At 45.2% G+C, this 144,179-nt stretch overlaps 1 protein-coding gene across 1 annotated transcript; it reads right to left on the bottom strand.

The window, feature by feature from the left end:
* Positions 1 to 42,987: 42,987 nt before the first annotated feature.
* RELL1 (RELT like 1) lies at positions 42,988 to 127,951 on the bottom strand. Its single transcript, XM_040419000.1, has 8 exons — positions 127,828 to 127,951; positions 96,993 to 97,205; positions 79,886 to 79,960; positions 73,488 to 73,563; positions 62,473 to 62,712; positions 51,109 to 51,247; positions 47,883 to 47,916; positions 42,988 to 44,686 (listed from the first exon to the last, which is right to left on the bottom strand). The coding sequence occupies exons 1-7, from the start codon at positions 127,892 to 127,894 to the stop codon at positions 47,893 to 47,895; spliced, it is 834 nt and encodes a 277-aa protein (XP_040274934.1). The 5' UTR covers positions 127,895 to 127,951; the 3' UTR covers positions 42,988 to 44,686; positions 47,883 to 47,892.
* Between the last annotated feature and the right edge of the window lie 16,228 nt (positions 127,952 to 144,179).

Raw genomic sequence — 144,179 nt, 5'->3', positions numbered from 1 at the left:
TTGACCAAAATATGAGTAGATATTTCATAAATCAGTCACCAATCACTCTGGTGCTATATATACTACCAAAGGTACACAAGACCCTTATAGACACCCTAGGACGCCCAATTGTGTCCTCAGTGGACTCTATTTTAAGTCCATTAGCCATGGTACTAGAGAAGGCCTTAATGCCACTTGTAAAAAACACAAAGTCGCTCTTACTGGACACGCCTCATTTTTTAAGGATTATTAATGATTTGGGTCATGTTCCTGGAGACAGCCTCCTAGTGACTATCGACGTAGTTAGTTTATACACGTCGATTGGCCACAGGGAGGGCATCCAGGCAGTCTCCATGGTCTTAGAAACCAGTGAATACCCGCCATCCATACGTGATTTCTTTGTACGGCTGTTAAAGATTGTCCTGATGGAGAATTATTTTTTGTTTGGGGATAATTATTACCTCCAGTAACGCGGGACCGCGATGGGGTCGAACGTGGCCCCGCCCTATGCAAATATATTCATGGCTTCATTTGAAGAAACCTGTGTTTACACTAATGACTTATATAGAAAAAATGTCCTCATTTGGAAAAGGTTCATTGATGATATTTTTTGCATATGGGCGGGGCCACGTGAGACCCTGTCGACGTTCATTGACCACTTAAATACATGTTGTGATGGTTTACAGTTCACCATGTCATGTGACAGGGACATGGTTAGCTTTTTGGATATGATGGTTATGAAAAATCAAGAGGGCCAGCTGTCCACTGACCTTTACAGGAAGGACACAGATAGAAATAGCATTTTACACTATACGAGTGAGCATCCCCCCTCTTTAAAGAAATCAATACCTAAATCCCAATATCAGCGGGTGAAACGGGTTGTCTCGGATCCATCTACACAGAACCAGACTTAAAGAAATGACCATAAGATTCAAGGAACGAGGATATCCCCTACATATCCTAGCCAGTAGTAGTGTTGACCAATCTGAAATGACAACTAACCCTAGTAAAAGGGACACCGCTAGGGTAGCATTTATACATAAATGTCATCCTTTTAACAGACAGATTTATAATACTGTCAGGAAACATTGGCACCTATTGGGTAAAGCCTATCCAGAGGTTATGGAGTTTAAAAGACCACCTTTACTTTGCAATAGAAAGAACCCTAGCTATAGGGATATGCTAGTTAATGCAGAAATAGGAGGCACCCAACGTATATATCATGCCAGAGTGTACTGTCAACTCCACGTAAAGGCACGTTCCCCTGCCTGCATTGTCTCCAATGTTCGCACATCATCAAGGGCCCTATATTTCATCATCCACATACTGGACGTTCATTTGAAGTAAAGGGTTTCTTTACATGTGAATCTTCTAATGTTATTTACCTCATGAAATGCCCTTGTGGTCTGCTATACATTGGAGAGACAATGCAGGCAGTGAGAGACAGAATCAATAAACACAAGTCAACTATCAGAACAAAAAATGTGTTACCTATACCAAATCACTTCGATAAATGTAGACATTCCATAGCCCAGCTGAAGTTCCAGGTTCTGGAACAGGTGACTAGACCACGCAGAGGGGGTGATATTAAGAAAAATCCTCTTACGAAGAGAAGCCTTCTGGATCCACACGCTGCATACACTGCACCCTAGAGGCCTAAATAGGTAATATGAGATTATGTACATTTGTAACATTTTTATTGATCACAACTGATTTACTGTTTATTTTTTTCAGGCGTCAACTATTTAATTATCTACTACGGGATTAGACTACAACATGTAAGGCGGTTCTCTTATCCTAGCGCTTTTTGTTATTCTAGTATGTTTGTTTATGTTCACATTGATGTTTTGTATCCTCTTGCGGCCACTCCCCTTGTGGGATGGGCCTCCCGTCCCTGTGGGCGGTACCTTTTGTATATATATCTTGCTCTCACTACATTTGGATACACCTGTTGATAAAGGCACATGGCCGAAACGCTTCCTGGTTATAGGACCATTCCTACAAATGGAATAAAAAAGGTTTACCTGCATCAAGACACAGCCGCTGGGAGTTTTCTTATTTGATTATCGTGGAGTACGCTCTTCTCCCGGGCAGTGTGCACCTGAGTGACTGCTGGTTTCTTCATACCTACCCCTGGAAGTATTCCTATCTTTGCCCAACCTGAAGCGCTGGCGTCAGTGACTATTTGGACTTCTGGTATCCTGAGCCAGTCCATGACCTGAAGAAGTTTCTCGTCGTTTTTCCACCAGTCCAGGTCTATTTTGACTACCGATGGGATGCTGATTATCCTGTCCAGGAATGAATGTTTCTTGTTCCAATTTTTTTGTATCCAATTTTGCAAGGTTCTGGTGTGGGCCTGAACTGAACCGATGCAAGATGTTAGAGTACCTAGTAGGCTCATCGCCTTCCAGATGGAGTTTTTGTGAGAGTTTTGGAACTTTGTTACTTTGTGTTTGAGGGATCTTATCTTGTAATGTGGTAGATAAGTTTTCTGATATACCGAATCTAACTCTACACCCAGAAACCTTATTCTTGTGGATGGGGTGAGTGTAGATTTCTTTAGGTTTATCAATCAACAAAGCTCTGAAAGGGTGTCCATGAAATCTTATATTACCCTGGAAGTTTCTTCTTTTGAACCTCCAATTATTAGAAAGTCGTCCAGATAGGGGAGGATATTTAATCCCTTTTTCCGTAGAAATGCCACCATTTCCACCACCAGCTTGGTAAAGGTTCCTGGGGCTAATGAAATGCCGAATGGGAGTGCCACATACTGAAAATGGTGGAGGGAACCCTGGGATCTCTTACCCCAAACCTTAATACTTTTGAGAGGCCTGATGGATTGGAATATGATAGCAGGCGTCTTTTAAATCTATCGACTCCAAAAAGGCGCCCTCTGGAATCAGGGGAATGGTAGAGGCAACTGACTCCATCTTGAACTTCCGGTACATGATTAACCTGTTTAAGGGTTTTAGATTTATTATTGTGCGGTAAGAATTGTCAGGTTTTGTGACTAAGAAAAGTCTTGAGAAAAACCCCTGTCCTACTTCAGTATGTGGTCAGGGCCGTCTTTGCCGCAGGGCAAAAGGGGCAGCTGCCCTGGGCCCAGTTGCTCCTGGGGGCCCAAGGGAGCTCCGTTTCCCGATTCACTATGCAGAACAACTTGCACAAGCAAGCACGTCGTCGGCGCCGTCACATGGTTGGTAAAGGGGGTGTGTGGTGAGTGGCGCCGCGGCGGAGCAGCCAGCAGCAGGGACTAAGTCTCCGCCTCTGGAGATAAAGGGATTGGGTGGTGAGTCACGGACTCACGTGACCACCAGTGACTCACTCACCTTACACAGGCAGACCTGCCACTGCCGCGCCAGGAGGAGGAGGTAGGTAGAGGCTAGAGCCTCTAGAGCTGCTGCACGCATTCGCATATTGACTTTATTTATATTAGAAATTTAGACCGGTCAGTCGGTCAGGTCACTGAATTATTAATTAACCCTTACCCCATTCATAAATTAGTGGGGGATTATTATAGAGACGGCCCCAGCCCCAGGAGACATAAGGGGTTGGGTTCTCTCTGTCTGCTGCTGAACTGTGGCCTGGGGGCACCCGGCCACATTTACTAATCTTTGCTCAGGGCAGGGGGGCCCTCATGGTGTGGTGTGGACTTGTCATTTTCACTAAGGAATATAGTTTAACCATTTATGTGCAAAAGAGAAAATCAGAAGTCAGCTCCAATCGGATATCTGCACATAGACCAAGACTCTTGGTCTATGTGCAGATATCTGATTGGAGCTGACTTCTTATTTTCTCTTTTGCACATAAATGGTTAAACTATATTCCTTAGTGAAAATGACCATTCCACACCACACCATGAGGGCCCCCCTGAGAAAAGGGTGACACCAGCCATAGCAACGCCACTGCCTCTATCTGTAAGTCGCTGGAGTGCACGGCAGGCTCGCTTTTCTGAAGGAAGTGGAACTGTGAACTGTCTGAACTCTGAACGGCTGTACAGTCAGTAGTGGCATGTGACACATGTGGCAATAATAATGTGTCTGCTGGCCTGCAGCCTGGTAAAGACCTGTGTCATGTCATGTGTGATGTGCATCCCATTTATGCTATACATACGTGTGCAGATACCTGTACTCCTGTGAGGCTGCAAGGCAGGGGTGTGGTGTGGACCACTCCTGAGACTGCATGTGCTTAGGCCTCATGCACACGGCCGTTGTTTGGGTTTGCATCCGAGCCGCCGTTTTGGCGGCTCGGATGCGGACCCATTCACTGTGTGTTGTGGTGGAGGGCGTGATTGCATGCTAGGGTGTGTGAAGGCGGGATCCAGGGAGCCCAAGTAAATTCTTGCCCAGGGTCCAATCAATATTAAAGACGGCCCTGTATGTGGTACTTTTATTATGACTCCCTTGTTGTGGGTTGTAATTATGAATTTTTCTGGAGGGGTTGAAGAAAATTCTATCTTGTTGGGCGAGCTTCAGACTGACACCCAACACCGCTGGCACCACCACTAAAAGGTTGTATTTACCTTATTTTTCTATCATTGTGCTGCTACACAAAAATATTTTTTTCTTTTCAGGGATTTGATATGATTAGTTCCCATCTTTCTAGAAAATTCTTCAACCTTCCTCCCACTCTGGAGTCATTGTTTGTTTCCCTGCTTCTTATGGGGATTGAGGATAAACCCCTACCTTTGCCTCCCTTAGGCCTCTTTCACACGGGCGTTGCGGGAAAATGTGTGGGTGCGTTGCGGAAACACCCGCGATTTTTCCGCACCAGTGGAAAACATTGTAATGCGTTTTGCACTCGCGTGAGAAAAATCGCACGTGTTTGGTACCCAAACCCGAACTTCTTCACAGAAGTTTGGGCTTGGGATCGGTGTTCTGTAGATTGTATTATTTTCCCTTATAACATGGTTATAAGGGAAAATAATAGCATTCTGAATACAGAATGCATAGTAAACTAGCGCTGGAGGGGTTAAAAAAAAAAATAAAAAAAAATTTAACTCACCTTAATCCACTTGCTGGCGCTGCCGGCATCTCCTTCTGTCTCCTGTGCTGAACAGGACCTGTGGTGAGCATTCATTCCAGGACCTTTGATGAGGTCACTCCGGTCATCACATGATCCATCACCATGGTAAAAGATCATGTGACATACCATGTGATGACCGGAGTGACGTCATCAAAGGTCCTGTAACTGTACTTAATGCTCACCACAGGTCCTATTCAACAAAGGAGACAGAAGCAGATGACGGGCTACGCTACGTGGATTAAGGTGAGTTAAATTATTTTTTTTAACCCCTCCAGCGCTGTTTTACTATGCATTCTGTATTCAGAATGCTATTATTTTCCCTTATAACCATGTTATAAGGGAAAATAATAATGATCGGATCTCCATCCCGATCGTCTGCTAGCAACCGTGCATGAAAATCGCACCGCATCCGCACTTGCTTGCGGATGCTTGCGATTTTCACGGAACCCCATTCACTTCTATGGGGCCTGCGTTGCGTGAAAAACGCACAAAGAGGAGCATGCTGCAATTTTCACGCAACGCACAAGTGATGCGTGAAAATCACCGCTCATGTGAACAGTCCCATAGAAATTAATGGGTCGGTATTCAGTGCGGGTGCAATGCGTTCACCTCCCGCATCGCATCCGCGCGGAATACTCGCTCGTGTGAAAGGGGCCTTACTGTAGCTCCAACGACCTGTCTTATCCTTCCCTGTATAGGGTCTAGACTGGGAAGAAAATGGACGAAAACGTCTCTTTCTAGTTTCTTTTTCTTCCGGAAACCCCTTCTTTCTGTCGCAGATTTTTCCAGTATTTTATCTAACACTGGCCAAAATACAAATTCACCTGAGAAGGCAATTGAACATAATTTGGCCTTAGGGTACTTTCACACTAGCATCAGGACGGATCCGACAGGCTGTTCACCCTGTCAGATCCGCCCTGCCGCTATTTCGCCATGCCGCCGCTCCGTCCCTATTAACTATAATGGGGACGGGCGCGAAACTCCGGCGCAGCACGACAGTGCACGACGAAAGGCCGTCGGACTAAAAGTACTGCATGTCCGACTTTTTAGTCCGGCGGCCTCTTACTGCCGTTCTGTGCCGGAGCTCCACCCCCGTCCCCATTATAGTCAATGGGGATGGAGCGGCAGTCCAGCGAAATAGCGGCAGGACGGATCCGACAGGGTGAACAGCCTGTCGGATCCATCCTGCTGCTAGTGTGAAAGTACCCTTAGAGTCCTTGTCCCCCGACCAGGCTTTCATCCACAAGGGTCTTCTAGCTGTGTTAGACAAAGCTGCGTCTTTGGCGGAAAAATGAACCAACTCAGCCGATGCGTCAGCCAGGAAAGCAGTTGCAGACTTTAATAGTGGAATAGAATTTATAATGTCTTCCCTGGGAGTTTTATTTTTTTTATCTGTTCATCTAATTCTGATAACCAGAAATACATAGTTCTGGCTACCGATGTGGCTGCAATATTAGTCTTGATGCCAAACATTGTAGCTTTCCAAGATTTCCTTAGGAGGGAGTCTGCTTTGCGTTCCATCGTATGTATTAACTGTGAAGAATCTTCAAACGGTAAGGCCGTCTTTTTAACTACCTTCGCTACCTGAATGTCGATTTTGGGGATCTAATCAAATATCTTACATTCGGCTGGATCAAATCTTAATCTATTCCTGAATTCCTTTGATACCCCTAGTCTCTTTTTAGGTTCGATCAACTCATCCAGGATCATATCCTTAAAGGGTTTCTATCACTTCGTTTCACCTATTTAGCTTTCAGACACTAGCGATCTGCTTTATCTAACCATCCTAATATAAGAGCTTATTGTCCTGCCGTTTAGCTAAAAAAATAACTTATATAGATATGCAAATGAGCCTCTAGGTGCTATGGGGGCGTGATTAGCACCTAGAGGCTCCGTCTACCTTAACAAACTGCCGCCGCCCAGCGCGTCCCTCCAGCCCGCCCATCTCCTCCGGAATGCGATGCTCCTCGTATTCGGCGCATGCGCAGTGAATGTCTGATCGCTTCCCTGCTCAGACATCTCCACTGCGCCTGTTCCTCGGAGCACTATGACGTCATCGGTGCAGGCGCAGTGGAGATGTCTGAGCAGGGAAGCGATCAGACATTCACTGCGCATGCGCCGAATACGAGGAGCATCGCATTCCGGAGGAGATGGGCGGGCTGGAGGGACGCGCTGGGCGGCGGCAGTTTGTTAAGGTAGACGGAGCCTCTAGGTGCTAATCATGCCCCCATAGCATCTAGAGGCTCATTTGCATATCTATATAAGTTATTTTTTTAGCTAAACGGCAGGACAATAAGCTCTTATATTAGGATGGTTAGATAAAGCAGACACTAGCGGATCGCTAGTGTCTGAAAGCTAAATAGGTGAAACGAAGTGATAGAAACCCTTTAATGTTTTTATTGATGGGAAATACTTTAGATTTTTTAGCTCATAATCCCCAAAACATTTCGTCCTGTACTGTATGTGGTTTGGGAGTGTCCTCTATACCCATAGTGGACCTTATGGCTTTAAGTAACTCTTCCATCTCATCAGAGGAGAAGTATTTCTTGTCATCTTCAACAATTTCACCCTCAGACATGAGATCTTCCTCAAAACCTCGTCTGGAGGTAGTGGCATCCTCGTCAATGTCCTCTGACTCAGAGGAGGATTAAACGGATAATTTGGGTCTCTTAGGTGGTGGGATGGGACTAGGGGCTCTGAGCGAGGCCATGGAAGATTTGATCTCCTCCTGGATAAAAGCTTTAATCTCAGAAAAGATAGATGGTTGCTCTTCCTTCAGTATGTCCGATATTCAGACTTTACATAATTTCTTTTTGTAGTTATCCAGAAGTCTCTTGGCACAAGTAGCGCACTTTAGAGGTCTGGATTTAGACTTTGTTTCTTTAGCTCCCTAAGGAACAGAGAAGAGCAACCAAATATCACATAGTGAAACATAGATACACAATATAAAATGAACAAGACCATACTCCCCATAGGGGAAGTCACGGGAGGTGCAGCCGGAGAGGGATCAGTGGCCTCCTGACAGGATGCTGGAGCTTCCTGTGTTGACATGGTGGCGGTGATACTGTTTCAGAGCTGCATGAGCGCCACTTTTAACTTTGCCATCTGATGTCATCCTTGTGCGCCGTAGCTCCGCCTCCCCTATTCAGAATTGCTGGTGTCAATGACGCATGCGCCACACAGCACGTGCGCTTCCCACGTGACTACCGGCATCCGCGGTCTGCTTCCTGAATGCTGTGGAAGCCGGGTCGCGATAAGGATGCAGCACAGGCAAAGTGACCCCATTTTGGAAACTACACCCTTCAAAGAATATATTAAGGGTGGTACTGAGCACTTTGACCCCCTAAGCGTTTTACGGAATTTGAAAACACTTGGCTGTGAAAATGAAAAGTTTAATTTCTTCCAATAAAATGTTGCTTTAGCCCCAAATTTTTCCTTTTCACAAGGGGTAACATGAGAAAAAGCACCCCATAATTTGTTACCCATTTTCTCCTGAATACGGCAACACTCCATATGTGGTTGTAAACTGCTGTGGGGGCACATGCCAGAACTCAGAATGGAAGAAGCGCCATATGGCTTTTGCAGTGCAGATTTTGATGGATTGGTTTATGGGCGCCAGTGATTGTCTTATGTGGGGTCAAATTGTTTGTGGGATGAGGTAACCTTTTTATTGGTACAATATTAGGGTACATAAGACTTTTTGATTACTTGGTAATCTTTTTGATTACTTTTTGTGAGGCAAGGTGAAAAAAAAAATCTGTTTTGGAGTTTTTTTTTGTTTTTTTTTTACAGTATTCACCTGAGGGGGCATATCATGTGATATTTTTATAGAGCAGGTTGTTACGGACGCGATGATACCCAATGTGTGTATAAGTTTTATTTTTGTTAAGTTTTACACAGTAAATGCATTTTTGAACAGAATGAAATCTTGTTTTTGTGTTGCCATTTTCTGACTGCCCTATTATTTTTATTTTTTTCTGGCGATTGTCTTAGGTAGGGTCTCATTTTTCGGGGATGAGATGGCGGTTTGATTGGTACCATTTTGGGGCACATAAATTTTGATCACTTGGTGTTACACTTTTTGTGACGCAAGATGAAATTTTTTTTACATAATTCAACTGGGGGGGCATCTTATGTGATATTTTTATATAGCAGGTTGTTACGGATGCAGCGATACTTAATATGTCTATCATTTATATTTTTGTTAAGTTTTACACAGTAAATGCATTTTTGATGAGTATTAAATCTTGTTTTTATGTTGCCATTTTTTGTTTTTTTACTGCATTCATTCACCTGACAGGGTGGATCATGTAATATTATTATAGAGTCGGTCGATACGGACGCGGTAATACCTAATATGTATACTTTTCTTTTTTTTTCAATTTTTTTTTATTACTTAATTATGGGAAAAGAACGCTTTTTTTTACTCTAAACTTTATTTTTTATTATGCAAAACTTTATTTTAACTTTTTTTCCCCCACAACTTTTGGAGGTCTGATCCCCTGTACAATGCATTACAATACTTCTGTATTGTAATGCATTGGCTGTAAGTGTATTAGACACTGTAATATACTTACAGCCTTCCTGCCCGTGAGATCCAGGGGGCTGGATCCCACAGGCTTACATGGAAGGCAGTCCCGATGCCTGTTGAAGGCATCGGGCTGCCTTCCCTGCCATCAGGTCCCCGTCACAGAAGAGCGGGGAGCCAATGGGGAAGGGGAGGGAGCTCCCCCTCTCCACACACCCCGTGGTCAGCGCTGACCGCGGAATAGTGAGGGCTAATGCGTCGTCATCTGGGTTTTCTCTAATGCCGATGCATACAGCAGGGGTCCGGCTAACGGGAACAGCCGGTCCCCTGCAGCTGATCGGGTGGGCGCAGCTCTTGCACCCGACTGATCAACGCGCCGTACCACTACGGCGCTGGTCGGGAAGTCACTTCCCACAGCGCCGTACTATTACGGCGCTGGTCAGGAAGGGGTTAATCACCGGTAAAGAAAAAAAACATATTGCATTCTGCGATCTTCCCTGAATGCAAAGATTAGCCGTGACAAACAGCGTTCATGTGCACAGACCCATTGAAATGAGTGGGTCAGGATTCAGTCCGTTCACAACATGCATCGCACCTGGACAGAAAACTCGCTCATGTGAAAGATGCCTTAGGTGACATGTAAAAAGCACTGCTTCTTCCTAGCATGAATGACTCTAATCACTGGGACCCCCAGTGATCCAGAGAACAGATGGTTCCCCAAGTACCCTAGATTAAAGGGGTTATCCCACGAAAAATATTCTACAGTTTTCAAACCAGCACCTGGATCCAAATACTTTTGTAATTGCATGTAAATAAAAATGTATTATAGCTACTGAGTTATTCAATGAAATCCATCTGTATAGCGCCACCTGCTGTCTGCTCCTTTTGTAATTTCTCTGTCCTGTTTACCGAGAAGGAAACATGCTCAGTTCCATCCTTCAAATGCGACCAACTGCAGCAGAAAGGACACAACCCCTGAGAAAGGAAATACATTTAGCAGAACAATAGGAATAATGAATGGTGAGATCTATGGATCCATGAGGTACAGGGCTGGTTCTAGCTTTGTTAGAAAGGTTGTCATGTATTAAATGATGTCTGATGTTCATCTCTTTATGTAGAGTAGCAGTGCACATATCGGATGGGATCCACCACTCTATTTTCTCCAGACTGTCGTAGAAATAGAAGTGACTGGAGTAGGGGATCAATATGTGCAGTGTAACTTGAGACAGAGGACTCGGAAAGCCTCCATTCTCAGAGACAATTATCACCGATCCCGTCAGTTCTAAAATAAAGCTGAAATCCTGCTTAATATCCAGGATGACAGATTACCCTTATTCTAGCTGTTTACCCCTTAGCTGCTTTTTTGTTGCATTTGGACCAGAAAGTAGAGCGAGATACCGGGAAAGGAGCAGAGAGCAGTCAGTATTGGCAGTATAATGTGTAGAGTGCAGGCAGAGCGGGATGCACAGCTTCAGCCAATAGCTGCAGAGCAGGAAATGTTGTAGATGGATTCATTTTGGCAACTTCTCCTGTACATCCCTGTAACAGGTAGCCAATTTATTTTCTGTAGTGCTTAAGAAATGCAACTTAAGCTACATGCACACAAACGTTGTTTGTTTCCGTGTCCATTCCGTTTTTTTTGCAGATAGGATGCGGATCCATTTATTTCAGTATGTCTGTTCCATAGCCCCGCAAAAGAAAAAAAAATTGGACAAGAATAGGACATGTTCTTTTTAGGCATTGTTACAATGGATCCGCAAAAAAAACACAAAAAAAAACAAAACGGATGGCATACAGAAGTCATCCATTTTTTTTTGCGGATCCGCAATTTGCAGACCGTAAAACACATACTGTTGTGTGCATGTAGCCTTAAATGTATAAAAAAAATGTGATCTCCCCCTTTAAAGAGGACGTCGCCTCGAAAGTGAGAGCAATCTGCAGGCAGCATGTTTTAGAGCAGGAGCCGAGCAGATTGATATATAGTTTTGTGGGAAAAGATTCAGAAGAACTTGTAGTTTATACATTTATATCTCTGCTCTTTCTATAGTTAAAGGGGTGGTCAAACCCCTGGTGGTGGTCATATTTACCTGGTCCCTGCCGCTGGGTTCTTGTTCCATCAGACTACCTGTGGCTCTGCAGCTCCCGGGTGTGCAGGGGGCACATGACTACTGCAGTCACTCACTGATCGCATCGGTCATGTTTCCGTTGTGTGGCACGCCACTGGGTCATGTGACCCCGCCAACAGGATGTTGATGCGAGTGCACCCCGGAGGTGCAGAGCCGGCGATGGAGCAAGAACCCAGCAGCAGGGACTAGTATGAACACCACCGCGGCTCTGAAAGAAAACGCTAGACTGCCCCCATTTACAGCTATCAAAGAATGACTGCTACCTCACACACAAGGAATGCTATGCATCACTGATAACACCTCCCCCATGTACAAAGTCAGAAAAATCTGATATTTAAAAGCTATCCCATGATTAATTAAAAAATATATATAATTCTGAAAAAAAAAATCTGACATCATATAGTACATGAGTCTCTTTCTAACAAAACTACAGGGAGTGCAGAATTATTAGGCAAGTTGTATTTTTGAGGATTAATTTTATTATTGAACAACAACCATGTTCTCAATGAACCCAAAAAACTCATTAATATCAAAGCTGAATATTTTTGGAAGTAGTTTTTAGTTTGTTTTTAGTTTTAGCTATTTTAGGGGGATATCTGTGTGTGCAGGTGACTATTACTGTGCATAATTATTAGGCAACTTAACAAAAAACAAATATATACCCATTTCAATTATTTATTTTTACCAGTGAAACCAATATAACATCTCAACATTCACAAATATACATTTCTGACATTCAAAAACAAAACAAAAACAAATCAGTGACCAATATAGCCACCTTTCTTTGCAAGGACACTCAAAAGCCTGCCATCCATGGATTCTGTCAGTGTTTTGATCTGTTCACCATCAACATTGCGTGCAGCAGCAACCACAGCCTCCCAGACACTGTTCAGAGAGGTGTACTGTTTTCCCTCCTTGTAAATCTCACATTTGATGATGGACCACAGGTTCTCAATGGGGTTCAGATCAGGTGAACAAGGAGGCCATGTCATTAGATTTTCTTCTTTTATACCCTTTATTGTCAGCCACGCTGTGGAGTACTTGGACGCGTGTGATGGAGCATTGTCCTGCATGAAAATCATGTTTTTCTTGAGGGATGCAGACTTCTTCCTGTACCACTGCTTGAAGAAGGTGTCTTCCAGAAACTGGCAGTAGGACTGGGAGTTGAGCTTGACTCCATCCTCAACCCGAAAAGGCCCCACAAGCTCATCTTTGATGATACCAGCCCAAACCAGTACTCCACCTCCACCTTGCTGGCGTCTGAGTCGGACTGGAGCTCTCTGCCCTTTACCAATCCAGCCACGGGCCCATCCATCTGGCCCATCAAGACTCACTCTCATTTCATTAGTCCATAAAACCTTAGAAAAATCAGTCTTGAGATATTTCTTGGCCCAGTCTTGACGTTTCAGCTTGTGTGTCTTGTTCAGTGGTGGTCGTCTTTCAGCCTTTCTTACCTTGGCCATGTCTCTGAGTATTGCACACCTTGTGCTTTTGGGCACTCCAGTGATGTTGCAGCTCTGAAATATGACCAAACTGGTGGCAAGTGGCATCTTGGCAGCTGGGCAGTTATTTTGCGCCTTGGTTTTTCCACACGCTTCTTGCGACCCTGTTGACTATTTTGAATTAAACGCTTGATTGTTCGATGATCACGCTTCAGAAGCTTTGCAATTTTAAGAGTGCTGCCTCCCTCTGCAAGATATCTCACTATTTTTGACTTTTCTGAGCCTGTCAAGTCCTTCTTTTGACCCATTTTGCCAAAGGAAAGAAAGCTGCCTAATAATTATGCACACCTGATATAGGGTGTTGATGTCATTAGACCACACCCCTTCTCATTACAGAGATGCACATCACCTAATATGCTTAATTGGTAGTAGGCTTTCGAGCCTATACAGCTTGGAGTAAGACAACATGCATAAAGAGGATGATGTGGTCAAAATACTCATTTGCCTAATAATTCTGCACGCAGTGTAGAACCAGCCCTGTACCTCACATGGATCCAGAGATCTCCACATTCATTGCTGCAATTGCTCTCCTAGATGTATTGCAAGCTGGCAGCTCGGGGGGGGGGGGGGGGGGGGGGGGGTCTGACACAACCAATGTCAGTTGTAGGATGTAACTGAGCATGTGCGTCCACCTCTGTGCAGTGGACACAGAAATTAGAAAAAGAGCAAACAGCAGGTGGCGCTATACAGATACATTTCATTGAATAACTTGGTGGCTATACTAAATATTTAATTACATGCAATTACAAAAGTATTCAGATCCAGGTGCTGGTTTGAAAAGTGTACAATAATTTTTTGAGAGACAACCCCTTTAAAGAAATAAATTACACATTTTACATAATCATTTCCCATAAAACTATATATGAATCTGTTCATCTTCTCCGGCTCTCAACATGCTGCCTGCACATCACACTGCATTTCGTGGAGACAGGTTCTCTTTAACCACCTCAGCCCCCATAGCTTAAACACCCTGAAAGACCAGGCCACTTTTTACACTTCTGACCTACACTACTTTCACCGTTTATTGCTCGGTCATGCAACTTACCACCCAAATGAATTTTACCTCCTTTTCTTCTCACTAATAGAGCTTTCATTTGGTGGTATTTCATTGCTGCTGACATTTTTACTTTTTTTGTTATTAATCGAAATTTAATGTTTTTTTGCAAAAAAATGACATTTTTCACTTTCAGTTGTAAAATTTTGCAAAAAAAACGAGATCCATATATAAATTTTGCTCTAAATTTATTGTTCTACATGTCTTTGATAAAAAAAAATGTTTGGGTAAAAAAAAAATGGTTTGGGTAAAAGTTATAGCGTTTACAAACTATGGTACAAAAATGTGAATTTCCGCTTTTTGAAGCAGCTCTGACTTTCTGAGCACCTGTCAGGTTTCCTGAGGTTCTACAATGCCCAGACAGTAGAAAACCCCCACAAATGACCCCATTTCGGAAAGTAGACACCCTAAGGTATTCGCTGATGGGCATAGTGAGTTCATAGAACTTTTTATTTTTTGTCACAAGTTAGCGGAAAATGATGATTATTTTTTTTTCTTACAAAGTCTCATATTCCACTAACTTGTGACAAAAAATAAAAACTTCCATGAACTCACTATGCCCATCAGCGAACACCTTGGGGTGTCTTCTTTCCAAAATGGGGTCACTTGTGGGGTAGTTATACTGCCCTGGCATTCTAGGGGCCCAAATGTGTGGTAAGGAGTTTGAAATCAAATTCTGTAATAAATGGCCGGTGAAATCCGAAAGGTGCTCTTTGGAATTTGGGCCCCTTTGCCCACCTAGGCTGCAAAAAAGTGTCACACAGGGCCCATATTCCAACGAGCACCTTTCGGATTTCACTGGTCATTTTTTACAGAATTTGATTTCAAACTTCTTACCACACATTTGGGCCCCTAGAATGCCAGGGCAGTATAACTACCCCACAAGTGACCCCATTTTGGAAAGAAGACACCCCAAGGTATTCGCTGATGGCCATAGTGAGTTCATGGAAGTTTTTATTTTTTGTCACAAGTTAGTGGAATATGAGACTTTGTAAGGGAAAAAAATAAAAATAAAAAAATCATCATTTTCCGCTAACTTGTGACAAAAAATATAAAATTCTAGGAACTCGCCATGCCCCTCACGGAATACCTTGGGGTGTCTTCTTTCCAAAATGGGGTCACTTGTGGGGTAGTTATACTGCCCCTGGCATTTTCCAGGGGCCCAAATGTGTGGTAAGGAGTTTGAAATCAAATTCTGTAAAAAATGGCCAGTGAAATCCGAAAGGTGCTCTTTGGAATGTGGGCCCCTTTGCCCACCTAGGCTGCAAAAAAGTGTCACACATGTGGTATCTTCGTATTCAGGAGAAGTGGGGGAATGTGTTTTGGGGTGTCATTTTACATATACCCATGCTGGGTGAGATAAATATCTTGGTCAAATGCCAACTTTGTATAAAAAAATGGGAAAAGTTGTCTTTTGCCAAGATATTTCTCTCACCCAGCATGGGTATATGTAAAATGACACCCCAAAACACATTCCCCAACTTCTCCTGAATACGGAGATACCACATGTGTGACACTTTTTTGCAGCCTAGGTGGGCAAAGGGGCCCATATTCCAAAGAGCACCTTTCGGATTTCACTGGTCATTTTTTACAGAATTTGATTTCAAACTCCTTACCACACATTTGGGCCCCTAGAATGCCAGGGCAGTATAACTACCCCACAAGTGACCCCATTTTGGAAAGAAGACACCCCAAGGTATTCGCTGATGGGCATAGTGAGTTCATGGAAGTTTTTATTTTTTGTCACAAGTTAGTGGAATATGAGACTTTGTAAGGGAAAAAAATAAAAATAAAAAAATCATCATTTTCCGCTAACTTGTGACAAAAAATATAAAATTCTAGGAACTCGCCATGCCCCTCACGGAATACCTTGGGGTGTCTTCTTTCCAAAATGGGGTCACTTGTGGGGTAGTTATACTGCCCTGGCATTTTCCAGGGGCCCTAATGTGTGGTAAGTAGGTAAATGACCTGTGAAATCCTAAAGGTGCTCTTTGGAATGTGGGCCCCTTTGCCCACCTAGGGTGCAATAAAGTGTCACACATGTGGTATCGCCGTATTCAAGAGAAGTTGGGCAATGTGTTTTGGGGTGTCTTTTTACATATACTCATGCTGGGTGAGAGAAATATCTCGGCAAAAGACAACTTTTCCCATTTTTTTATACAAAGTTGGCATTTGACCAAGATATTTATCTCACCCAGCATGGGTATATGTAAAATGACACCCCAAAACACATTGCCCAACTTCTCCCGAGTACGGCGATACCACATGTGTGACACTTTTTTGCAGCCTAGATGCGCAAAGGGGCCCACATTCATTTTATGAGGGCATTTTTAGATATTTGGATCCCAGACTTCTTCTCACGCTTTAGGACCCCTAGAATGCAAGGGCAGTATAAATACCCCACATGTGAACCCATTTTGGAAAGAAGACACCCCAAGGTATTCAATGAGGGGCATGGCGAGTTCATAGAAATTAATTTTTTTTGGCACAAGTTAGCAGAAATTGATATATTTTTTTTTTTCTCACAAAGTCTCCCTTTCCGCTAACTTGGGACAAAAATTTCAATCTTTCATGGACTCAATATGCCCCTCACGGAATACCTTGGGGTGTCTTCTTTCTGAAATGGGGTCACATGTGGGGTATTTATACTGCCCTGGCATTCTAGGGGCCCTAAAGCGTGAGAAGAAGTCTGGAATATAAATGTCTAAAAAATGTTACGCATTTGGATTCCGTGAGGGGTATGGTGAGTTCATGTGAGATTTTATTTTTTGACACAAGTTAGTGGAATATGAGACTTTGTAAGAAAAAAAATTATAATTTCCGCTAACTTGGGCCAAAAAAATGTCTGAATGGAGCCTTACAGGGGGGTGATCAATGACAGGGGGGTGATCAGAGAGTCTATATGGGGTGATCAGGGAGTCTATATGGGGTGATCACCCCCCTGTCATTGATCACCCCCCTGGAAGGCTCCAGGGAGACGCCTGTATGTGTTTTGCGGATCCGATCCATCTATCAGTGGATCCGTAAAAATCATGCGGACGTCTGAATGGAGCTTTACAGGGGGGTGATCAATGACAGGGGGGTAATCAATGACAGGGGGGTGATCAGGGAGTCTATATGGGGTGATCACCACAGTCATTGATCACGCCCCTGTAAGGCTCCATTCAGATGTCCGTATGCGTTTTGCGGATCCAATCCATCTATCAGTGGATCCGTAAAAATCATGTGGACATCTGAATGGAGCTTTACAGGGGGGTGATCAATGACAGGGGGGTGATCAGGGAGTCTATATGGGGTGATCACCACAGTCATTGATCACGCCCCTGTAAGGCTCCATTCAGACGTCCGTATGCGTTTTGCGGATCCGATCCATCTATCAGTGGATCCGTAAAAATCATGCGGACATCTGAATGGAGCTTTACAGGGGGGTGATCAATGACAGGGGGGTGATCAATGACAGGGGGGTGATCAATGACAGGGGGTAATCAATGACAGGGGGTTGATCAATGACAGGGGGGTGATCAATGACAGGGGGGAATCAATGACAGGGGGGAATCAATGACAGGGGGGAATCAATGACAGGGGGGAATCAATGACAGGGGGGAATCAATGACAGGGGGGAATCAATGACAGGGGGGAATCAATGACAGGGGGGAATCAATGACAGGGGGGAATCAATGACAGGGGGGAATCAATGACAGGGGGGAATCAATGACAGGGGGGAATCAATGACAGGGGGGAATCAATGACAGGGGGGAATCAATGACAGGGGGGAATCAATGACAGGGGGGAATCAATGACAGGGGGGAGATCAGGGAGTCTATATGGGGTGATCAAGGGTGAATAAGGGGTTAATAAGTGACAGGGGGGGGGTGTAGTGGTGCTTGGTGCAACATATTACTGAGCTATCTGTGTCCTCTGTTGGTCGATCCAAACAAAGGGGACCACCAGAGGACCAGGTAGCAGGTATATTAGATGCTGTTATCAAAACAGCGTCTAATATACCTGTTAGGGGTTAAAAAAATCACATCTCCAGCCTGCCAGCGAACGATCGCCGCTGGCAGGCTGGAGATCCACTCGCTTACCTTCCGATCCTGTGAACGCGCGCGCCTGTGTGCGCGCGGTCACAGGAAATCTCGCGTCTCGCGAGAGGACGCACCGGCGCGTCCACCCAGAAGAGCAGGGCCGCCGCAAAGACGCAATCCTGCGTACGGCGGTCCTGAGGAGGTTAAAGTTAGAAAACATTGGCACACATTTACAATGCCAAGTGTGTCACTTTTGTGGTGTTTGCACCAGTTTTGATGCACCTCTTATCAATCAGATGTGCAAAAAAGAAATATTTATTTTACGTCATCCTCGGCAGTTCTAGTTTAAAACTATAATTTAGCCGTGGCGATTTTTGGCTATCTTTGAGATACATTTATAAAGCGGAAATCCAAAATTTTACAAACTTTAGACTTTTCACATAAGTGGACAGATTTTTGGTGTAAAACAATCCAACAAATAGGTCGTATAAATATAGGTCGTATAAACTAATCTCGAAGTCTGAAGAAGATCCAGATTTATCATCCAGCATCAGCCACGGTGATGTTTGGCACATTTTAAGACTGTTTACCTTGTCTGCACATTTAACATAGTCGTAAAACTGCCCCGAGATTTTCAGTTGGAATCACCTCTGTCGATCACTGTATTAGGCCTCATGCACAGGACCATGTCAGTCCACATCTGATGGTACTTTTGCGGAATGGATTTGGACTCATTAATTTCCATGGGGCAAAAAAAGATGCAGGCAGCACATTTGTAATATATTGCAGGGGGTGCAAAAGGGGAAAATCCGGGATGCACACTGCCGGTGTCCGCGATTTGCAGACTCAAAGATGGATATGGTCGTGTGCACGAGGCCTTACAGTCTTGTGAAAAGTAAGGATGCAAATAGGGTTTTTTAAATAAATTATAGTCAATGTTAGTGTTTTTTGTTTAGTTATATCACATTTATTTTTATATACTGTTTCAGTACAGATCAAATACTAATGTGCAAAAATTAAATCCCTTGCATGTGGTGTCCTTCCATTTCATGTTCATGGATGATGTGACTGAAGAAGGATAGGAGGAAGGCTTAAAGAGACGGCCTCTCATTATTTGACACCAAAGTGCTCCTTAGGAGGAGCTGCAGGTGTTCTAATGTTGAAAGGGGGGGGGGGTTGTGTCACATCAGCAAATGGCATTTATCATGTAGAGAAAGTTAATACAAAGCAGTTACTAATGTATTATGATTGTCCATATTGCTTCCTTTGCTGGCTGGATTCATTTTTCCATCACATTATACACTGCTCACTTCCATGGTTACGACCACCCTGCAATCCAGCAGCAAGCACGGCCACCGCTACTGAATTGTAAGGTGGTCGTAACAATGGAAACACGCAGTGTACAATGTGAAAAATGAATCGAGACAGCAAAGGAGGTAATGAGGTAATATGGACAATCAAAATACATTAGTAACTGTCTTGTATTAACTTTCTCTACATGATGAATGCCATATGCTTAAAGTGAGACAACCCCTTTAAAGGGGATTTCTGGGTTAGTGATATCGATAACATATAGTACTGATAAGTCATCAATATCAAATCAGTTGGGTGCGACATCTGGCACCCCCATGGATCAGCTGTTCTTTGCAGCCTCTGGTACCAAAACTAAACACTTTGAACAGTTCCATTCAAAGTTTCGCTGCTCTGGGTTACTGCAGCACAGCTCCCATTAAGTTGATAAAATTGTAATCCTGCCTGTGATGATAATGAGATGACTGCTAAAAAGTGATCCTTATAGGACAAGAAGTATCGACATATTATTAGGCCTAGGGGCCTGTGTGAAAACTGAATTCTTTTTTTAAAATATAGTGAATTAGAAAACAGAAAAAAATCTAATTCTAAAAAATGTCGAAAACATTAAACAGTTTATTTTCTGATGGCACATTCTCATTAAACGCAATGTAATAAGCAATGTCACAAAATGCAGCAGCTGAACAGCTTTATGCACGTTTTATAGCAATAAGTACCAGCAGTTTATAAAACTATAAGGCCACTTTCACACGAGCGTGACGGATTAGGTCCGGATGCGTTCAGTGAAACTCCCACTATTTTGCAAGCAAGTTCAGTCAGTTTTGTCTGCGATTGCGTTCAGTTTTTTTCCGCGCGGGTGCAATGCGTTTTTCACGCGCGTGATAAAAAAAAACTGAAGGTTTACAAACAACATCTCTTAGCAACCATCAGTGAAAAACGCATCGCACCCGCACTTGCTTGCGGATGCAATGCGTTTTTCACGCAGCCCCATTCACTTCTATGGGGCCAGGGCTGCGTGAAAAACGCAGAATATAGAACATTCTGCGATTTTCACGCAACGCAGAACTGATGCGTGAAAAACAACGCTCAGGTCCACAGACCCATTGAAATGAATGGGTCTGGATTCAGTGCGGGTGCTATGCGTTCACGTCACGCATTGCACCCGCGCGGAAAACTCACTCGTGTGAAAGAGGCCTAAAGCTTTTTTTTCTCCCGCTGATGTTCCATCTTGTTGCAGTCTTCATGTTAACCCTTTGATGAGATGATATAAAATTGCATAGTAAAATCACCAGGGACAACTAGCTCTCCAGTGTTAGTGCTGTCAAGCTTTACGCATAGGCAGTTGGGGAGGGCAACGATGAGGCACATTTCTAAATGTGAGGACTATATCCACACTTAAAAGGGCATCTGTCAGCAGATTTGTAGCCAGCTGAAGTACTTGACGTTTGGAGGGGTCTCACATACTGCTATACAATTTGACATGTAGAAGTACTTATGTCATTTATTTGAATAAATATCGGGAAGACGATACGCCCTCTCTTTGAAAGGTTTAGGGAACATCTTAACTCCTTGAGGACCAGGAAAGACTGTACTAGGCTCATCGAGCACGTCCGTGATTCACATGGAGGCGATCCGCATTGCCTAACCTTCTCAGGTATAGAACTGGAGCCTAGCGTGCCCTGTGGGGGTGATAGACACCGGGCACTCCTGAGGAGAGAGACCAGGTGGATCATAAAAACAGCCGCACTCGGTCCCCTTGGACTTAATGACAAAAACGACTTGAGTGTATTAATTTGACTCGGCTATACTGCCATTGTTCAGCTTTATTGTATACTCTGTATGTCTGAAAGTAGCAATTTTAGTAACAAGTGTTTAACTTGTAAGAGTCAGTGTCTTGACAACTAGACGGAGTGTTAAAAGGGACTGAGACATACCAGCGCAGTGAGGTCAGACGAAGAGCAAACTTAGGCTACTTTCACACCTGCGTTAGGTGCGGATCAGTTTGCATTACCATGAACAAAAAAAATAAAAATTATTGAAAGTCAATGGGGGACGGATCCGTTTGAAAATTGAGCCATATTGTGTCAACTTCAAACAGATCCGTCCCCATTGACTTACATTTTAAGACTGGACGGATCCGTTTGCCTCCGCACGGCCAGGCGGACACCCGAACGCTGCAAGCTGCGTTCAGGTGTCCGCCTGCTGAGCGGAGGACAAACGCTGCCAGACTGATGCATTCTGAGCGGATCCGCATCCACTCAGAATGCATTAGGGCTGGACGGATCCGTTCGGGGCCGCTTGTGAGAGTCTTCAAACGGAACTCACAAGCGGAGGCCCGAACGCAAGTGTGAAAGTAGCCTTAAGCAAAACGACCATCGCCGCTTTCATGTCCGTGCACCATGCAGATATGCTCCTGTCTATCGCTTTTATATGAAGAAAAAAGGATTTCACTTCAGCAGTGGTGAGTGCTGCCCTTCTTTTAGCTTTTTCTTCTCTATTTTGCTCATATTATGGCACTTATTACTATAGGGCAGAGCACCACGTTCACTGGCTGTATGTATTGACAGGGTCGCCTTGGATCCCGTGCACTCCCACGATATACACAGCAGTGCCGCCCCGCTCTCTTCTATTTTCACGTTGCCCACCCCAAAACAATCCAACATTTGACCGTCTGTTCAAGGTTAGATTTTGAAAAAACTAAAATAGGGGTGGGGGGAAGGTACAGGAAAGGCGCCAAGCCGAGCAGAAAATGTACTAAAAATTTTTTTTTTTTGTATCAAGGTGCTAATGTGGTGGCATATTATACATAAAGGTCAAAAACTTTTATACATAAAAAAACAGAGGGTAGAAGGTGGAGGTTAAAAACCAAGGTTAAAAACAAAGAATAAAATGGATGAACAAACATCCAATGAGGCACTTACTTCACTGGGGGGTCGTCAGCAGGATAAGCATAAAACACCTGTGACGATTCCCCCCTGGCCAGGATCGTGTGTGGAATCTCAGTGAATGATGGCAGCAAGGCAGTGTGCTTCTGATCAAATCACCTTTATTGTAAAATATGTGGCTCAACGCGTTTCGGGGATCAATGTTTCCCCTTCATCAGGAGCAAGTGGCTATAGTTACATGTAGCACGTTAGATCTATATATACACAGTTCAATTAGTGGTTTAATTGGTAAAATGGCGCCAAAGATGCCGAAACCAGAAGTGGTATGGTGTCATTTCCGGTCTGTGGAACGCAAAATGCGTTCCAAAGGGTGGAAGTGGCCGGTCGGATTGTGAAAGAAAAAAAAGAGAATAATAAAGGAAATGAAGATGATGATAATATACAAGAGGGCTATGGGGAGGTGGTGCTGGAGCCTAATGTATTGTGTATTGGGCGGTCGGGGGCTGGTTTGGGAGTGGAGCGCTATGGGGCGGTCAGGGCCGGCGTTCCCAGCGGTGGAACGCATGGGTAAGAGGGTGGAGTGGATGAGGGGGGGGGGAGGGGTTGTTGGCACGTCACAGGGTGACGTGTTAGCTCAGTGGAGGCGGCTAAGGCTGGGCGGACGTGGCTGAGGGAGGAGCAACTACAGGGCAGGGACGCATTGGCGTCATGAGGACCGCATGGTGGAGCGCACGTCCGGGGGGCGGGTTTAAAATCGCTGTGTGCTGGGAGTGGCTGGACCGGCAGTGCGGAGGAGGGCGGGTATAACAGTTCGTGAACATCACTATGTCATAAGAGTAACTGTTACTCTTATGACATAGTGATGTTCACGAACTGTTATACCCGCCCTCCTCCGCACTGCCGGTCCAGCCACTCCTAGCACACAGCGATTTAAACCCGCCCCCCGGACGTGCGCTCCACATCATGCCAATGCGTCCCTGCCCTGTAGTTACTCCTCCCTCAGCCACCTCCGCCCAGCCTTAGCCGCCTCCAATGAGCTAACACGTCACCCTGTGACGTGCCAACAACCCCTCCCCCCTCTTACCCATCCGTTCCACCAAGCGTTCCACCGCTGGGAACGCCGGCCCTGACCGCCCCATAGCGCTCCACTCCCAAACCAGGCCCCGACCGCCCAAAGTTCCAAATGACTGTCTTACTGCGTCCCACCTCAGCAGCGATGGCGCGCTGTGAGAGACCCTGCTTATGCAGTTCAACAACCCGACCACGTTCAAAAAGGGAGTTTTTTTGCCTTTGCCATCACGTGTGACTACCTGACAGAAAATGACAATGAATCCACATCTTTGCACAAATTTGGATCAGCTGAAAAACAACCTGTTTCAGTTTATTCGTTATTTTCAATTAATTGAATGCTCAAAAAATGTTTTGTCTCACTCCCATTTCTGGGATTGAGGAAGCTCTACTTGGAACCTTGTTAAGATCCAAAATTGTAAAATATGTTTTTTTGCCATTTTTCAAGTGGTCTTAAACTTTTGATCAGGACTGTATTTCCACTTTAAATCTCTGATTTAGTCCACCTCGCTTGCATATCCACTTTCCAACAACCACTATATATTTCATTTCTGTGGAACACCTGTTAGGTCAAAAGTGCCCATTCCACCCCTTAAAATGTTCGTACGGGGTGCCCTTTCCAAAATGGGGTCACTTCTTGGGGTTTTTAATTTCTAGGGACCTCAGGAATTTTTAAATGCGACATGGCACCTAAAATCAATGTCCGTCAATTCAGGTCAGCAAAATCCATATTCTGCTGTTTGACTCTAGAGCCCAGCTGTGCGCCCATACATAATTTTCTGAGCACATATGGGGTGTTGCCATATTCAGGGGGGGGGGGGGGGGGGAACAAAATGCGGGGTGCATTTTGTCCTGTTAGCCTTTGGGAAAGTGAAAAATGTGGGTGAAAAGCAACTTTTTCATGAGAAAAAAAAATCTATTTTTCATTGCCAAGTGTGTAGGAAACACCTTTGAGGTCAAAGTGCTCACTACCAGGGCTGTGGAGTCGGTAGATAAATGCTCTGACTCAGACTCCTCAGTTTTTGGTACTTCCGACTCCTCTGTATTTAATATTCAAATGTATTTTATACATTCCTTGAAGGAAAGAAAGGCAACATACATGTTAGGGCTGCACGATATGGGAATTTTGTGCGATTGCGATTAGGGCCCTAAAAATTGCGATAACGATATGCGATGCAATATTTTAAGGGAATTGTGCTAGAGGTCTATTTGCTTGGATTTTCCCATATGAGCCGCTGTCGCGGCTGGGTATGACATAGTTATGGGGGGATCTGTGGATGATGCACTGTTATGGGGTAATCTGTGGATGATGCACTGTTATGGGGGGGATCTGTGGATGATGCACTGTTATGGGGGGATCTGTGGATGATGCACTGTTATGGGGGGATCTGTGGATGATGCACTGTTATGGGGGGATCTGTGGATGATGCACTGTTATGGGGGGGATCTGTGGATGATGCACTGTTATGGGGGGATCTGTGGATGATGCACTGTTATGGGGGGGATCTGTGGATGATGCACTGTTATGGGGGGGATCTGTGGATGATGCACTGTTATGGGGGGGATCTGTGGATGATTCACTGCTACGGGGGATCTGTGGATGATGCACTGCTACGGGGGATCTGTGGATGATGCACTGCTACGGGGGATCTGTGGATGATGCACTGCTACGGGGGATCTGTGGATGATGCACTGCTACGGGGGATCTGTGGATGATGCACTGCTACGGGGGATCTGTGGATGATGCACTGCTACGGGGGATCTGTGGATGATGCACTGCTACGGGGGATCTGTGGATGATGCACTGCTACGGGGGATCTGTGGATGATGCACTGCTACGGGGGATCTGTGGATGATGCACTGCTACGGGGGATCTGTGGATGATGCACTGCTACGGGGGATCTGTGGATGATGCACTGCTACGGGGGATCTGTGGATGATGCACTGCTACGGGGGATCTGTGGATGATGCACTGCTACGGGGGATCTGTGGATGATGCACTGCTACGGGGGATCTGTGGATGATGCACTGTTACGGGGGATCTGTGGATGATGCACTGTTACGGGGGATCTGTGGATGATGCACTGTTACGGGGGATCTGTGGATGATGCACTGTTACGGGGGATCTGTGGATGATGCACTGTTACGGGGGATCTGTGGATGATGCACTGTTACGGGGGATCTGTGGATGATGCACTGTTACGGGGGATCTGTGGATGATGCACTGTTACGGGGGATCTGTGGATGATGCACTGTTACGGGGGATCTGTGGATGATGCACTGTTACGGGGGATCTGTGGATGATGCACTGTTACGGGGGATCTGTGGATGATGCACTGTTATGGGGGATCTGTGGATGATGCACTGTTATGGGGGGATCTGTGGATGATGCACTGTTATGGGGGGATCTGTGGATGATGCACTGTTATGGGGGGATCTGTGGATGATGCACTGTTATGGGGGGGATCTGTGGATGATGCACTGTTATGGGGGGGATCTGTGGATGATGCACTGTTATGGGGGGGATCTGTGGATGATGCACTGTTATGGGGGGGATCTGTGGATGATGCACTGTTATGGGGGGGATCTGTGGATGATGCACTGTTATGGGGGGGATCTGTGGATGATGCACTGTTATGGGGGGGATCTGTGGATGATTCACTGCTACGGGGGATCTGTGGATGATGCACTGCTACGGGGGATCTGTGGATGATGCACTGCTACGGGGGATCTGTGGATGATGCACTGCTACGGGGGATCTGTGGATGATGCACTGCTACGGGGGATCTGTGGATGATGCACTGCTACGGGGGATCTGTGGATGATGCACTGCTACGGGGGATCTGTGGATGATGCACTGCTACGGGGGATCTGTGGATGATGCACTGCTACGGGGGATCTGTGGATGATGCACTGTTATGGGGGATCTGTGGATGATGCACTGTTATGGGGGGATCTGTGGATAACACTGTGTTGCGGGGGATCTGTGGAGGACGCTGATATGGGGTGGATCTGTGGAGGACGCTGTTATGGGGTGGATCTGTGGAGGACGCTGTTATGGGGTGGATCTGTGCTATGACACATAGGGCCATGAGGGGGGGGGCAGCATAAGACATAGCATCTTATGCTGGTCCCCCTCATGGCCCTATGTGTCCCCTCATGTGTCCTAAACTGTGCGCATAACTGGCTTTGTGTGTAAAGTATTTTACTAGTGTGTAAAACAATCTCTCTCCTATTGATAACATGGCCAGCCTCTGTTCTCACTGTCACTATGAATGCACTACAGCGAGCGGGAGTGAGCTGGCCGGCCGGTGATTGACGTCAGTTATTAACGCTCCTCCCACTTCAGGAAGCAGGAGCGTTACTGAATGGCCGCTCGCTGCCGTTCATTCATCGTGAAAGTGAGTACAGAGGCTGGCCATGTTATCAATAGGAGAGAGATTGTTTCACACACTAGTAAAATACTTTACACACAAAGCCAGTTATGTGAGCGGGGCCCCTTCATATATAATTGCGGCATTTTCGGGTCGGCCAAATCGCATTTGCAGATTATCGCGATTCGATTATTTTTTCGATTTATCGTGCAGCCCTAATACATGTCATTACCACAGAACTACTGGCTAGGAAGCCAACAGTCTACTGTATTGAACAGTTTAAGCAAAAGACAAATGCAATGAAAACTGTTTTATTTTATTTTTTTATCAAGTGGCTGGATAGTAGCAGCAGGCATAAACATCAGGAACAGGAACTTTACCAGTTCAAAAATGCAAACCACATTATTTGGTTGTTTTAGAACAAAAACAAAGCTTATATATATGAACCAAAAACAATCTGTAAAACCTAGAAATGGTTTATATTAATCTTGGAATGTAGTTATAGCAAATGCAATTTAAAATCAATTCAATGTAGAGTTCTAAGGAAGAGAATTGCCTCTGCCAGATCCTCTTTCATAGAGGCTCTTAAATCAGACTATTATTTTTAGAGCTGAAAATAATCTTTCAACACTGACTTGGGTGGGTGGCATTGGAGTAACAATTCTGGCCACATCACTAATGATCTCTGGATAAACAAGGATGGCTTCTTCTACAGTAAGTTTTGATGAGCGATCATACTTTTCAACTTCTTTTAGTACTTTAAAAAACATATTTACTTAATCAGTTATCAGTGAGAGGCTAGGTTAACCATGGTCGTTGCGTTCCCTGTAACAGCGGAACACAACACAACGGAAAGTATAAGTATTGCCGCTCCTTAACTGTGCGTTGCGTGCCATATAGTGAAGCATATGAAAAGCATGCTTCTCCACCGTCACTTAACGTGTTCGTTTTGCGGTAACATGACGCACTGCATGCATTGGCCTTTATTCTTACAGTAGAGAAGTAATTAATTATAACTTTGTGAATTGTGACATTTAAACTTGCTTTTTTTATTTTTATTCCAATTTAAATTTAGTAGGAGTCGGAGTCGGTTCATTTTTGCCGACTGCGACTCCAGGTACCCAAAATTGCCATAGACTCCGACTCCACAGCCCTGCTCACTAAAAACCTTGAAAGATTCCTTGAGGGGTGCAGTTTCCAAAATGGGGTCACTTTTTGGGGGTTTCCCCTGTAGGGCCACCTCAGGGTGTCTTCATATGCGACATAGTTCCCAATTACCATTTCAGCTAAATCCGCTCTCCAAAAGCTATATGGTGCTCCTTCCACTCTGAAGCCTGCTGTGCGCCCATACATCAGTTTTTGAGCACACATGGGGTATTTCTGTAAACTCCAGATTCAGGGTAATAGATTTTGAGTTTTGTTTGGCTGTTAACCCTTGATGTGTTGCAGAATTTTTTTTTATAAAATTTTAAATCTGCTAAAAAATAAAAGTTTAAATTTAATTCCCATTTTCCTTTAATTCTCGTGGGGCGGCTAAAGGGTTAACAAAGTTTGAAAAATCTGTTTTGAATATATTGAGGGGTGTAGTTTCTAAAATGGGGTGATTTATGGGTGGTTTCTAATATGTAAGCCCCACAAAGTGACTTCATAACTGAACTGGTCCTTAAAAAATTGGGTTTTGGAAATTTTCTGAAAGAATTTAAGAATTGCTTCTAAACTTCTAATGTGCCATAAAAATTTAATGTAATTTTCAAAATGATCCAAAACATGAAGTAGACATATGGGGAATGTAAAGTAATAACTTTTTTGGGGCTATTACTATTTTAAAAGTAGAAAAATTGAAGTTTGCTAATTTTTTGTAAATTTGGTATTTTTTTTATAAATAAAAATAAAATTTGACAAAATTTTACCACTGTCATGAAGTACAATATGTGACAAGAAAACAATCTCAGAATGGCCTGGATAAGTAAAAGCGTTTTAAAGTTAGATTTGCTAAAAAATGGCCTGGTCCTTAAAGGATAACTGTCACATTTAGACCCTAATTTCAATTTTCATATATGTAGTTACTAATAACATGATATTCCAGAATCAGTTACTATTAGACTGACTTACCCCATATTTAATAAGATTCAGCCCTTAGCAACCAGTCTGCATAAAACTGCAATTTCACTATTGAGTTAAGATGGCCGCCACTGCCCTCACCCTGAGGCTAATGCCGCCTGCCCTCACTAGCCAGTAACAATAGCCCCCCAAAAGTGTCAGTAACCAGAGCCCTCCCCCTAAAGGGTTAATCTCCTGCAGCACAAAGGGGTCCTCTTACCACATGTTGCTTTCATTTATACACTGAGCAGATGGCAGATCTCCCTTCCCTGCTCTGCGCTGCTTCAACTCTGCATTCTCCAAGTCTGCTGAGTGAGGGAGCGTCTGCCAAGCGCAGGGACAGGGAGAAGTGCACACAGCCAAGGTACTGTTATCAGCTGCTGGGAAGGACCTGGCTTTAATCATTTACTTACAGTCCCTGGCTGTCAGTAATGTGACCTTGCACGCAGCCTGCGTCCTCCGTACTTCAACAGATAGACGGACCATGCCTAGCAACCCTATTTTAAGCACAGGTAAAAGTAGGCAGTACAAGGAACAAAAATGTGGAATTAAGGGGTAATTGAATACACGATGTAAAGTTGAAATAGGGCCACCAAGGAGATATTAATCACCACAATCTAATACTCAAAAAATAAAAAATAAATACGAGTTATCCTTTAACCCCTTAGGGACGCATGACGTATCGGTACGGCATGTTTCCCGAGTCCTTAAGGACCCATGACGTACCGGTACGTCATGTGTTGTTCCGATCACTGCCGTGCGGCTGGCAATGATCGGAACCCGGTGCCTGCTCAAATCATTGAGCAGGCACCTCGGCTAAATGCACGGGGGGGTCCCGTGACCCCCCCATGTCCGCGATCGCAACAAACCGCAGGTCAATTCAGACCTGCGGTTTGTTGCGCTTTCTGCAGTTTCTGATCGCTGCGGTCCCTGACCGCGGCGATCAGAAACTTTAGTGTGGCAAAAATATATATTTATCACCCCCCCATATTTAGCCCGGTGGGAGGTGCAGGGGGGGGTTGCGGGCGGTGGGGGCGGTGCGGGAGGCGGGCGGTGCGGCAGGCGGTGTAAGTAAAATACAGTGCAGTACCCTATATAGAGTACAGTACTGTATTATACAGACATCAGACCCACTGGATCTTCAAGAACCAAGTGGGTCTGGGTAAAAAAAAAAGTGAAAAAAAAAAAGTTAAAATCAAAAAACACATTTATCACTGATTAAAAATGAAAAAAATAAAATTCCCTACACGTTTGGTATTGCCGCGTCCGTAACGACCTGATCTATAAAACGGTCATGTTACTTTACCCGAACGGTGAACGCCATAAAAATAAAAAACTATGATGAAATTAAAATTTTGCCCACCTTACTTCCCAAAAAAAGGTAATAAAAGTGATAAAAAAAGTCGCATGTACGCCAAAATTGTAACAATCAAATCGTCATCTCATCCCGCAAAAAATGAGACCCTACTTAAGATAATCGCCCAAAAACTGAAAAAATTATGGCTCTTAGACTATGGAAACACTAAAACATGATTTTTTTGGTTTCAAAAATGAAATCATTGTGTAGAACTTAGATAAATTAAAAAAAAGTATACATATTAGGTATCGCCGCGTCCGTATCGACCGCCTCTATAAAAATATCACATGACCTAACCCCTCAGGTGACCACCGTAAAAAAATAAAAATGGTGTAAAAAAAAGCCATTTTTTGTCATCTTGCGTCACAAAAAGTGTAATAGCAAGCGATCAAAAAGTCATATGCACCCCAAAATAGTGCAAATCAAACCATCTCATCCCGCAAAAAATGAGACCCTACCTAAGACAATCGCCCAAAAACTGAAAAAACTATGGCTCTTAGACTATGGAGACACAAAAACTTTTTTTTTGTTTTAAAAATAAAATCATTGGGTAAAACTTACATAAATTAAAAAAATTGTATACATATTAGGTATCTCCGCGTCCGTGACAACCTGCTCTATGAAATTACCACATGATCTAACCTGTCAGATGAATGTTGTAAATAACAAAAAAAAAAAACTGCCAAAAAAGCTATTTCTTGTTACCTTGCCGCACAACAAGTGTAATATAGAGCAACCAAAAATCATATGTACCCTAAACTAGTACCAACAATACTGCCACCCTATCCCGTAGTTTTTAAAATGGGGTCACTTTTCTGGAGTTTCTACTCTAGGGGTGCATCAGGGGGGCTTCAAATGGGACAAAAACAGTCCAGCAAAACCTGCCTTCCAAAAACCGTAACATTCCTTTCCTTCTGCGCCCTGCCGTGTGCCCGTACAGCGGTTTACGACCACATATGGGGTGTTTCTGTAAACTACAGAATCAGGGCCATAAATAATGAGTTTTGTTTGGCTGTTAACCCTTGCTTTGTAACTGGAAAAAAAATATTAAAATGGAAAATCTGCCAAAAAAGTGAAATTTTGAAATTGTATCTCTATTTTCCATTAAATCTTGTGCAACACCTAAAGGGTTAACAAAGTTTGTAAAATCAGTTTTGAATACCTTGAGGGGTGTAGTTTCTTAGATGGGGTCACTTTTATGGAGTTTCTACTCTAGGGGTGCATCAGGGGGCTTCAAATGGGACATGGTGTCAAAAAACCAGTCCAGCAAAATCTGTCTTCCAAAATCCAAACGGCGCACCTTTCACTGTACGCCCCGCTGTGTGGCCGTACAGTAGTTTACGGCCACATATGGGGTGTTTCTGTAAACGGCAGAGTCAGGGCAATAAAGATACAGTCTTGTTTGGCTGTTAACCCTTGCTTTGTTAGTGGAAAAAATGGAAAATTAGGCAAAAAAATGAAATTCTCAAATTTCATCCCCATTTGCCAATAACTCTTGTGCAACACCTAAAGGGTTAACGAAGTTTGTAAAATCAGTTTTGAATACCTTGAGGGGTGTAGTTTCTTAGATGAGGTCATTTTTGGGTGGTTTCTATTATGTAAGCCTCGCAAAGTGACTTCAGACCTGAACTGGTCCCTAAAAATTCAGTTTTTGTGAATTTCAGAAAAATTTCAAGATTTGCTTCTAAACTTCTAAGCCTTATAACATCCCCAAAAAATAAAATATCATTCCCAAAACAATTCAAACATGAAGTAGACATATGGGGAATGTAAAGTCATCACAATTTTTGGGGGTATTACCATGTATTACAGAAGTAGAGAAACTGAAACTTTGAAATTTGCAAATTTTTCCAATTTTTTGGTAAATTAGGTATTATTTTGTGCAAAAAAAAAAATTTTTTTGACTTCATTTTACCAGTGTCATCAAGTACAATATGTGACGAAAAAACAATCTCAAAACGGCCTGGATAAGTCAAAGCGTTTTAAAGTTATCAGCACTTAAAGTGACACTGGTCAGATTTGCAAAAAATGGCCAAGTCCTTAAGGTGAAATAGGGCTGAGTCCTTAACGGGTTAAGGTGAAAAATGGCAGGGTCCTGAAGGGGTTAACATATCCTTTATGAGCTCATGGCTGGACAGTCCCCATAAGGGCTCATGCACACAAACTTATTCACTTTCCGTTTTTTTTGCGGACCGTACACGGAACCATTCATTTCAACGGGTCCGCAAAAAAACAAAAGTTAGGCTCCATTCACACGTCCGTGGTGTGTTGCGGACCCGCAAATTGGGGATCCGCAACACACCTGCCCGGCACCCCTATAGAAATGCCTATTCTTCTCCGCAAGCTGCGGACAAGAATAGGACATGTTCTACACTGCTCAAAAAAATAAAGGGAACACAAAAATAACACATCCTAGATCTGAGTTAATTAAATATTCTTCTGAAATACTTTGTTCTATACATAGTTGAATGTGCTGACAACAAAATCGCACAAAAATAAAAAAATGGAAATCAAATTTTTCAACCCATGGAGGTCTGGATTTGGAGTCACACTCAAAATTAAAGTGGAAAAACACACTACAGGCTGATCCAACTTTGATGTAATGTCCTTAAAACAAGTCAAAATGAGGCTCAGTAGTGTGTGTGTGTGTGGCCTCCACGTGCCTGTATGACCTCCCTACAATGCCTGTGCATGCTCCTGATGAGGTGGCGGACGGTCTCCTGAGGGATCTCCTCCCAGACCTGGACTAAAGCATCTGCCAACTCCTGGACAGTCTGTGGTGCAACGTGACGTTGGTGGATAGAGCGAGACATGATGTCCCAGATGTGCTCAATTGGATTCAGGTCTGGGGAACGGGCGGGCCAGTCCATAGCATCAATGCCTTCGTCTTGCAGGAACTGCTGACACACTCCAGCCACATGAAGTCTAGCATTGTCTTGCATTAGGAGGAACCCAGGGCCAACCGCACCAGCATATGGTCTCACAAGGGGTCTGAGGATCTCATCTCGGTACCTAATGGCAGTCAGGCTATCTCTGGCGAGCACATGGAGGGCTGTGCGGCCCTCCAAAGAAATGCCACCCCACACCATTACTGACCCAATGCCAAACCGGTCATGCTGGAGGATGTTGCAGGCAGCACAACGTTCTCCACTGCGTCTCCAGACTCTGTCACGTCTGTCACTTGCTCAGTGTGAACCTGCTTTCATCTGTAAAAAGCACAGGGCGCCAGTGGCGAATTTGCCAATCTTGGTGTTCTCTGGTAAATGCCAAACGTCCTGCACGGTGTTGGGCTGTAAGCACAACCCCCACCTGTGGACGTCGGGCCCTCATGGAGTCTGTTTCTGACCGTTTGAGCAGACACATGCACATGCACATTTGTGGTCTGCTGGAGGTCATTTTGCAGGGCTCTGGCAGTGCTCCTCCTTGCACAAAGGAGGAGGTAGAGGTCCTGCTGCTGGGTTGTTGCCCTCCTATGGCCTCCTCCACGTCTCCTGATGTACTGGCCTGTCTCCTGGTAGCGCCTCCATGCTCTGGACACTATGCTGACAGACACAGCAAACCTTCTTGCCACAGCTCGCATTGATGTGCCATCCTGGATAAGCTGCACTACCTGAGCCACTTGTGTGGGTTGTAGACTCCGTCTCATGCTACCACTAGAGTGAAAGCACCGCCAGCATTCAAAAGTGACCAAAACATCAGCCAGGAAGCATAGGAACTGAGAAGTTATCTGTGGTCACCACATGCAGAACCACTCCTTTATTGGGGGTGTCTTGCTAATTGCCTATAATTTCCACTTGTTGTCTATCCCATTTGCACAACAGCATGTGAAATTGATTGTCACTCAGTGTTGCTTCCTAAGTGGACAGTTTGATTTCACAGAAGTGTGATTGACTTGGAGTTACATTGTGTTGTTTAAGTGTTCCCTTTATTTTTTTGAGCAGTGTATCTTTTGCGGAGCTGCGGACCTGAAGATCGGGGCCGCGCTCCGCAAATGCGGATGCTGACAGCACACTGTGTGCTGTCCGCATCCATTCCATCCCCATAGAAAATGAATGGGTCCGCATGAATGGGTGCGGAACGAATGCGGACCCATTTGCGGACGTGTGAATGGAGCCTTACTCCGTGTGCATTCCGTTTCCGTATGTCCGTTCCGCAAAAAAATAGAACATGTCCTATTATTGTCCGCATTACGGACAAGGATAGGACTGTTCTATTAGGGGCCAGCTGTTCCGTTCCGCAAAATACGGAATGCATACGTCATCTGTATTTTTTGCGGATACGTTTTTTTGCAGACGGCAAAATATATACGGTCGTGTGCATGAGGCCTAATACAGATGAGGATACTGCTTCTTCAATGGAATAGACATATTGGGATAAAAATAAATTAAAATTTGTAAGCCTGCAGTGATTGGAACCGCAATAGTTAAAGGGGTTTTCCAGGACTGTAATACTATATCCTTAGTACGGGCCATCAATATCAAATTGGTGGAGATGCGACTCCTACTGATCAGCAGACTGAGGGGCAACCAAATCTACAATTTTGTGCCTAGCAAACGATGATAGCGGTGCCACACAGCTGTTTGGTGTCATGAAAGATCTGGACAAAAGGCGATATGGCAGATTTACATCTGTAAAACTGGTCACACACATTGGATACTTCTTACCAGATGCCATATGTATGCACCAGAGAAGTCTCAATGCCACCCCCACCACACTGATAGGGTGATTAGTTATCGACCTGAAGGAACATTCCTTTCTGTCAGCCGCTTTGATCTTAAAGGGCATCTATTGGCCTCTAATCGGTACACCTTGACAGCGTGCATAATGTCCAAATAATGCATTTACCCACTGGAAGCATATTCATTTCCTTGGTATCTTTGCCCCCTCCCTGTTTACCGCTCATTGTCAGGGTCCTACTCTCATTCTCACGAATGCTTGGCAGCTCCCATCCTGGCCACTTCTCTGCAACCCCAGTGATATCTGAGGGGCACCTCCAGGACATACACAGTGCTCCTGACACGTCTGCATACAGCGTCCACAGCTGCTAAGCCTGATAAGGTTATATGAGGGCACTTATCTCTATATGCAAGTACAGAGATAACAGTACGATATTTGGAACAGGCACACTGTACCAGATGGCAGCACTAATCGCAACTTGGAGAGGTTGCAGGGGGAGCATTGAAATTGTAGTAAAACAAAGGGCTTGGCCACAACACTTACTGAAGAGCAGAATGGGGGTAAAAGAGTGACGCAAGGGGGTCCTGCTAGGGCTGCAACGATTCATCAACAATTCGTTTAAATCACGTGACCACGGAGCGTGAGTGAAGAGAAGCCTCTCACCGCTCCATGGCCTTCTGTCTGCACCGCGCTGCCAGGGCCTTATGTGCACACATAGTCAGCGCGATGGCCGACGCTGTGTGCGACGTCAGGTCCCGCCAAGTGCATGCCGGGAAGTGGGAAGACGATGCGGTTCGTCTCCTGCGGCCTCCATGTCAGCGCACTGCCAGGAAAGGCAAGTACAAGTTATCAGAGGACCAAATCTGCCGGGGGGAAAGGGGGTTGGGGGCACCTGTGATTTGAAGGGGCTGATGGCGCTGGGGGAAATGGCATAGAAGGGCTGATGGCGCTGAGGGACATGGCATGGAGGGGCTGATCTGATTGCACTGGGGGACATTGTGGATGGCATGGAGGCACTGGGAGAGGGGGACAGATGGCAATGGATGGCATGGAGGCACTGGGGGAGGGGGACATGGCAATGGATGGCATAGAGGGGCAGATGGCACGGAGGGGCTGATCTGATGGCACTGGGGGAGTGGGGGACATGGTGGATGGCATGGAGGCACTGGGGGAGGAGGTCATGGCAATGGATGGCACGGAGGGGCAGATGGCACTGGAGGACATGGTATGGAGGGGCTGATCTGATGGCACTGTGGGAGTGGGGGACATGGTGGATGGCATGGAGGCACAGGGGAATAGTGGAGCAGATGGCACTGGGGGATAGTGGAGCAGATGGCACAGGGGGGACTGATGCACTTGGGCTGATTGCACAGGGGGGAACGAAGGGTGTTGGGGACTGATGGCAAGGGGTCTGATGAGTTTGTTAAAGGAAAACAGTCTATTAATTCATTTTTTCTTACTAGAATACTCGATTATTCGTAAAAATAATCAGTAGAATACTCGATTTCTCAAATAATCGTTTACTGCAGCCCTAGGTCCTGCACAGCCAAAGCTGCTAACGAAATATACCAGGGATGCGCAACCTGCGGCCCTCCAGCTGTTGCAAAACTAGAGCTCCCAGCATGCCTGGACAATCTACAGCTATTAGGGCATGCTGGGAGTTGTAGTTTTAAAACAGCTGGAGGGTCACAGGTTGAGCATCCCTAAAATTTACTAACAGCAGCATTGACAGCTCACTCATACTGGCAAGCGGAGCGATGTTGTCATCATAGCACTGCTTACCTGCGCTATGAATCGCATCTGAGGTTCACCGTCACAGAATAACAAGGAAGTGGTAAGCTCCGGCACAGGAGCACAAATGAGAACAGGGAGATTAGACAACCCCTTTAACCACTTAAGGACCACAGGTTTATACACCCCTAGTGACCAGGCCCTTTTTTACAAATCGGCACTTCACAACTTTCACGGTTTATTGCTCGGTCATGCAACTTGGCACCCAAATGAATTTTACCTCCTTTTCTTCTCACAAATAGAGCTTTCTTTTGGTGGTATTTGATTGCTGCTGAGATTTTTAGTTTTTCTGATATTAATCAAAATAGACTGCAATTTTCTCAAAAAAAGTGTATTTTTAACTTTTTCTGGTAAAATTGTTCAAATATAATTACATTTCTATACAAGTTTGTGTCAGAATTTATTGTGCTACATGTCTGATAAAAAAAAAAAAATCCAAAAGGTGTATATTTATTGGTTTGCACAAAAATTATAGCGTTTACAAACTATGGTACAAAAATGTGAATTTCCGCATTTTGAAGCAGCTCTGACTTTCTGAGCACCTGTCATGTTTCCTGAGGTGCTAGAATGCCAGGATAGTATAAATACCCCCCAAATTACCCCATTTTAGAAAGAAGACACCCCAACGTATTTACGGAGGGGCATGGTGAGTTTATGTATGATTTCAAGTTAGCGGGAAAATGACACTGAGGGGAAAAAAAAAAAAAAAAAAAAAGTTTCCATTTCTGCTAACTTCTGGCAAAAAAAAATAAAAAATCTCCCACGGACTCACTATGCCCCTCAGCGAATACCTTGGGGTGTCGACTTTCCGAAATGGGGTCATTTGTGGGGTGTGTTTACTGTTCTGGCATTTTGGACGGGGCTAAATTGTGAGCAACCCTGTAAAGCCTAAAGGTACTCGGACTTTCGGCCCGTTTACGCACCTAGGCTGAAAAAAAGTGTCACACGTGGTATCGCCATACTCAGAAGAAGTAGGGCAATGTGTTTTGGGGTGTATTTTTACATATACCTATCCTGGGTGAGAGAAATATCTCTGTAAATTGACAACTTTGTATAATTTTTTTTTTAAAGTTGTAATTTACAGAGATATTTCACACACACAGTATGGGTATATGTAAAAATACACCCCAAAACACATTGCCCTACTTCTCCTGAGTACGGGGATACCACATGTGTGACACTTTTGCAGCCTAGGTGCGCAAAGGGGCCCAAATTCCAATGAGTACCTTTAGGCTTATTGCACACGACCGTATGGCTTTTTCAGTGTTTTGCGATCCGTTTTTCCCGGATCAGTTGTTCCGTTTTTTGTTTCCATTGTGTTTCCGTTTTTCCGTATGGCATATACAGTATACAGTAATTACATAGATAAAATTGGGCTGGGCATAACATTTTCAATAGATGGTTCAGCAAAAAACGGAACGGAAACGGAAGACATACGGATGCATTTCCGTATGTGTTCCGTTTTTTTGCGGACCCATTGACTTGAATGGAGCCACGGACTGTGATTTGCGGGCAATAATAGGACATGTTCCATGTTAAAACGGAACGGAAAAACGGAAATACGGAAACGGAATGCATACGGAGTACATTCCGTTTTTTTTGCGGACCCATTGAAATGAATGGTTCCGTATACGGACCGTATACGGAACGCAAAAAACGTCCAGTAAACGGGAAAAAAAAAACGTCCGTGTGCAATAGGCCTTAGGATTTCACAGGGCATTTTTACGCATTTTGATTCCTAACTACTTCTCACGCTTTAAGGCCCCTAAAATGCCAGGGCAGTATAAATACCCCACAAGTGACCCCATTTTGGAAAGAAGACACCTCAAGGTATTCCGTGAGGGGCATGGCGAGTTCATAGAAGATTTTTTTTTTTTGGCACAAGTTAGCGGAAATTTATATTTATTTAATTTTCTTACAAAGTCTCAAATTCCACTAATTTATGACCAATTTTCTAAAATGGGGTCACTTGTGGGGTATTTATACTGCCCTGGTATTTTAGGGGCCCTAAAGCGTGAGAAGTAGTTTGGAATCCAAATGCGTAAAAATGCCCTGTGAAATCCTAAAAGTACTCATTGGAATTTGGGCCCCTTTGCGCACCTAGGCTGCAAAAAAGTGTCACACATGTGGTATAGCCGTACTCAGAAGAAGTAGGGCAATGTGTTTTGGGGTGTATTTTTACATATACCCATACTGTGTGTGAGAAATATCTCTGTAAATGACAACTTTTTACATTTTTTTTATACAAAGTTGTCAATTTACAGAGATATTTCACACACATAGTATGGGTATATGTAAAAATACACCCCAAAACACATTGCCCTACTTCTCCTGATTACGGGGATACCACATGTGACACTTTTCTGCAGCCTAGGTGCGCAAAGTGGCCCAAATTCCAATGAGTACTTTTAGGATTTCACAGGGCATTTTTACGCATTTGGATTCCAAACTACTTCTCACGCTTTAGGGCCCCTAAAATGCCAGGGCAGTATAAATACCCCACAAGTGACCCCATTTTAGAAAGAAGACACCCCAAGGTATTCCATGAGGAGCATGGCGAGTTCATAGAAGATTTTTTTTTTTGGCACAAGTTTGCGGAAATTGTTTTTATTTTGTTTTTTCTCACAAAGTCTCCCTTTCCGCTAACTTGTGACAAAATGTTCAATCTTTTATGGACTCAATATGCCCCTCAACGAATACCTTGGGGTGTCTTCTTTCCAAAATGGGGTCATTTGTGGGGTGTTTGTACTGCCCTGGCATTTGAGGGTCTCCACAATCATTACATGTATGGCCAGCATTAGGAGTTTCTGCTATTCTCCTTATATTGAGCATACGGGTAATGAGATTTTTTTTTCCGTTCAGCCTCTGGGCTGAAAGAAAAAATGAACGCCACAGATTTCTTCATTCGCATCGATCAATGTGGATCAAAAAATCTCTGCCAAAAAATGTGCAAAAAAAAAAAAAAAAAAAAGGGGAAAGGCGTCTGCCAGGACATAGGAGCTCTGCCCAACATCCAAACCCACTCAGCTCGTATGCCCTGGTAAACCCGATTTCTCCATTCACATCAATCGATGTGGATGAATAAATCATTGCCAGAATTATTATTTTTTTTTTTATATACAAAATGTTTGCCAAAGCATATGAACACCGCCCCTCAGCTCATAAGCCTCGGCAAACGTATCTTTTTTACTGCAGAGGAGAAATCTCGTCTTGCAGCGCCGCATACACCGACTTTGTGTAATCTGACAGCAGCGCAATGCTTCTGTCAGAATGCACATCAGTGCTGCAGCTGGTTGATCGGTTGGCCCCCCTAGAAGGTAAAAAAAAAAAAGACAGGCAGCAACGCAATAAATTTATTAACATCAACTTTTATAAACTTTATATAACATTTGAAACAGAACATTAACTTTTTTGCTTACCTGCGATTTCTTTTTTTTTTTTTTTTACCTTTAGAGGACAAACCTCTCCTTCCCCATGGGACAATGTGCAAAGCGCAAATCGCCCAGAGATGTGGCGAAGTACATTATGCACTTTGTCCCAGGTGAAAGGAGAGGTTTTCAGCAGCTCTGTGTGAAAGGGCCCTAAGACCCCTGTGTGCCTGTCCTGTGTCATGCGATCCCTACACTAATAGTGTACCTGTGTGTGGTACTTCCGGAAAAACTCCCCTATGCATAGGGCAGGGTGGTCAGGGCTGTCAGGACAGAAATAGCGGGTGTCACGCCTTATTCCACTCCTGCTACAGACACAACATCTTTTTCTTGGGGAAAGGTGAGTTGGGGTACTAGGATAGACACTCAGGAAGTGTCTGTCATGTAGCCGGCTAACTACATCAGGGACTTGGGGCACGGACCCTCCTGGATACAGGATTTCCGAAATGATCTCTTCCTGGAATTTTAGGAAGGATCCTGTTCTCCCAGCCTTACTGTAGAGAACAAAACTATTATACAGAGCCAATTGAATTAAATAAACAGACACCTTCTTATACCAGCGTCTGGTGCGGTGGGAAACTAAATAGGGAGCCAACATCTGGTCATTGAAGTCCACCCCTCCCATGTGAAGGTTATAGTCGTGGACACAGAGGGGTTTCTCAATGACTCCAGTTGCCCTTTCAATTTGGACAGTCGTGTCTGCGTGAATGGTGGACAGAAGGTAAACGTCCCTCTTGTCCCTCCACTTCACCGCGAGCAGTTCTTGGTCACACAAGGCAGCCCTCTCCCCCCGTGCAAGTCACAAGGCAGCCCTCTCCCCTCGTGCAAGTCGGGTATTAACGAGCCGTTGGGGGAAGCCCCGGCGACTAGGTCGCGCGGTGCCACAGCATTGAATTCCGACTATATGTAAGTGCCGAAAGAGGGCCACGATTGTGTAAAAATTGTCCACATATAAGTGGTACCCCTTGTGGAGTAAGGGTGACACCAAGTCCCAGACAATCTTGCCACTGCTCCCCAGGTAGTCAGGACATCCGACCGGCTCCAGTTTTGAGTCTTTTCCCTCATAGACCCTAAAACGATATGTATAGCCTGTGGCCCTTTCACAGAGCTTCTACAGTTTCACCCCCATACCGGGCGCGCTTGCTGGGGATGTACTGTTTGATGCCAAGGCGCCCGGTAAAATGTACAAGGGACTCGTCTATGCAGATGTTCTGATTGGGGGTATACACATCTGCCAACCTGGATGACAAATGGTCTATGAGGGGCCGAATTTTGTGGAGCCGGTCATAAGCAGGGTGGCCTCTTGGATGACAGGTTTTATTGTCAGTGAAATGCATAAAGCGTATGATTACCTCAAAACGTGCCCTGGACATAGCAGCAGAGAACATGGGCATGTAATGCATTGGGTCTTTAGACCAATAGGACCGCAATACATTTTTTTTAGTTAGACCCATGCAGAGGATAAGGCCCAAAAATATTTTAAATTCGGAAACTGTGACTGGTTTCCACCGGAAAGGCTGGGCATAGAAGCTTTCCGGATTGGCGGTTATATACTGTGTGGCGTAGCGGTTGGTTTCTGCCACAACTAAGTCATAGAGATCCGCGGTGAAGAACAGCTCAAAAAACTCGAGGGCTGATCCTAAATGAGCCGTCTCCATGCGTACTCCAGACTGGGCGGTGAAAGGGGGCAATACGGGTGCGGCGCAAGCAGGGGAGTGCCAATTTGGGTTTGCCAGCACCTCTGGGAGACTAAGGGCTCTACGGGCCTGTGAACGTGGTGGCTGCGATGGGGGAGTTACTGCACGTGCCACCGTACCAGCTTGAACTGCCCTTCTGGTGCTCGCCACTTCACCAGGGAATACGGCAGTGCTGGTAGAAGGTCCAGGATGTGCTGCGCTGCTGGTGTATGCGGCACCATAAAAAAGATCAGCGCTAGCAGCACTCTGCTACAAATGAGGCTCATCACGCGGGATATGCCGAACACTGACATGGGATCGGGTACGCCTGACCATAGCAGGGACCTTAACCTCGTCATCTTCACTAGCGGTTAGAGTGCCACTTACAGATACTATATAGTACTAGTGCTGATTAGCGACAGCGATGACGCTGATCAGCGACTAATCAGTGACTGCGGTGCGGTGGGCGCTAGCTACCTAACGAGTAGCTAACTAACTGGCGGTGATAAGGGACCCTTACAGGGGGGTGATCAATGACAGGGGGGTGATCAGGGAGTCTATATGGGGTGATCAGGGGTTAATAAGTGACAGGGGGGGTGGGGTGTAATGTGTGTGTGGTGCTACTTACAGAGCTGCCTGTGTCCTCTGGTGGTCGATCCAAGCAAAAGGGACCACCAGAGGAGCAGGTAGCAGGTATATCAGATGCTTTTTACAAAATAGCATCTGATATACCTATTTGATTGGTTCTTTTAAAAATCTACAGCCTGCCAGCCAATGATCAGCGCTGGCAGGCTGTAGTTAAACTTGTATACTGCGCAATCCTGTGAACGCGCGCTCACAGGAAATCTCAGGTCTCACGAGATGATGCCAATAGGCGTCGCTGAGACCTGAGAGCGCTGCCGTCCGGACGCCTATTGCGTTACCGTGACGGCAAGTGGTTAAATCACAGTGACACTAACTAAAATTACAGGGAAAAAAAAAAAAAAGACAAAGCTACATCCAAAAGAAAAACACCATTAAAAGAACTCATAATTGGAACTGCTCCGGAAAACATTCACATTATCAAAAATCCAAAACCAAGCAGGTGTAAGATATATTTTTACACACTTTCACTAATTAACAGAACATTAAAAAAAAAATGGGTGCAGGACTATGTCCAAAAATAGATAAAACTCACTCACCTTTCAAAGCGCCCTCCGTTCCAGAACTGCGGCTCCCAATGGTCCCACGATTCTTGGTTATCACATCGCTGTGTCAATGGCCTCAGCAATAACAAGCACATCATTTCTAATGACGAGCCACTCTCCCAAATGTGACCACTGAAGCCAGCGAGTGGCTTTAGCGCTCGTGACCAAAAACAGGTCCCAGTCACCCCATGTCCGGCAGGGAACGAGGGATTCTGCAGCACTGGAGCGGATGGCATTTTGAAAGACTATTCTTAAAAGAAAAAAAAACACAAAAAAAAAAAAAAACACACATTCTTGAACACACTCCTGCCACCCATTAGGTTTTTTTTCTTTTTTTAATCAGGCTGCACAACCCCTTTAATTATAAGTCATATTTTCTGGCAGGATGCTACATTAAAAAAGGCACCTCTTTCAAACTGAATGGCAGCTTTATTTCATACAGCTTTTCCAGGTGATTGTCTAAGGCTGGGTTCACAACAGGGTTGTGATATCCGCACAGCAGGTATGTTGGGAGTGGTCTTTTAGCCTTTCTCTGGCTGGTACACATCAGTATTCCACGAAACGAAAATACCGTAAAACAAAAACAATAGTTGGAAATGTGAAGTAGACAACACTCCATTCAATGGCAAATGGTTATATTGAAGAAAAAAAAAAAGTTTCAAGCTTGACTATCATTTTAACAAACTTCTGACATTTCAAAAGTGCCGAGACCCCCACCAATGGTTAAGGCCAGACAGAGCCGAACGAGTTCAATGTGAGTCTTTCTGACTTCTGCTCCGCTGACCGGACCGCACAGCATTTTAATGGTTCACAATTCTGTACGGTCTTGCTTCCACTGAATGACAATGACTAACAGGGACATGCAGCACTATAAATTAATATAATGCTGTGCGACCCTGTCAGAAGAGGAAGGGAGTTTTCTCGCAGTGAAGTCTTTGGTCTGTGTCTGGCCTAAAATAAAGATGCAAAAGCTGTGGCCCTTCATTTCTGTTGAGCTATGCTCAGCTCTTCGAGCAAGTAGCTTACAGATTCATGGAACGTCCATACACTTTCCGTGGAGCTCTCTCCACTCTCCAGGGCGAGCTGGGCAAAGGTGAACAAGCTGGGGCTCTTCTGCCCCCTTGTTTGTCTGCACCCAGACCCTCACTGATCAAAACTTCTGTAATGTCATTATGACATGTCAGCAGTTAGTTAAAACGACAGATACCCCCGTCACGTCCTGGCGGATATGTTATATGGAGGCCATTAACCTGATGTGAACACAGCCTAAGACAGCAGTAAGTTTACACAATGTAATAGTCCAGAAAGTTACTACACACTAATTCTGATTAATATATACACATGTAGTGTTGTACTACTAGACAGCATTTATATACAATGTAAAAATGTGCTTTCCTCCGTAGAAGCATCCTATTTTAAAATTTATAAATTTCCTTTTTTTTTATCCAAAATCGATGTACTACTCAAAAGAGAAGAGTGACGCGTTCTGAACACGGGCCGTGCGCCAGGACAACTCCGCTTCAAATGATTTTCTAAAACCTCCTCCTCACTGTCTTCTCAAATGACTCAAGTGCTGCTGATCCCTCTGAAGAACTGCAAGAAAAACAAGGGAGGTAATGGTCAATGCTCTGCCTACGCCATTCATATCTCACTACCTGTAACATGAAGTGCGGCACCTCGTCATTATGTGGAACACTGCAGTGCGGGCTCTGTGCCCATTAGTATGGATGCGTATAACGACTCGTCTACCGATAGGACCAGTTAGATTAACCAAAGCAGAGAAATAAACGTGTCTAGGCTCACGTGTTTGCTGACACAAGATGAAGAAGATAAAAATACAGTTGTGTGATTGTAAAAGAGCGGTGAACAATCTAATACTAGACAACTAAAAAAAATAGAATAAAATAAAAAAATGTGAAAAAAATAAATAAAATGGAAGTGGGGTTTTTTTTTTTTTTTTTTACCATTTTTGGAGGTGTTGCCTCATTTCTGGAACTTCCACATATGAGGACTCTGGGTCAGCGTCCTGGGGGATTTTCATCCCACTTTTTCGTACTATACATAGTGCTACTATGTATCGAAAACAAATTCTGGTTGTTCTTTGCCATCAATTTTTTTAAAAAAAAACATTATATTGCACTTCCTACACCGAGCCTCACAGAGGGGAAGACTCCCGGTTACATTTTAGCTTCTTGGGCTGTGTGCACAGGAGGCAGGGTCAGCAGGTATCTCATTGATATAAGAGGGCAGAAAGACATCAACCATCCTGGCTCCACCACTAACAGGTAATGGGGCAGCTCACTTCCCTCTCCTCTGATCAATGACGCAGGGCATACCCACAACACTTTCTGACATGATTTTCATATTTCCAGAAAATGATGTGCAGCAGTTGGGGCAAGATGGCTGCTTACATTACCCTGTAGAGAAAAGCAAAAAAAAAAAAAAAAAAAGAAAGAGAAAAAAGTATTTGAAAAAAATAAAATAAAAAATGTTGCATATGGGCCCAAATTACACTTGTGTGAGAACCCTAGAGATGAAGGAAAAACAAGTCCTCTTTGGGTCTGATAGGGAGGGATGATGGGGTAGAACTGTTCTTGAGCAGTAGCAGTGCTGCTTATATCCATATAACACAATAAATTCACTCGTCATGTACCGTATTCTTCGCTTTATAAGACGCACTTTTTTCCCCCCAAAAGTGGGGGCGAAGTATCAGTGACAGTGTGGAGGGAGGAGGCGGGGCCCTGTGCAGTGACTCTACTCTAATACACCGGGCCCCGCAACTGTTAAACATTCAATCTGATCTATATCTAATAGTATATGCTCTGTACGGCTCTTACTGTAGTACCGTAAGTATAGTGCAGACCGGCATCTCCCTCGGTCATGCACCGCTTGCCGCACCTCCTTCCTCATGCGCCGTCTGCCCCAGCTCCCTCTGTCATGCGCCGCCTGCCTGTTCATTCATAAAGTGAGATAAGCAGGCAGGCGGCGCATGAGGAGGGAGCTGGGGCAGGCGGCGCATGACAGAGGGAGCTGGAGCAGACGGCGCATGACAGAGGGAGCTGGAGCAGACGGCGCATGAGGAGGAAGCTGCGGCAGGTGGCGCATGACCGATGGAGATGCCGGTCTGCGCTATACTTACGGTACTACAGTAAGAGCCGTACAGAGCATATACTATTAGATATAGATCAGATTGAATGTTTAACAGTTGCGGGGCCCGGTGTATTAGAGTAGAGTCATTGCACCGGGCCCCGCCATGAGTGTCTCCGCCTCCTCCCTCCACACTGATGTATCTGATGGGGGATCTGTAGATGACACTTATGGGGATCTGTGGATGACATAAGTGTCATCCACAGATCCCCCATCAGTGTCATCCACAGATCCCCCATAACAGTGCGTCATCCACAGATCCCCCATAACAGTGCGTCATCCACAGATCCCCCATAACAGTGCGTCATCCACAGATCCCCCATAACAGTGCGTCATCCACAGATCCCCCATAACAGTGCGTCATCCACAGATCCCCCATAACAGTGCGTCATCCACAGATCCCCCATAACAGTGCGTCATCCACAGATCCCCCCATAACAGTGCGTCATCCACAGATCCCCCCATAACAGTGCGTCATCCCCAGATCCCCCCATAACAGTGCGTCATCCCCAGATCCCCATAACAGTACATCATCCACAGATCACCATTAGTTCAAAAGCTACCAAAAGCACACCTTTTGGTTCAAAATATTTTTTTTTCTTATTTTCCTCCTCAAAAACCTAGGTGCGTCTTATCATCAGGTGCGTCTTATAAAGCGAAAAATACGGTACATGTTTTCAGGTACATTTTCCTGTACCAGAGAAAGCATGTAACAACTTAGCTCTAACTATTTCCAGGGGGGGGGTTTGAGACCCAAAAGATGTAGGTAAAGAAAGGGAGTGTTATAAAATAACAATATATGCTGTGGTGTACTGGCTCCCGAATAACTGAACATCTGGCACATGCACACAATACACATTGGTGAACAATCCTGTTGGGCTGTTCAGCCATTGTGGCACATCATAGGCAGGACCACATCATTACCTAGGCATTTTTACAAAGGAGTCTGCAAAAACTGAAGGTTAACAAGGAGTGCATACGTATTTTGCGGATCCGAGATTTTCGTACAGCAAAACGGATACAGTCGTGTGTATGCAACCTTTATGAACGAACTTCATACACTCCTCTTTGTTTTCTTCACAAAAGTAGATGGTAGAGAGATTCTACCCAAAGGAGAGGGACTATTCCACAAAGATGGCTAAGCAGTGTGAGATCTACACAACGTGGAAGTCTAAGTAAGGCTACTTTCACACTCGCGTTTTGGGCGGATCCATTATGGATCTGCAAAAACAGATCAGTTACAATAATACAATCGCATGCATCTGTAATAAACGGGTCTGTTTGTATTATCTGTAACATAGCCAAGACGGATCCGTCATGAACTCCATTGAAAGTCAATGGGAGACGGATCCGTTTTCTATTGTGCCAGATTGTGTCAGAGAAAACGGGACGTCAGGACGGATCTGTTTGCCTCAGTTTCATCAGATGGAAACCAAAGCGGAATGGAGACGGAACAGAGGCAAACGGATACATTCTGAGCAGATCCTTTTCCATTCAGAATGCATTAGGGCAAAACTGATCCATTTTGGACCGCTTGTGAGAGCCCTGAACGGATCTTACAAACGGAAACCAAAACGCCAGTGTGAAAGTAGCCTAAACCGTATCGCCCCAGCTCCTGTCTTAGACATAAATCATTACATACCCGCAACGCTTCAGGTGTCCACCGTGCTCGGATTCTGTAATGAAGGCAGAAATGTGCAGCTTTACATCACTTCATCACCAGACTTAAAGCACAAACAAGACATAGTAACATTTTTAAGATAACACAGCCGGAGATGGCAACTTTTTATAAAACCGCTTTAGGTCATATCTGAAAGACTGGTTATTTATGTGCATACTTAGGGTATGTTCACAAGAAGAACTGCTGCAGGTGTGGGAGCAGAAAATCTGCAGCGTTTTACAGTCCAAGCAAAGTGAATGAAATTTTACTTCATCTTGTCCACAAGAAAAGCTAAGAATTTTTATAACTTTTTTATAAAAAATTCAGAACATTTTTCATTCTGCAGCCAACGACCTGCACAGTACTGCAAAATGAAAAATAGAATTTAATATAAAACTATCATAAAAGTAACATTGGCCCACAATAAGCACAAATACAAATTAAAAATGCCCGAAAGATGTTAACAGCTTTTAACGTAATACGTCATTTATTTCAGTAATGTAACTTAAAAGGTGAAACTAACATATGAGATAGTCTCATTACATGCAAAGTGAGATATTTCAAGCCTTTATTTGTTATAATTTGGATGATTATGGCTTATAGCTTATGAAACCCCAAAGTCACAATCTCCGGTACCCTTTGCTCAGGGGGTATGGATTAGGCTACTTTAGCATTCGCGTTTGGTGCGGATCAGTCATGAATCTGCACCGATAATACAACCGCATGCATCTGTTCAGAACGGATCCGTTTGTATTATCTTTTACATTGCCAAAACGGATCCGTCTTGAACACCATTGAAAGTCAATAGAGGGCGGATCAGTTTTGCATTGTGTCAATGAAAACGGATCCGTCCCCATTGACTTACATTCTGTGTCAGAACGGATCCGTTTGGCTCAGTTTCGGCAGACGGACACCAAAACGCTGCAAGCAGTATTTTGGTGTCTGCCTCCAAAGCGGAATGGAGGCGGAACGGAGGCAAACTGATACATTCTGAGCGGATCCTTATCCATTCAGAATGCTTTAGGGCAAAACTGATCCATTTTGGACCGCTTGTGAGAGCCCTGAACGGATCTCACAAACAGAAAGCCAAAACTACAGTGTGAAAGTAGCCTTAATCAGCTGACTAGAGTGTGACACTTTGAGCCTAGAATATTGAACCTTTTCACAAAATTCTAATTTTAAGCTGCATTACTGAAATAAATGAACTTTTGCACGATATTCTAATTTTTCAAGTTTCATCTGTATATGCATATGGGCACATGAAGAGGGATTTATTAAGGCAGCCTTTCCATACACCATTCTCAAGTGAGCTGGAGTAAGACAGCCTCATCAAGAGGCTTAAGGCTGCGTTCACACGGGCGAGTATTCCGCGCGGGTGCAATGCGGTAGGTGAACGTATTGCACCCGCACTGAATCCTGACCCATTCATTTCTATGGGGCTGTTCAGATGAGCGGTGATTTTCACGCGTCACTTGTGCGTTGCGTGAAAATCGCAGCATGCTCTATATTCTGCGTTTTTCACGCAACGCAGGCCCCATAGAAGTGAATGGGGTTGCGTGAAAATCGCAAGCATCCGCAAGCAAGTGCGGATGCTGTGCGATTTTCACGCATGGTTGCTAGGTGACAGTCTATTCACTGTATTATTTTCCTTTATAACATGGTTATAAGGGAAAATAATAGCATTCTGAAAACAGAATGCATAGTAAGTGATCAGTTGAGGGTTAAAAAAAATAATAAAAATTAACTCACCTTCTCCGTTTGTTCGCGTAAGTCCCGGTCTCTTCTTTACTTCTCAAAAGATGAACTATGGGCTAAAGGACCTTTGGTGACGTAAGATCACATGCTCCAATCACATGGTCCATCACCGCGGTGATGGACCATGTGATCTGATGTCACCAAAGGGTCCTTTAGCCCATAGTTTATCTTTTAAAGAACTAAAGACCGGGAGAACTACGCGAACAACAGGAGAAGGTGAGTTAATTTTTTTTAACCCTCAACTGATCACTTACTATGCATTCTGTTTTCAGAATGCTATTATTTTCCCTTATAACCATGTTATAAGGGAAAATAATAACATCTACACAACACCGAACCCAAACCTGAACTTCTGTGAAGAAGTTCGGGTCTGGGTACCACAGTCAGTTTTTTATCACGCGCGTGCAAAACACATTGCACACGCACGATAAAAACTGAACATCGGAACGCAATCGCAGTCAAAACTGACTGCAATTGCATTCCTACTCGCGCGGGTTTGCCGCAACACACCGGGACGCATCCGGAACTAATCCGGACACGCTCGTGTGAACGCAGCCTAAGAAATTCAGTACGTCTTCTGGCAGTCCATGTGCCACAAAATCAAACCTACACTAACTAGTGATAGACTGCTGCTCTAGAATTGAACTAGAAATTTAGCCAGTGTCTGGCCAAAGGAGGCCACTCTTCCTCCTGCTAATCCCCAATTGGATAAAAAGTGGGGTAAAATGGCAAAATTCTACAAAAATGCAGTCTAAGCAAACATTTGTGGCTTTTTGACAGGCATACATCAAATTATATAAATCCCCACTATCTACAAGACTGTGTCCAAAGATGAACATACATTCAAAAAGCGTTTAGTGCGTTATACACTTAATAATTAACATTACTATTAAAGGAGTCTTCACATCGAAACGTTTATGGGATATCACTAGAATATATGCCACAAACGTCAAATAGGTGCAGGTTCCACCTCTAGGAACCGCTCTTAACTGGAGAATGGGGCCTCTGACATGAAGGAGAGCATACTGCGCATGCACTGTGTGCTCTCCATTCACTGCCATAAGACTTCCAAAAGCTCAGCTATTTTCAAAGGTCCCACTGCAGTGAATGGAAAGCAAGCCACACATGCATGGCCGTCTCCCCATTCACTTCTATGGGACTGGCGGAAATGGACAAGCCAGCGCTCGTTTATTTTCAGAACTCCCATAATGGTGAAGGAACGGGTGCCGTGCATGCGCGCGGCTGCTATGCCATCACTTTGGAGGAATGGTTCCTGAGATAGGTGTGGGTTCATTTCTGGGACCTGCTCCTGTCTGACATTTGTGGCATATCCTAGTAATATACAGTAAATGTTTATACGGGAAAACCCCTTTAACCGAATTACTGTAGGTCAAATAAAGACCTCTTTGTAAGATGGGAATGGAGGGCACACTGACTGCCCCGGTGTCCCCACCTCTGTCTCTGAGCTGCTTCTCTGCCTGGTGTCCACACTGACGGGTGTAGGTGGCACTTCACCATTTGTTGAGTCTCTTCCTTCAGACATTAAACGCTTCCTTTCTTTAGACTTGGACTCTACCTTTGTGACTCTGAACCTGCAAATGCAATGAAGAGAAATCATGGATTAGGCATAAAAAAAAAAAAAAACTTTTAGACATGAAGAAAAAAGGCTAGATACACGCACTAGTGTTCAGCACATGCAGACTGCTCAAGTCACCACGATCCACTCACAGGACACAAATCTGCTCACTGGGCGGCGAGATTAAAAGGCCTATCACAATACAGAACACATTCCTCTGAATGCATGTCGTCCTGTCCGGACTTACTTTTGATCTGACATTGGAAGACTAAGGCCAGTTTCACATTTGCGTTGTGGTTTTCCAGTTTTGAGATCCGGTAGAGAATCTCAAAGCCGGGCCAAAACAGATTAGTTTTGTCCCCATTCATTGTCAATGGGGACAAAACTGATCAGGATGCATTCCGTTCCATTTTTTGACTGGACACAAAACTGCTGCAATTTGCTAGCAAAAAGAAATTGACTTACAATGATTTTTATACCGGATCTGGTTTGTTCAATTTAGATTTAATACAACCGGATCCGGCCGAAACGATTGCATCCAGATGTATTAAATGGCACGGATCTGTTTAGTTCCAGTTTTTAAATCCAGGATCTCAAAACTGGAAAGCCACAACTTAAAAGTGTGAAACATGCCTATTTCTGATGAGAAATTGAAAATTTGGACAAAACCTCAAAACAGGCAAAACCTGAACCCCCCCCCCCCCCCCCCCCCCCTTCTGAAAATATGAAGTTATTGGAAATCTATTACATATGGTCTCTCAAAAAGGAGTTTGGTCTTATTGGGGAGTGGGGGTGGCCGGATGTTTGAATCCAGCTTCTATTTGTTTTTTTATTTTATTACAAGCAAAATTATCAATAAAAAATATCTGACTGAAGGAAAAAAAAAAAAAAAAAAAATTGGCAACTTAACAGAAAATGTTACTAAAGGCAAACCTATACTACACTGCTCAAAAAAATAAAGGGAACACAAAAATAACACATCCTAGATCTGAATTAATTAAATATTCTTCTGAAATACTTTGTTCTTTACATAGTTGAATGTGCTGACAACAAAATCACACAAAAATAAAAAAATGGAAATCAAATTTTTCAACCCATTGAGGTCTGGATTTGGAGTCACACTCAAAATTAAAGTGGAAAAACACACTACAGGCTGATCCAACTTTGATGTAATGTCCTTAAAACAGGTCAAAATGAGGCTCAGTAGTGTGTGTGGCCTCCACGTGCCTGTATGACCTCCCTACAACGCCTGTGCATGCTCCTGATGAGGTGGCGGACGGTCTCCTGAGGGATCTCCTCCCAGACCTGGACTAAAGCATCTGCCAACTCCTGGACAGTCTGTGGTGCAACATGACGTTGGTGGATAGAGCGAGACATGATGTCCCAGATGTGCTCAATTGGATTCAGGTCTGGGGAACGGGCGGGCCAGTCCATAGCATCAATGCCGTCGTCTTGCAGGAACTGCTGACACACTCCAGCCACATGAGGTCTAGCATTGTCTTGCATTAGGAGGAACCCAGGGCCAACCGCACCAGCATATGGTCTCACAAGGGGTCTGAGGATCTCATCTCGGTACCTAAGGGCAGTCAGGCTACCTCTGGCGAGCACATGGAGGGCTGTGCGGCCCTCCAAAGAAATGCCACCCCACACCATTAATGACCCAATGCCAAACCGGTCATGCTGGAGGATGTTGCAGGCAGCAGAACGTTCTCCACGGCATCTCCAGACTCTGTCACGTCTGTCACATGTGCTCAGTGTGAACCTGCTTTCATTTGTGAAGAGTACAGGGCGCCAGTGGCAAATTTGCCAATCTTGGTGTTCTCTGGCAAATGCCAAACGTCCTGCACGGTGTTGGGCTGTAAGCCCAACCCCCACCTGTGGACGTCAGGCCCTGATATCACCCTCATGGAGTCTGTTTCTGACCATTTGAGCAGACACATGCACATTTGTGGCCTGCTGGAGGTCATTTTGCAGGGCTCTGGCAGTGCTCCTCCTGTTCCTCCTTGCACAAAGGCGGAGGTAGCGGTCCTGCTGCTGGGTTGTTGCCCTCCTACGGCCTCCTCCAAGTCTCCTGATGTACTGGCCTGTCTCCTGGTAGCGCCTCCATGCTCTGGACACTATGCTGACAGACACAGCAAACCTTCTTGCCACAGCTCGCATTGATGTGCCATCCTGGATAAGCTGCACTACCTGAGCCACTTGTGTGGGTTGTAGACTCCGTCTCATGCTACCACTAGAGTGAAAGCACCGCCAGCATTCAAAAGTGACCAAAACATCAGCCAGGAAGCATAGGAACTGAGAAGTGGTCTGTGATCACCACCTGCAGAACCACTCCTTTATTGGGGGTGTCTTGCTAATTGCCTATAATTTCCACCTGTTGTCTATCCCATTTGCACAACAGCATGTGAAATTGATTGTCACTCAGTGTTGCTTCCTAAGTGGACAGTTTGATTTCACAGAAGTGTGATTGACTTGGAGTTACATTGTGTTGTTTAAGTGTTCCCTTTATTTTTTTGAGCAGTGTATTACTGGTTTCCACTATATGGAAGTAATGGCTTCTTAAAGGAGTTTTTCACCTTTGTGGACCTTTCCTACAGAACCCACAGCATGGTTGGACCTGCGATGGTAATCATACTTGGGTCCCTTTCACACGGGCGAGTTTTCCGCGCGGGTGCAATATGTGAGGTGAACACATTGCACCCGCACTGAATCCGGACCTATTTCACTTCCTCTGTTTACATGAGCGGTGATTTTCACGCATCACTTGTGCGTTGTGTGAAAATCGCAGCATGTTCTATGTTCTGTGTTTTTCACGCAAGACAGGCCCCATAGAAATGAATGTGTCTGCGTGAAAATCGCAAGCAAGTGCGGATGCGGTGCGATTTTCAGGCATGGTTGCTAGGAGATGATGTTAGTAAATTGATAAAAGTCAATTTACTGTATTATTTTCCCTTGTAACATGATTATAATGGAAAATAGTATTCCTAATACAGAATGCATAGTAAAATGTGGCTTTAGGGGTTAAAAAATAATAAATTAACTCGCCTCATCCACTTGATCGCGCAGCCGGCCTCGTCTTCTTTGAGGACCTGCAAAAAGACCTTTGATGACATAATCGCGCTCACCACATGGTGAACGCGATTACGTCAAAGGTCCTTTGGCAGGTCCTGAAAGAAGAAGAAAGAAGACTATGCTGGCTGTGCGAACAACAGGATGAGGTGAGCTAATTTATTTTTATAACCCATAAAGCCCTATTGTACTAAGCATTCTGTATTAAGAATGCTATTATTTTCCTCTATAACCATGTTATAATGGTAAATAATAAAATCTACAGAACACCAAACACAAACTTCAGTAAAGAAGTCCGGGTTCGGGTCTAGGTACCACAGTCAGTTTTTTTATCACGCGTGTGCAAAACGCATTGCACCCGCGTGATAAAAACTGGACATCGGAATGCAATCGCTGTCAAAACTGACTGCAATTGCGAACCTACTCGCATGATTTTCCCTCATGGCAGACACAACGCATCCAGACCTAATCCGGACACACTCGTCTGCAAGGGGCCTTATCTGATCCCTATTACTGGATTCCGGCCCCATCGCTTCCCTGCTGACTCTGCAGGTCCTGAGTCTCCCAGCTTCAACATCCAGTTTCAGGTCAGCTGACGTGAACGCTGCAGCCAATGACTGGCCACAATGATGTGTCACATGACCCAGTGACCTGACACCCATCATCGGCTTAAGTGGCTCTGTAACCCAGCATCAAACTGGATGTTGACGTGGGGAGATCAGGGACCTGCAAAGCCAGCAGGGCAGCAATAGAACTAGAACCCGGTGGCAGGGATCAGGCAAGTATGATTACCACTGAGGTTCTGGCCACGCTGGGTGGGTCTGCAGAAAACATCTGCGGGGTGAACCCTTTTAAGACGATAAGGATCCATAATGTGAAACTGCTACCCGGTGAGCAGGAGAGCCCAGTACAATACAGAAACAAGTCTTTTGAGTAAAGGTACGGCCACACGGTTGGGTTTCATGATGCAGTTTTATCAGAAGAATAGATATAAAGGACAGATCAGGAGAAAGACAGAAACGACATCTCTTTTTGGGGGGGAAACCTGACTTTGATGCAGTATCTGAAGCCAGAGGCAGCATTGGATGATAAGAGACAAATACTACTTCTCTTTTTTTTTAATCCACTTCTGATTTTGGCTTCAAAAACTCCCACAATAAGTACCCTAAGGGTCCATTCACACGTCCGCAATTCTGTTCCGCATTTTGCGGAACGGAATTGCAGACCCATTCATTTCTATGGGGCTGCACGATGTGCTGCCCGGATCCGGAAATGCGGACCTGCACATTCCGATCCCGAAAAAAATAGAACAAGTCCTATTCATGTCCGCAATTGCTGACAAGATTAGGCATTTTCTATTAAGTGCCGGCGATGTGCGGTACGCAAAATGCGGAACGCACATTGCCGGTGTCTGTGTTTTGCGGATCCACAAAACACACACGGATGTGTGAATGGACCCCAACACTGAGGGCATGTTCATGCAACAGATTTTTCTACCAACTTCAGCACGGACTCGAGCCGAAAACCGTGCAGCATCCGTACTGAAACAGTGCCCTATTGATTTCATGTGGCTGAGTATTTTTACAAGCAGTTTCCCAGACTCCAAGAAAAGACATTTCCATTTTTGTTGTGGATCCCGTCTGGATACACAGGAGACTGCTCCGGTAGTCTGACCGCAGCTTAGCTACATTCAATACAGCTAAGCTGAGAGCTGTAAAGGAGCATTTCAGTTGAAAACCCACAGCAGAAGCATTGTCAAAGTCTGCCATGTAAATGTGCAGCAGGTTTTTTTTAATGTAATTCTTGAAACCAAAACCAGAAGTGGATTCCAATAAGCAGATAAGATAGTTTCTGTCCTGTACACTTTTGTTCCTTTTATGATCCCCACCTGATTTTTGCTTCAAAAACTGCATCAGGAAACATGAACCTGTGGCTGTGCCCTGACACTAGCACTCCTTGCCCTTATGCTCAGCATCAACACAGGAATGAAACCAGAAATGACAGATACAGACAACGTGATATTATTACCTGTCAACCACAAACTCAACCTGTATTACTAATCTGCCTTTAGCAGGACGTAATAGAGGGACTCCATAATTACCATAGACTGCAATACTATAGTATTACAGTCTATGGCAGGGCTAGCCAACCTGCGGCTCTCCAGCTGTTGCAAAACTACAACTTCCAGCATGCCCAGTCTGCCTACAGCTATCAGCCTACAGTAGCAGGGAATGGTGGGAGTTGTAGTTTTACAACAGCTGGAGAGCCGCAGGTTGGCCAGCCCTGGTCTATGGTATAAATGATCAAATTATCACATATGTAAGTTCCTTACAGGGTACTAAAATGAAAAGTAAAAAAGGATAAATATGAAAAACGTATGAAAAAAAAAAAAAAGTATTGAAAATTCAGTTCAGCCCCTTTCCTAGTTTTACATATAAAAAAACAAATAAAAAATATACGGTAAAGGAAAAAAAAAATAAATAGGCCCAAAATCGCTCTTTTACGATCACCATCCCCCCCCCCAAATATATATATATTTTTTTATGATAAGTGATCCCAAAATTGTACCAATAAAACTTTCATACAGCCCCGTAAATGGAAATTATAGGTGTTGAAATATAGTGTCACAAAGTTAATTTTTAAAAAATTTTAAGTAGTAAATTATGCAAAAAAAAAACTTACAAATGTGGTATGACTAAGAATACAGACCTGCTGAATAAAGGTAAAGGCATTTTTAGAACACAGTGCACAACATACAAACAAAAACTAAAAAATTAAGACAGACTGCATTTTTTTTTTCTATTTCACTCCACAAGGGATTTTTCCCTTTTTTTTTTTTTAACACAAGATATGGTACATTAACCACCTCAGCCCCCAGTGCTTAAACACCCTGAAAGACCAGGCCACTTTTTACACTTCTGACCTACACTACTTTCACCGTTTATTGCTCGGTCATGCAACTTACCACCCAAATGAATTTTACCTCCTTTTCTTCTCACTAATAGAGCTTTCATTTGGTGGTATTTCATTGCTGCTGACATTTTTACTTTTTTTGTTATTAATCGAAATTTAACGATTTTTTTTGCAAAAAAATGACATTTTTCACTTTCAGTTGTAAAATTTTGCAAAAAAAACGACATCCATATAGAAATTTTGCTCTAAATTTATAGTTCTACATGTCTTTGATAAAAAAAAAATGTTTGGGTAAAAAAAAAATGGTTTGGGTAAAAGTTATAGCGTTTACAAACTATGGTACAAAAATGTGAATTTCCGCTTTTTGAAGCAGCTCTGACTTTCTGAGCACCTGTCATGTTTCCTGAGGTTCTACAATGCCCAGACAGTACAAACACCCCACAAATGACCCCATTTCGGAAAGTACACACCCTAAGGTATTCGCTGATGGGCATAGTGAGTTCATAGAACTTTTTATTTTTTGTCACAGGTTAGCGGAAAATGATGATTTTTTTTTTTTTTTTCTTACAAAGTTTCATATTCCACTAACTTGTGACAAAAAATAAAAACTTCCATGAACTCACTATGCCCATCAGCGAATACCTTGGGGTCTCTTCTTTCCAAAATGGGGTCACTTGTGGGGTAGTTATACTGCCCTGGCATTCTAGGGGCCCAAATGTGTGGTAAGGAGTTTGAAATCAAATTCTGTAAAAAATGACGAGTGAAATCCGAAAGGTGCTCTTTGGAATATGGGCCCCTTTGCCCACCTAGGCTGCAAAAAAGTGTCACACATCTGGTATATCCGTATTCAGGAGAAGTTGGGGAATGTGTTTTGGGGTGTCATTTTACATATACCCATGCTGGGTGAGATAAATATCTTGGTCAAATGCCAACTTTGTATAAAAAAATGGGAAAAGTTGTCTTTTGCCAAGATATTTCTCTCACCCAGCATGGGTATATGTAAAATGACACCCCAAAACACATTCCCCAACTTCTCCTGAATACGGAGATACCAGATGTGTGACACTTTTTTGCAGCCTAGGTGGGCAAAGGGGCCCATATTCCAAAGAGCACCTTTCGGATTTCACTCGTCATTTTTTACAGAATTTGATTTCAAACTCCTTACCACACATTTGGGCCCCTAGAATGCCAGGCCAGTATAACTACCCCACAAGTGACCCCATTTTGGAAAGAAGAGACCCCAAGGTATTCGCTGATGGGCATAGTGAGTTCATGGAAGTTTTTATTTTTTGTCACAAGTTAGTGGGATATGAGACTTTGTATGAAAAAAAAAAAAAAATCATCATTTTCAACTAACTTGTGACAAAAAATAAAAAATTCTAGGAACTCGCCATGCCCCTCACGGAATACCTTGGGGTGTCTTCTTTCCAAAATGGGGTCACTTGTGGGGTAGTTATACTGCCCTGGCATTTTCCAGGGGCCCTAATGTGTGGTAAGTAGGTAAATGACCTGTGAAATCCGAAAGGTGCTCTTTGGAATATGGGCCCCTTTGCCCACCTAGGCTGCAAAAAAGTGTCACACATGTGGTATCGCCGTATTCAGGAGAAGTTGGGGAATGTGTTTTGGGGTGTCTTTTTACATATACCCATGCTGGGTGAGAGAAATATCTTGGCAAAAGACAACTTTTCCCCTTTTTTTATACAAAGTTGGCATTTGACCAAGATATTTATCTCACCCAGCATGGGTATATGTAAAATGACACCCCAAAACACATTCCCCAACTTCTCCTGAGTACGGCGATACCAGATGTGTGACACTTTTTTGCAGCCTAGATGCGCAAAGGGGCCCAAATTCCTTTTAGGAGGGCATTTTTAGACATTTGGATACCAGACTTCTTCTCACGCTTTGGGGCCCCTAGAATGCCAGGGCAGTATAAATACCCCACATGTGACCCCATTTTGGAAAGAAGACACCCCAAGGTATTCAATGAGGGGCATGGCGAGTTCATAGAAATTTTTTTTTTTTGGCACAAGTTAGCGGAAATTGATATTTTTTATTTTTTTCTCACAAAGTCTCCCGTTCCGCTAACTTGGGACAAAAATTTCAATCTTTCATGGACTCAATATGCCCCTCACGGAATACCTGGGGGTGTCTTCTTTCCGAAATGGGGTCACATGTGGGGTATTTATACTGCCCTGGCATTCTAGGGGCCCTAAAGCGTGAGAAGAAGTCTGGAATATAAATGTCTAAAAAATTTTACGCATTTGGATTCCGTGAGGGGTATGGTGAGTTCATGTGAGATTTTATTTTTTGTCACAAGTTAGTGGAATATGAGACTTTGTAAGAAAAAAAAATAATAATTCCGCTAACTTGGGCCAAAAAAATGTCTGAATGGAGCCTTACAGAGGGTGATCAATGACAGGGGGGTGATCAATGACAGGGGGGGTGATCAATGACAGGGGGGTGATCAATGACAGGGGGGTGATCAATGACAGGGGGGTGATCAATGACAGGGGGGGGTGATCAATGACAGGGGGGTGATCAATGACAGGGGGGTGATCAATGACAGGGGGGTGATCAATGACAGGGGGGGGTGATCAATGACAGGGGGGGGTGATCAATGACAGGGGGGGGTGATCAATGACAGGGGGGGTGATCAATGACAGGGGGGGTGATCAATGACAGGGGGGGTGATCAATGACAGGGGGGGGGATCAATGACAGGGGGGGTGATCAATGACAGGGGGGGTGATCAATGACAGGGGGGGGGATCAATGACAGGGGGGGTGATCAATGACAGGGGGGGTGATCAATGACAGGGGGGGTGATCAATGACAGGGGGGGTGATCAATGACAGGGGGGGTGATCAATGACAGGGGTGGTGATCAATGACAGGGGTGGTGATCAATGACAGGGGGGTGATCAATGACAGGGGGGTGATCAATGACAGGGGGGTGATCAATGACAGGGGGGTGATCAGGGAGTCTATATGGGGTGATAACCACAGTCATTGATCACGCCCGTGTAAGGCTTCATTCAGACGTCCGTATGCGTTTTGCGGATCCGATCCATCTATCAGTGGATCCGTAAAAATCATGCGGACGTCTGAATGGAGCTTTACAGGGGGGTGATCAATGACAGGGGGGTAATCAATGACAGGGGGGTGATCAGGGAGTCTATATGGGGTGATCACCACAGTCATTGATCATGCCCCTGTAAGGCTTCATTCAGACGTCCGGATGCGTTTTGCGGATCCGATCCATCTATCAGTGGATCCGTAAAAATCATGCGGACGTCTGAATGGAGCTTTATAGGGGGGTAATCAATGACAGGGGGGTGATCAGGGAGTCTATATGGGGTGATCACCACAGTCATTGATCATGCCCCTGTAAGGCTTCATTCAGACGTCCGGATGCGTTTTGCGGATCCGATCCATCTATCAGTGGATCCGTAAAAATCATGCGGACGTCTGAATGGAGCTTTACAGGGGGGTAATCAATGACAGGGGGGTGATCAATGACAGGGGGGTGATCAGGGAGTCTATATGGGGTGATAACCACAGTCATTGATCATGCCCCTGTAAGGCTTCATTCAGACGTCCGGATGCGTTTTGCGGATCCGATCCATCTATCAGTGGATCCGTAAAAATCATGCGGACGTCTGAATGGAGCTTTACAGGGGGGTAATCAATGACAGGGGGGTGATCAATGACAGGGGGGTGATCAGGGAGTCTATATGGGGTGATAACCACAGTCATTGATCATGCCCCTGTAAGGCTTCATTCAGACGTCCGGATGCGTTTTGCGGATCCGATCCATCTATCAGTGGATCCGTAAAAATCATGCGGACATCTGAATGGAGCTTTACAGGGGGGTGATCAGGGAGTCTATATGGGGTGATCACCACAGTCATTGATCATGCCCCTGTAAGGCTTCATTCAGACGTCCGGATGCGTTTTGCGGATCCGATCCATCTATCAGTGGATCCGTAAAAATCATGCGGACGTCTGAATGGAGCTTTACAGGGGGGTAATCAATGACAGGGGGGTGATCAGGGAGTCTATATGGGGTGATAACCACAGTCATTGATCATGCCCCTGTAAGGCTTCATTCAGACGTCCGGATGCGTTTTGTGGATCCGTAAAAATCATGCGGACGTCTGAATGGAGCTTTACAGGGGGTTGATCAATGACAGGGGGGTAATCAATGACAGGGGGGTGATCAGGGAGTCTATATGGGGTGATCAGGGGCTAATAAGGGGTTAATAAGTGACGGGGGGGGGGGGGGGGGGGGGGGGTGTAGTGTAGTGTAGTGGTGCTTGGTGCTACTTTACTGAGCTACCTGTGTCCTCTGGTGGTCGATCCAAACAAAGGGGACCACCAGAGGACCAGGTAGCAGGTATATTAGACGCGGTTATCAAAACAGCGTCTAATATACCTGTTAGGGGTTAAAAAAAACACATCTCCAGCCTGCCAGCGAACGATCGCCGCTGGCAGGCTGGAGATCAACTCTCTTACCTTCCGTTCCTGTGAGCGCGCGCGCCTGTGTGCGCGCGTTCACAGGAAATCTCGCGTCTCGCGAGATGACGCGTATATGCGTCCACTCGGAATGAATCAACCACCTCCAGGACGCGTCTGTGCGTACAGCGGTCCGGAGGTGGTTAAATGGTGCCATTAAAAATACTTGTAGTGCAAAAAAAAAAATTCTGCTGCGACTCTGGAAAAATGCGAAAGAAGTTATAGCCCTTCTGGCATTGGAACTGAACAACCAAATGCTCTGACTGCAGACAGGTCAATGTGATTTTATTTTGTTTTTTATTTTTAAATTTGGATGGTCAGCTCCGAGGCAGGACAGGACTTTCTTTTTTTCCAAGCGCCATAATTTCTTTCACTTTAGCTGTATATATAAAGGACACTTTAGGACATTTAATGCTTCATATCGTGTATTAAAAAATAAGGGGGAAAAAATTCTTTGTAGGGTGAAATAAAATTAAAAATGCTGTTTCAGTTAATTTTTTGGGGTATCTACTGTGTGATAAAAATGATGTTACCTTTACTCAGTGGGTGCCGTACAAGTTACTTTTCACATTTTTCCCAATCTGCTGGGAGCCTATAAAAAAAAGAAAGAAAGAAAGAAAAAAACCTTTCCACCCCACCCCCGCCGATCCAGACTCCTTAAAGGCTATTATGATTGTATGAACAATATTTAGCGGTAAGATGAAGGACATACAGACATCGCGATACTGATCCCGATTTAATTACCTCCCTACAGAAAGGACTGTGACGGCTCCTGGTCTGCTTTTCTTTGACTCTTTAGGTTTCAGGGGTGACCTGATTAAATTCCAGCGTTTGTTGTTGCATCGACTGCACACGTTTCTCTCTGCCACTCCATCGACAGTATGAAGATGGTGCCCGCGACAGGAATGCTTGGATGGTGTTCCACCCGGAGAGGCTGGACTAGTTGGAGAGGTCGGGCTCACAGGAGTGTTTGGTGTTGTTGGGCTAGAAGAAAAGAAAATAACCCTTAGTAACACACATTTTTAAAGGCACTGTCACCATGTTCACCACTCCTTGGTAAAAACAGTGCCGATCATAAGACCACTGGGCATGGCAGGTTACACACAGACGAAGCACTGCCAGTAGAATAGGCATTGATAGGGCCAGAACCACGCCAGGATTGCCAACCATCTGTAACTTTGCAGACAGCTGACAAAAAAACCTGATTGTGATTTCTGGTGGGTGGGCAGGGAGGGAGCATGGATGCCTGGGGAGTCCTGGGCTACCACACGGGCATGGAGTGGAAACCCTCCTAAAGCTTCCATAAACAACTGGGGAATGTTGGGCGAGGGGTCTGTATTCATTATGAGGCCTGGATTTATTGCTTTTGAAGTCTTAAGGACTGTTAGCGTTGGGATCTGTCATAAAGAGGTACTCCAACCTCAAACATTTATGGGATAAAAAACAGAGCTATGGGTCCAACCTCCAGGACATGTGAAAAGCCACCTCATCGGACGTTGGGGGTCCCATGTTCACAAAACAGATGTGTGTCCCAGAGATGTTACCCCACCTATTCTGTGCATATGCCATAAATATCTGAGAAGGGAATACCCCTTTAAGGGCTCATGCACACAAATGTATTTTCTTTTGTATTTTAGTTGAACACTGCTATACTCATGATTAAAGGGCATTGGGCCAGATACATGTGGGGGACTGGTTTAATTAAAGGGGTAGGGCATGTGTTCATAACAGAAAATGTTGGCTTTATTAGATTTTTTTTGCTTAGTTATACAGAAAAGTCACAAAGAAGGTCAGCATTCAAGACTTACTGTAGTAATACTATTAAAGTACACCCCTGGACGAAGGCACGCCGAAACGCGCGTCGGGGTAACGCCATCCTGGCACTCAGATCCCACTATTGTTAGGTGAGTGTTTGGCATTCGCATGTTGCTCAGACTTTTAGTCTGTATGACACTAGGTTATATCTAAATTATGATTTGGATGGTATATACCCTAGCCACAAGGTATTTTACAGGAGTACTCTCTGGCGGTGCTGCCATCTGCTGTCCTTTTCATGTCATTTATTGCTGGGGGCTCACCTTTATAATCTATTATTATGCAATGTACTTGATGGATGAATGTTTGACTACATGCACTTTACTTGTGATTAGTGATCTGTAGTATGCCGGGATGGTGTTTTTCCTCCGTTTCCTACGCCCCTTTTTTAAAGGCATTATACACAATATTTATTATGCAACAATAAAGTATTTTTTCATAAATTGGCTGTTTATGAGCTCCAGTTTTTCTAGTTTTTTGTAACACTATTAAAGTAGTAAACCTATATCTATATATAAGGGAGCAGTATATAGAGCAGTAATCCAAAGTATTCAGATTCTTCCCTTTTGGAGGCAGAACACTCCAATCACAGAACAGAGAAGCATCAAGAAAGTCCAAATGCAGAATTTAAGGAATTGCTTCATAAGAAGTTTCCTGATGCATAAGTGTAGATTTATCGAGGGTGAACCTATACTTGGCACGTATAGTAAATCAATGGTAACATCAGTATAATGTTGGCTGGCATCAGGGGAAATGGCTGTAAGGCTTCACGACCATATTTTGCCTCGGGCTCCGAACCGCATTTTTTTGCAGATGGCACACAGACCCATCCATTTCTATGGGTTCGCAAGCCCACAATGAAATATCCTGAAAATGTAACCATTTTACTCCATAGTGATCTTGCACACACGCTGCAGACTTTTGCAGTTCCAAAAACATCCACTAGGGGGCAGATGTTACCTTAATTTTTAGATTATGCATTTAAAGCATTAGAAGGTACAGAAGATGCAGTTCTGGGCAAGAAGCATTTATAATGGGGTGCCATCCGCAACAATATAAGCCACGTACTGACACTGGTAAACTGGTTACAAAAAGCAATGAGCTATAAAAAGATTGGGACTGGTTGTGGCTACAAAGATAAATACTGTATTTCATATGAATGAGTCCACATTTTTTACGCAATTTTGCAGAACGGGTACAGACCCATCCATTTCAATGGTGCCGCACTGTGTGCTGTCTGCATCCGTAGTTCCGTTCCGCGGCCCCGCAAAAAAGATAGAACCTGTCCTATTCTTATCCGCAGTTGCGGACAAGGAAAGGCATTTTTTTAGGATAGTGGCGGCCATGTGCGGTCCGCAAATTGCAGAACGCACACAGGCCAAAATTTGTGTTTGTGGATCAACAGAAACACTACGGTCGAGTGAATGGACCCTAAGACGCACTTTCTCCCCCACCCTGGGCAGAAAATGTTAGTGCGTCTTATGGGGCAAATACTAATGAGCACTCCTATTAGGTAAGCACTCATTAGTACAGGAGGACCGTGAAGCGGTGAATGCAGTACTCTCTGGGATCTGTACTCAACGATTCCTGGTCCTCGGTCGCCCGCTGAGCTATGACTGCACACAGAGAGCGAGGACGTTGGTGCTCTGTGACCACACACTGTGTGACGTTGGATCACAGCACAGAAGACCAGGAAGAACGCTGAATTTTAGGAGTGGCAGCATCCGGGGCAGAAGAGGCAAGGCCTCTTTCACACTTGCGTTGTCCGGATCCGGCGTGTACTCCACTTGCCGGAATTACACTCCGGATCCGGAAAAACGCAAGTGAACTGAAAGCATTTGAAGACGGAACCGTCTTCAAAATGCGTTCAGTGGTACTATGGCACTCAGGACGCTATTAAAGTCCTGGTTGCCATAGTAGTAGTGGAGAGCGGGGGAGCGGTATACTTACCGTCCGTGCGGCTCCCGGGGCGCTCCAGAATGACGTCAGAGCACCCCATGCGCATGGATCACGTCATCCATGCGCGTGGGGCGCCCTGACGTCACTCTGGAGCGCCCGGGGAGCCGCACGGACAGTAAGCATACTGCTCCCCCGCTCCCCGCTACACTTTACCATGGCTGCCAGGACTTTAGCGTCTTGGCAGCCATGGTAACCATTCAGAAAAAGCTAAAACGTCAGGTCCTGCAATGCGCCGAAACGACGTTTAGCTTAAGGCCGGATCCGGATCAATGCCTTCCAATGGGCATTCATTCCAGATCCGGCCTTGCGGCAAGTGTTCAGGATTTTTGGCCGGAGCAAAAAGCGCAGCATGCTGCGGTATTTTCTCCGGCCAAAAAACGTTCCGTTCCGGAACTGAAGACATCCTGATGCATCCTGAACGGATTTCTCTCCATTCAGAATGCATTAGGATAATCCTGATCAGGATTCTTCCGGCATAGAGCCCCGACGACGGAACTCTATGCCGGAAGACAAGAACGCAAGTGTAAAAGAGCCCTAAGTTAGCTTTTTTTTTTCTCTCCGATCTGAGGTTTGCTTCACATGGGAGCTTGTTTGTTTGTTTTAAAATAGTTTTTATTGTTTTTACAACATAAGGATCATACATTCGTTGAAATTGCCCTACCAGGGCTCCAATATAAGAGTACAGTTGACTTAGTACAATCAGATTGGTTACAATCAAAGTATTAGATCATCATAGAATCAAAGAATAAGTGGGAGGGGGAGGTAAGTCAGAGGGGGAGAAAGGGAGGGGGTAGATGGAGGTCTGATCTTAGGTCTGCTTCACGTGGGGGCTTATTCACATGGAGCTCTGATTGGGAGGTCTCATCTGAGGTCTGATTGGGAGGTCTCACAAAAATTGGGAATCTGCTCTAAGATTTGATTGGGGGTCTGATCAGAGGTATGAATACGGGCCTTATTAACATTGGGAGTCTGTTTTGTGGTCTGATTAACATTGGGGCTCGACTGGAGCTATATGAGCTGAGGTCTGATAACATTGGGGGTCTGATGAAAATTTTCTTTTCTTATTTTCCTCTTCAAACTTTGGTGTGTCTTATGGACAGGTGCGTCTTGTAGGATGAAAAATACAGTGTGCATGTATGTATATGTATTCGGGATGTCCCGATACCGATATCTGTACCGGACATTTGCACGAGTATTTGTACTCGTGCAAATGTCGCCGATACCTTATGGCCCTAGATCAGCGGTGGCGGAGGCGTGTCCCATCTTCTTCCGGGCGGCGGCTGCAGCGGCGTGTCCCATCTTCTCTTCCGGTCGGCGGTGGCGCTGCTCCCAGCTGATCAGCGTGGGGATGGCAGCGGATATTATACATCTGGGGACATGCTGGCCTGGCAGCGGCAGGAGGAGGCCGCCTCTGGCTGGGGTTCTGGATATTATCCTCAGGGGACTGCAAGAAGCTGGGCCGGAGGTGGAGAGATGACAGGAGCTGCCGGAGCCCTGTGTGACAGCCAATATGGCCGCCTCTCATAAGCAGAGCCATCCAGAGCAGAAGTGGGAGGAGCTGGCATTGAGAACTTCAGGGAAAGTGGGTGACAACCCCTGTGACTGCTGTAGTTGTCACCAAGGATCTACCAGACTGGGAGCACTCATACAGTCTGTGACTACTCAGTCGCCTTCATTATGCTGGCCATTAAAGGGGTTGTCACAGATTTATGACGGAAATATGTAATTAAGTAAAGAATATCGGAGAGGTCACGTGGCCAGGTGGGTATGATGCATGAAATGGAGAAGAAATCCAGTTAATTTCTCTCCATTTCATGTTAAAACAGACAAATAGTGAATAATAAAAAAAGGTGGGGGGGGGCAATGGGCAAATAATAGTGATCCCCAACCAGTGTGCCTCCAGCTGTTGCAAAACTACACCTCCCCAGCATGCCCGCACAGCCAAAAGCTGTGCGGGCATGCTGGGAGTTGTAGTTTTGCAACAGCTGGAGGCACATTGGTTGGGAAGCACTGTTATATGCCCATTTATTAATTTATTAACCCTTGTACAAAGGAAAAGTAAAGCAGTTGTCCATAGCAACCAAATTCCAGCTTTAATTTTTTTCATTGCTATCAGCAACTGCGCCGCTGTTATAATTGGTATCGGTGAGTACTTAAATAAAAGTATTGGTACTCGGTCTTAAAAAAATGGTATCGGGACATCCCTAATATGTTGTTGAGGAAGGGTTGAGACGTATGCATATATGCCCATGCATGCATGCAAGCATGTGCATGCATGTATGGTATATATGCATACATTGACCACCATATCCTGGGATGATGTGCACAGATGTGCCCAGCATCTGTGCATGTCTGCCCATGGGTGCCCACAGGGACTCATGGTGGCCCCTGTGGGAAATAGGTGCCCCCTTTAGACTGTGGCCCCTTATTATATATATATATATATATATATATATATCCCCCTTAGAATATATATGTAACTCTGTGTCCCCTTAGAATATTAGTTCCCCTTCCATGATATGTGTATAATATATTTGTATAAAATACCTATTCCCCTCCTTCTATTATGCGCATTCCGGCATAATTTTGAAAATGAAAAAGATGAAAATAAAAAAATATTTTTTTGCTTAAAGTACAAAGGGATTGTGTAATCTTTAAATTTTTCTTTTGGAGATCACTGCATCCTGAACTTGCTTAACTTTTCACATTAACAGCAATTGTGACCCAGAGTGAGATATATGGGAATATTAATCACCAATATTTATGCAAATATCGCTGGCCGGAATGCAGAGTGCCACAGGCGGGAGATCAAAGGCTTCTCCCGCCTGTTGGCATGAGGCGCGGCCCCGATGCGCTCGTTCAGGAGACGCACGGGCCGGCGCAGTGACATCATCTTACTGCGCCGGTCCACGTGTCTCCAATAGTGGCGCGCGCGCGCCACCCTGTGGGCGGTGCGGGCCTCCGGGGATAAATATCCAGCGGACCCGGCACTAAGGAAGAAGAGCCATGCCGCCCCCCCACATAAGGAGACGACCCCTGGACGAACAAGCAAACCCCTGGACGAATGAGCAACTATATACTAAGTATCACTTTATTATCCCCTATCCCACCAACGATATTAACCATTATACCCCTGATCCCTACCACTATCCCACTAACGATTCTCCCCTTGTTAAGCCTATAATCCCTGGTATCCTACCCCTACTCCCTTGTTTGTCCCTGATTAACCCTTACCTTGTTTGTACCCCTGATCCTGTGCCCCTGATTTACCCTTGCCCCTGATTTACCCTTACATTGTGGTGTCCCTGATTCTGTGCCCCTGATATACCTTGGCCAGTGATTTACCCTTGCCCTGATTACCCTTCCATTGATATCCCTGATTAACCCTGTTATCACTGTCTTTGTGTTTGTGGTCTGCTTACACCCCTGTAAGACCACCGTTTACCTTCGTCGTACCCAATAGGGATAGTAAATAGAATCAGGTGGGTGGGCTGTTAATATTTGTGTGTGAATGGTATAGCTAGTTTGTGGGTGGAATCCGGGAACGTGTAGGGTAGTTTAGTACTGTATATTTTGTGCTGTATTAGTGTATTGCGTGCTTAATGTACTAGGTGTTAATAAATATCTTACTAGTAACTATCTGTGTAACGAGTAGTCATTGGCGATAGTTAGTTCAGTAAGGCGCATGCAGTTAGTTTAGTGAGTAACGTAAGGTGTAGTGAAGGTATTGTGTATATATATGGGAATAAATAGGCGGAGTCATCAATAGACTACTCCTCCCATTTATGAATATTAATTATTGATATTTGCATAAATATTGGTGATTAATATTCCCATATATCTCACTCTGGGTCACAATTGCTGTTAATGTGAAAAGTTAAGCAAGTTCAGGATGCAGTGATCTCCAAAAGAAAAATTTTAAGATTACACAATCCCTTTGTACTTTAAGCAAAAAAATATTTTTTTATTTTCATCTTTTTCATTTTCAAAATAAAAAAAAATAGGGCCCAACACAAAAGTTTGGGAGCCCTGCATGGTTAGTACCTAGTAGCACCCCCTTTGGCAAGTATCACAGTTTGTAAATGCTTTTTGTAGCTGGCCAAGAGTCTTTCAATACCAATTTCAATGTTTGAAGGATTTTCATCCATTCTACCTTGCCAAAGTATTCAATTTTTATGAGATTCCTGGGCCATTTTGCATGCACTGCTCTTTTGAAGTCTATCCACAGATTTTCAATGATGTCCAGATCAGGGGACTGTGAGGGCCATGGTAAAACCTTCAGCTTGTGCCTTTTCAGGTAGTTTCAGGTTGCCATTTCCTCAATTTGAAAGGTCATTAAGAAATGACAAGATCAGTGGAGGTCTAGAGAAGGTCTGGAAGACTAAGAAAAATTTCAGAGACAGCTGTTTGCAGAATTGCTAGAAAGGAAAATATGATCCCACGCTCGACTGCAAAAGGCCTTCAGGAAGATTTAGTAGACTGTGGAGATGTGGTACATTGTTCTACTGTTACGCAAAAAGTGCACAAATATGGTCTTCATAGAAGAGTCAACAGACTCTCCTGCGTCCTCAAAATTTAGCATCACATGTTTACAAAAGAATATTTAAACAAGCCTGATGCATTTTGGAAACAAATCCTGTGGACCGATGAGGTTAAAATAAAAGTATTTGGCCACAATGAGCAAAGCTGTGTTTGGAGAAAAAAGGGCACAGAATTTCATGAGAATAAACTCTCCAACCATTAAGCATGGGGTGGATCAGTCATGCTTTGGGCGAAGAATGGATTCAATGAAATTCCTGCAAATTCTGGAAGCAAACACCAACTGTAAAAGAGCTGAAGCTGAACAGAGGATGGATTCTACAAATGGATAATCATTCTAAAACGCACCTCAAAATCCACAAGAGACTACCTCAATAGGTGCAAGCTGACCATGGCCGTCACAGCTCCCTGATCTCATCATTGAACATTTGTGGATAGACCTCAAAAGAGCAATGTATATGTATCCCAGGTTGTTGGAAAGAGAAGTAACCAGGCAATTTGCTGTGCCTTGTGGAAGCCTCATGACTGTCCTCCCCCACCCCCTCTAGAAAGGAAAGACACTTACCAAGTCTTCCAACGGAACAGCAAAGAAAAAACAATCTAAGATTAAAAACAACGTTACAATAAATGACTTTTGGCAAATCTACATGAGAGTGCTGCTTGTACGTTTATTCTGGAATATTAAAGGGGTTATCCAACCCCTACAACGCCCCCCAAAATGCTCCGGCACCTCATACAGATTATACTTACCTCGCTCCCCGACACGCGCGTCACTCCTGATCCCTGCACGACTGCCGTTGCATTCCCTGTCAGGGGGATCAAAACATCTGGTGACTGGGAGGGGGGTTGGTAGCTAATAGCCTGCAACAGGAACAAGCCTCCCTACTGTCACGGGTGACGCTAGGGAGGTTCTTTCCCCTAACGGCCTGCTATTGGCTAGCACGCCCAACCTCCGGATCTTTTCATCCCCGCGACAAGCAGATGCAGCGGCCGCTGTGCGGGCATCAGGATCGACGCGGGTGTCGGGGAGTGAGTTAAGTATGACTTGTATGAGGTGCCCGGGTTGGATATCGCCTTTAAGGCTAGGGTTACATTACTAAAAAGTCACGCAATGTTTCATATAATATATATTTTTTTAAAAACATCCAAGTCTGATTTTTTTTTTGGCGCCTGTGGTGTCACAGTAGCAGCATGTCACATGGCAACACTATTAAAATACATCACATGAAATGATAAGGGACTTTATTGTCACTCAACAAATGTCGCTGATTAGCCCTAGCCTAATTGTTACACGAAAAATAAGACACAGAAAACAGCCAGTATATTAACTGCAGACTTAAAAAAAAAAGGAAAAAAAGAAAAGAAAAAAAAAACAACACTACTGGTCAATTTCTTAGCTTTAGGCCTCATGCACACGACTGTTCCGTTTTTTGCAGTCCGCAAATTCCGGATTCGCAAAACACAGAAGCCGCCCGTGTGCCTTCCGCAATTTGCGGAACGGAACAGGCGGCACATTGTAGACATGCCTATTCTTGTCTGCAAAACAGACAAGAATAGGACATGTATTTTTTGCGGGGCCACGGAACGGAGCAACAGAGGCGGATAGCACACGGAGTGCTGTCCACATCTTTTGCAGCCCCATTTAAGTGAATGGGTCTGCACCCGAGCCGCAAAAACTGCGGCTCGGATGCGGACCAGAACAACGGTCATGTGCATGAGGCCTTAGAAGAGAAATTGAGAAATCCACCCCCACCTGCTCCTCGCCATTCCGTTCGAGCTCCTGGGCTCCTTTTACTGGACTTCCACACAGACAGGGTTGAGTATGCCACTGCAGCCAAAGACTGGCCTTAGCAATGATGTGTCCCCAAGAGGAGCGCAACCCAGTAGTGATGTGCCACATGGAGAAACCTCACTGCTGAGGCCAGTTATTGTAGTACACCATCCGTGTGGAAGTTAACAGACGAAGTCCATTAAAAAAAAAAATTCCCGAGTGCTGGAACAAAGAGATGTGTATAGATTTCTCCACAGGTACTGCTGGGGACAAAGAGAAAAAAAAAAAAGAAGACGAAGACAAAACCTTGACAACCTAAGGCTACTTTCACACCTGCGTTAGGTGTGGATCCGTCTGGTATCTGCACAGACGGATCCGCACCTATAATACAAATGAATGTATCCGCTCAGAACGGATCCGTTTGCATTATGAAGAACAAAGTCAAAACGGATCCGTCCTGACTGACATTGTAAGTCAGGACGGATCCGTTTGGCTCCGCATCGCCAGGGGACACCAAAACGTTGCAAGCAGCATTTTGGTGTCCGCATCCACAGCGGAATGGAGGCAGAAAGGAGCCAAACTGATGCATTCTGAACAGATCCTTATCCATTCAGAATGCATTGGGGCTGAACTGATCCATTTTAAACCGTTTGCGAGAGCCCTGAAACGGATCTCACAAACTGAATTCAAGACGCCAGTGTGATAGTAGCCTCATTTAAAGCAACCCCTACCTTAAAATTATTAAAGCGCTAGAATGTGCTTACAATAAATAAATAAAATAAGCTTCCCATAAACAAGGCCTCGTGTGATGTCACCTGTCATCACATTCACCACTGCAGCCACTCAGGAACAAATCACTGCTGAGGACAGTGAACAGCTGTGCACAGGACCACCGATCGGACATACGTATAGCACGCGATGTGCTGTCCGCATATTTTGCAGCCCCACTAAAGTGAAATGATCCACATCCGACCAGCAAAAATGTGGATCAGATACTGACCAAAAATAAGTTTGTGTGCATGAGCCCTTATGGGACACCACTGATCCCAAACAAGACCAGGTCCCAGAACTAGTCATCTACACATTGGTGCTCCTGCTGACAGGCTGGGCAGAGTAATGCAGCCCAGTTCTGGTCACTTGTGCTGAGCTTTCCTGCGCAGTGGGTGACTGGGTGAAGGGCCCATTTACACTAGACAAGTAACAAACCACTTATCAGGAAGGGACATTCCTATGAACACGTGCAAGGGCGCCGCTGATCACCTGTTAAACAAGCAAAATGATCGATTCCACCTTTCAGAGCTCCTTTGGAAAATGAAATGCAGAATCGGATTGGTTGCTATGGGCAATAAACCAGTTTTCCTTTACACCAGCTTTGATAAATCTCCGCTATGTGTAGATAGCAATGCTTAGTACATCAATAACGTGGTAGACGGAGCCACTCAGTATTGCAAAAAAGCTGGACAGAAAGAAGAATGCTTCAAACTCCGGCTGACCCATTCAAGCAAATGTACGTGTTGCAGTTTACATCAGAGTATAATTTTGGGTATTTAAATGTACACCCCAGATGGAAAGTACAGTAGAGGGACAAAACGCAATGTGCACCCAGCCTAACAGTAATGCCTGACACAGCGCCATTTCTTTTCATGAAATATATCATAGGAAGTAGATCTGTTACCTGTCTGGATCAAACATGCTGTTATCTCCCATCGCCGAGAGGTCGGCAGCCATGGATTTCAGGATATCCGCATTCGCTGCAGAGATAAATTAATCCACATTGTAAGAAAGAAATCCGTGACCATATCTGCCATAGGTGTCGTAACCTCTTCTGGCATCCGCTACAGGGGCAGCCTGAAGAGCGCACATACATACAGCCTCCTGCAGACCACAATGCCACATGTCCTAGGTGCCAACCACTATGGGCGAGGCCGTAGGCGCCAACTTGTCTGCAGGGAACATGGAAGATCCACCGCCATACAGAGGGGGATGCAATTGTAACAGAAAACTGCAGCACTCTCCAGCCTTGGTCTTTACAAACTTTTATTCACCAATACAAATGCGACGTTTCGATCTGTGTGATCTTTCTCAAGCAATTTAACAATGTGAACTAAAAACCGGATACATATACCCTACTAAGCCGGTCACATGACCCAATCAATTATGTTAATAAACCATTTATAAAAGACTGAGTACCGCCCCTTGCCATGTTCATCCTGCAATAGGGTTAACTTAACGTGTCATTCTCAAACATCCTATACTGTGCATACATAAAAATATATATACATACGACTCTATCCACTTACTACGATGCATAATGTGAACCTGGGCATATCGCCACTGAGGTAGACTCCAACGGCATGTGCAGCCGATCGCATCACTTCCCTCGGCGTTCCTCCATATCGAATACGCCTGCGTGTCTCCTCCATGACGTCAGCCGTAGGACGCTCAACTGGTGCCATGGAGACCGGACACCTCCCATCCACGTCACCACTAGAGCAAAGCGCGCATGCGCGCCCAACTTCCGTAGTGACAGGATCCAGCGTCGGGCCTCCTGTCACCGTGTAACGCCCCTACAGCCGCTGCCATGGTAACCTTGTGTATAGTCCTCTTCTGAACGAAGCCTATAATAAAGGCTTCTGTATTATTTTATATATATATATATATATATATATATATATATATTCATTCTACCCATAGTCTGGGGCAAATCGGTTCGTAATCATTATTATCAGGGGTTTGTTGAGCATAAATGTTCACTTAAACCTTTTAATAAGGAGAACGTAAATAACTAAATGAGCTAGGTGTCCACTACTCGTCCATATCTTAGGATTAGAGTACCCAGTCACTAAATTGAGTTAAGCCTCATGATAGATGGTTTGGGGCTCATATACTAATATACACAGGGCGGCACTATCCAGTCCAGATCACAAGAGGTAAATACCACTCCTGTTCTAGAGTGGACCAGCGCCCTCCCCCATCAAACAATTGTGATGATCACAATGGTGACACGTCTCCCCCTGTTGTGGGGTCGACGTGTACAGCCTTGGACCACCCCATACAGTTCTAGGGGGGCGTACCCTCCAACCAGGAGGGACGTCCTTCCTTCATATCAAACCAATTAAACCTGTCCTGTCAGGTAATAGGTATCTCCGTCTCCGGATATATACCTCTATAAACCTGACTCCCAGGTCATCTCATGCAATTCAACCCCCTCCACTGTGAACACATAGACCATATGGCTGCTCAATAGAGGCTATGCATCTCAAATTCCCATATATGGAGCAATCGATGAAAACCATATGCTATAATCTAATGTGTCATAAATAAACCCAAGATTTGCCCCCTCATGGGATGAATACAAAAATAAACCCAAAGTATTATTTTACAAAATTGGCTACCATACAATTGTCTATGTTCAGTCTCCCAGACCTGGGGATGCGGACTGAGGAGACTGAACATAGACAATTGTATGGTAGCCAATTTTGTAAAATAATACTTTTTTATTAACATAATTGATTGGGTCATGTGACCGGCTTAGTAGGGTATATGTATCCGGTTTTTAGTTCACATTGTTAAATTGCTTGAGAAAGATCACACAGATCGAAACGTCGCATTTGTATTGGTGAATAAAAGTTTGTAAAGACCAAGGCCGGAGAGTGCTGCAGTTTTCTGTTACAATATAAAACATAACTTTTACTTTGTATCTGGGATAATACCATCCAAATAAACAAAGATGCAACAACTTAGTTTGGAGACAGAGGGCTCGGATACTTGGCATACGAGAAGCGAGGTCCCCGATGTATCCCTAAAGGCTACCCCTGAAAGGGGCGACCCCACCTCTGGTGGCTAAGCCCTTGCTGTCACCTACTGTGACCCTGCCAGTGTATAAGATAAATGCTTGTCCCAAAATTAGGGGATGGATATAAATCTGTGGGGACACTAAATAATGTCCCACTCAGATCCCCATCACCGAAGAACCAAAGATCACTATATATGTATATGAACCAATCTCCGTGAGGCAGACGATCCTAAGCTTCAAAGGATTAAATGAGCAGATCACAATAAAGACGGTCAGAGAAGAGGGAGAAACACCGCGTCTGCAGTGTAAATCAGGCGCAGTGAGGAACTCCGCAGCCGCCAAACGTCCTTCCCCTCACTGAACGGCGCGAGATTTACACTGCAGACACGACTGGCGGGAGGAGAGCAGCGCTGCCCTGGCCCTGTCAATCAAGAGAAGAAGGGCGTGAAAAGAGGTGGGTGAACGGAGCCTCTAGGAGCAGGTGTAACGCCCCCCCCCCCCCCCCCCCTGCTCCTAGAGGCTAATTAGCAAATTATAAAAGTTCATTTTTCTCAATAAAGGCTTTAGGCAGTGAGATGGCACTAATACAGTTATGTTCAGCTGACATTACCACATCGCTAAGGTCAGCCAGCTTACAGGGGTTCTCTCACCTTATAAAATGGCTCCCAGAATGTCCAACTTGTCAATAGAAGCCCCTTCCTAATATAGGTCCTTTAGCCAAACTTCCTCCTTTTGGCTAATTTCTTAAATATTCAACCCCTTTATTCATCGATTGTTGTCAGGGGTTACGGCCACCGCTGCAATCTGGCTGTGGTGGCCACGTTTGCGCACCGCCAGACACGTCTCTGTCCTCTATAGTGGCTGGGAGTGCGCATAGGCACGCAGAGACACCAGCTCCCGGCCACCTCCCATCATCACTGGTATTGTGTGTAGAACTGCTTCAGGGCATGCGCAGTATCCCCGGCAGCTCTTACAGGTCCGGGATCTGAAATACACATTACTACAGCAAGCAGTCATCGTGTGACTGATGACATGTAATAAACTAGCAGGGCTTGCGCTTTAGCCTTGGGAGCTCATTACACAGCTGCCATTATCAGGAAGCACAGTTATAATGTAGAGATAACAGTGTGCACTTGCACACTAAGGCTGGGTTCACACCTGAGCGTTTTACAGTGCGTTCCTACGCGCTGTAAAACGCTCAACAGGCAAAAAACAATGTTTCCCTATGGGCATGGTTCTCACCTGAGCGTTTTACAGTGCGTACGAACGCGCTGTAAAACGCCCTATGCCCCAAGAAGTACAAGGAGCTTCTTTGGGGCGTATTGTCACGCGTATTGTGGCAGTTTTTCATTGGATTAATCACACAAACGTGCTTACTACGCGCATTTCCAAAATACAAAAACACCCCAAAATACACCTCAAAAACGCCCGATAAAAACGCCTGTAAAAAGCGCTTATCGAATACACTCAGGTGTGAACCCAGCCTTAGACTAGCCGCTGTGGGAACGCGCAGGCACAGGTTTGCCTGTGCCATCAATCAATCTAGAAGTCTCCGCCCCCCCCAGGCATCAGTTAGTTCAGGGCTGGGGAACAGCACCATCCTTGAAACTGCTGAGTTGAGACAACCCCTTTAATACTCATTTCTCAGGTGACAGAAACCCTTTAAGAGATAGGCTGGTACACAGCCATTATCAAAGACAGATGAGAGCAACACGGCTCAATTCGAAGCCGGTAGGTACTTATAAATGTGTCGGGGATTGCATTTGCTGCCCCTTTATTTTGAAGTCTGAACTATTCACCAGTAATAGTACGGGGATAACATATACTGTGTGGGATTTTGCAAACTGCCGCACACAGGGAGTCACTTATCTCTGTAGCTGTGGCTGTCCTTTGAACTATGTCAGTAAAACCAATCGTGAATTAAGGAGACGAGTTGGTGAGCATCTGCGCGACGTGAGAAACCGTAGGGATAAACCCATCGCACGTCATGTTCTAGACGCTCACAATGGTGACGTTAATACCCTTAAAATTTCAAGTTATTGAAGTCATACGTCAGTAACCAAGGGGTGGCGATTGGGAAAATTTGCAAAGAAGCCCAGTGGATATATCGCCTTAAAACGGTGTATTCTCTGGGCCTAAATGAGCAGATTTCATTTAGCAGCTTAGTGCCACCGCTTCTCTGACCGTCTTTATTGTGTGTGCTCATCAATCCTGAAGCTTAGGATCGTCTGCCTCTCATCGAACCGAGATTGGTTCATATACATAGTGATCTTCGGTGATGGGGATCTGATTGGGACATTTAGTGTCCCCACAGATTTATATCCATCCCCTAATATTGGGACAAGCATTTATCTTATCCACTGGCAGGGTCACAGTAGGTGACAGCAAGGGCTTAGCCGCCGAGAGGTGGGGTCGCCCCTTTCGGGGCGGGTGCTCTGCCTTTAGGGATCTATCAGGGAATATCCTAGTCCTGACCTCACTTCTCGTATGCCAAGTATCCGAGCCCTCTGTCTCCAAACTAAGTTGTTGCATCTTTGTTTATTTGGATGGTATTATCCCAGATACGAAGTAAAAGTTACGTTTTATATGAAAAGTCATTTCTCTCTGTGATAGGTATTTTGGTATTTTTCAACTTTATAGTATTTTGTCAGTGATAGCCATTCTCCATCCAACTGCACAGCATTTAAATTCTAAAAAGAAAACCAAGATCCTGGATCCAGGAGCGTGATCACCTGCTACCACAACGTGGGACACTGCCAGCTTCAGAGTGGAGATCTGAGGTCGCAATAGACACCTGTATATACATCAGAGGCTAATGCGCCACAAGCTTTCTCTGTGCACTGTGAACGGTGAGGGCAGCACAGCAATACGGAGGCCGCCCAGAACGTCCAATTACAAAGTTCCATCCTCACAGCAGATCAGAACACGGGTTAGGAAGGGAGTGGAGAGCTTTGTTACCATGGAGGGAGGCTGCGCAATTTCGGCACGCTGCTTCTTGATGCCGCGCCCTTCTGATGACACTGTGCAGGCTCCTCAATCTTGGAAGAGTTGAATTTGCATGGCAGCTCTTCAATTTGGTAAAAGATAGAGGCGGCCAGCCAGCCCGGCAGGCATTTGTGGGGCCGGATCAGTCTATTACACACCAGCATGTTAGCAAGAAAGCGGTGGCACTGACCCAGCACAGGCAGGAGAAGCACAGCACTGCAGTGACCGGGGCTGTGCAGGAGGAGGCATGGCGCCATCACTATGTATAGAGCGGCAGGGACACACGGACAGACTCCATACACATAGCACATTATATACCCACATCAACCTGTATGTGAAGACTGACCCACACCTAAAGATGCTTAGAATTTCTGCTCCGCTTTCTCTCAATTATAAGGGATAGAGATAGACTGAGCAAGTAGGCACTGGATTATATTAAGTATGAGTGAAAATTAACAACCAAAAATGGCTCTGCTATGGTAGCACCGTGTACGGCTCTGCTATGGTAGCACCGTGTACGGCTCTGCTATGGTAGCACCGTGTACGGCTCTGCTATGGTAGCACCGTGTACGGCTCTGCTATGGTAGCACCGTGTACGGCTCTGCTATGGTAGCACCGTGTACGGCTCTGCTATGGCGGCCCTGTTATGGAAGCACTGCGTATGGCTCTGCTATGGTGGCCCTGTTATGGAAGCACTGTGTATGGCTCTGCTATGGTGGCCCTGTTATGGAAGCACTGTGTATGGCTCTGTTATGGCGGCCCTGTTGTGGATGCACTGTATAGCCGTTATAGTGGAACTGTTATGGAAGCACTGTGTATGGCGGCACTAGTATGGAAGAACTGTGTATGGCACTTTTACATCATCACACCTGGCCCTGTCAATCAAAGTGGAGAGGGCGCGGCAGTTGCAGAGAGCAGAGGTTCTAGGTGTAATGGTAACGCCCCTGTTGCTCCTAGAGGCTCATTCTGCATATATTAAAAAAAAATTCAGCAATGCGGGCACATATGTACATGGGACCAACACAGATGTCTTCAGCTGCCAAGTGCACGTGTAACAGGTCAGCCAGTGTCATAGGGACAAATCTGCTGACAGATGCGCTTTAAAAGGCTTCTCCTGTCCGTGTTCATACATAAGTGACCTCAATCACTGTACAGTTTTATTTGTGACATGACACAAGTACCCAGTGTCCGAGAACCACTGCAGATACATTTTAGAAACATAGATACATTGGAGTGAATATGATTTAGGTGTAATCAGAAGTCTATATTGCATTGTATGAAGCAGAACATACCTTCATTGTTCATTATAAAGCTCACAATCTGCCCGACAGTGTCATTGTTTGTGTCTCCGACACTTTCTTGTGTCTCTGAGGGAGAGAAAAAATAATAATCAACCAATTTTAGAGGCAACATATATGTGAAATTTGTGAATACCCCCACTGCCAGACAGCAGCTGATCCAAAACACTTCTAAGGCCCCTTTCAGACGAGAGAGAGTGTCATGCTCCGGACTTGCAGTGCAGCACCCGTCCTGACCTCCCAGCACTGCCGGGGTTCGTATAGCATGATATTGATTTATGATGCTATGTAACCCTTAGAGGTCTTGAATGTATTGGATAACACTGACAGCATTATGTTAGTGTTATCAAATACATACCAGACCACTAAAGGCTACATAGCACCATAAATCAATATCATGCTATAGGACCCCTGAATCTGAAAGGTGCCTAAAGCATGCAGTTTTATAGTGGGGATCAGGAGAGATCTGTATGATCTGCATATACACCTCCAGTTACAGACCTCGTATTAGGAGGCACACGAAATCTCATCAGTGGCAAGAAGCTGACAGTCAAGGACGATCCGGGCGCCTCCAATTCCCGAGGTACTCCGGCCTGCTCTTTCCCTGTCCGAAAAGTTCAGGGCCTTGAGGACTGCCTCATAGAATTGGAGGAATGTTCCTGTGCTGCCAGCGCTTCGGGATAGTACAAAAGCGTTGTACATGGCAACCTGTACCAAGTAGACCGCAACTTTTTTGTACCATGCCCAGGTTTTGCGCATGGCGTTATATGGCTTGAGGACTTGATCCGAGAGATCAACTCCTCCCATATACCGATTGTAGTCGACAATACAATCGGGCTTGAGGACCGTTGCCGCGGTACCTCACACAGGGACTGGGGTGGTGCTGTTACCGTGGATTGTGGACAGTATAAGGACATCTCTCTTGTCCTTATACCTGATCAGCAACAGGTTTCCACTGGTAAGGGCACGGGTCTCACCCCTGGGGATAGGTACCTGGAAGGGGTAGGCAGGGAGGCCGCGTTGATTTTTCTGCACGGTCCCACAAGCAGACGTGGATCTGGCGGCAAGGGACCTGAACAAGGGAATGCTAGTATAAAAGTTATCCACGTACAAGTGGTAACCCTTATCTAGCAGTGGGTGCATACGGTCCCACACGAGTTTCCCGCTAACACCCAGAGTGGGGGGACATTCTGGGGGTTCAATACGGGAATCTCGCCCCTCGTACACACAAAATTTGTAAGTGTACCCTGGGGTACTCTCACAAATTTTGCACATTTTCACGCCATACCTCGCCCGCTTAGTGGGAATGTATTGGCGGAAACAGAGTCGCCCCTTGAACACAACGAGAGACTCATCAACCGCGACCTCCCTTCCAGGTACGTAGGCCTGTACAAATTTGGCCCCGAAGTGATCGATGACCGGCCGTATCTTATACAGACGGTCATGGGCAGGATCACCTCGGGGGGGTCTGAATAATGCAGACATTTCCGGATGGCCTCTGTAACGGACCATTCAGCACACAACTCCGTTCAGACGATATCCCCCTTTCAGATTGACAGGCAGTTACTGCAAGCACCAATTTCCCGAACTGCAAGCACGTGAATACGCCATACTCCCAAAGAGAAAACACATGAATGCTGTATACAGCCGAACAGGAAAAACCCTATGAACAGTTTACACTCCTGGCAGTCGCACTGTACCAGCATACACTCCTATCCCCCCCAAGAATGAGACAACACTTTGCTTGAGGGTTAAGCAGAACTCCCCTGTCCTGGGGCATACAGCCTCTTTTTATTTCCCTTGTCAGTCCAGAGGAATACCCCCTGGACCTATACATTAACCAATAAACATATTACAACACATACAATGCAAGTACAGCAGCCAATCGGACACAATGGGACAATAGAAACACACCCGGCATATTCCTCCCCTCTGTCTAGGAGATAATTGAGTCAATTACTGTATCTACTCAATTATCTCCTAAGCTGAAAAGTTAGGCTGGGTTCACACAAGCGTGTCCGGATTAGGTCCGGATGCGTCCCGGTGTGTTGCGGCAAAACCGCGCGAGTAGGAATGCAATTGCAGTCAGTTTTGACTGCAATTGCGTTCCGATGTTCAGTTTTTATCGCGCGGTGCAATGTTTTTTGCACGCGCGTGATAAAAAACCGACACTGGTACCCAGACCCGAACTTCTTCACAGAAGTTCAGGTTTGGGTTAGTTGTAGTGTAGATTGTATTACTTTCCCTTATAACATGGTTATAAGGGAAAATAATAGCATTCTGAATACAGAATGCATAGTACAATAGGGCTGGAGGGGTTTAAAAAAATAAACTCATTAACTCACCTTCTCCTCTTGATCTCGAAGTTCCCGGTCTCTTCTTTACTTGAGTTGTGGGCTAAAGGACCTTTGAGTTGAGTTTACTGATGAGTTGTGGGCTAAAGGACCTTTGGTGACATCAGATCTCATGCTCCAATCACATGGTCCATCACCGTGGTGATGTACCATGTGATTGGAGCATGAGATCTGACGTCACCAAAGGTCCTTTAGCCCACAACTCATCAGTAAACTCAAAGGTCCTTTAGCCCACAACTCAAGTAAAGAAGAGACCGGGAACTTCGAGATCAAGAGGAGAAGGTGAGTTAATGAGTTTATTTTTTTAAACCCCTCCAGCCCTATTGTACTATGCATTCTGTATTCAGAATGCTATTATTTTCCCTTATAACCATGTTATAAGGGAAAGTAATACAGTTTATAGACTGTCACCTAGCAACCATGCGTGAAAATCGCACCGCATCCGCACTTGCTTGCGGATGCTTGCGATTTTCACGCAACCCCATTCACTTCTATGGGGCCTGCGTTGCGTGAAAAACGCAGAATATAGAGCATGCTGCGATTTTCACGCAACGCATAAGTGATGCGTGAAAATCATCGCTCATCTGAACAGCCCCATAGAAATGAATGGGTCCAGATTCAGTGCGGGTGCAATGCGTTCACCTACCGCATTGCACCCGCGCGGAAATCTCGCCCGTGTGAACGCAGCCTTACACTTCTTATAAATTGTTACAACTTTGTGAGTTTACATCGTACATACATATAACTTATATCTAGGGGTGCACCGAAATTCCGACGGCTGAAAATATCGGCCGAAAATGGGCCTAATCCATTTCGGCCGATATTGGTACATATCGGCAGAAAATATGGGGTTTGGGATTTGTCACCCGCGCCGGGCGGTTTACTTTAAGTCACTGCATCTTTATTTTACCTTACAATCGTGATGCTCCAGTAACAACTCTGCAGGCAGAGCGGAGGGCGCCGTAACGTCACTTACTCACGTGACGCGCCTGCTCCGCCTCCTTCATTCATAAAGTGGACGGAGCAGGTGCGTCACGTGAGTAAGTGACGTTACGCCGCCCTCCGCTCTGCCTGCAGAGTTGTTACTGGAGCGTCACGATTGTAAGGTAAAATAAAGATGCAGTGAGTGATTAGTCTGCTGTGAGCAGCAGGGCCGGGGCTGTTATGGGTAGGGGGATCGGTCTATGGCACTGCTATGGGGAGGGGGGATCTGTGCACTGTTATGGGGAAAGGGATCTGTGCACTGTTATGGGGAAAGGGATCTGTGCACTGTTATGGGGAAAGGGATCTGTGCACTGTTATGGGGAAAGGGATCTGTGCACTGTTATGCCCATAACATTGCACATATCCCCCTCTCCATAACAGCGCCACCCACAGATGAATTTCATTCATGAAAAAGAATTATTAATAAAATCATTTAAAAAAAAGTATTTTAAAAAGTATTTGGGCAAAAAGGCAGTTTCGGTTTCGGTTTTCGGTCAAGGGCATCCTGAATTTTCGGTTTCGGACCAGATTTTTCATTTCGGTGCACCCCTACTTATATCAATTTAACCATTCTAACTTGGGGACAAACATATCGAAAATTCACTTGAATAGGTTCAGGGGTTTAAAAGTTAGTAAAAGTCTCGTTTTTTTTATCACTTGCAAGCACGGCTTTTCCTGCCCAAACCAGCAGGTCTTCATGTCATAGCAGAGAATCAGGCTTCACGTCACCCACCACTGGAACAGGCCATTGTCAGATATTTTTAGGCCCCGGCACCCAGACAGAGGAGAGAGGTCCCATAACAGAGATTCAGTCTTCATGTCTGAAGTCCAATAGCCCAAATAAGTTTCTTAAAAGGGCCATAATCCAGGGGCAGGAGGCGGGTAAACAGCCCCCTCCAAAACACCATGGCAAAGTGGCTTTCGCCACAGCCTCAAACCGAGGCGTGTCATGGCCATACTGTAGAGTGGGGTTGGTAGAGGACGTCCCCACTACAGTATTGCCTGACACTGGGTTTTTGCACTAAACCCATGTGCAGCACGAGGCCCTAAAATGTCCTCATCTCGGCTGCACTGACCGGCGTCCAGCCACCGGGTCTAGCCAAAAAGGAGCCCGGGTGCTGAGCAACGAACTGTTGGGCGTACAGGTTTGTCTGCTCCACCATCAGATTCACAAATGGGTCACTGAAAAAAAAACAACGAAAAAAGTCAATTTCAGTGAACCCCACTGTGGAAATCTGGATTGCCAACAAAATCCGGAATCTCGGGCTCAAAATCCAATGGGGGACTAGGGTCTCAAAGCTAGAAAACAATACATTTAGATAAAGTGTTTTTTTGTTGCAGGAGCTGGTGAGGACGGTGCAGGTGCTGAAACAGGAAGAGGAGGGGAGAGAGGAGCGCCGGGAGTTTGAATCTCCCGCCTCTCTCCTGCACCAATCAGCACCATGGACATCACCAATCAGCACCACGGACATCACCAATCAGCACCACAGCCAGCACCGCCTCTCCCAAACGCTCAAACTGTGAATGGTGGTGTGTAATCACGCCACCGATCACAGTCCTTTTCCGGTTCATCGGGTCACCGGAGACCCGAATGGACCAGAAACGCAGCAAACCGCAGGTTTGAATTGACCAGCGGTTTGCTGCGATCGCCGATGCGTTGTGACAGGATGCCCGCTGAATGATTTCAGCGGACATCCTGTTCCGATTAACCCCCGCCGCAATCGCGTTTTAAAGTTAGGACGTACCGGTATGCCCTGGGTCCTTAACCACCTCAGCCCCCTTAGCTTAAACACCCTTAATGACCAGGCCACTTTTTACACTTCTGACCTACACTACTTTAACCGTTTATTGCTCGGTCATGCAACTTACCACCCAAATGAAAATTACCTCCTTTTCTTCTCACTAATAGAGCTTTCATTTGGTGGTATTTCATTGCTGCTGACATTTTTACTTTTTTTTGTTATTAATCGAGATTTAACGATTTTTTTGCAAAAAAAAGACATTTTTCACTTTCAGTCGTAAAATTTTGCAAAAAAAACATCCATATATAAATTTTGCTCAAACTTTATTGTTCTACATGTCTTTGATAAAAAAAAAATGGTTTGGGTAAAAGTTATAGCGTTTACAAACTATGGTACAAAAATGTGAATTTCCGCTTTTTGAAGCAGCTCTGACTTTCTGAGCACCTGTCATGTTTCCTGAGGTTCTACAATGCCCAGACAGTACAAACACCCCACAAATGACCCCATTTCGGAAAGTAGACACCCTAAGGTATTCGCTGATGGGCATAGTGAGTTCATAGAACTTTTTATTTTTTGTCACAAGTTAGTGGAAAATGATGATTTTTTTATTTTATTTTTCTTACAAAGTCTCATATTCCACTAACTTGTGACAAAAAATAAAAACTTCTATGAACTCACTATGCCCATCAGCGAATACCTTGGGGTCTCTTCTTTCCAAAATGGGGTCACTTGTGGGGTAGTTATACTGCCCTGGCATTCTAGGGGCCCAAATGTGTGGTAAGTAGTTTGAAATCAAAATGTGTAAAAAATGGCCGGTGAAATCCGAAAGGTGCTCTTTGGAATGTGGGCCCCTTTGCCCACCTAGGCTGCAAAAAAGTGTCACACATGTGGTATCGCCGTATTCAGGAGAAGTTGGGGAATGTGTTTTGGGGTGTCTTTTTAAATATACTCATGCTGGGTGAGAGAAATATCTCGGCAAAAGACAACTTTTCCCATTTTTTATACAAAGTTGGCATTTGACCGAGATATTTATCTCACCCAGCATAGGTATATGTAAAATGACACCCCAAAACACATTGCCCAACTTCTCCTGAGTACGGCGATACCAGATGTGTGACACTTTTTTGCAGCCTAGATGCGCAAAGGGGCCCACATTCCTTTTATGAGGGCATTTTTAGACATTTGGATCCCAGACTTCTTCTCACACTTTAGGGCCCCTAGAATGCCAGGGCAGTATAAATACCCCACATGTGACCCCATTTTGGAAAGAAGAAACCCCAAGGTATTCAATGAGGGGCATGGCGAGTTCATAGAAATTTTTTTTTTTGGCACAAGTTAGCGGAAATTGATTTTTATTTTATTTTTTCTCACAAAGTCTCCCTTTCCGCTAACTTGGGACAAAAATTTCAATCTTTCATGGACTCAATATGCCCCTCACGGAATACCTTGGGTGTCTTCTTTCCAAAATGGGGTATTTATACTGCCCTGGCATTCTAGGGGCCCTAAAGCGTGAGAAGAAGTCTGGAATATGAATGTCTAAAAAATTTTACGCATTTGGATTCCGTGAGGGGTATGGTGAGTTCATGTAAGATTTTATTTTTTGACACAAGTTAGTGGAATATGAGACTTTGTAAGAAAAAAAAATATAATTTCCGCTAACTTGGGCCAAAAAAAATGTCTGAATGGAGCCTTACAGGGGGGTAATCAATGACAGGGGGGTGATCAATGACAGGGGGGTGATCAGGGAGTCTATATGGGGTGATCACCCCCCTGTCATTGATCACCCCCTTATAAGGCTCCATTCAGATGTCCGTATGTGTTTTGCAGATCCGATCCATGTATCAGTGGATCCGTAAAAATCATACGGACATCTGAATGCAGCCTGACAGGGGGGGTGATCAATGACAGGGGGGGTGATCAATGACAGGGGGGGTGATCAATGACAGGGGGGGGTGATCAATGACAGGGGGGGGTGATCAATGACAGGGGGGGGTGATCAATGACAGGGGGGGGTGATCAGGGAGTCTATATGGGGTGATCACCCCCCTGTCATTGATCACCCCCCTATAAGGCTCCATTCAGATGTCCGTATGTGTTTTGCGGATCCGATCCATGTATCAGTGGATCCGTAAAAATCATACGGACATCTGAATGCAGCCTGACAGGGGGGTGATCAATGACAGGGGGGGGTGATCAATGACAGGGGGGGGTGATCAGGGAGTCTATATGGGGTGATCACCCCCGTCATTGATCACCCCCCTGTAAGGCTGCATTCAGATGTCCGTATGCGTTTTGCGGATCCGATCCATGTATCAGTGGATCAGTAAAAATCATACGGACGTCTGAATGGAGCCTTACAGGGGGGTGATCAATGACAGGGGGGTGATCAGGGAGTCTATATGGGGTGATCAGGGGTTCATAAGGGGGTGTAGTGTAGTGGAGTGGTGTTTGGTACTACTTTACTGAGCTACCTGTGTCCTCTGGTGGTCGATCCAAACAAAAGGGACCACCAGAGGACCAGGTAGCAGGTATATTAGACGCTGTTATCAAAACAGCGTCTAATATACCTGTTAGGGGTTGAAAAAATCGCATCTCCAGCCTGCCAGCGAACACTCGGGAGGTGGTTAAGGACTCGGGAAACAGGTCCCTAAGGGGTTAAACTTTTTTTTTTTTTTTACTTTTTATTTAATAACTATTAGCCTCCTTAGGGGCTAGAACCCTTGTCCTATTCACACCCTAATAGAGCTCTATCAGGGTGAATAGGACTTCACACTTCGGTAGCGTCCTGGCTGCCATGGTAACCGATCGGAGCCCCGCGATTACCCTGCTGGGGCTCCGATCAGAAGCTGCCACCCTGGGGTCACTGCCACCAATGATTTAATCGTGTGGAGGGAAGGGGTGGTGCAATTAATATAATACTTCGAAGAGGAGGAATAGAAGGGAGGGACTGTGGCCACTGCGCCAACAATGAATATAGTTAATATGCCGAATACAAAACGTAGCCTGCATGTGCCGGCCATATCCTATACCTGGCCTCTAGTACTGCGCCCCGTGATCCGCCGCAATTAACCCTTCAGGACCTGAGGGGTTAATTGCGGGAGATCACGGTGCGCAGTAAGAGGCCAGGTATGGGATATGGCCGGCACATGCAGGCTACGTTTGTATTTAGTCCCTCCCATCCTCCTCCTCTGTTCTCATTGGTGGCGCAGTCGCCACAGTCCCTCCCCTCCTCCTCCTAGTCTGTTCTCATTGGTGGTCAGCGGCAGCCGCACACAGTGGGGAGGGAGGGACTCTCTCCTCCTCCCCTTTGCCGGCTCAGGAGAACATGGTGCATGCCGAGAGCGGCGCATGCCATGTCCTACTGCGATCTGACAATATAAACGAAATCTCTATCGTTGGCCAGATTTATATTGTTTATATCACTTATCGTCTATATCGCCCACCCCTAGTCTAGGCCTAAAAAAAATATTAATTTTTAAGGATTAGAAACAAAAGATTTGGAGGAATTGATATTGGGGGAGATTTATCACCACTTTCACGGTACTGTTCAAAAATCGAAAAATTGTGGCCCATGCAGTATTTGGGGCTTTTAGTGCTTCTCGACACTTTTCTAGAGAGAAAAGGGCCAGCCCTAACTGGAGGGGGCAGGGCTGGATTTCATATAACGTACACCAGAAAGTGGCGTCAAGTCTACACCAGGCCCTAGCAGTTGGAAATTTGAGTTTCTGGCTCACGGAGTGCCGGAGATTAGCCAGATTTATTAAGAGTCATGTGTCTGGCGCATCGGGAACACCAGTCTTGCTAAATCTCCCCCATTAGGTCTAAACTAAACCAATTTTATCTCCCTGGTCTTATACATCAGCCACAGGGCACACTGTGGCTGTGAAACTATTAACCCCAGGATTTCACAGGAGCCTTCAGCTGGTGGATAACGTCCAAAAACTGTTTTTACAAGCAGAAGTGGAGCGTGAGATGCAATCACTGCTGGTCCCCTGATCATGAGAACATGACTTATGGCTGAACACACAGAGACCTGGCCTGGCTTATAGGATGATTACAATATGAAGGGTTTTGGAACCGCGCTGCTCTGGACCAAGTCTCCCGATAAACGTGGATGGCAGAGGATGAGCCCCTTTCTCCCAACACCCAAAGGATCCAATCTTCAAAAGATCTCCTCCTCTAAGGGTTTAAATGGGATAGGCAGAATAGTGAAGCACCCTTTGCAATTTTTTCTTGAAAGGTTTTATTATACTCACAAGAGTTGGTAGACAAAAAGCATATAATACAAGATATCAGAACGTCAGGTTCCTGCCCGACCCGGGTTTCGCTGTCTCGCTTCCTCAGGGGCATCTGCTGTGCATGCTTGCACTCCGGCCCTTAAATAGCCCAACTGCTCTTAATCAGTTAACCAGTAAGCTTCCGGAACATGCAGCAGTTACTAAAACAGTTGTACATCTCACATACTTAATTTGTCATTGTTGTTCCTTTATGCTTTCACAAACACATTAGATGTAAAAATAAGGAAGGTTCCTTCCTCCTTTATGAGAGTCATAAATTCATACATAAAACATATAAAACATTAATAAAATAAAAATAGGGGATCAGTTCCCTCTATTATAAATTAAACAAACCACATTTCTATCCTTATGTTGCCGCACCATTGCATATTAAATTGCAGCCTAATTCGCATTATAACATCATATAACCAAAATCTACATTACTGTTCCTAGTATCCACCCACTCCTAGTGCATAATGTCAGTATCCCCCGCCCATTCTTACTAGCGTCATCCAGGTATCCCTTGCCCCACCTCCCTCCTCTGTCATAATATCATGTGACAGCACCGCCCAATAGAACGGTCCGAATATCATGACGTCACTCACAGGTCCTTGAGAAACCAAATAAAGGAGGACAGATGCCAACATGGGTACAGACAGGCTACTGGAGCATATATTGAATGTGTAACTGTCCCCTAAACTGCCTATTCCTGAATCTTATATCCACCATTCTCCACCTAATTCCTCCTATAGCGCAATACGGGTATCCTCGACCCCGCCTCCTTCCCCCGGCGTGCGTCTCTTGGGGCACCATCACTCCGCCCCCACGACGTCACCCACAGGTCCTTAGGAGGCGCGGTGGTGGAGAGCCAGATCACGCCACTAGGCGCAAGTTACAGTATACAAGGTTTCAAATCAAATTCAATATTAAGCCCTCCTGGTTGTAGGGTCCCTAATTGATAGATCCACTCCACCTCTTTCTTATTAATCTGTGCCAAAGCATCCCCTCCTCGCCAGTGATGTTTAACACTTTCTACTCCCACAAATGTTAAACCTCGCGGATTTTTTTCATGCTTTAATTTAAAATGTGCTGATACACTGTGGGTCATCAGGCCTTTTTTTATATTACGTAGATGTTCCTGTATTCTGACTTTCAGTTTCCTGACCGTCCTGCCCACGTACTGGAGCCCACAAGGGCACTCCAGCACGTATACCATACCCTCTTTTTCACACGAGCAATCACCTCTTATACGGAAATCAGCCCCATTCTTTTTTGATGTTATAAAATTGGTGTATCTCTGCCGTTCTTTCGAATTCCGGTTCTTACATCCTGCGCAAAATCCGCACCAGGTGAATTTTCCTCCATTTTTCTGGGTCTTAATATTTATTGGGGGAATGGCACTATGCACAAGTTTTGTTCTGATGCTTGCTGCTTTTTTAAATATAAAGGAGGGATTCTTTGGTATCGTTTTTCCTAGTATCGGGTCATTCTTTAGAATAGCCCAATTCTTTTTTACCATTTTCTTAATGTTGTCGGACATGGAGCAAAATTTGGTTACAAAGGAGAATCTATAGTCCCTATCCACCTTTTTGTTAATCTCTATAGTTGGTTCATTTCCTCCCACTTTTTCTAACTCCACACTCTGTATACACTCATCCAGAACAGCCTCATTATAACCTCTCTCCAAAAACCTATCTTTTAGTACCCCGCATTGTGTCCTATAGTCGCTCATCACTGTACAGTTACGGGCCATCCTCTTAAACTGACCTTTCGGTATGTTCTTGAGCCATGGGCCGTAATGGCAGCTCTTGGTGTCAATATAGGAGTTCACATCTGTTTCCTTAAAATAGGACTTGGTCATATAACGGCCATCTTCTATCCGTATGCACAGGTCTAGAAAGTTAACACTCTCATTACTGATATCCCCCACAAATCGTAGGTTCCAGTCATTATTGTTCAGTTGGTCAATGAACAACTCGAGTCCCTCTCTTCCTCCTTCCCACACTAGGAGACAGTCATCGATGTACCTCCTCCAGAAGGTCAGTTTGCCTCCTGCGGTGTCCGCTCCTAGTGTGGGAAGGATGGCACTCTCCTCCCATGCACCCATAAAAATATTTGCAAAACTGGGGGCGAATTTCGCCCCCATCGCAGTACCAATGCACTGTACGTAATATGAGTCCCTGAACCAAAAATAGTTATGATCGAGGCAATAACTGAGGCATCCTAAAATAAAATCTCTCTGTGGATCCCCTATTCTTTTATCATTCCTAATCCTACTTTCTACCGCCTCCATCCCTAATTTTTTTGGGATGACAGTGTACAGGGATGCCACGTCAATTGTGGCCATCCATGTATTCACAGTTGGGGGACTAAGGCCTTCAATAAGATCTAACACGGATCCAGTGTCCTTTAAATGCGAGGGGTTTTGCAACACGTATCCTTGCAGAAAAAAGTCAATGTATTCCGTGACCCTGCACGTCAACGAGTTAAGCCCCGAAACAATTGGCCTCCCCGGAGGATCTGTTGGGTTTTTATGTACTTTGGGCAGATGGTAAATCACCGGTACTAGCGGGAATGGGATGGAAAGGTATTCATATTCTTTTTTATTCAATATCCCTTTTTTAAAACCCTCTGATAGAATGTTATTTGGTTATATGATGTTATAATGCGAATTAGGCTGCAATTTAATATGCAATGGTGCGGCAACATAAGGATAGAAATGTGGTTTGTTTAATTTATAATAGAGGGAACTGATCCCCTATTTTTATTTTATTAATGTTTTATATGTTTTATGTATGAATTTATGACTCTCATAAAGGAGGAAGGAACCTTCCTTATTTTTACATCTAATGTGTTTATGAAAGCATAAAGGAACAACAATGACAAATTAAGTATGTGAGATGTACAACTGTTTTAGTAACTGCTGCATGTTCCGGAAGCTTACTGGTTAACTGATTAAGAGCAGTTGGGCTATTTAAGGGCCGGAGTGCAAGCATGCACAGCAGATGCCCCTGAGGAAGCGAGACAGCGAAACCCGGGTCGGGCAGGAACCTGACGTTCTGATATCTTGTATTATATGCTTTTTGTCTACCAACTCTTGTGAGTATAATAAAACCTTTCAAGAAAAAATTGCAAAGGGTGCTTCACTATTCTGCCTATCCCATTTAAACCCTTAGAGGAGGAGATCTTTTGAAGATTGGATCCTTTGGGTGTTGGGAGAAAGGGGCTCATCCTCTGCCATCCACGTTTATCGGGAGACTTGGTCCAGAGCAGCGCGGTTCCAAAACCCTTCATATTGTATTCACCAGTGTGTATGACCTACCACACTACTCCGGGACCAGCAGCAGCGCAAGTAATTTGTCGGTGTTGGGACACAGGACTGACTTTTCATTTTGCTTTTTTGGCTTATAGGATGAGCAGGAGACAGAAGGGCACTTCAAGAGGAGCGCTCACCTCTCCTGACATGTCTGCTTTATCAACTACTCCCATCCCAACATATGACTGTGTTGTGCCGTTCCTTTATTATTCCTTCTAGAAGTTATGAATTAATTAATAGCAGTATGCAATGAAGGTCCAGATGGGAGTTATTAAAGGGGTTATCTCATCTCAGACAATGGGGTGCTTATCGCTAGAATACGCCCCCTTTGTTTTATAGGTGCATTCCCACCGCTGGGATCCGCACCTATATCGAGAACAGAGCCCTGCAAAGTGGTGGCTGGAGGACTCCGGTTCGGCCACCACCACCTGCTCTCCCCATAGAAGTGAATGGGAGCGTACCACGCATGACCGGCCACCTCTTTCTTTCACTTCTATGGGCCCGACGGATATAGCCGAGCCAATGCTCAGCTACTTTCACCAGCCCCATAGAAAATGAATGGAGGGGACTGCACATGCACAGTGCGGCCTCCACCACTTTCGGGGCTCCATTCTAGATATAGGTGCGGATCCCAGCGGTGTGACCCGCACCTATAAGGCAATAGGGGAAAATCCTAGCGATATGTCCACATTGTCTGTGATGAGACAACACCTTTAAGAGAGACATGTCAGAAGTGAGAGGTCCTCTTTAAATAGTAAAATATTAGAGTCATACTAACCAAATTTAGATGAAACCTAAAAAATAAAAATGATCATCTACTGGAAGCATGGGCCCCATCTATGTGAACATATGCTAAAAGTGCATAAAATACAAACCTACAGATTTATATATTTTTTATTTTTAAATGGCACCATTTTGGCATACATACAGTATAATGTATGTGGGGATTCGCTCTGGTAGACAAGGTGTGCAGACACAGTACAGAGGCAAATTAGGCTACTTTCACACCTGTGTTCAGGTGTCCGCTCGTGAGCTCCGTTTGAAGGCTCTCACAAGCGGCCCTGAACGCAGCCGTCCGGCCCTAATGCATTCTCCGTGGAGGCGGATCCACTGAGAATGCATCCGCCTGCCAGCGTTCAGCCTCCGCTCAGCGAGCGGACACCTGAACGCTGCTTGCAGCGTTCGGGTGTCCGCCTGGCCGTGCGGAGGCGAGCGGATCCGTCCAGACTTACAATGTAAGTCAATGGGGACGGATCCATTTGAAGATGACACTATATGGCTCAATCTTCAAACGGATCCGCCCCCATTGACTTTCAATGTAAAGTCTGAACGGATCCGCTCAGGCTACTTTCACACTTAGAAATTTTTCTAAGTTATAATGCAGACGGATCCGTTCTGAACGGATGCAAACGTCTGCATTATAGGAGCGGATCTTGTTGGCAGTTCTGCCTCCAGCAGGCCATAGCAGGCTTTTAGGGGGCCTGTTTCCCTTATAGATGGGTCTCAGCCTTCCAGCACAGCAGAAGCCTCAGATCCCAGCAAACACACCTCCTGAGCTCCACTGTCAGACTGAGGCAATCCTCACCTTGCAGTGCTGGCAAAACCCGGCCTGGAACATGAGTAGTCACCAACCCAGCACTTTGACTATTCCCATTCAGAGCCGTCCCGGATCAGCTATACAGCCATACTAAGTATTAAGGTGTCAAACAGCAACTGCTGCTGACACATAAAAACCTTCTCTTGCTCCACCGAGGCCAGGAACCTCAGTGACATGTACCCATCATCCACAATGATTCCTTGTACCTTCTTACATGTATTAGGAAAATCACCAAAAAATGAAACTGAATTTCGTGTAGAAAATCCAAAAAGCTTTATTATAAATATATACAGACAGTACACACATACAGTCATGTGAAAAAATTAGGACACCCTTTGAAAGCATGTGGTTTTTTGTAACATTTTTAATAAATGGTTATTTCATCTCCGTTTCAACAATACAGAGAGATTAAAGTAATCCAACTAAACAAAGAAAACTGAAGAAAAGTCTTTTCAAGATCTTCTGTAAATGTCATTCTACAAAAATGCCTATTCTAACTGAGGAAAAAGATAGGACACCCTTGCCCCTAATAGCGAGTGTTACCTCCTTTGGCTGAAATAACTGCAGTGAGACGGTTCTTGTAGCCATCTACCAGTCTTCGACATCGGTCTGAGGAAATTTTACCCCACTCCTCAATGCAGAACTTTTTCAGCTGTGAGATGTTTGAGGGGTTTCTTGCACGTACAGCCCTTTTCAAGTCACCCCACAGCATCTCAATGGGATTCAAATCTGGACTTTGACTTGGCCATTCCAGGACTCTCCATTTCTTCTTTTTCAGCCAATCTTTGGTTGATTTACTAGTATGTTTTGGGTCATTGTCATGTTGCATGGTCCAGTTCCGCTTCAGCTTTAATTTTCTAACTGATGGTCTCACATGTTCTTCAAGCACCTTCTGATACACAGTAGAATTCATCGTGGATTCTATGATGGTGAGCTGACCAGGTCCTGCTGCAGCAAAGCAGCCCCAAACCATGACACTTCCACCTCCATGCTTCACAGTTGGTATGAGGTTCTTTTCTTGGAATGCTGTGTTTGGTTTACGCCAAACATGTCCTCTGCTGTTGTGTCCAAATAATTCAATTTTGGACTCATCTGTCCAAAGAACATTATTCCAGAAGTCCTGGTCTTTGTCAACTTTATCGCTGGCAAATGTCAGTCTGGCCTCGATGTTTCTCTTGGAAAGCAAAGGTTTCCTCCTTGCACACCTCCCATGCAAGTTAAACTTGTACAGTCTCTTTCTGATTGTAGAGGCATGTACTTCTACATCAACAGTAGCCAGAGCCTGCTGTAGTTCTCGAGATGACACTTTAGGGTTTTTGGATACCTCTTTTAGCATCTTGCGGTCTGCTCTTGGGGTGAACTTGCTGGGGCGACCAGTCCTGGGCATGTTGGCAGTTGTTTTGAAAGCCCTCCACTTGTAGACTATCTTCGGACAGTGGAATGGCTTATTTCAAAATCTTTTGAGATCTTTTTAAATCCCTTCCCAGACTCATAGGCTGCTACAATCTTTTTTCTGAAGTCCTCTGACAGCTCTTTTGCTCTCACCATGGTGCTCACTCTCACTTCAACAGTCAGGAGCACACCAAACTAAATGTCTGAGGTTTAAATAGGGCAAGCCTCATTCAACATGCAGAGTAACGATCTACTAATTATGTGCACCTGGTGTGATATACCTGTGTGAGATCTGAGCCAATTTAAGAGGGAATACATGTGAGGGTGTCCTATCTTTTTCCTCAGTTAGAATAGGCATTTTTGTAGAATGACATTTACAGAAGATCTTGAAAAGACTTTTCTTCAGTTTTCTTTGTTTAGTTGGATTACTTTAATCTCTCTGTATTGTTGAAACGGAGATGAAATAACCATTTATTAAAAATGTTACAAAAAACCACATGCTTTCAAAGGGTGTCCTAATTTTTTCACATGACTGTACATAATAAAAAAGCCAGCACAAGGCAGGACACACAGATAAGGAGATGGACCCTAGGAGAGGCCGGGAGATGAGTGCACCAAAAAGCAGGGAAAAAGAATGCTAGCTAAAAGAGCATACCACAGAACCTCATGGCAGCAACGCTCCAAACAAAGTACAAAGGAGGCGATTGTAAAATTGAGGTTTGGGTGAAAGAACAAAAATAAACATACCCGGAAGAAGGCAGATTTACTTGCGAAATGGCGTTGAGTCAGGAGTCGGCCGAGAGATCGATACACCACTCAGGGTATGTTTATTTTTGTTCTTTCACCCAAACCTCAATTTTACAATCGCCTCCTTTGTACTTTGCTTGGGGCGTTGCTGCCATGAGGTTCTGTGGTATGCTCTTTTAGCTAGCATTCTTTTCCCCTGCTTTTTGGTGCACTGATCTCCCGGCCTCTCCTAGGGTCCTGCTCCTTATATGTGTGTCCCGCCTTGTGCTGCCTTTTTTATTATGTATGTATGTATGTATGCATGTATGTACGTACGTACTGTCTGTATATATTTATAATAAAGCTTTTTGGATTTTCTACACGAAAGTCAGTTTCATTTTTTGGTGATTATTATGACTCCTCAGGGGTCTGTTTTTTCAATATTTACTCTGTCCGGTTAATATTGGTTGACTAATGTATTAGGAAAATAAAAAGTAAACTGGCAGCAGTCAACTTCTTATACCGTTCATCGACACACTAATTATGGGAAATTCTTCTGCCCATGTACAAGAGCCCTTCCATACAGAGCTTTTCTCCACCAGAAGCACTGTAAGGAGCCTCCGCGGAGCTCCTACGCCATGTGCACGAGGCTTTAATCCGAGCAGAGCACTCGGAATGACTATAAACATCAGCGACTCATTGCTGGTACATACCGATTTTCTCTATAGTGATTTTCTCCTCGGGCTCGGCTTCTGTGGTGCAGCGATAGCCTTTCTTTTTAAGAATATGGCAGATGAGTACTCCAACCAAACCCATGATGAAGAAAATAGGAACCAAGTAGAAGGCAACATATTCCGGATGGCCGCCAGAAGAGGTGTCAACGCTGTCACTTGTACTCAGCAAAGGGTCAACAGATGGCTGAAACTCTGCAGCAAAAAAAAGAAAAAAAAATTAACAACCAGAGATGACATTTCCCCGAAAGACACCCCACAATATAAAAACACCCACCAGCTGAAAACCCTGCTCACAACCTCCAGGAGAAATCTAATGAAAGAAATGTATTACACAGCGCCTCTTAGGCTCTATTCATACATCCGTAGTGTGTTTTGCGGATCTACAAAACACGGACACTGGCGTTCCGCATTTTGTGGACAGCACATCGCCGGTACTAATAGAATATGCCTATTCTTGTCCGCAATTGCGGACAAGAAAAGGACATGTTTTATTTTTTTGGGGAAAGGAAATGAGGACCCGGAGGTGCGGGTCCGCATTTCCAGAGCGGGGCGCGGTCCCATAGAAATGAATGGGTCAGTAATTCCGTTCCACAAAATGCGGAATGAAATTGAGGACGTGTGAATGGGGCCTTAGGCTGGGTTCACATCATGTTCTAGTGATACGTTTAACGTATACCAAAATTATTTTTTTTGATATGTTAATGTATACAGTAGTATACGCAATACACCTGGCTGGCACCCCCCATAGAACTGCCTATTCTTGTCCGCAATTGCGGACAGGAATAGAACATTTTTTATTTATTTTTTGTGGGGCAGAAGCACGGAAGTTCGGGGCCGCGCTACACATAGTGTGCTCTCCGCATCCATTCCTGCCCCATTGAGAATGAATGGGTCCACACCCATTCCCGATAATGCGGAACGGATGCAGACCCATTTTCGGACGTGTGAATGGACCCTACCACTGTATAAAAAAAAATGAAAAAGTACACATTAACATATATATATTTTTTTTTTGCAGGACTGCAGAATGGAAAAGCGTAGCACACTTTTCCATCCTGCAAAGTCTAGCAAAATACGTGTGCGTGTGCGCGCGTGTGTGTGTATATATATATATATATATATATATATATATATATATATATATATATATATATATATATATATATATATATAAGACCAGCAAGCGGACCGAAACGTCGCTGCTTGGGTGAATAAAGGATCCCACAATTTTTCACCATATGGATGTGCTGCGGTGTTTATTCTTCTGGTTATTTGACACTGTGGTCAAGTGTCGACACCGCTGGCACCCTACGCTTGCTACAAGGAGTGCTGCCCTGAACTTTCATCTATATATCTCTATCTATCTACATACATACACACACACACACATATACATATACATACACACACACACACACTGCTCAAAAAAATAAAAGGGAACACTTAAACAACACAATGTAACTCCAAGTCAATCACACTTCTGTGAAATCAAACTGTCCACTTAGGAAGCAACACTGAGTGACAATCAATTTCACATGCTGTTGTGCAAATGGGATAGACAACAGGTGGAAATTATAGGCAATTAGCAAGACACCCCCAATAAAGGAGTGGTTCTACAGGTGGTGACCACAGATCACTTCTCAGTTCCTATGGTTCCTGGCTGATGTTTTGGTCACTTTTGAATGCTGGCGGTGCTTTCACTCTAGTGGTAGCATGAGACGGAGTCTACAACCCACACAAGTGGCTCAGGTAGTGCAGCTTATCCAGGATGGCACATCAATGCGAGCTGTGGCAAGAAGGTTTGCTGTGTCTGTCAGCGTAGTGTCCAGAGCATGGAGGCGCTACCAGGAGACAGGCCAGTACATCAGGAGACGTGGAGGAGGCCGTAGGAGGGCAACAACCCAGCAGCAGGACCGCTATCTCCGCCTTTGTGCAAGGAGGAACAGGAGGAGCACTGCCAGAGCCCTGCAAAATGACCTCCAGCAGGCCACAAATGTGCATGTGTCTGCTCAAACGGTCAGAAACAGACTCCATGAGGGTGATATGAGGGCCCGACGTCCACAGGTGGGGGTTGTGCTTACAGCCCAACACTGTGCAGGACGTTTGGCATTTGCCAGAAAACGCCAAGATTGGCAAATTTGCCACTGGCGCCCTGTGCTCTTCACAGATGAAAGCAGGTTCACACTGAGCACGTGACAGACGTGACAGAGTCTGGAGACGCCGTGGAGAACGTTCTGCTGCCTGCAACATCCTCCAGCATGACCGGTTTGGCATTGGGTCAGTAATGGTGTGGGGTGGCATTTCTTTGGAGGGCCGCACAGCCCTCCATGTGCTCGCCAGAGGTAGCCTGACTGCCATTAGGTACCGAGATGAGATCCTCAGACCCCTTGTGAGACCATATGCTGGTGCGGTTGGCCCTGGGTTCCTCCTAATGCAAGACAATGCTAGACCTCATGTGGCTGGAGTGTGTCAGCAGTTCCTGCAAGACAAAGGCATTGATGCTATGGACTGGCCCGCCCGTTCCCCAGACCTGAATCCAATTGAGCACATCTGGGACATCATGTCTCGCTCTATCCACCAACGTCACGTTGCACCACAGACTGTCCAGGAGTTGTCAGATGCTTTAGTCCAGGTCTGGGAGGAGATCCCTCAGGAGACCGTCCGCCACCTCATCAGGAGCATGCACAGGCGTTGTAGGGAGGTCATACAGGCATGTGGAGGCCACACACACTACTGAGCCTCATTTTGACTTGTTTTAAGGACATTACATCAAAGTTGGATCAGCCTGTAGTGTTTTTCCACTTTAATTTTGAGTGTGACTCCAAATCCAGACCTCCATGGGTTGAAAAATTTGATTTCCATTTTTAATTTTTGTGTGATTTTGTTGTCAGCACATTCAACTATGTAAAGAACAAAGTATTTCAGAAGAATATTTAATTAATTCAGATCTAGGATGTGTTATTTTTGTGTTCCCTTTATTTTTTTGAGCAGTGAGATATATATATATATATATACACACACACACACACACACCTAAAGAATTATTAGGAACACCATACTAATACGGTGTTGGACCCCCTTTTGCCTTCAGAACTGCCTTAATTCTACGTGGCATTGATTCAACAAGGTGCCGATAGCATTCTTTAGAAATGTTGGCCCATATTGATAGGATAGCATCTTGCAGTTGATGGAGATTTGAGGGATGCACATCCAGGGCACGAAGCTCCCGTTCCACCACATCCCAAAGATGCTCTATTGGGTTGAGATCTGGTGACTGTGGGGGCCATTTTAGTACAGTGAACTCATTGTCATGTTCAAGAAACCAATTTGAAATGATTCGAGCTTTGTGACATGGTACATTAGGGCCCTTTCACACCTGCGTTCTTTTCTTCCGGCATAGAGTTCCGTCGTCGGGGCTCTATGCCGGAAGAATCCTGATCAGTTTTATCCTAATGCATTCTGAATGGAGAGAAATCCGTTCAGGATGCATCAGGATGTCTTCAGTTCCGGACCGTAACGTTTTTTGGCCAGAGAAAATACCGCAGCATGCTGCGCTTTTTGCTCCGGCCAAAAATCCTGAACACTTGCCGCAAGGCCGGATCCGGAATTAATGCCCATTGAAAGGCATTAATCCGGATCCGGCCTTAAGCTAAACGTCGTTTTGGCGCATTGCCGGATCCGACGTTTAGCTTTTTCTGAATGGTTACCATGGCTGCCAGGACGCTAAAGTCCTGGCAGCCATGGTAAAGTGTAGTGGGGAGCGGGGGAGCAGTATACTTACCGTCTGTGCAGCTCCCCGGGCGCTCCAGAGTGACGTCAGGGCGCCCCACGCTCATGGATGACGTGTCGCATGGATCACGTCATCCATGCGCATGGGGCACCCTGACGTCATTCTTGAGCGCCCCGGGAGCCGCACGGACGGTAAGTATACTGCTCCCCCGCTCCCCACTACTACTATGGCAGCCAGGACTTTAATAGCGTCCTGGCTGCCATAGTAATACTGAACGCATTTTGAAGACGGATCAGTCTTCAAATGCTTTCAGTTCACTTGCGTTTTTCCGGATCCGGCGTGTAATTCCGGCAAATGGAGTACACGCCGGATCCGGACAACGCAAGTGTGAAAGGGCCCTTATCCTGCTGGAAGTAGCCATCAGAGGATGGATACATGTTCTCATTCTGTTTACGCCAAATTCGGACTCTACCATTTGAATGTCTCAACAGAAATCGAGACTCATCAGACCAGGCAACATTTTTCCAGTCTTCAACAGTCCAATTTTGGTGAGCTCATGCAAATTGTAGCCTCTTTTTCCTATTTGTAGTGGAGATGAGTGGTACCCGGTGGGGTCTTCTGCTGTTGTAGCCCATCCGCCTCAAGGTTGTGCGTGTTGTGGCTTCACAAATGCTTTGCTGCATACCTCGGTTGTAACGAGTGGTTATTTCAGTCAACGTTGCTCTTCTATCAGCTTGAATCAGACGGCCCATTCTCCTCTGACCTCTAGCATCCACAAGGCATTTTTGCCCACAGGACTGCCGCATACTGGATGTTTTTCCCTTTTCACACCATTCTTTGTAAACCCTAGAAATGGTTGTGCGTGAAAATCCCAGTAACTGAGCAGATTGTGAAATACTCAGACCGGCCCGTCTGGCACCAACAACCATGCCACGCTCAAAATTGCTTAAATCACCTTTCTTTCCCATTCTGACATTCAGTTTGGAGTTCAGGAGATTGTCTTGACCAGGACCACCCCCCTAAATGCATTGAAGCAACTGCCATGTGATTGGTTGACTAGATAATTGCATTAATGAGAAATAGAACAGGTGTTCCTAATAATTCTTTAGGTGAGTGTGTGTGTGTGTGTGTGTGTGTGTGTGTGTGTGTGTGTGTGTGTGTGTGTGTATATATATATATATATATATAACTGCAGATCTGCAAAACACTGATATCGGCCGTGTACATTCAGCATTTTGCGGAACAGACTGTCTGGGCCATAGTAGAACAGTCCTATCCTTGTCCGTAATGCGGACAAGATTAGGACATGTTCAATACTTTTGTGGATGCCATGGACAGAAGCGGACGGCACACGGTGTCATTGAAGTGAATGGGTCCGCATCAGACCTGCAAAAAAATGCGGATCGGATGCAGACAAAAAAAAATATATGTTCGCGTGCGGGAGCCCTTATAGTCATGTGAATAGAACTGGGCAGTAATAACTGACACTGCCCATGGACAATGGTGGCGCCATCCTATTCTCATAAAACCTCTTTACTAGGGGTAGGATGGGTGAATTAAAGGGGTATTCTGGTTATAATCCCAGCGGTAGGACCCCACCAATCTAATAGTTGTCCCCCAACTCTATAGCCAGAATACCCCTTTAATGAGAAGTGAAAATGGCACAAAAGGCTTGACACATCCATGTTCCTTACTTCACCTCATGGCTGCCGTACACAAATACACAAAATGGGGCACAAGACTCCCCTCAGTCACGTCCCTTTATAAAAACACTGCATAAAAGGGTCTAAAATGCATAGAAGACTAAAAGGGGGTTCGTGGGACAACCCGCTCACTACGCACAGCAGATTTCTGGGGGCTCCACTTCTGTCCCATATCATCTGTTTTTTTTTTAGATCCGTCATACATGAAGTACACAAAATAAAATGCTGGCAGAACGAGAGCCATTCTTATACAGCTTTGGCTTCAAAATAAGGGGTCCAGAATATGGGAACCCCTCTTAATGTGATCTATACAGCGGACAAGCGCATCTGGACATTCAGACTACGTGGTCAGACCCAACAATTACAGAAAAGCCCTCCAGCAACTCTGATGTATTGGAAAGAGGACCCTACGGGTGGCTGCAGATTTATGTGCAGAAAATACACAGGAAATCTACACAAAAAACGCACATAAATCCACCCTATTAATTGTGTGTTTGGTGCCTTTTTTGTGCGGCTTTGATGTGGATTTTCTGAAGATCTCACCCTTCCATTGAAAAGGGGTGAAAAAACGCACAATTGACACTGAGGATTTCAAGTTCCGCACAGCAGGTCATTTACTGCAAAGTGTCCGTGACATTTGTCTAATCTCAGTCACTTTGCTGGTATGGTCACTGCAGTTCTTCCAAATGAAAAGCCACGCCGAAAACCCGTGCCTAACCCGCCTTGTGTGCAGACACCCTAAGGGCTCATGCACACAATCCTGGTTTTGGTCCACATTTTTTGCAGATCAGATGCGGACCCATCTCAATGTGGCCGCAAAAGATAAGGACAGCACGGCCTGCAGACAAAGATAGGACATTTGAGGAGGAGTAAAAAAATAAATAAAATAAACACACAACAACAACAACAACCACCACACTCTCGGCCGGTTATATGGATCCACGATTTGTGGACGACAAAAACAGCTACGGCCATGTACATGAGGCCTAAGGACTAACTGCGGATCCGCAAAACATGACTACCGACCATATGCGTTCCACATTTTGTGGAACGGAACGTCCTGGCCTCTAAAGAACATGAAACAAACAAGAATAGGACATGTTCCATCTTTTTGTGGGGCCGCAGAACAGACCTACGGATGCAAACACATGGAGTGCTGTCCGCATCTTTTGTGGCATCACTGAAGTGAATGGGTCCACGTCTGAGCCGCAAAAAATGCGTATCAGATATGGAAAAAAAGATGTTTGTGTGCATGAGCCCTCAGCGAGAACAGCTCGCTTGAGACAGAAAGGTTTTTGGGGAGGTCATAACGATGGTTGTGGGGCGAAGCTGAAACACCAGACAATCCACAGACAGGCGCGGCGCAGTTTCTGTAAGACCGCAGCCAGGTTTGATTACGTGCCATTTATTAAATGTCATATGTTATTACTCCATGACACGCTTCTACAAGATAGTATCACATTCATCTGTGCAGTGCAGACACGTAGGAGAGAACCACGGAGGCGGAAGAGCACAGCGTATAAGATAAATTATACCAGTAAAGGATACGGCTTTAGGGCAAATAATACAAGTGATAAGTGAGGCTTCAGTGCTCGCAAAACCGCAATATCTGCAGTAAACGTATGGCTAAAAGACGAGCCGTCCCCACAAACATTCTGCAGCACCTTTACATATAACTTTATGTGGTGCCCAGAGGTCGCGCTACATTTTCTCTGGAAGAGTAAAAATACTTTTTAATTTTTGAGGAGTATTTTTAGCCGAGGAGGAGTACGGAAGTTGAAGTCATTATAAATACATAATACGTAGCCTGCACTTGTTCACGTCTGCGTTTGGAGCCTCAGTCACAGATTCTGTTAAAAAGACTGGACAAAACAGCCCTTACATGCAGGACTCTTGTCTGGTAAAAAGAGAGGATCCCAAACAGAAACTGAACGGATCCCATCATAGTCATTGGAGTCTATTCAGCTCGGTTCACATCATGCTGCAGTCATACGTTTAACGTACATGAAAAAACTTATACTAGACACATGCCGTATTGTGGCATCTGTCACCATAGAATTCCATTGTTTCTTTTCTGGACTTTGCAGGATGGGAAGACGTGGTACACTACGATTTCCCATCCTGCAAAAAATAAATAAATATACATTGGCATATAGGTTTCGTTTTAGAATGGAACTCTATGGTGATGGATGCCACAGTATGGCATCTGTCTGAGACGTCCGTTAACATACAGGTTTTTTGCATAGGTTAAACATATGACAAAAATCCAACACTTCCATTATTTTCATTGTTCTGCTTATCTAACAGAGCAGAACAACAGAAATAAATAGTGGTGGGGTGAACGGGGCCTAAGAGGTGGGTATGCATTACTGTGTACATGACATGAAGCAATTATGGCTAAGTGATAAAGTCCAGAACAATATGGCGGATCTTCCCTGTACTTGATCACTTGGCTATAATAGCCTGCATTCACTACACACATCACATCCGGGTGGTGCAGGGTGCACTACATACATTACACATACCAGGGCTCCAGACAAAAAAAAATATCAAGGAGCCATTGGCTCCTAACCTGAAAAATTTGTAGTCGCCAAATTTAAATTTGTAGTCGCCAAATTTAAAATACATTTAATTAGGGTATTAAAAAAAACAAAAAAAAAAAAACACACACGTCTTACCTAGGGTTGTTACGATAGCAAAATTTGGCGGCACCTGAGTGGTTAATAGCGGCGGATCGTAGCGCGCAGTCATTGAGGCTGGGTATGGGATATGGCGGCACCCGCAGCGCGGCCTGCGTTTGTATTAAGCATAAACTATATTCATTGGTGGCCACAGCCCCTCCCCTCCTCCTCCCTGCTATCAGCCCATTGGTGGTGCAATGGCCACAGCCCCTCCCCTCCTGCTCCCTGCTATCAGCCCATTGGTGGCACCGGTGCAGGGGGAGGGACTGCCTCCTTCTCCCCTGTGCTGTTTTGAAGAACATGGCGCGTCCCATGTCAGTTCCTCGTGTGTGAGAGGCAGAGCAGCGGAGGGTCTAGGCGCAAATGGCGACACGACTACAAAGTCTTGTCGCCATTTAGCAATTCTAAGTCGAATTGGCGACCATTTTGGTTGCCATCTGGAGCCCTGCATATGGATACATTGCTGCACTTTCACCTTGTGGTGCAGGTCAGACTGGATGTCCGGGCTCCCCTGCGGTCATCCAGCACTCCATTCCTCTTCAGCTCCACGCCATGTTTGCCGGCGCAGCGCTGCCCCTGCTCTCCTCATTCATCAGGACTCGGGAGCCGGCCCCTCCTCCTTACAGCTCCCGCCACCTTCCCCTGCTGCAGGTCGCTGTATCACTCTGGCGCCCGCCCAAACTAACCAATAGCAAAGCTCCTCACTGTATGGAGCTTTGCTATTGGTCATTTCAGGCACAGGCAGCATCGGTGCACTGCCTGTGCCGCTCACAGCGCTGCTGAACGTAGGGGAAAAGTCTAAGGTGTATTGGTACGCCTTTGATTTTTTTCAGAGAGTAAAACGTCTATGACACTTGTACAGGCGTTATTGTGAGCACTGGTTGTGCCATTCCTCTATTAGCCCTGCTGGAAGTTTGAGGGAATGAATTGCTAGCAGTTTGCATTAAAGGTCATCCTGGGCGTTACCAGTTTGGGGTGTGTCTGTGCACAGTGACACTGGCAGCAATGACTGGATAATGTCGGACTGTGCACACCCCCAACTGGTACGAGCTTTATTGTAAACTGCAGACACTTTATTGATAAACTTCTAGCAGGAATAATAGAAGAACACCACAACAGTTATAAGAAACTATGCTTCAGAATTGTTGTGTCAGGTCTGTATTATTAACCACTTGCATGAGAGGGGACAGGGCCTCTTTACGAAAGAGGGGAGGAAATCTGCTGCCAGATACTGGGGTTGTTTATCTCGGAGGGCGAATGGTCTGTCCGCCAACAAAAGCTCATGGCGAGCTTGAGAGCAGGTCTGCAGAGAAATGAAGGCGGCACTAGACAGGCATGTAGTGGAGGACGCTTCCATAGGCACAGGTTAGGGTATGTTCGCATTGGCGACAAGTCTGATCCGGCTCAAATGCAACCGTTTTAGTGCGGCCTAAACGCAGCATTTATGCTGGAAAGTGGCCAGATCACTGACCGATCCCATTATAGTCAATGGGGATACGGCAATGCTGGATCCTGCGAAATCCGGCAGGCTGCCGCAGACGTACCCCTTACCAATAGGAATACAGACATCACAGATGGGTCCCAGATATTTTACAGACTAATAAAAGATTGGTCTTCAAAAGCAATTCTGTACGACTGCAGTAACTATACTGGACAAGTGGCCCTCATTCCCCCGAAGCTAAACCCAATGGGGCAGATTTACCAAAACTGGTCTATAGGAAAACTGGCTTAGTTGCCCACAGCAACCAATCAGAATCCACCCTTCATCTTCCAAAGGAGCTGTGAAAAATGAAAGGTGGAATCTGATTGGTTGCTATGGGTAACTAAGCCAGTTTTCCTATACACCAGTTTTGGTAAATCTCCTCTTGCGTTCCTTTTCAAATACCTTTCTAAAAAGATAAAATACACAGATATATCACTTTTTCACAAGCTAAAGGGTCACTAACTTCTCACAAAACTCTGGATATGTCAGACATACCAAAAGTTTAGATCGGTGGGGGGTTCGAGTGCCGAGGCCTGTGCCGATCCCTAGAACGAGGCCGGCACTCCTCACCGCACAAGACAGGCTCGGTAGAAGCCTAGGGGCCCATCTCTATTCCGTCCTCTGCTTCTCTCCCCTGGTTCTAGGTATAGTGGGGGTCTCAGAGCTCAGACCCCCACCGATCTAAACTCTATGAGACTATCAACAGTTTAGTGAAAAGTTAGTGACCCTTTAAATATTTTACTTTATGAAATATGGGATTGAAAAAAAAAAAAACAGCTGGATGCTATTGTTTGTCAGAAGAAAAAAAAAAGACACTCTTGGCCCCTCACCGGTCAGTTACCAGCTTAGTAGACATGTAGAATTACTGTATACAGTGACCGTCCCACGTCCTGTGCACTGACATACAATACGGAAGGAAGCTGCTCCCATCATCCATTCATCATGTGGGGCCCGGAACTTCTGGGGGGGGGGGGGGGGGGGCGCGATGCATGTGGAGTAACACCCCCTCCTGCACAACTACAGTACTTTATCAGTAAGTAGCAGCTATCCGGCTCATGTAAACCCTCATCTAGAGCAAGTGGAAGGATTTATATTCACACTGCGCACAGCAGACGATCCGCTGGTATGGGGTCCGGGCATTATGGGGGGTATTTGTACTATTAGATAACCCCTTTAACCTCTTCAGGACACAGGGCGTACACAGGTACGCCCTTATGACCTGGTACTTAAGGACACTGTACGCCCTGTGTATTTCTGATCACCGCAGCGCAGCGGGCGGTGATCGGAAGCCGGTGCCTGCTCAAATCATTGAGCAGGCACCTCGGCTAAATTCCCGGGGGGGCCCCGTGACCCTCCCATGTCGGTGAACGCAACAAACCGCAGGTCAATTCAGACCTGCGCTTTCTGCAGTTTCTGATCCCCGCGGTCCCTGACAGCGCGGTTCAGAAACTTTAGTATGCCTAAACTATATATGTTGCACCCCCCCTGCACCCCTGAATGATTTGATGGCGGCGGGAGGTGCGGGGGGGGGGGGGGGGGGGTTGTGGGCGGTGCAGCAGGCGGGATCGCGATCCCCCGCCCGCCTCCCCTTGAATAATCGTTGGTGGCTAGTGGGTATACCAGGGTGCCAGCACATTGCTGACACCCTGGTATAAACAGCTGACATCTGTGATGCGATGTCAGCCATTTAACCCTTTCCATACCGCGGTCCGTACGGACCGCTGTATGGAAAAGGTTAACAGCTCAGGGAGCTCCCTCCATCTTTCATCGGGGGGCTGCTGTGCCTTTTCAGCCCCCCGATGGAGAAGGAGAGAGCCCCCAGACAGCCCCCCTTCCTTACCCTTCCCAGTCTGCACAGTTGTGGCCACAACTGAGCAGACGGGGAAGGTTCCCATGGCAACAGGACGCCTTCTCAGGCATCCTGCTGTCCATGGTGCTGAACAGATCTGTGCTAAAGGCAGAGATCTGTTCAGACAAAGTGTAAGTAAAATACAGTACAAAACACTATATAGTGTACTGTACTGTATTATACAGACATCAGACCCACTGGATCTTCAAGAACCAAGTGGGTCTGGGTCAAAAAAAATAAAAAAAGTGAAAAAAAGGTAAAAATCAAAAAACACATTTATCACTGATTAAAAATGAAAAAAATAAAATTCCCTACACATGTTTGGTATTGCCACGTCCGTAACGACCTGATCTATAAAACGGTCATGTTACTTTACCCGAACGGTGAACGCCATAAAAATAAAAAATAAAAAACTATGATGAAATGTAAATTTTGCCCACCTTACTACCCAAAAAAGGTAATAAAAGTGATAAAAAAAGTCGCATGTACGCCAAAATTGTAACAATCAAACCGTCATCTCATCCCGCAAAAATCATACCCTACCCAAGATAATCGCCCAAAAACTGAAAAAACTATGGCTCTTAGACTATGGAAACACTAAAACATGATTTTTTTTGTTGTTTCAAAAATGAAATCATTGTGTAAAACTTACATTAAAAAAAAAAAAAAAAAAAAGTATACATATTAGGTATCGCCGCGTCCGTATCGACTGGCTCTATAAAAATATCACATGACCTAACCCCTCAGGTGACCACCGTAAAAAAAATAAAAAATAAAAACGTTGTTAAAAAAAGCAATTTTTTTGTCATCTTACGTCACAAAAAGTGTAATAGCAAGCAATCAAAAAGTCATATGCACCCCGAAATAGTGCCAAACAGTCATCTCATCCCGCAAAAAATGAGACCCTACTTAAGATAATCGCCCAAAAACTGAAAAAACTATGGCTCTTAGACTATGGAGACACAAACATTTTTTTTGTTTTAAAAATGAAATCATTGTGTAAAACTTACATAAATAAAACAAATTGTATACATATTAGGTATCGCCGCGTCCGTGACAACCTGCTCTATAAAATTACCACATGATCTAACCTTTCAGATGAATATTGTAAATAACAGTAATAACGGTGACAAAAAAGCTATTTCTTGTTACCTTGCCGCACAAAAAGTGTAATATAGAGCAACCAAAAATCATATGTAGCCTAAACTAGTACCATCAAAACTGCCACCCTATCCCGTAGTTTCTAAAATGGGGTCACTTTTTTGGAGTTTCTACTCTAGGGGTGCATCAGGGGGGCTTCAAATGGGACATGGTGTAAAAAAAATAACAGTCCAGCAAAACCTGCCCTCCAAAAACCGTATGGCATTCCTTTCCTTCTGCGCCCTGCCGTGTGCCCGTACAGCAGTTTACGACCACATATGGGGTGTTTCTGTAAACGACAGAATCAGAGCCATTAACCCTTGCTTTGTAACTGGAAAAATAAATATTAAAATGGAAAATCTGCCAAAAAAGTGAAAATTTTGAAATTGTATCTCTATTTCCCATTAAATCTTGTGCAACACCTAAAGGGTTAAAGTTTGTAAAATCAGTTTTGAATACCTTGAGGGGTGTAGTTTCTTAGATGGGGTCACTTTTATGGAGTTTCTACTCTAGGGGTGTATCAGGGGGGCTTCAAATGGGACATGGTGTAAATAAACCAGTCCAGCAAAATCTGCCTTCCAAAAACCAAACGGCGCACCTTTCACTCTACGCCCCGCTGTGCGGCCGTACAGTAGTTTACGGCCACATATGGGGTGTTTCTGTAAACGGCAGAATCAGGGCAATAAAGATACAGTCTTGTTTGGCTGTTAACCCTTGCTTTGTTAGTGGAAAAAATGGGTTAAAATGGAAAATTAGGCAAAAAAAATGAAATTCTCAAATTTCATCCCCATTTGCCAATAACTCTTGAGCAACACCTAAAGGGTTAACTAAATTTGTAAAATCAGTTTTGAATACCTTGAGGGGTGTAGTTTATAGAATGGGGTAATTTTTGGGTGGTTTCTATTATGTAAGCCTCGCAAAGTGACTTCAGACCTGTAGAGGTCCCTCAAAATTGGGTTTTTGTAAATTTCTGAAAAATTTCAAGATTTGCTTCTAAACTTCTAAGCCTTATAACATCCCCAAAAAATAAAATATCATTCCCAAAATAATTCAAACATGAAGTAGACATATGGGGAATGTAAAGTCATCACAATTTTTGGGGGTATTACTATGTATTACAGAAGTAGAGAAACAAACTTTGAAATTTGCAATTTTTTTTCAAATTTTTGGTAAATTTGGTATTTTTTTTTATAAATAAAAAATAATTTTTTTGACTTCATTTTACCAGTGTCATGAAGTACAATATGTGACGAAAAAACAATCTCAGAACGGCCTGGATAAGTCAAAGCGTTTTAAAGTTATCAGCACTTAAAGTGACACTGGTCAGATTTGCAAAAAATTGCCTGGTCCTGAAGGTGAAATAAGGCTGTGTCCCTAAGGGGTTAAGTGATCTAATGACATTAGGTCTGAATTTTCACTCCAAATCTGTAGGTGCTGCTGGAACGCTCAGCGCTCAAAAAAGACAAAAGAAAAAATAACTACTTTCAACTTTTTGCGACAAGCATTCTGGGTGCAGGACTTGAAATAACCCTTCCCCCCTTCCCCCCCCCCCCCCCCCCCCCCCGTCCACCCCCCCCCTGTCTCTATAGGTGATTAAAAGCTCTGGATATGAAAATCAGAGCACTGACCATAAAACATATGAAGAAATATATCGACCATAACGGTGTTCAAGGGTGACCATTCACGTCAAGTATTCACCCCGAGCCATCTGCTGACATTTCCACAGTCACATTGTGGGCAGTGACAGACACGGACGGGTTCCAGTTCTGATGCCAAGAACGTCCGCACGCCAGCCCACCCACCCAAATATTCTGTGCTCACCGCATCAGCAGCGACTTCACTGGAAATAAGCAAGAATTCTCAGATGTAAAATAACCACCACATCCAACCAGTTCACCCAGCTGGAATCTCTATGAACGGGAAAGTCGTAGCAGTATACTGGCAAGCAGGAACATGAACAGGATGGTCTGTATATAACCATATGGCCACTTGAGTGAAGCATCTCCGCAGAGCCAGGGGGTACAATGCCCTCAAAATCTGGGCTACAGAAATTCTTGCCAGGGTATGCAAAAAGTCAAACTGACCATATAACGAGCAGCTACATGTTACAGCCACAGACCACAATGGGGAGCGGCACTAAGGGTGCCAACCTGTTATGGCATTCCTAGCCCGTATGCCATGGAGGGCACTTGACACAAATCCAATAGATCTGTCTGGGAAGAATCGAAGTAGTATTACCCATGGCCTGGACTTTCCAGAATGTCAAATGTACCCCTATAAAACAGGGGCTTTGCTGCTGCAGCTTTTTGTGACCGCGTAGGAGTATAAATGCAGGACCATCCTTGTGTGTATAAGAAGTGCGACAACCTCTCTGGGCAGAGCTCCTTCCCTTTCTGAACAAAATATTCCTATATGAGATACAAATGGATAAAATCAGAGAGACGTGGCAAATATGGGGCAAAAACTGCTCCAACATGCAGCTTTACTGCAAGTCGCTGCAGCTTCCAAAATGATGAAAGGGGGCGTCCGATTTCAGGGTGAAACTGGGAAACTGCAGACAATACCAATTGACGAACATAACAGAAGGACTCCAGGAACGCGGCCATTATACCAGCAGATTTGTACCTAAGGCTACTTTCACACTAGCGTTGTTTTAATCCGGCGTTCAATTCCGACACCGGAACTGCCCGCCGGATCCGGAAAAACGTGTAAAAACGGATTACATTTGAATCCTGATCAGGATTTTGATCACAATGAAAAAATGCATTGGAAAAAACGGATCCGCCATTTATGGACTAACTTTTTTTTCACATTTTTCGGGTTTAACATGCAAAAGCCGGATCAGTTTTGACTGAACACACAGCGCCAGATCCGGCGTTAATGCAAGTCAATGGGAAAAAAGCCTGATCCAGCGTTCAGTCAAAGTGTTCAGGCTTTTTGGCCGGAGGTAAAAATACTGCATGCTACGTTTTTCTGAAAAGCCTGATCAGTCAAAAAGACTGAACTGAAGACATCCTGATGCATCCTGAAGGACGGACTCTCTATTCAGAATGCATAGGGATAAAACTGATCAGTTCTTTTACGGATTTGAGCCCCTAGGATGGAACTCAGCGCCGGAAAAGAAAAACGCTAGTGTGAAAGTACCCTTACATATCAGCTCACAGAAGAGCACGGGACTGCAGGGATTGTGTATTTTACCCACAGTATTACACACATGATGGGAGTTGTGATGCTTCCTGGAACAGGCGTTTTCCAACGAGCTTTCTCAATTCTGAGTGAATTCAGAAAGCTCATTGGAAGAACGAGTGAAACGTTTTCAAGAAATCTACAGTAAGTCCAGTTGCCTTGATTTATTCTTTACAGATATACCATGACCTGGATAAATGAGAACCTTCGCAGACATACTTACAGAGGAGCTGTCACCGCTCCTGACATGCCTGTTTAATAGCTTCAAGCATTCCCCATGTAATAATCCTGGAGCCTCTATTCTTATGGCTGTATGTTGTGCCCTTCCTCTATTATTTCTACTAGAAGTTATGAAGGAATTGCTAGCCGTCTGCAGTTTCCCAGTTTCACCCTGAAATCGGACGCCCCCTTTAATCATTTTGGAAGCTGCAGCGACTTGCAGTAAAGCTGCATGTTGGAGCAGTTTTTGTCCCATATTTGCCACGTCTCTCTGATTTTATCCATTTGTATCTCATATAGGAATATTTTGTTCAGAAAGGGAAGGAGCTCTGCCCAGAGAGGTTGTCGCACTTCTTATACACACACAAGGACAGTCCTGCATTTATACTCCTACGCGGTCACAAAAAGCTGCAGCAGCGAAGCCCCTGTTTTATAGGGGTACAATTGGCATTCTGGAAAGTCCACCATGGGTAATACTTCTTCGATTCTTCCCAGACAGCCTCAGGTATACACCTAAATACCAATTGACAAATAGAACATAACAGAAGGACTCCAGGAACGCGGCCATTATACCAGCAGATTTGTACCTTACATATCAGCTCACAGAAGAACACGGGACTGCAGGGATTGTGTATTTTACCCACAGTATTACACACATGATGGGAGTTGTGATGCTTCCTGGAACAGGCGTTTTCTGCAGTTGGCAGGAACAGATGACGTAAGGGCAGAACAAGGAAGAAGGCAAACCTACTCCGAAAATGTACACAAACAATAGAAGCAGCCAGGAAGAGGAGCACAGTGACCCGGCACTGAACGAGTGGAAACCACAGCGAACAACCCCTGCTGCTCCCTACACAATGGGTGGGTGTTCACTGCCCTGGACATTATAGAACGCACAGCTTCTAATGAGACATGCCTATGTTACCAACTGCTAAATCCCCTGGTGCCCAGCACAAGCAGGGTACCTACTACTTACCTCCACTGGGGTGCAATAGATACAATGCAAAAAGTCTGCAACGCATTTACATTTAAAAGGTTGTTCAGCTTTGGCAAGTCCTTCTTCAGACCCAAGGTGGTTATCATAATTACCTAATCCCCACTGCTGGGTTCCGGTTCCATCACTTCCCAACATCCTCGGCAGATCCTGGTCTATCTACGTCAACATCCGGTGAGACGCGTGGTCACATGACCGTTCCAGCACCGAAGGCCTGATTTGTGCTCCTTCTGGTCCCTAGCCAGGGTCAAGGGCACCCCAGATTCCAATTGTTGGCCTCAGCGCAGACGTGTTCCCAAGCAGTATGTTAACCAGTAGCAGTGATTTACCACTTGGGAACATGTCACCGTTGAGGCCAGTGATTGACCTCAGCAGTGAACATGACCCCATCCAGAAGATTACAAAAAAAAAAACATGCTACAGCACGATGGCATTATAACTAGTCCTACAAAGATTGTAGTGCAGTTTTCAGGCAGCTTCTTTGCATTTTTATGTCGCTTGGCATTTTTTCAAATCATAGCATGCTCTGGGTGCGCCATTCCTTCAAGTGTTTTTCCCAAAAATTCTCTATAGGAAAAAAACTAAACAAAGAAAAACAAACAAAAAAAACCTCCTCCCCCGAAAAAACTCTTTAAAAAAATAAGTAGGAATTTCACTGTTTTTTACAAGCCAAAAAAGCCCCCCCAAAAAATGTAGCGAGAGCTTCTCTTTGGGATGAAAGGGGCTGTCCCATAATAAAAAAAATCTACAGTTTTCTGACCAGCACCTGGATCTGAATACTTTTGTAATTGCATTTAAATTAAAAATGTAGCATAGCCACTGAGTTATTCAGTAAAATATATGTGTATAGCGCCACCTGCTGTGTTTTGTTTCTTATTTCTTTAACCTGCTCACTGAGAAGGCCGCACATGCTCAGTTTCATCCTTCAGCTGCCTCCTGAGCTGTGATAGGCAGAGCATGGACACGCCCCCTTAGCTGCAGCAGAGAAGACACTCCCCTTGGGCTGTCAGCTTGATATAAATCTAGAAGAGCAATGAATGTGGAGATTTCTGGAGGTACAGGGCTGGTTCTAGCTTTGTTAGAAAGAGGTTGTCATGTACAATATGTCTCATTTTCATTTTTTAAATTAGTCATGGGAGAACCCCTTTAAAAAAAATTCCCCTATTCTTGGCATATGTTCAAAAAGGAAGTGTAGAGTGGGAGGCATGGCCAGCCATGAGCAAGTGAGGACGTGCTCCGCTAGAGCTTCGCTGCCTCCCTGGCGAGATTCCCCTCATACCAGCCACTCCTGATGGGCAAGATATTAAAAAAGGGTAGAGCCAGACCACCAGCTCCCCTGGCGTCCTCCCAAGGCGATCTTCCCCGATTCTTCGCCCAGCAATCCACCTCACTGGGCCCCGCTCTGGGCGACCGCGCCATGCAGTGTCAAGTTGGCGCAGGTGTCCAGGCCATGCGGTCTTCAAAAGCGCTGTCAGAAGCGCCCAGGAGACCCTCTTTACAACTATGCAGGTGCCGCTCAGCATCGGTGCCCTCTCTACCTGCCTCTGCTGAGCACCATGAGCGGCTCCACAGCCCGGACCAGACTTCCCGGGCTGCATCTGAATCACGCTCTCCACATGCGCACACGAGCATTGCCTCCCTCCACCTGCCAGAACCCCTGCACTCCTCTGCAGCACCACCGTTCATAGGTACACCACAAGTCAGTTCTGGGGGCTCACCCCCTCCTCACAGGCTTCAGCATCGACGGTTACCAGCCTTGCCACTCCAGTGGACTTTACTTTAAGGCCTTGAGCTAATTCTTTCTGGCTAAGAGGGAACACACCTAAAACATCTGCAGTGCTAAATAACCCAGACATCCACCAGGGGCCCTTCTCTGACCAGTCATCGCCACACCCTGGTCTCCATCTCCAGGGACAGCCCTTGGACCACCACCAAAGGTCCCCTAACCGATCCACACTCCATGTCCCTTCCCCTCCCACTGCACAAGAACCCTTTCACCCCCCTTCCCACTCCCCTGGACCGTCCTTGGCAGCATCTCCACGCTGGTCCACTGGATCCTCATGGGACGACTCCCATCCGCAGTTGTCTGGAGCAACCCCACTTGGTCATAAAGGTCAGGACCGATCCTGCAGCTATGCAACTTCACGGATATCCCCTGCACCTCTCCTTGAGACTTTCACCCTCCGCAGATTTATTTGATGAGGACTACAGAGCGCCAACTATGGCAGACCTGCGTGTATCCTTATTTGCTCTCTACCCTCTAAAGCAGACCTGTCCAGTTTCGCTACCAACATTCTACAAGAATGTAAACGGGAATTCTCCCAGGTCCGCTCTGAGCTGGCTGCGCTTGAAACCAGAGTTAATTCTGTCACACAAGACCATGCAACTCTGTCTGCAACTGTTCAAGCTCTACAAGATAAGGCCCAAACTCACGACGCGCAACTTTATGTCTTACAACATCTAGACGATATAGAAAACCTTAGTCGCCGTAACAATATATGGATTAGAGGCCTTCCAGAGTCAATAACAACTGCGGATCTACTGCCCACGATCGTGAGAATATTTAATGGAATCCTGGGACGCCCGCCAAACACTCACATAGAGATCGACGGAGCCCATAGACCTCCTAACCCCGATGGCGCCAAACCATGTCATTTGCAGAATTCACTTCTACGTCATCAAAGAGCAAATCCTGAACAAAGCTCGGCAATCCTTCCCATGTCTCATGAAAGGGTCCCCATCACGTTACTGCAGGACCTCTCACGTCACACTTTGTCACAACGAGCTGCTCTACGTCCACTATTGGATCTCCTCAGGGACCGTGGAGTTATCGTTGGGGCTACCCATTCACCCTATTTGCAGGTCCCAAAGGACATGTTGCTGCTCTCAGTCATCCTTCGGACTTACCGCACTTTCTACAGCAACTAGACCTGAATCCAAAATTACGAAGCCCTCAGTGCACTATGGTCAAGGGTGCCGAGGTAGGGGTCACACTCCCAAATAAACTACCAATATACTCTGTGGACCGGGTATCCTTAACATAAAATATAACTTTTACTAGATATGTCATAAAATTATTAATAAAAAACAAAACAAAAACCGTGGGTAAATCAACAAAAACGGAGTATCAACACACCAAAATGCTGTCTGGTCAAAGTAATAGTAAGGTTCAATCTTACCACTTTCAGATGTGTGGATCATGGACAAGCAGCCATTGTGTGATTGGAATATATCCTAAAATACAGTGGCCAAGGATATTGATGACTAGTACTCTGTAGGTAAACAGCACAAATATTCACCTATGCCGCCCTAGTGCCCTCGTTAAGCAGGGTGGGGGGCTATTTCATTGGCTGCCTAACAGACACAGAGCACCTACCCCGATAGGGGCAACCCCTAACGGAACCTGTCCCTCACTTGGGGCCTATTCCCTATGCTTACCCTCACTATGTCCCTACATGCCACGTTTCATCCCTGCTTTGGGACTCATCAGGGGACTTAGCCTAGTGAAGAGAACTGAAAAACACAAAGGGAAACAAACAACATATTGCTTCGTCACTACTCAAAATTCAGGTCATGCTAAGATCAGAAGAAATAGTACAAAATAAAACCTTACAGGTAGAATACAGCGTCTCTGATGTATCATGGTGTGGGGAAATGTCCCCTACGTACCGCCGCCTCACCGTTGATTTTCAATAAGTAGGAAGAGCGCTGGCTTACGCTCCATCCCTCCTTTTAAAGTGCGCGTTGCTTTACCGCCCCTTCCCGCTTCCTGGAGGCACGCAATGACGTGCTGCTCGAACGCACAGCGTGCGTACCACAAACCGGAAGTCGGCGTCATGTGATCACGGGGCCGCCCGCTGCACAGTGAAGCCTGAACACGGCGTCCTCCGTTGCTAATTAACTGGAAGGGCGCCGGATCCAGCCCACTTGCCGTCAGATACTGGACAGCCATTCTACAATAACCTGGAGTCGAGAACAGACTCATTAATGGATTTAAAGGGGCTGGCTCTTCAAACAGGATAATTCAGATACAATTATTGGTATATATAATTTAACAAACTTAGCTAGACGAACCAGAGGAAATTCATGCCTAAAGTATTGTATATTCACAGTGTTTAAAGTATCATATGGTCACAATTATAGTGTACTTAAGACCACAACGTACGTATATATAAACCCACGGACACAGCTAAATATCCATGATAAGATGATAACTGATAGGATAATACATCACCCTTCAAAAAGTGGAAGCAACATTATTTCTATCTCAGGGTCAATTTCACATAAAGACCTCTTTATATAAAGCTGCTAAAATTCTGCTGTTCGTTTAATCCTTTGGGATATACTGTTTTAAGGTAATAGGTCCACTTGGCCTCACACTGGAGAATTTTCTGATCCCAGTTTTCTCCTCTTATCGGTCTTTTAATCAACTCAGTGCCCATAAACGAGAGACACTCCATTTTGCCCTCATGTTCATTCCTCACATGGCATGAGACGGAGGTATCTCTTGAATTTGCAATATCACCCAAGTGTTCTCCTATTCTCCACCTCAGCTCTCGTGTAGTTTTACCACATGAGCACGTTATTTTGTATATGACACCTTTGGATTTACAGTTTATGAAATCCCTGATCTCATACAATCCTCCTCGTGTTATTGCTTACAAACGTTTTCCCACATTTCATGTATTTACAGGCTAGGCACCCGGAACATCTGTAATTGCCGCACAGCCGTTTCTCCGTGTTGGAGCAGCCATAAAGTGGCTTTTAACCAGATGGTCCCGTACACTCTGCCCCTTTCTGTAGGTGATACTGGGATGTTCCTTATTTACCTCACAGATGTCAGGGTCCATTCTCAGGACATGCCATTTGCAGATGACCTCCCTCACACTGGTCAAGGCCTCATCATAAGTGCTGATCAGGCGAATCTCCCGTGTGTTGTTTTGGGCCCCCACAGTTGTTGAATTAGTGGGATTGAGTAGGGACGTACGGTCCCGGGCCTGAGCCGCCTGATACGCCGGTCTCAGTGTACCTAGGGGATAACCACGCTCTAGGAAACTAGTTGGCAAGTAGAAAATCGGAATCCTGAGAGCAGTTATGCCGCATCCTCAAGTACTGGCCTCGTGAAATCCCCTTCCGCAGTGGGAATGGATGGCTACTCTCCCACCGCAGGAAGGAATTCATAGATGTTGGTTTACAAAAAATGGACATGTCTAGTGTACCATCCGATTTTTTTGTGATACAAATATACAAAAAGGGCAGTTGTGTGGTACTACATTCAGAGGTGAATCTTAGGCCGAGCTCATTGATGTTTAATTTATGTGCCCATGCACTGAATGACTCAGGACTGCCCTTCCAGACAACAAATGTCGTCAATTAAGCGTGCCCACATCTGGATCTGGTGCGTTTCCATTAAGGCCTTTTCATCCCTGAAGACAGATGTGTTCCTGGGCTGGTGGGAGAACACATTTACATACGATGGGGCACAGGGACTGCTCATCGTTGTGCCCCTGAGCTGGTGGTAGAACCTGCCATTAAACAAGAAGTAATTTATTTTCAGTGAGAATTCAAGTAGTTGGAGGACAAACTGATTGTGTGCCTCAAACTGCCGTCCACGCGAGGATAGAAAATATGCTGCTGCGCGTAGGCCATGCTCATGTGGAATTGAGGAGTATAGGGCCTCGATATCTATGCTCCCCAATATACATCCCTCTTCCAATTGAATCTCCTCAATTTGTTTTAAAAAGGTCACCCGTATCTCTAACATAAGATGGAAGGGAAAGTACAAAGGGAGACAATATCTGGTCAATATAGATGCCTAAATTCTGGCCTAGGCTATCAACTCCTCAGACAATCGGGCGCCCCTTCAGTGGTTTATACCCTTTATGCACTTTCGGAAGAAAATAAAAAAGGTAGCTATCCGGGGGTGCTGCGGAAAGAGGAAATCATATTCATCCTGATTGATGATTTTATTCATTTTGGCTGTGTTTAGGAGATTTTTTAATTCCTGTTTATATTCCACTGTGGGATCTCTCGTTAATACTTCATAACTGTCCTGTGGGGCTAATAGTGTTTCACATATCAGTTTATATTGAGATGTATCAAGAATAACAGTGTTGCCCCCTTTATCCGAGGGCTTAATAACAATATTACTATTGTTAGCTAGATCTTTTAGGGCCTTTAGTTCATCCATAGTGCAGTTAGAGGAAGCGTAGTGCAGATGTGATGTCTCAATTTCAGAACTGATGAGGTTCAAGAATACGTCAATACAATTTGTATTTCTTATCGGAGCGTTTTTGTACTCTTCAACTTTAATGGAGTGAACGGCCCCTCCCCTAGTTCTGATGCGTTAGGGGTGGCGAGACTCTGTAAAAGTTTAACATTTTCCTGGGGAACCCCATTTCTAGGCTCTGCTTCTTTTCAATGTTCCGAAAATGTTTAAACCACCTTAGTTTTCTAGCGAATAGGATAATATCCACTATGGTTTTGAACAAACTGAATTTTGTTGTTGGAACAAACGTGAGCCCTTTTTCCAAAGTTTTTCTCAGATGGGGTTAAGAGGTGGGACGAGAGATTAATTATTTTTGGGCCTGAGTTATTGGTACTTGTTGAGTACGATTGCGTAGTGGGTAGGATGGGCTTGGGTCTAAAAAATTCTGGATACTTCTATTGTTGGCTCTGTAGTTTCTCCTACCCAGACCTTTACCCTTTCCTGAATATTTTTTATTAATATGACTTGTTCTTAGTTCTTTCTCCGAGTCCTAATGTTCTGTTTCTGTAGTAGATAACTCAGTGTCCCTATCCTCCATTTTCCCTAAAGTCAGCCAAATCGCATATAAACGGTTTGTGCTTTCTTTCTTGATAAGTGATATTGGAAACGTTCGAGTGCAGATTGAAGTTGTTTTTCTTTCGCTACAAATTCTGCTTCCTGAGAAAAGGATTGAGTGATAGTGATTTGTGCTTTCAACTTATTATCAAGATTCTCTAAGGTTAAACGTTCCTGTTCAAGTAGGATTTTCATGAAGCGAAGAGAGCTGCTCCCACAGTCATCAAAGAAGCATTTCTACACCTCGCCGCCAGAGTTAGTTATTCTGAGACCTCTTGGAACAATGTTGTGCTCTAGGTAATTTTGTAAACTCTGAACCTCCCACCACAATACTATTTCTTCCCTATAGATTTTGTCCAATTCTTTGAATGCTACCCTGAAGGATGGTGTATACTTTTTTTGGCAAAAGTTTTTAATCAGAAAAAACCTAAATCCTGTGCTGAGAAAACCAGCCATATCCAGGTGTCAAATTGAATCAAAAATTACGAAGACCTCAGTGCACTATAGTCAAGGGTGCCGAGGTAAGGGACACACTCAAATAAACCATCAATATACTCTGTGGACCGGGTATCCTTAACAACATAAAATACAAGTTTTACTAGATATGCCATAAAATTATCAATAAAAAAACAAACCAAGAACACTGAGTAAATCAACAGAAGACTGAATCTCTATCAACACACCCAAATGCTGTCTGACCCCGACCTCCGGTTTGTGGTACGCATGCTGTGCGTTCCAGGAGGAGCACGTTATTGCGTGCCTCCAGGAAGCGGGGATGGGCTGTAAAGCAATGCGCACTTTAAAAGAAGGGATGGAGCATAAGCCAGCGCTCTCCCTACTTATTTAAATCAACGGTGAGGCGGCGGTACGTAGGGGACATTTCCCCACACCATGACACGTCAGGACCACTGTCCTATTGTACATACCTCTTATCTGGGATGAGACGGTAGAAACAACTAGACCTGCCACCAGTCGACCTGGGTCCCTGGCCATCTATCCTCCCACCTGCTCCAACAACACAGACAACCTCGTTCCTCCCAGACCCCTGGACCGATCATGTCAACTCCTCGTGGACGGCAACAGCGACGATCTGCTGGTCCCTGACGAGGATTCCCATCTAACTCAGTCACCTGAAGGACTGCCTGCTGTTCCAGATTGGGACAACGGCTCCTCTCTTCTTGACGCCTTGCACCTCTCTGTTTTAATTGCTCCCTCTCAGCAGTTGGTGATATCGATTTGAGTTTACTTCGACAGGGAATGTAGCAGGACTGCTCTTCTCCGGCTGTTTCCCCACACCATGAATATAAATGTGCGGCTTTCGCGAATGACCTCCTGCTCTATATAACCAATGCCCACATTTGCCTGCCATCTTTGCTTCGTTCGATTTCCCGCTTTGGTGACTGGACCAATTTTAAAATCAATATTACCAAGTCTGAGGCCCTCAATGTCTCCCTACCCAATGCCTTGTTCTCTTCTCTTAAAACCTCTTTCCCTTTTGCCTGGCCATCAAATGGGATAATACAATTAGGTATAAAAATCACCGCTGACCTGTCATGACTTTTTAGATTAAACTTCACCCCTCTTCTCCAGCAATTCCAGAAGGACTTAGAGGCCTGGCGTCGATGGGATTTCTCCTGATTTGGCAGAATCAATATTTTGAAGATGACTTTGCTGCCAAAATTACTCTGCTGCCAAAATTACTCTCACCCTCCGTATTCCGTCCATATTCTGGTCCCAAATACGCCGATGCTTCACGCAATTTGTATGGTCACCTGGTAAACAACGGATCAATTGGTCTCCCGGACTGTTGCCTCTACTACCATTCTACTGCCTATGCCCGGCTTTTAGACATGATGCACATTGATACCTCCAAGTCTTGGGTACACATAGCACGAGACTCTTCTCCCTGCTCTTTAACAGTACTTCCATGGCTAATAGGCACCTTACGCTCTACCTCTCCTAAGCTTTCCTTCACGGCCCACCACACATTTGCGATAATAGTGTCCATAAACCGCCACACCTCTCCAAATGATCCTAAAGGTCCCCTGGTCCTCCAGGGCACTCACCTACCCTTTTCTCCAGGGTACGAAAACTCGCCCAATTAGATTTTGCCATGTCCTTTTGGGATCCTCCCTGAAGTCCCTGTCTCAATTATTATGGACCCCCCTCCCTTTAACACGTAACTCCTTTGAATACTTACAACTCCAGCACTTCTACTCTTCTATGAATAAGACCCATACATTAAATCAAAACCTCAACATTCGAACAGATGTGCATAGCCCCCTTGGCAGTATTTAGAAACATATCAACTGTATACAAACTACTAATACATCAATGCTCCTCACACCTCCCCCCTTTTTTTCAGGTCAGGGAGCATGACATAGGTACACATCTCACCCCATCTCAGTGGAATAGGAGCTTTCTCTTATCCCATAAAGAGCTGATTTCTACTAAGGCCCAGGAAACTAGCTATAAAATCTTATCCAGATGGTACAGGGTGCCCGCGCTTCTCCACAAATGGTCTCCTACAGTGTCAGATCGAGGGTACGATGATCAATATTGGGTGGCATTGTACTGTCCTACGCCCCTTTTGGAACTTTGTACACAAAACAATCAGAGAAGTGACGGGCATCCCTGTACGCAACTCCCCTGAAGCTCTTCTATTATTGACCTAAATGTCCCAGCCTACAAGAACTCACTTCTGAAATACATGATTTAGGCACCAAAAGCAGTTATCCCACGACACTGGAAATCCCCCTCCCCTCCTTCACCGGAGGAATGGTTCGAGGAGATCACTCTATACCAGAGAATGGAGGACCTAATTATGCAACACCCTTAGGCCCCTTGCAGACGAGTGTTCCTCCCGCAGCGAGTTCGCATCGCCGTGCCTGACCTCCCATCCCTGCCGGGGGTCACATAGCATCATAAATCAAAATAATGCTATGTAAACCTTACAGTTCTGGAATGTACTGGATAACACTGGCATAATGCTGACAGTGTTAAAGGGTTTCTACCACCAGAAATACCGTTATGTAGCTGACTGACATTAGCGATGCGCTAATGTCAGCACTACATAACAGTGCCGTTTTTGTAAAAAAAAAAAAACTTTTATAATATGCTAATGAGCCTCTAGGTGCTATGTGGGCGTAAAATCAGTGCCTAGAGGCTCTGTTTATTCACCCTTTATCCCGGCCAGGTCCCCTGTTCTGCCCGCCCAGCTCCTCTTGATTGATGCCACGGTCCACCACATCGTTGACTAAATCCCGCGCCTGCGCCGTTAACTTCTGTCTTCGGCGCAGTGAGTGAATGATGCGCTCCTGGTGCCGGATTCCTCACTGCGCCTGCGCCGTCTACGTCACAGTGAGGAAGCCGGCATCAGGAGAGCGGCCTTGACTCACTGCGCCTGTGCCGAAGACAGAAGTGAACGGTGCAGGGGCGGGATTTCGTCAACGATGAGGTGGACTGTGGCATCAATCAAGAGGAGCTGGGCGGGCAGAACAGGGGACCTGGGCGGAATAAAGCGCGAGTAGACGGAGCCTCTAGGTGCTGATTTTACGCCCACATAGCACCCAGAGGCTCATTAGCATATAATAAAAGTGCTTTTTTTTTTACAAAAAACGGATGCAGCGACAAATGTTAGAAACATGCTCTTATGTAGTGCTGACATTGGCACATTGATAATGTCAGTCAGCTACATAACAGTATTTCTGGTGGTAGAAGCCCAATACATTCCAGAACTGTAGGGGTTCATAAATGAATATAATACAATGTGAATCTCTCAGTGCTGGGAGGTCAGGCCGGGCGCTGCGGATGCGGACTCGCTGCGGGGGAAAGGGGGGGGGGGGGGGGCGACGCTCGTCTGCAAGGGGCCCTAGATTCCTCACGATTCTTGAAGACCTGGGGTTTGTGAGACGCGTTCCGCTCATCGGAGACATTCCGGAACATACAGATGAAAAATCTACATATTTAGCTCCTAACCCCTCCTTATCTCCCCCACTGTCTTTTTGTTAACTTTTTTTTATTTGTCGCTCTCTTTCTTTAAGTTATTTTATCAGTTATGTTCCATGTTTCTTTAATTGTCCTAATCCACATTGTTGCATGGTTTACTATTTTTGAGCACTGAATGTCACGTGTGCTCTCTCATAACGCATCTTTATTACAAGTTTGTATCACATCAACTAAAAAGGTGTTTTACTTATAGGAGCTGAATACCTGTACTTGAAGGGTAGCGCCCCCCGCTGATGCTGCGCCCTCTTTAAGTTTTCACACTCACTCAGTATGCTGCCGTAATACTGAGCATCGGTACTGGGAGGAGGAGACACCGGGGTTTCTCAATGGGCGTTTCCTTCTCCCTGGTTGTGACACTCTCCGATGTGATTGGATCGCGGCACAGCCAGGGAGAGGGAGACGCCCATTGAGAAACCCTTGTGTCTCCTCCTCCCTGTACCAATGCTCGGTATTAGCATACTGAGCGGGAAAACTTCAGGAGGGCGCAGCGGGGCGTAGGCGCGATGTTTTAAAAAAAAAAAAACGGGTGGCAGCATCAGCACCCCGCAAGTACAGGTATTAAGCTCCTATAAGCAAAACAGATGAAAGGTCCTCTTTAAATTGGATTTTGCAGCTTAGTCACGGCATTCGAGGTTTACAGGTGCTTTTATCTCTTCTCTATTCACCATGATTCACATAGCTCTGACCAGGAAGTCCTCCATAACGTATCGTATGTTCAGAGTATTACTCAAAGGTACAATGCAGATTTTCTTCTTATGTCCAGATGCAACATATCGTTGGCCTCCTGGTAAATAGGGACCAGATAACAGGTCTGACCGGTTAAAAGGGACAGGACTGGGGCAGTGTTTGATCAGACTGATCTTGTGGAAAATGTAAAGGTCAATGTCCACATCCTGTCATGGAGGAGACGTAGATGTGTGCACGAGGGACGATCGATCATTCTGTCCTTTATTTGTAAGAAGATCCTTCTTCACAGATATGAGAACAATGGGCAGTATTACGCCTGAGCAGACATCGGGGTCTTCAGGGTGGCGCGCACACATTCCAGAGTGTAATGGGGTCATTTACAGGACGCCAGGTACACAAGTGGAAGGTCCGAGGACATGATAAATCTGGTTCTCAGCATCATCGTTTTCAGTGCAATGGTGCCAGAAACCTACGTCAAGTGAAACCATCCACCGTGTCTATCAGGAGTCTCCAACCTCCGGCCACTATGAAACTGCAGCATGCTCTATTCACTTCTAAGGGAGCTCCAAGCTGGGAGTTGAAGTTTCACAACCGCTGGAGTTATGAAGGTTGCTGATCTCCTGATGTATGAGATGTCAGCAGACATCTTAGGTTCCCCTCAGGACATAAGGAACAGGTCAGAATGCTGCAGATTTCCACATGATAGACCTGAGACAAAGCGTGTGGACAATGTAACCGGAGGCCAGCAGGAATGACAGGTCAGCAGGGAGACGGCGCTCACGTCCGTCACAGTCTTCATACAAGATGCTCGGGCTATGTTCACATCTGCATCCATCAGAGGAAGAAGGCGGAAAAAAGCATCCAGATTAATCCCCATTCGTTTAAATCAGTGGTTTTCAGCACCGTTAGATTTCTGCTGTGTTTCGTGAAGGAAAATATCCTGTCTGCAGGACTTCTATGTGACACAAGTAAGAGATCTAGGGTCTTACAGTATTATTAACCTGAGGTGGGGTTTATACTTACCTGGTCCCCACCGCTGCTTTCTGGCTCCATCGCCCCCAGCCTCATCTGCAGCTCCGCAGTACTCTGGCATCAACATCCTGTCCAGTGATTGGCTGCAGAGACGGCCGGGGAGCAACGGAGCCGGAACTCTGCGACAGGGACCAGGTAAGTATGAACTTCACAGCAGGTCGGCCACTTTCTGAGGTCAGAGACACATGGCTCCTCCGCCGCCACCTATATACAGAGACACATGGCTCCTCCGCCGCCACCTATATACAGAGACACATGGCTCCTCCGCCGCCACCTATATACAGAGACACATGGCTCCTCCGCCGCCACCTATATACAGAGACACATGGCTCCTCCGCCGCCACCTATATACAGAGACACATGGCTCCTCCGCCGCCACCTATATACAGAGACATATGGCTCCTCCGCCGCCACCTATATACAGAGACACATGGCTCCTCCGCCGCCACCTATATACAGAGACACATGGCTCCTCCGCCGCCACCTATATACAGAGACACATGGCTCCTCCGCCGCCACCTATATACAGAGACACATGGCTCCTCCGCCGCCACCTATATACAGAGACACATGGCTCCTCCGCCGCCACCTATATACAGAGACATATCGCTCCGCCACCACCTATATACAGAGACATATCGCTCCGCCACCTATATACAGACATATCGCTCCGCCACCACCACCTATATACAGACATATCGCTCCACCACCTATATACAGACATATCGCTCCACCACCTATATACAGACATATCGCTCCACCACCTATATACAGACATATCGCTCCACCACCTATATACAGACATATCGCTCCACCACCACCTATATACAGAGATATACTGTACAGCACTTCGGTCCTGGGTTTGAATCCGACCAAGGACTACATCTGCATGGAGTTTGTATGTTCTCCCCGTGTTTCCTCCCACACTCCAGAGACATACTGATATCGGACTGTGAGCCCCACTGGGGGGCTGTGGGCAGTGTGATGCTAATGTCTATAGAGCTCTGCGGAATGTAGTAGCGCTATATAAGTGTGTGTAGTAAGTAACCCTCTGCCTCCACCTGTACACACACCTCTGTGCGGTGTTTCACACTGAGCCTTCCTCACCACACCCTGACTTCTGCCTGTGTCAGCTGCACACACACAGTTGTCCCGGTGGCGGCCCCGGGCTGTGGATACAGCATACATGGGGCATGGCTGGCTCCGCGCCAGACTGAGGGGCGCGAGGCTCAGGTGCCGGGAAGTTTACAGAGTTGCTCTAAGTTCCCCGTTCTCTTACCGGCGCTGCGGACTATTCTCCACGGTAACGGCTCGGGCTGCAGAGGAAACTTCACCGCCGGAGACATCTCCGCTCTGTAGCTGCACCCGTCTCAGTCTGTCACTCAGCGCGGCCACCGGGCAAATGGGCGGGGCTGGCTGAAAGGAAGGCGGGGCCACGCATCTACACGGAGTCAGGTATCCTCCCCGCCGCCATCTTGTGAGGAGAATGCTGGGGGCGGGAAAGGTTTTACATCTCACCGCCAGCCTGCGGGGAAGAGTCACCCTGCTGCCCATAGCAACCCCTGTCCCTGGCAGTTTTACTGTCACATATACACAAAAATGTACACTAATGCTTGCATTAACCCTTTGGATGTCAGGAGTAGGTTTCCCCATTTAAAAAAAAAAAACTAGTACATTACAACTGCTATGAAAATGCCTCCCAGCACTTTACATGGATGTTCCCTGGTGTTGGGGCTTACTTGCCCAAACTTACCAACTACAATGCTGCAAAGGGGACATCAGCGCTGTGGGGTCACTGGTGGGCACATGCTTTCACTGGTAAGAGGGGGTGATAACATGAATAAAAGTCCCCGTCTCCCTCCTTGGGGTTCCCTGTATCGGGGAGAGATGACAGCCCCAGGCTGGGGTCTTCTCCCCTCCCTTCACACGACTGTATTTATGGGTCCGCATCCATTTCACAATTTTCATTCAATGCGATGGAGCCACAAGAGATACAGACAGCACACCGCGTGCTGTCCGCCATCCGTACTTCGGTTCCGCGGCCCTACAAAAAAGAGCAGACAAGAATGGGCATTTCTATCATAGGGCTGGCTGTGCGCGTTCAACAAAATACGGAAGGCAAACAGCCGGTTTTTGTGGACCACAGAACACATACAGTTGTGTGACTGTACCCCTATGCCTCATTCACACGTCAGTGTTTGGTCAGTGATTTTGAGCCAAAACCAGGTGCAACTATAAACACAGAACAGGAGCAGATTTTTCCCTTATGTCTGTGGAGGCTCCAATCCTGGTTTTGGCTCACAATCACTGATGGTAATCACTGACCGAACACTGACGTGTGAATGAGCCCCCTACATACACAGAACCAGGATGTAAAGCTTTTCATGCTGCTCCCCACCTTCAAGCGCTGCTCCCTAAATTTTGTACCCGGAATAATGTGCCTGGTATCATTTGAAAGCTAAGATTCTGGACATCTGTATGATACCAAGTATGATACCAAGATCCAGCCAGATATAGTCATGGCAAGTGTTTAATTTGTCAAGGCTTCCCGATTGTCCAGGAGACAACCAGAAAAAGGAGAAATTCTAATGGAAAATTAGGAAAAAACCTCTGGGGTGCCGCATTCTGTACATACTCACCTCTCTCTGGTCCTGCACTTCCCAGGAGCCAGCAAAGACAACGTGTTCACACTGAACTGCTGGAGAACATTGAGTCTTTAAGTGACAAAGAGGGTGGACGCTTTCTGTTTATGTATAATTTTTTTTATTTTTTTTCCTTGAATAAAAAAAAATAATATTCTAATAGTTTTTCAAAAATCTGGAGGACACTGGGGTGGGGCTTTCTAGGAAAGAATATTCAGCCTGGCCCGGATGTGCAGGGCAGCGTTGGCACACACTGCATCATAAATGAGGTGCATTCTCCGGCAGTACTTAGATATTGATGGTCTTCAATATAAGATCGGTGGGGGTCCAACAACTGGCACCCCCACCAATCAGATCTTTTTGGCAGCCATCGGGGCACTTGAATGAGAGCTGAGCTACAGCAGCCCGGCACAGCCAATACAGCCATGCTACCTGATCCTACCAGCGATCGGATGTTGATGACCTATTCTGAGGATAGGTCATCAATATGTGGTGCCTAGAAATCCCCTTTATCTGATAGCTGGAAAGCTCAACATCGGAACATATCACACATTGACGGCATTTCGCCATACCCCTTTAAACAGAAATCTGGTTGCCTCCTGCCCTGTTGTGGGAAGAGAGTCTGGTCAGTACTTACCTCTCCATCGGACCACTGTCTCCACTGCGTTCACACTGGCTGTGGGCTCTACTGCTCAGGTCCTGACCGGATGTGTTCTCGAGTCTTCCTGCTCAGCTGTATACACGGCGTATGAAGATAAACAGGAAAACTCAGGAACACATCTGGTCAGGACCTGAGTGGAGACAGCGGAACCGGTGGCCCGATGGAGAGGTAAGTACTGACCAGACTCTCTTCCCACAACAGGGCAGGAGGCAGACAGAATTTTTAAAGCCATGTGAACCTCTTTAAATATTTGCATTAGTATTTGGAAGCCAAAGGCAGAAGGGAACCTACAGGGAAAAGTATAATGGAAAGATTTGTGTCTCTTCTGTGTTCTGGACTCACTGTGGGTTTTGTCTTGCAAATACTATAAAATACTGAATAATGAAAGAGGACTAAGGTTCTAGTCAATTTAGGTTCTTCTACATTATTCCATCCTGTTTGATTTTACAGAAAACATAGAAAAAAAGTTAAGTTAAAGGGGTTGTCCAGATCTAGATAAAGATGTCTGCTTTCATCCAAAAATAGCACCACCCCTGTCCACAGGTTGTGTGTGGTATTACAGTTCAGCACAGTAGCAGACTGGGAACATAAAGTGGTCTTGAAAAAAAAAAAAATCGAAAAAAGTGGCCCCCATGTTGTAGGCAGGTCCAAATTGACAGAAGGAAGGACAACATGAGCACTTCTATAATGATCCTAACACGAAGTAGACATATGGGGAATGTAAAGTAATAACTATTTTTGTAGGTATTTTTACATTCCCCATATGTCTACTTTGTGTTAGGATCATTTTGGGAATGACATTTTATTTTTGGGGGACGTTACAAGGCTTAGAAGTTTAGAAGCAAATCTTGAAATTTCTCAGAAATTTTCAAAAACCAACTTTTTAAGGACCAGTTCAGGTCTGAAGTCACTTTGTGAGGCTTACATAATAGAAACCACCCAAAAATGACCCCATTCTAGAAACTACACCCCTCAAGGTATTCAAAACTGATTTTACAAACGTCGTTAACCCTTTAGGTGTTCCACAAGAATTAATGGAAAATAGAGATACAATTTCAAAATTTCACTTTTTGGGCCGATTTTCCATTTTAATATTTTTTTTCCAGTAACAAAGCAAGGGTTAACAGCCAAACAAAACTCAATATTTATGGTCCTGATTCTGTAGTTTACAGAAACACCCCATATGTGGTCGTAAACTGCTGTACGGGCACACGGCAGGGCGCAGAAGGAAAGGAATGCCATACAGTTTTTGGAAGGCAGATTTTGCTGGACTGTTTTTTTTACACCATGTCCCATTTGAAGCCCCCCTGATGCACCCCTAGAGTAGAAACTCCAAAAAAGTGACCCCATTTTAGAAACTATGGGATAGGGTGGAAGTTTTGTTGGTACTAGTTTAGGGTACATATGATTTTTGGTTGCTCTATGTGGCGAAACCAACCTCGCCACTGGGTTTTGGAGGGGCCTGGCTACTAGCCTCTTGCCCCAGGATTATGGGCCCTCTCATCAGCCAGGCCTCATTTGTTCACAAAGGACTTGGACTAACTTGAACCCTGGTCTAATTCGTTCCATTTTGGGATGTTAAATGTCTATGTGTATTGAAAAGGGTGGGACATTGTATACGTTGAGTAGGGAGGTCTGTTCCATTGTCTCTCTGTGTGTATTGGAGATGTCCTTTGTCCTGAGAGATAATTTAATTACTTCTCGGTTGTCTCCAGGACAGAGGATATTGTGTATTCGCCTGCCTATGATGATTGCATCAACCCAGTGTGAGGTAATTCTATCACGGGCAGAGGGGAGGATTTTGTGTGGGAGTGTCTGAGTGTATTGTACGTGGTTATTGGCTGTTTTTACAAAACCCTGTGGGTGGTAACTTTGTTGGAAGATGTGTATAAAATGCTTGTGTGTTAAAATAAAGAGAGTTCCTGTTTTTATACCTTCATGAAGTCTTGGCTCATGTTTGGGGGATGGGATAACTACACTCTTGGGGATTGCTATATCATAATACTCCCCTGAGTATGAGCTCTTGTAAGAGCTTGTTCCTGGTTCCTTTCTCTGGATTTAGGAGAGGTTTACCCACTGGAGCCTGGAGCCTTGTCGTAGGTCCAGGGTGGGTAGGAGACGGCGAGACCTCCACCAAGCTTTGGCGGTTCGTGGGGTCTGCAGTGCTGACGGTGTCAAGTGGAGTGCTTGGAGTCCTCTGGAAGCACTAGGAGCACTATCGTCGGAGGTACCTGGTCGGGTGCTAGGCGTTCCGTTACACTCTATATTACACTTTTTGTGAGGCAAGGTAACAAGAAATAGCTGTTTTGGCACAGTTTTTTTGTTTGTTATTTACAACATTCATGCGACAGGTTAGGGCTCTGTCACACTTGCGTTGTTCTTTTCCGGCATAGAGTTCTGTCGTCGGGGCTCTATGCCGGAAAAATCCTGATTAGGATTATCCCAATGCATTCTGAATGGAGAGAAATCCGTTCAGGATGCATCAGGATGTCTTCAGTTCAGGACCGGAACGTTTTTTGGCCGGAGAAAATACAGCAGCATGCTGCGCTTTTTGCTTCGGCCAAAAATCCTGAACACTTGCCGCAAGGCCGGATCCGGAATTAATGCCCATTGAAAGGCATTAATCCGGATCCGGCCTTAAGCTAAACGTCGTTTCAGCGCATTACCGGATCCGACGTTTAGCTTTTTCTGAATGGTTACCATGGCTGCCAGGACGCTAAAGTCCTGTTTGCCATGGTAAAGTGTAGTGGGGAGCGGGGGAGCAGTATACTTACCGTCCGTGCGGCTCCCGGGGCGCTTCAGAGTGACGTCAGGGCGCCCCACGAGCATGGATCACGTGATCGCATGGATCACGTCATCCATGCGCATGAGCCGCTCTGACGTCATTCTGGAGCGCCCCGGAAGCCGCACGGACGGTAAGTATACTGGTCCCCCGCTCCCCACTACTACTATGGCAACCAGGACTTTAATAGCGTCCTGGCTGCCATAGTAACACTGAGCGCATTTTGAAGACGGATCAGTCTTCAAATGCTTTCAGTTCACTTGCGGTGTTACGGATCCGGCGGGCACTTCTGGCAAATGTAGTACACGACGGATCCGGACAACACAAGTGTGAAAGAGCCCTTAGATCATGTGGTATTTTTATAGAGCAGTTTGTCACGGACACGGCGAAACCTAATATGTATACAATTTTTTTATTTATGTAAGTTTTACACAATGATTTCATTTTTGAAACAAAAAAAAATCATGTTTTAGTGTCTCCATAGTCTGAGAGCCATAGTTTTTTTTCAGTTTTTGGGCGATTATCTTAGGTAGGGTCTCATTTTTTGCAGGATGAGATGACGGTTTGATTGGCTTGGTTTTGATCGCTTGCTATTACACTTTTTGTGTTGTAAGATGACAAAAAATAGTTTATTTATCACAGTTTTTATTATTATTTTTTTATGGTGTTCACCTGAGGGGTTAGTTCATGTGATATGTTTATAGAGCCGGTCGATACGGATTTTTTACTTTATTTGGGGAAAATGCCGTTTTTGTTTATTTTTACTTGAAACTTTTAATTTTTGGGGGGGGGAAACTTAATTTTTTGTCCCACTTTGGGACTTCAACTTTTGGGGGTCTAATCCCTTTTGCAATGCATTCCAATACTTCTGTATTGGCATGCATTGGCTGTATGAGTAATACTATGTGTATTACTCATACAGCTTCCGGCCTGTGAGATCCATGGGGCTGGATCTCACAGGCTCGTCACCAGAAGGCAGCGCAGATGCCTAAGGAAGGCATCGCGCTGCCTTCCATGCGATCGGGTCCCCCCTACAGCCGCATGGGGACCCGATGGCACCGCCGATCGCCGCCGCCGCATAAGGTAAAAGCCGCAAACCGCAGGTCTGAATTGACCTGCGGTTTGCGGCGATCGCTGACACGGGGGGGTCAGGTGCCTGCTCAATGATTTGAGTAGGCACCTTGTTCCGATCACCGCCCGCCGCGCGGTGGTGATCGGAAATACACAGGGCGTACAGGTGCGCCCTGTGTCCTTAAGTACCAGGACATCAGGGCATACCTGTACTCCCTGTATCCTTAAGAGGTTAAGTACCGGGACATCATGCCGTACCGGTACGTCATGTGTCCGGAACAGGTTAAAGGTTATTTACACCTTTGGGGACATATTTTTTTTAATTATTGCATTGTACTTATTTTGAGCTAAAAATAATTTTCTCAATTGGTCTTTATTAAAAATATGGAATCCTTTTTGTGTACAGAGCTGAAATGCTGTAGTAGCTGACTGTGGATTTTCTGTCTTTTCCGTCAGTTGGGGAGCTGACAGGCTCCTTATCTCTGCTCTCTGACACTATATACCAGGGATCAGCAACCTTTGGCAATCGAGCTGCTGCAAAACTACAACTCCCAGTATGCAAACATGCTCAGCTCTTCTTCTATCTCACATAGAAGTGAATGAAGCATTCTGGGAGTTGTCGTTTCTGAACAGCTGGAGTGCCGGAGGTTGCTGTCACGGATGTTTCCGTGCCAGGAATTCAGTGAGACTGGCAACACGTGGTTTGATCTGACAGGTTCCTTGTGGATCAATTTGTGTCTGTGTTGTTTCTGGTAATGGCCACACCCCTTGCCTCAGGTGTTGCTTATGTGGTCATTTAACCTTCCCTATTTATTGTGGCTTCTCCCACTATGCTGTGCGGTTTATAGCTTCAGTCTTGCTTGTGGGTTGCTGGTGTTTGGATCTCGGCAGAGTTCCGGTGCTTCCATAGCCATTTGAAGTTAAGTGTCTTCTTCCCCTTTTGTTGATTGTGTGGGTTTTCTTTTGTTGCTCTTTTCCCTGTCGTTTTTGTTTAGGCCTGAGGGAGACTCCTGTTCGTCCTACCGTAAGGAGGAACAGGTTGTCTCTTGTCCTGACATTAGTACCAGGGTCCTACAGTGTGAGTTAGGACTTTAGGTTCCGGTGTATGAACTCACCTACCTTCAGGGTCAGTTCATATTGGCAGTCAATCAGGACTTGGGTTTCTCTAGGAGGTGACCGGCTCCTTTCCCTAGTTTCCAGGCCTTTTTCCCTCACCCCTTTCCCTCCTATGTTCGGTGCAGGTTTCCCTCCCACACCGGAGCGTGACATTATAAACCGCCAAACCGTTATTTTTTGCTTGTGTCAGTACAGTAATGGATCCTATCGCTGCACTGGCCGAACACTGACCTCCGCACGACCGTCTTGCAGATCCTGATACCAGAGGCTTCTGGTCCTAGTGGTGGTGGTGGTTACCAGGCTTGCCCTGAACCAAAAGTGGCCCTCCCGGACAGATTCTCTGGGGGAAGTGATAATTTCATTTTGTTCAGAGAGGCGTGCAAATTGTATTTTAAGCTACGTCAACATTCATCTGCGGATGAGAATCAGAGAGTTTGTGTGGTTATTTCATTGCTTAAAGGGGACACGCAGTCTTGGGCTTTTTCTCTGCAGACCGGATCGCAGTCCCTCCAGTCGGTGGTTGAATTTTTCAGAGCTCTGTGTCTCATTTATGATGACCCGGACCTCCCTGAACGAGACCAAGTTACGTGGCCTTCGTCAAGGAGAGCGTTCTTCTGAGATCTATTGCTCTGAGTTTAGGATGTGGGCTACGGATACTGAGTGGAACGATCCGGCTCTTCGTAGTCAGTTCTGTCAGGGATTATCAGAGAGGCTGAAGGACGCTTTGGCCTTTCATGAGAATCCTGAGTTTTTGGAAGTCGCTATGTCTCTTGCTATATGCATTGATAGACACCTGAGAGAGAGATCTAGGGGCCCCCACTCTCAGGACGTACTATCACATAAGATGTTGTCTTCCTCTGACAATTTGGTTGAAGATGCTCCTGAGTTTATGTCTGGGGACGAACCCATGCAATTAGGGGGAGCTACTCTTGAATCTGTTTTCAGGAGTATTAGTCGTAGAAAGGGTGTGTGTTTTTTCTGCGGACAAAAGGGACATTTTATCAACGTATGTCCATGTATTCAGCATAAAAAAGAAAAGGGGACATCTAATTCCCATCCGACTCTTGGAGGGGTAAGAAAGGAGTCAGAGAACGTGCATTTGTCTTTGACTGGTAGTACCCGATTTATCCTAACTGCTGAGGTGGCGCTAGAGTCCAAGACTGTGGGGATTGAGGTTTTTATCGACAGTGGGGCAGGGGTGAATCTGATTGATGGTCAGTTCGTCCGTATGCACGGGTTGTCACTGAGTACATTAGAGAAAAACATTTCCGTTTTTGTCATTGATTCTGCACCTCTAACTCAGAAGTGTTTGTCTCAGATGGTGCATGACATCCGATTAAGAGTGGGTGACTTTCATCAGGAGTTCATCTCGTGTTTTGTGATTAAGGGGCTCCCTGCTCCATTGGTTCTGGATTTACCGTGGTTAAGCAAGCATAATCCAACCATCGATTGGCAAGTGAGACAGATTCTGGATTAGGGTGATTATTGTGTTGATAATTGTCTGAATACGTCTTTTTCTGCTTAAACCACTAAAAAATTACCCTCTTTTATATCTGATTTTGCCAATGTATTTTCTGAAAGTGGATGCCAGGATTTACCTCCGCATCGGGAATATGATTGTTCTATCAACCTTACTCTCAGAGCTAAGTTGCCTAAATCTAGGTTGTATAACCTTTCTGGACCTGAAAGAATGGTTATGAGAGAGTATATTACTGATAGTTTGGCTAAAGGACACATAAGACCTTCCAAATCTCCTGTGGCAGTGCGACGTCCGGGCCACAGGGGTGTAGTGAGTGCACGGTGAGAGTAGTGATAATGTGCCGAGTGGGTGCAGTAGTTGTACTCACTTTTCTGTATCTCCCTGAGCCGGCGTTCAGTGGAGGGGAAGACAGCACTAAATCCTCCAGGGCACTCTCTGTTGCAGGGAACACCAGCCAGATGGAAGTTGAGGTGCCCTTGATGGTGTAGGTGTTTAAGGTGCTTTAGTGGCTGAGCCCCTGTGTTCGTGATGCCAGCACCGTAAGGTGCAATTAGGAGATGAAGTACAGGGTGGGCCATTTATATGGATACACCTTAATAAAATGGGAATGGTTGGTGATATTAACTTCCTGTTTGTGGCACATTAGTATATGTGAGGGGGGAAACTTTTCAAGATGGGTGGTGACCATGGCGGCCATTTTGAATCCAACTTTTGTTTTTTCAATAGGAAGAGGGTCATTTGACACATCAAACGTATTGGGAATTTCACAAGAAAAACAATGGTGTGCTTGGTTTTAACGTAACTTTATTCTTTCATGAGTTATTTACAAGTTTCTGACCACTTACAAAATGTGTTCAATGTGCTGCCCATTGTGTTGGATTGTCAATGCAACCCTTTTCTCCCACTCTTCACACACTGATAGCAACACCGCAGGAGAAATGCTAGCACAGGCTTCCAGTATCCGTAGTTTCAGGTGCTGCACATCTCGTATCATCTGAAGGCAATCGTCTATGCTGTGAAGATACGAGATGTGCAGCACCTGAAACTACGGATACTGGAAGCCTGTGCTAGCATTTCTCCTGCGGTGTTGCTATCAGTGTGTGAAGAGTGTGAGAAGAGGGTTGCATTGACAATCCAACACAATGGGCAGCACATTGAACACATTTTATAAGTGGTCAGAAACTTGTAAATAACTCATGAAAGAATAAAGTTACGTTAAAACCAAGCACACCATTGTTTTTCTTGTGAAATTCCCAATAAGTCTGATGTGTCACATGACTCTCTTCCTATTGAAAAAACAAAAGTTGGATTCAAAATGGCCGACTTCAAAATGGCCGCCATGGTCACCACCCATGTTGAAAAGTTTCCCCCCTCACATATACTAATGTGCCACAAACAGGAAGTTAATATCACCAACCATTCCCATTTTATTAAGGTGTATCCATATAAATGGCCCACCCTGTAGAATGATGAGAGAGGCAGTAGTTGAACCAAACAGGATTTTTACTTGTAGTCTTGCAATAAGTAGCACTCAATCACAGTACTTTGTCTTACATGAAGTTAGTAAAGATGATAAAGCTGCAAATCCCAATTAGCAGACTCTGTGAGGTGATGTATGTAGGTTCCACGTCAACTTATGCAGGAGTGATGATGATACTTTACTTGGTTCCTGATCTTGCTCTGGCTATTCAGTCTTGCAATAATATGGATCCTCTGGTACTAATAGTATACAACCCAAGGTTGGTCTCCCTCGTGGCAGGCAAACTCTCTGCTCCATTCTTTGAAAAGGTTGTCTGAACTATAGTCCAAGTAGTGCCTGGCCTTGACTCTATAATGTAGGATTACTAAATCCTGCTTCTGGATTCCAAAAGTTCAAGTACTTACCTCATGGGCAAGACCCAGGAGAACAGAGACAAGTCTGTCTCCTCTCCTCCTAACTCCTCAAGTGGGACACTACAGCAGCAGGGTTTTTCTTTGTAAAAAAAAAAAAAGGACGGAACTCTTAGGCCATGTCTGGATTTCCGTGAGCTCAATCGAATTATTGTCCATGATTTGTACCCCCTTGATTCCTGATTTGTTTAACCAGATTGTCGGTGCCAAAGTGTTCTCCAAGTTGGACTTAGGGGATGAATGGAAGACGGCTTTTAATACCCCAGAGGGTCACTTTGAGAGCCTGGTCATGCCTTTTGGGTTGACCAATGCTCCTGCAGTTTTCCAGCATTTTGTGAATGACATTTTTCATCACCTGGTGGGGAGGTTTGTTGTCGTGTATTTGGATGACATATTAATTTATTCTCCAGACGTGGAGACTCATCAGGATCACGTTAGACAGGTGTTACAAATCCTTAGCGATAATAAATTGTATGCAAAATTGGAGAAGTGTGTTGCTGTACAGGAGGTGCAGTTCCTGGGCTACCTGTTGTCTTCTTCGGGTTTTCGAATGGATCCAGAGAAAGTCAGTGCTGTATTGGACTGGGATCGACCCGAAAATCTGAAGGCTCTTATGCGACAGTAGTGAGACCCTTAACTGACATTACTAAGAAAGGGATGGATGTCTTAGTGTGGTCCGATTCGGCATTGCGAGCCTTTTCTGTGGTTAAGGAGTGTTTCGCTTCTGCCCCTATATTGGTGCAGCCGGATGTGTCACAGCCTTTCATTGTGGAGGTTGACGCGTCTTAGGTGGGGGTAGTAGCAGTCTTATCGCAGGGCCAGTCACCTGGTAAATGGCACCCGTGTGCATTTTTCTCTAAAAAACTCTCTGCCGCAGAGAGAAATTACGATGTGGGTAACAGAGAGTTGCTGGCCATTAAGTTGGCTTTTGAGGAATAGCGTCATTGGTTGGAAGGGGCAATTCATCCGATCACGGTGTTCACAGATCACAAAAATCTGGCTTACCTGGAATCGGCTAAACGACTGAACCCAAGGCAGGCCAGATGGTCTTTGTTTTTAACCAGATTCAATTTCATTGTCACTTATCGTCCTGAGGTTAAGAATGTCAAGGCAGATGCCTTGTCACTTAGCTTTCCTGGAGGCAGTGATTTTGAAAATCCAAGTCCGATACTGTCGGAGGGTGGTGGTGATATCTACTCTATACCCTGACCTTGAGGTGAAGGTGTTAGAGGCTCAGGGAGACGCACCGTATTCTTGTTCCTCTGGGAAATTGTTCCATCTGAATTGCATCACAAGGTATTTGAGGAACATCACTGTACAGTTCTTACAGGACACCCTTGGAGCAGATCCACTGCTGACCTAATTTCTCGTAGATTTTGGTGGCAGGGGTTGCGTAAGTTTGTTGAGGACTATGTGTCAGCCTGTAGCACTTGTGCATGAGCTAAGGTGACAATACCCGGCCTTCCGGATCTCTACTTCCGTTGCCCCTCCCGTTCAGACCATGCACTCATTTATCCATGGATTTTTTCACTGATCTACCTAATTCTTCAGGAAAGACAGTGATTCTGGTGGTAGTTGATCGCTTTAGTAAAATGGCGCACTTTATAGCATTGCTGGGCCTACCTAATGTTAATACTCTTGCGCAAGTATTTGTTGATAACATTGTGAAACTACATGGCATTCTCTCTGATGTGGTCTCGGATCGTGGGACTCGGTTCATTTCCAAATTCTGGAAGGCGTTCTGTACTAGACCGGGGGTACAACTGTCCTTTTCTTCGGCTTTTCATCCTCAGTCGAACGGACAGATGGAATGCACTAATCAGAGACTGGAGACTTACTTGAGATGTTTTGTCTTTGAGAACCAGGAGGAGTGGTCTTCACTTTTGTCTTTAGCAGAGTTTTCCATAAACAATCGTAGACAGGAGTCCACTGATAAGTCTAAGTTTTTTGGGGCACCCGCAGTTGGCACATTTTCTGGTTCTGATGCGTCTGGTGTTCCTGAGGAGGAATCTTTTTTCGTCATTATGGTCATCTATACGGCGGAAAATTCAAAATAACTTGAGAAATATGGGCAACAAGTATAAATGTATGGCTGACAGGAAACGTATGAATGGTCCGTACCTAAGAGTGGTGGATTCTGTGTGGCTGTCCACAAGGAACATTATGTTGAAGGTACCTTCTTGGAAGTTGGGTCCAAGGTTTATTGGTCCATATATCTGAGCTATACTCCATTTTCCAGGAACAGATTCAAAGACACTCTTACATGGTCCGATGGGAGGAATACTTGGGTAGAGTTGTGCCAGACGCACTGTGACACCTTATATGCAGGAGAGCAGTGAAATCCTCATTGTCAGTTCTCTGCCAAGAGAACCATTATACAGGGCGGGAGAGGATGTGATGACGTTGCGTTGTGCTCTCCCCCCCCCCCTAATGCCGGCCGGAACATGTCCTGAGTGTCTCTTTGGTTCGCGGTTCTGAAAACTTCCATTGAGCCCTACCGACCTCTGTATGCCTCCCGGACGCAGAGCTGCATTGTGGACGCCGATCAAAGTTTATTTGCTTGTCTTGGAGGGGGTGAGAGCGCTGTGTTTTCGGCGCTCCCCCCGGATTTAAACTTCCATTGACCCCTACTGACCTGTATATGCCTCCCGGATATTCAAAATAACTTGAGAAATATGGGCAACAAGTATAAATGTATGGCTGACAGGAAACGTATGAATGGTCCGTACCTAAGAGTGGTGTATTCTGTGTGGCTGTCCACAAGGAACATTATGTTGAAGGTACCTTCTTGGAAGTTGGGTCCAAGGTTTATTGGTCCATATAAGATCACTGCCATTTTTAATCCGGTAGCCTTTCGTCTTGAACTTCCTCAGGCTCTGAAAATTCATAATGTGTTTCATAAATCTTTGTTGAAGAGATATGTTGAACCTTTGGAACTATCTTCCTTGCCACCCACTCCTGTCATGGTGGACGGTAGTTTGGAATTTCAGATCGCCAAGATAATTGACTCTCGAGTTTTCCGTAGATCTCTTCCGTATCTTGTTCACTGGAAGGGTTATGGACCAGAGGAGAGGATGTGGGTACCAGCATCCAATGTAAATGGCAGTCGTTTGGTGAAAGCTTTTCACAGGTCTCACCCGGATAAGGTCGGTCCTGGGTGCCCGCAGGTCCCCCGTTAAAGAGGTGGGTACTGTCACAGACGTTCCCGTGACAGGTGGCAGAAGATCAGTGAGATCAAGCTCTATTTTTTTTTTTTTGAGGATCCGCATAACGAAACGGAACAACGGATGCAGACAGCATATTTTGAGGGGCCATTGAAATGAATTCATATTTGCGAAAACGGATGCGGATTACAAAATACTGATGTGTGAATGGACCCTAACCCTTTGTGACAGAATGGCTCAATATTTTTAATGAAGGGCAATTGAAAATAATACTTTTAGCCAAAAATTAGTAAAATACAATCATAAACAAATTGCCTCCTGGCTTCCTTCGGGTAAACTTTCCTTTTCATTGGAAGGAGGACTCCTTGCAATACTTGGGTGTGGACCTTACTCCCCGTTACATGGACCTCTACAGGACTAATTTCCCACGTATATATAAAGAAATTAGAGATCTCCTTGCCATTATCCCATTATCCTTCCTAGGCCGCATTGCGGCGGTAAAAATTACAATCTTATCTAAGATCCTGTACCTGTTTGAGATCTTACCCGTTCCGGTCCCCCTCAAAGATTTAAGATCTGTTCAGTCCCAGCTCCTCCGATTTATATGGGCTGAGAGACGCCATAGGATCCCTAGGTCTCTACTTCTGTCTAGCAAGTCTCAGGGTGGTCTAGTAGTACCTGACTTGATCAAATATTATTGGGCAGCTTAGCTATGCTGCATCACAGCTTGGGCATCTCTGCAACCTTATTCTATCTGGATGCAGATAGAGAGACTCTGGCTGGCTCCTATACACCCTAATTCTTTGCTATGGTCTAGCCCATATAGTACGTCATCAACTAGGGAACTTTTGGGGCCCCTGGCCTCTACTAAATCCATTTGGCAGACCTGTAGTAGTAGGTTTTTCCTGGTCTGTCGCTATTCTTCCATGACCTCCCTTATATATTATCCTCTACTCCCAGCTAGTCTCACCACTTCTCAGCTATTCAGAACAAATATGGCCTTCCCCCATCGACCAACTATTTCTGCATTCAGATTAGACACTTTGCCCAGTCAATCTTCTCGGGGTTCAATGTCTCCCTCCCGACGGCTTTTAAACGCCTTTGTAGAAGAGGGGTGCATATGAAAGGGCTAATATCTGAGCTATACTCCATTTTGCTGACCCCCTTCCAGGAACAGATTCAAAGACACTCTTACATGGTCCGATGGGAGGAATACTTGGGTAGAGTTGTGCCAGACGCACTGTGACACCTTATATGCAGGAGAGCAGTGAAATCCTCATTGTCAGTTCTCTGCCAAGAGAACCATTATACAGGGCGGGAGAGGATGTGATGACGTTGCGTTGCGCTCTCCCCCCCCCCCCCCTAATGCTGGCCGGAACATGTCCTGAGTGTTTCTTTGGTTCGCGGTTCTGAAAACTTCCATTGAGCCCTACCGACCTCCTCTGTATGCCTCCCAGACGCAGAGCTGCATTGTGGACGCCGATCAAAGTTTATTTGCTTGTCTTGGAGGGGGTGAGAGCGCTGTGTTTTCGGCGCTCCCCCCGAATTTAAACTTCCATTGACCCCTACTGACCTGTATATGCCTCCCGGATGCTGCTGAGCTGCATTGCGGACGTTGATTGAGGTTTGCTTGCTCGTCTTGGAGGGGGTGAGAGCGCTGTGTTCTGTGCGCCCCCCCGGATCTATCTGCTGTGGCGGCCCACTTCATGTGTCTGTGGCTGTGTATGTTTGTAGCTCTTCCCTGCCTCCTGCTCTTGCCTCCTGTCCGGTCTCCCTGCTCCCTGCTGAAGTGCTGCCCGGCTGTCCCCTTCTGGTTGGAGGGATCACTCTGTCTGGATCTTCCGGACCCCTCTGTTTGGACACTATGTTTGGAACTCTTGTCTCCGCTGGTCTGAGGTCCTATGAAGATTGGAGCCAGAACTTGAAGATCTGGGCTTGGTGAGATCTATCCTTGTCCTCCTCCCTAGTTTGGACTGATAACTTTTTCCTTTTACCCTCTGGAGTTTGTGCTCCCCCTTGTTTTTTCCTTTTTTTTTCTCCCCCTCTATTTCATACCAGTTTTTAATTTTCTCCACCCCCCAACTAACTGTTAACTACCTACTGTTTTGTTTTGTTTTTTACTGGAAAAAGGGGGAGAGGAAATTTTTTTTTTTTAAAACACAGCGTACTGAAAAAAATTTATAAAAAGTACACGGATAAGGGAAAAAAAAGGGGGATAGGGAAAAGGGGCGGAAAAAGAAAGAAAAAAAAGAAGGGAAAAAGAGAAAAGGGGGGAAGAAACTAATCCAAAAAAAAAGAACAGGAAGGAAAGAAGGAAGAAAGAAGGAAAAAATAAATAAAAAGGGGGAAAATGGCTCCTAAACAGAATAGACGATCAACGGACTCGACGCTGTTCAAGTTAGGGCAGAAACAAATAGAGTCTGCTAAAATTGATCAATTTTTAAGGTCACCAAATTTAAGCACCAGGTCTGGCCAAAAGGGGAGGCAAGATTTTAATGCTAAAAAAAATATCGCTGAGTTTAGATCGGAGGATCCACACGAGGGGGATCCGGATAACGGAGATGGGGAGAAGCAGGTAAAAAAACTCCTCTCCATTAGAGGAGATTTTACAGATTGTTAAAAATAATGGAAAAGCGATAGAAAATATTGCTGTTCAATTGTGATCAGTACAGTCAGATATACTTATTATAAAAGACAAAGATTCACGATAGAACTAAGGAACTGGAAATCACAGTGAGTAAACTGAAACAAGAAGTGAAAATGTTAAATGTTTGGATGGGGGGGATGGAGGGGAGGGTGTCCTGCGATGTGTCTAACATTGAAGT

The sequence above is a fragment of the Bufo bufo genome, chromosome 2 (assembly GCF_905171765.1).
Source record: "Bufo bufo chromosome 2, aBufBuf1.1, whole genome shotgun sequence".
NCBI lineage: Eukaryota > Metazoa > Chordata > Amphibia > Anura > Bufonidae > Bufo > Bufo bufo.
The sequence above is the reverse complement of the archived record's forward strand: the minus strand, read 5'-3'. Positions and strand labels throughout refer to the sequence as shown.

Bases quoted from the DNA above. Each gene is read 5' to 3' on its own strand.
- RELL1 (XM_040419000.1), bottom strand. From the start codon at position 127,894: ATGTCTCCGGCGGTGAAGTTTCCTCTGCAGCCCGAGCCGTTACCGTGG. The intron at 73,564-79,885 runs GTATGTTCTGCT...TTATCTCTGCAG, and splicing joins CTTTATAATGAACAATGAAG to CGAATGCGGATATCCTGAAA. The intron at 62,713-73,487 runs GTAACAGATCTA...CTTTTCTTCTAG, and splicing joins AGCATGTTTGATCCAGACAG to CCCAACAACACCAAACACTC.